The sequence below is a fragment of the Neopsephotus bourkii genome, unplaced genomic scaffold (genome assembly GCF_033783945.1).
Source record: "Neopsephotus bourkii isolate Nb327-2 ecotype Australia unplaced genomic scaffold, CSIRO-AGI_Nbou_v1 NB_457, whole genome shotgun sequence".
Taxonomy (NCBI): domain Eukaryota; kingdom Metazoa; phylum Chordata; class Aves; order Psittaciformes; family Psittacidae; genus Neopsephotus; species Neopsephotus bourkii.
The window spans coordinates 1794612-1916507 of record NW_026900959.1 but is presented as its reverse complement, the minus strand read 5'-3'; the positions used below and the strand labels follow the sequence as shown (position 1 = coordinate 1916507).

The 121896-nt window shown below is 53.6% G+C and overlaps 8 protein-coding genes across 13 annotated transcripts; 4 read left to right on the top strand and 4 right to left on the bottom strand.

The window, feature by feature from the left end:
* Window positions 1-991: 991 nt before the first annotated feature.
* On the bottom strand, window positions 992-5720 carry LOC133210415 (tumor necrosis factor receptor superfamily member 10B-like). The gene is made up of 9 exons (XM_061349754.1): window positions 5027-5720; window positions 4534-4662; window positions 4071-4185; window positions 3896-3987; window positions 3703-3792; window positions 3560-3600; window positions 3032-3214; window positions 2529-2610; window positions 992-2436 (listed from the first exon to the last, which is right to left on the bottom strand). Exons 1-9 carry the CDS (start codon window positions 5391-5393, stop codon window positions 2150-2152), a joined length of 1386 nt encoding a protein of 461 aa, XP_061205738.1. The 5' UTR covers window positions 5394-5720; the 3' UTR covers window positions 992-2149.
* Window positions 5721-15150: 9430 nt separating this feature from the next.
* CHMP7 (charged multivesicular body protein 7) lies at window positions 15151-23971 on the top strand. 2 transcript variants are annotated; one of them, XM_061349753.1, is made up of 10 exons: window positions 15151-15542; window positions 16440-16614; window positions 18100-18285; window positions 18956-19089; window positions 19487-19535; window positions 19849-19968; window positions 20267-20365; window positions 20997-21057; window positions 21485-21646; window positions 22285-23971. In XM_061349753.1, exons 1-10 carry the CDS (start codon window positions 15253-15255, stop codon window positions 22347-22349), a joined length of 1341 nt encoding a protein of 446 aa, XP_061205737.1. In that variant the 5' UTR covers window positions 15151-15252; the 3' UTR covers window positions 22350-23971. The 2 variants fall into 2 exon arrangements, with proteins under 2 accessions (XP_061205737.1, XP_061205736.1); XM_061349752.1 differs by having other exon boundaries at window positions 21482-21646.
* Window positions 23972-26634: 2663 nt separating this feature from the next.
* On the top strand, window positions 26635-28444 carry LOC133210413 (D(1) dopamine receptor-like). Its single transcript, XM_061349751.1, has one exon. It carries the CDS (start codon window positions 26739-26741, stop codon window positions 28086-28088), a length of 1350 nt encoding a protein of 449 aa, XP_061205735.1. The 5' UTR covers window positions 26635-26738; the 3' UTR covers window positions 28089-28444.
* A 4142-nt stretch (window positions 28445-32586) lies between these two features.
* Window positions 32587-39849, top strand: R3HCC1 (R3H domain and coiled-coil containing 1). The gene is made up of 7 exons (XM_061349750.1): window positions 32587-32765; window positions 33637-33774; window positions 34228-35422; window positions 35620-35792; window positions 36742-36812; window positions 37630-37725; window positions 39633-39849. The coding sequence occupies exons 1-7, from the start codon at window positions 32671-32673 to the stop codon at window positions 39779-39781; spliced, it is 1917 nt and encodes a 638-aa protein (XP_061205734.1). The 5' UTR covers window positions 32587-32670; the 3' UTR covers window positions 39782-39849.
* A 348-nt stretch (window positions 39850-40197) lies between these two features.
* On the bottom strand, window positions 40198-72098 carry LOXL2 (lysyl oxidase like 2). Of its 3 annotated transcripts, XR_009724933.1 has the most exons (15): window positions 72015-72098; window positions 66658-67079; window positions 65480-65655; window positions 57236-57447; window positions 53696-53918; window positions 52260-52443; window positions 49816-49967; window positions 49282-49449; window positions 47586-47751; window positions 47258-47501; window positions 44784-44899; window positions 44195-44331; window positions 43273-43384; window positions 41755-41929; window positions 40198-40647 (listed from the first exon to the last, which is right to left on the bottom strand). XR_009724933.1 is itself a non-coding variant. In XM_061349748.1 (14 exons), exons 2-14 carry the CDS (start codon window positions 67007-67009, stop codon window positions 41850-41852), a joined length of 2322 nt encoding a protein of 773 aa, XP_061205732.1. In that variant the 5' UTR covers window positions 67010-67079; window positions 72015-72098; the 3' UTR covers window positions 40786-41849. The 3 variants fall into 3 exon arrangements, 2 of the variants coding, with proteins under 2 accessions (XP_061205732.1, XP_061205733.1); XM_061349748.1 differs by lacking the exon at window positions 40198-40647 and having other exon boundaries at window positions 40786-41929; XM_061349749.1 differs by lacking the exons at window positions 40198-40647; window positions 65480-65655; window positions 66658-67079; window positions 72015-72098 and adding an exon at window positions 57781-58192 and having other exon boundaries at window positions 40786-41929.
* An 8323-nt stretch (window positions 72099-80421) lies between these two features.
* Window positions 80422-88970, bottom strand: ENTPD4 (ectonucleoside triphosphate diphosphohydrolase 4). 2 transcript variants are annotated; one of them, XM_061349744.1, is made up of 13 exons: window positions 88948-88970; window positions 87739-87856; window positions 87287-87484; window positions 86872-87077; window positions 86146-86296; window positions 85957-86060; window positions 85325-85384; window positions 84932-85086; window positions 83885-84051; window positions 83357-83681; window positions 82560-82645; window positions 82175-82336; window positions 80422-81502 (listed from the first exon to the last, which is right to left on the bottom strand). In XM_061349744.1, exons 2-13 carry the CDS (start codon window positions 87744-87746, stop codon window positions 81274-81276), a joined length of 1851 nt encoding a protein of 616 aa, XP_061205728.1. In that variant the 5' UTR covers window positions 87747-87856; window positions 88948-88970; the 3' UTR covers window positions 80422-81273. The 2 variants fall into 2 exon arrangements, with proteins under 2 accessions (XP_061205728.1, XP_061205731.1); XM_061349747.1 differs by lacking the exon at window positions 88948-88970 and having other exon boundaries at window positions 84956-85086.
* Window positions 88971-96107: 7137 nt separating this feature from the next.
* SLC25A37 (solute carrier family 25 member 37) lies at window positions 96108-108049 on the top strand. Of its 2 annotated transcripts, none has more exons than XM_061349742.1 (4): window positions 96108-96375; window positions 102581-102809; window positions 103886-103942; window positions 104838-108049. In XM_061349742.1, the coding sequence occupies exons 1-4, from the start codon at window positions 96163-96165 to the stop codon at window positions 105353-105355; spliced, it is 1017 nt and encodes a 338-aa protein (XP_061205726.1). In that variant the 5' UTR covers window positions 96108-96162; the 3' UTR covers window positions 105356-108049. The 2 variants fall into 2 exon arrangements, with proteins under 2 accessions (XP_061205726.1, XP_061205727.1); XM_061349743.1 differs by lacking the exon at window positions 96108-96375 and adding an exon at window positions 97607-97770.
* Window positions 108050-118455: 10406 nt separating this feature from the next.
* On the bottom strand, window positions 118456-121047 carry NKX3-1 (NK3 homeobox 1; the record flags this gene model as incomplete). The annotated part of the gene is made up of 2 exons (XM_061349627.1): window positions 118456-118959; window positions 120774-121047. Coding segments are annotated over 2 exons (663 nt in total), but the record flags the coding sequence as incomplete, so codon positions are not given.
* Between the last annotated feature and the right edge of the window lie 849 nt (window positions 121048-121896).

The following is a 121896-nucleotide window of genomic DNA, read 5'->3' as shown; positions in this document are numbered from 1 at the left end:
TGTCCCACCTTGCAGGTGCACCAGCACAGCAGGTACCTACTGCAGGAGGAGGCAGCGTGGCCCCAGGGCTCTGCAGGACTGACAGGCACAGGGGGTGAGCAGGAGAGACCCAAACCTCCGCTCGCCTTCCTTGGCTGGGAATGGAGATGCTCCTTTAAGCCCCATCCCTGGGAGAAGCAGCTGCTGGAGGGATGCTCCCAACAGGGATGCTCTGGGTGGTGTCCTCCTGCTTTCCATTGCTCCTCCTCCAGAGCACCTTGGAGTCCCTCGTTCCGCATGCTCATGCTCATCCTCAGCTGCAGGAGCAAGGCTGCAGCTCCAGGTAGGATGAACGTTTCTTTCCCTTTGAATCCGAGTCCTGTTTGCCTTCCCCGGGCTGGGAGCTGAGCCTGTGTCCCGGCACTACCCCTGCATGTGCCTGGCTCTGCAGGAGCCTCCTGCCCAGGTCTGCATGCACAGAGGCGCACTGGGGCTGCCCGGGACAGGTCCCTGAGAGCTCCTGCTTTGACCGCTCGCCTCCGAGCCCTGCTCCGGATCAAACCGCACTGCAAAGGCTGGGGGCAAGCTCAAAGGGGCGCTCGGGGCGGGCAGAGCCCTTCTCTCCCTGAGCACTGCATGGATTGCCACGCAGCTTGATAGCAACAGAGCCCTGGCGGGGTGGCGCTGGATCCCCCCGCAGCAGCAGCCCCTGCATGGGCTCAAAGCATCGCTCGAGCCCGGGGTCCCAGCCCTGCGCACCCAAGGGACCGAGGTCTCAGCCTCCTGCAGGCACCTCAAGAGCACAGGACTCGTGGTGTAGGTGTAAAGGCATAACCCAGGTTGCTGCCGAGGGCTCTCCCTGGCAGCGTAGCTGGGGGGAGCATTCCCAGTGGGGTGCTGGCGTGAGGATGCCATGGGCTGCATCCTCAGTGCTGAGCATCTGGTCCAGCTCCTTTGGTGCCCGTGGCAGAGCAAAGGGAGGGGGGAAGAAACCCAGGTGAGGAATGAGGAGGCTTTTTTAAACGTTTATTCTTCCTTGATAAAGAGACATGTAAAAACTGGACATAAGAAACTGGCTGGGCCAGAGCTCTGTATAAAAACACACCCATGCATAAAGAAACAACACTATTTTTATATTCGCTTTTAAGTTAAGATCTGTACAGGTTTACATTACTTAATAAATACATAAATACAACCTTGCTGCTTGTGCTTGATCGTTTTTGGGGTTTTAAGTGTTGGGGAGAATGGGCAGCAGTGGGAGGGACACCAGAGAGGGGTTGGTGATGCCCCTCATGCTCTCCCAGCACACAGGGGAGGACAGGTCCTGATGGGCTGGGTTGTACTGGGATGCAGCACACACCAGCTCCAGTAACGCAGTAGTTGTGTTTTCCAGCCAAGTTGTCCCTGAGCGATGGGTGAGAGCCAGAGCAAGAGGCACAGTGAGCAGCAGCCCATCCTGCTGGAGGATGGATGGCCGGTACCCACAGTCATGCTCGGACCTCAGTGCATTCATCTTTCCAAGCTGGAGGAGACAGGGACAGCAGAGCCTGCAACCCCAGGGATCACCATTGTAAACCATTCCCATTCTCTCCTCAGAGTCCAGTTTCAAGCTGATTCCTCGCAGCAAGCAGAAGCACTGCCACCTACAATGCGTTCGGTGAACAGCTTTGAGAAGGTAACCCCAGAACCCAGTTAATGCTTGCCCACTGAACGTACAGTATTGAGCTTGCTGGCCAGCTTAGAAACGTCCTACGAGCAGAAGCCATTGCATGATGCCAGGAACCCCCTCCAAAAGGATGATCCAGTTAAAAGCCACGGGGATGCCTGCATCCTGCCCTCTCTGCACTGGTCCTGAAGGCATCCATATAGTACCAGAGTTCCCAAGTGAGACCATGCCAGAGGCAGCTTGCAGTAGAGTTTAGGGCTCTTTGCATTGACCCACTGAACCCCAAGCACCGTCTTGGATTCCATAAGGAAGCACCATGGAGCCCATGGCTTCAGCAGAGAGGACCACGAGGTTTGCGTTTCATGAGAGGACCATTCCTGGCTCCGGCTGTGCGATGGCTACCGAAGAGCCACAGCAGAGCTATAGGAAGATAAAACTCCAGTGTTCTTAGAGGTACGTGTGGCCTCAGCTCGAAGCAGGGAGATGCAGGGCTTGCCCTGCTCCTCAGCTCACTTCATACTGGAAGGATCCCTCCTTGACCAGCTTGAAGGCGATGTCCTCGGCAACGCCGCCGAGGCTGATGTGGTGCAGGGTGTCCAGCAGCGTGTTCACCGACGTGTCGATCGTTCCTTTCTCCTGCCACTTCTTGAGCATCTCGATCAGCATCTCCAGCCCGCTCTCCTTCTCTGCCAGGGCAATGTCGTTCTCCAGCAGATTCAGGGCTCGCCCGAACCTCTTCCAGTGGTCGTGGGGCACCTTCTGGGCAAAGGTGTAGAAGCTGCTTTGCAAACCTGGAAGGGGGAGAAGGGGAAAGCTCAGAGGACAGAGCAGAGCCGGGAGAGCTGGTTCACCCCCCGCACACCCCTTGGGCCCCAACACTTACGGGTATAAGGCTCTGCTCCTTCTACTGGAACCAGTTTCTTCCTGGGTTTCCCAGTGGGCTGCGAGCTCCCCGGCACCAGCACCTGGAAAGATCACGTCCTCCAGCACCCGCCAAGCCCCAGCACAAACGCTGCCCCCAAGCCCCATTCATGGCGGGGTTGGAGACCTTCTCCCTGCCTCTGGGGCTGTTGGGGCAGGACATCACCACACACCCCAAAGGCACCCATCGCTTCCTGGCTTTGGGACGAGAGGCCACGAGCAGCAGAGAGGGGCCCTGTGGGTCCTGGTTCCTGGCTGCCCACCCTGCAGCCGTGTTAAACCTGCACAGGACTGTGGCAGCCTTCAGAGCCCTGAGCCCAGAGCAAGGGCAGGGAACCCCTCACTGCCTCCATGCAGGAATCAGGGTCCAGCCCTGCAAGCCCCCAAGCTGATGAGCTTGAAGGCAGAGGAAAGCATCTTGCTCCCCGGCCAAGCGGGATGGAGCAGAGGAGCACGCTCACGTACCTCTGCTCCCGGAGCACTGGGAGTCACCGGTCCTGGGGTACTGGGGAGCAGTGGATCCTGAGGGAAAATCTCATTGAGCCTGTTGTCCTGATTGCCCAGGTTCCTGCTCCGGAACCTGATCACCCGCTGCAGCAGGTAGTCCTGCAGCCAGAGAGAAACACAAACCAGCTGAGCTGCGTGGTCCTGGGAGGGCAGGGCTCACATTGACCCCTCAAAGATGCCACCTATGGCACCAGCATCTGCCCTGCCCTGGTTCCAAGGGCATGGCTTGTGTGCTCATCTTGAGCTTGAAGGGACCCCAGGAGAGCACAGCCCTCCCTTCAAACTGAGGGGGACCCTGGATGTGCCAGGGGAGGGTTAAAGGCACTGGGGAGGGGGCTGCAAGCACTCCACATGGAGCAGACTTTCCTCTGCTTAGCCCAGCTCTAGCACACCCCTGCAGGGATGAGACTCATGCCCCTGCTCCTTCAGCCTTCCCAGGAGCCATGGGGAGCAGAAGCCATGGGGGACCTCATCCCAGCAACTCACCATCACGTTGCAGGGCTTCCCGCTCAGGTCTCTCCTGTCCCCTGGAAGGTGAAAGCAGTGCTGTGACCCCTCATCCTCCAGAGCAGGCCCCTCTTCCTACCCATGCAGAGCCCGTGGTGAGGGTGGGATGAGGCCGTGCTCACCTGTGGAATGGCAGCAGCAGTACTTCCAGAGACAGAGGAGCCCCACGAAGAGCCCGGTTACCATCACTGAGATGATCACGATCGAGCTGGCTGGAAGGGGATAACACAGGGCATGCGGGGAGATGCTCCAGGTCTCAGCAGCAGCTCAGCCCCATCCCTCCGCCCTCCCCTCCAACAGCAGCCCCACACTTACTGGAGAGGCTGGGGATGGTGGTGGTGGGAGGCCCGCAGCGGCGGTCGCTGGATGATGTGCAGGGAGCCAGCTCCACCTCGCCCTTGGGACACCTGCAGAGGGGAGCACAGGGCAGGCTCAGCGCCGGGGGTCCCAGCACCCATCGCAGAGGCCCCCGGCGCCTCTCCCAGCTCACCGGGGCTGGCACTTCTGGCACATCTCGCAGGGGTGCTCCGGGGAGCAGAAGGTGCCGTTCCTGCAGGCGCATCGCGTGTTCTGGGTGGCTCGGCAGGGACTCAGCTCCACCTCATCTGCGGGCGAGAGGAGACAGCGCTGTACCCAGAGCAGCCCATGCTCAGGCACTCGGGGTCATTAATGGGGCCATGGGGATGCTGTGAGGGCTGGAGCAGCTCTGCCCTGGAGCCAGGCTGAGAGAGCTGGGCTGGGGCAGCCTGGAGAAGAGAAGGCTCCTGAAGGGGAGACCTTAGAGCAGCTCCAGTGCCTAAAGGGGCTGCAGGAAACCTGGAGAGGGGCTTGGGACAAGGGCCTGTAGGGACAGGCCAAGGGGAATGGCTTGAACCTGCCCGAGGGGAGACTGAGCTGAGCTCTTAGGCAGAAGCTCTTCCCTGTGAGGGTGCTGAGGGTTCCTCGCTTCGTACCTTCCCGACACGTCCGGCAGACAAAGCAGACGGGGAGGTCATTGGGGTACTCGATGTATTCATTGTCTCTACAGGGCAAACACTTGCTGAAGCCATTCTGCTCTTTACAGTGTTCTGCAACGTAGGTGCCTGCAAGGAGGGCAGGAGAAAGACAGGGTTTGAGTGAACAGAGAGGTCAGGAGGGAGATGTCTTTGCAGACAGGGAGGAAAACGTTCCCATAATGAGTCCTTAGATCTCATAATGAGACAAAACCCATTCTGCCAACCATACCCTGGCCTGCAGGGACAGGACAAGGGGGAATGGCTTTAACCTGCCAAGCAGCTGGAACTGGATGAGCTTTAAGGTCCTTTCCAACCCAAATCATTCCAGGACTCTATGAGAGTGGAGCACGGGAGAGCTGGAGCTCCCGCTGCTCCTCCCAAGCAGCACGGACACACCACGCTGCGGTGGTGAGGATGCACCGGCAGTGATGGATGCTGGAGACCACCTTACCCGCAGCGCATTTCCTGCAGTAGATATTGCTGTTCTGGACGAGGTAAAACTCTTCCTCTCCCCTGTGTGCCCCAAACAGATCCAACTTGTCCCTCCTATGCAGCGCTGATGCAGCCGTTCCCAAAGGAACTTCCTGTTGAAACAATCGAGGAAAACCTGCTTTAAAACCCACCCCAAATCCATGGGGCAACGGGAGAAAGAGACAGGCAAGGGCTCTGCCCACTGCGCTCAGACCAAGTGGGAGAGGATGGCTCAGAGCTGCTGGACCCAGCGACCAGACCTCCCCTCCATGCAGGTGAAGGGTGCTTCCCCCATCCAGGGTGGTTATTTCCATGGAGAAGGAGAAGGTTTGCAGAGGGAATCCCATTGCCAGGTTATCAGCAAGGCCAAGGCTCCCTCACGCTTCCTCAGGATAACATCAGGCCCCTTTTCCTTCCCCATTTGGTGAGCGCCTGAACCCACAGCACCAAAGAAAGTGGAAGAGGGATGGGGAGGGTGTTTGTTGGGAGGAAACCAGCCCCACGGCCGGGATGTGGCTCCTGTGCCCACCAGAAGCACCCTGGGCTGCTCCATGCTCCCAGTTTCCGCCTTATCCACGTTATCCTGCTGCGGATCATGAAAACAAAGGCCACGTTTCCACTGGCTCCCGAGCATCTTTCCCTGGCTCAGCAATTCCTGTACTGGGTCACGCCAGCTGCAGGGGGACAATGTTCAACAGGGACAGCCGCTCACCCCATTGGGGCCTGAGGGGGTTTTGGGGCACCCCAATGTCCTCACGCTGCTCCAGGGGGATAAACCTGCTCCTACCTCTGCCCCTGTAAGGCTGGGATACAGGGGGGCAATGCCCAGCCACGCTGCAGTGACAGCCTGGAGGCATTTCCTCCTTCCCCTCCCACCCTGAGCATGAAACCTGCTTCTTAAAGGAAATATTTCTCCTGTGACTCAGCAGCTGCTTTAAAGGTTAAAACAATAGAGACACCCAGCAATGCGCTCCCTGAAAGGCCCCTTGCGAGCAGGGGGGAGCTCCTCATGAGGCTCAGGCAGAGCTTGGCCAAGTGCACGATAAGGCTATCAGCCCACAGCACCTGCGAGTGCAGTTCAAGCACGCCAGCCCAGCACAAAGCCCTTGGCAGCTCTGACTAACCCTGACTAAGGTGTCAGTGCCCCAAAGCACGGGCTGGGAGCTGTGGGTGAAGCCAGGAGCAGCTTTCACCCAGGGTAAACATCCCAAAGCCTCGCTGCCCCGGGCAGGGGAATCTGGGTGCCCTCAGCAGGGAAAACCCTCTTCCTTTGGGATGGTCAAAGCGTGGAGGCAAAGCTCTGGAAGCACCAAGCGTTGGAACTGCCCCTTCCTCCGTTCCCAACGTGGTTTTGTCCTGAAGGGATCCGGAGGAAGGAGCTGGACCCTACAGCAGAGGACAGAGCCCTCCCTGAGCATCCACAGCCCTCGGTCGCCAGAGGCTCTGAGCCAACTCAGTGAAGGACCAGGGACAAAGGAGGTGGCAGCAGACACCCGACTGCTGCTCGTCCATGGGCACGGTGTGACCAACACAGCGGGGCTCCCCCCGTTCCCGGTGTGACCAACACAGCGGGGCTCCCCCCGTTCCCAGTGTGACCAACACAGCGGGGCTCCCCCCGTTCCCGGTGTGACCAACACAGTGGGGCTCCCCCCGTTCCCAGTGTGACCAACACAGCGGGGCTCCCCCCGTTCCCGGTGTGACCAACACAGCGGGGCTCCCCCCGTTCCCAGTGTGACCAACACAGCGGGGCTCCCCCTGTTCCCGGTGTGACCAACACAGCGGGGCTCCCCCCGTTCCCGGTGTGACCAACACAGCGGGGCTCCCCCCGTTCCCGGCTTCCTGCAGATGGAATGTGAGCTCCCACAAAAGCACGGATCCAGGCCGCATTCCTTCGCAGCAGCCCATTAGGGTGGCCAAAGTCCAGGCATGATGCAACAGGCAAGAGCTGCTGCTACGGTATCATGTGTTCTTACGTGGGCATCGTCAGTCCCAACAGGTCCCTCCTCCCTTTTTGTTGCATTAAATAGAAGATGGGAGAAAGAGAGGAAAGGGATCTTAGGTGATGGGTTTGGTAAGGCCTGGCTTTCCAGGCACGTGTAAATGAACTCTGATAGATGGAAGGAACTGGATGAGGAGGTGACTCCTTCCAACCAACTACGGCAGGAATTCCAGTAGGGAGCAAGCAACCACATGTCCTTGGGCCACAGCTCCACTGCGATCCCTCGTGGCAGCAGGAACCTAAAACTCAGGGTGGGAATCCGACTGCCTTGAGGTGAGACAAGTCATCAGGTATGTCTGATCTCTGCGCCAACACCCAGTGCATGGGCAGGTGGGACTTTCTGTCCTAAAAGGGAGTGGTGCGCTGAGTTTGGGCATCATTTGGGCGAGTTGGAGGCAGTGTTCCTGCATCAGGCAGCGTTCCCGCACCGGGCAGCGCTCCTGCCCGCATCCAACCCCAATGCCCTCAAACACCCTGCACAGCCTCGGCATTGCCAACAGATCCCGACCCTGGAATGGCGCTCAAGGCCGGGAAGCGCAGGGACTGGAAATCCCCCCCCTCCGGCACATGCCTCCAGCCCCACATGGAGCCTCATGGCCCTCGCTCAGCTGCTCGCCCGCAGCCCCACACCGGGGAGGCTGAGATCACCGTTCCCGTTCCACCTCCATGCTGCTGCTCCCACTGTGCTCCACAGGCCCCCCATGCGCTGCTGCCCTCCATCAGCGAGGATGAACCCCCTGAGCCCCACCTGCCTGCTGAGCCCTGCTATACCCTCAGCTCTCCCCATAGGCCCTGTGCCATGGGGGACACCCTATAGCCTCACCCCCCCCTAGTCCCATGGACCAGGCGAGCCCATATAGCCCTCACTCTTCCCACAGCCCCCAGGCTAAGTCAGACCCCCATAATCTCACTCCCACCACGGTCCCTGGTGCTGGTGACCCCACCATCACCCCAGCCTCCCCCAGCTGGGGGGAACACTATGAACCCCACGCCCCGGACCCCCCCCATATCGCTGATTAAGTGGACGCTGCCCCCTCCCCTGCTCTGGCCAGGCAAGCCCTAACCCCTGCTCCCCTACACCAGCGGCACCCCCCATTCCCACCGCCCCCCACCCCGGCTGAACCCGCGGCCCCATCCCAGGGCACCCCTGTTGCCCCCTCCCATTCATTGTGTGTCCCCCCCTCAGCCCCTTCTCAAGACCCTTCCCCAGCGCGGCAGCCGCGGCCCCTCGATGGCGCGGCAAGCCCGGGCATGTCCCGGCAGCAGCGGGCAGCGCCAACGGGGGTCCCGGACCCCTCCGCACAGCCCCCCACGGCCCCCCCCGGCCCCGGCCCCACGTACCGTGACCAGCACCAGCAGCACCAGCAGCACCAGCACGGGCGGCGGGCAGAGCCGTCGGGGCGCGCAGCGCAGCAGCGAGCGCATCTTGCGCGTCAGGGAGCGGAGCGGAGCGGAGAGCGGCGGCCCCGGCGGTGAGCGCGGCCCCGGGCACGGGCACGGGCAGGGCTCGGTGAAGGTCCCCGGGCATGGCATGGTCTGGGCGGGCTCCGCAGCGCCGGGCACGGTGAATGGGACTCTACGGGCAGCGGAGCGGGGAAGGCGCTTATGAAGGCGGGAGGAGGGACCGGAGAGGAGGGGCAGGAGCCAGGTTACGTCGCGGAGGCCGGCGCTGGGCTCCGCCGAGCCCCGTGCTCCTGCCCGGAAGCGCTCGGGGTTTCGCTGGGGTTGGTGGCAGCCGCAGGGGCCGGGCTCGGCTTTCGCAGAACTTTCCTTTTCTCACCCCTTATTTCCCTTCCCATTCATTCCATTCCCCGTCCCCGACTCCGTTTCCGAGCTCCCCGTTCAGGCAGGAGGCCCCAGGAATGGTTCCCGCTTTGCCCCCATCACACAGCAGCCACCTTGAGCGAGGAAAGTCACAAGATTTGGTTTTCCGCGGAAAAGGGTGGTAAATCCCGGAGGCGCGAAGGCAGGGAACCGCTCACTCCCTTTGCAAAACAGCCATCCTTTCCCAACAAGCCGGGAAGTGAGGAAAGTCACCTTGGGTTTGGCTTTGGGGCGGTTTTGTGCAGGGGAACTTGTGCTGAAAGGGAACAAACCCTGTATAATGTAAAGCTTTGAGAGTTGCACAACGTCTGGATGATGTGGACCCGCCCTCAGGGACGTGGTGATTCACTGAGGCTGTACTGTGAGTAACTGGAGTCTCTAATCACAGCCCAAAGCAGAGGCAAAGGCAGGTGACAGCCTGAAAACGGGGAGCAGCATTCCCATGGCGCTGCAGGGAAACAGCGGCTCAGCAGGAAAACCGCTGCTCGCCAGGGAAAGGGCTCAGTGCATTGAACACCTCTGTGCCAACAGGGCTGCCCTCACCATCATCATCATCCCTGGGACTTGGAGGAAGGCAGCGAGGCTCCTCGGCTCCAGCCAGATGAGCAGAGCTGTAGCTAACCCACTCAAGATGTGGATATATGGGAGGCATCTTCTCTAACCCACTCAAGATGTGGATATATGGGAAGCATCTTCTCTAACCCACTTGATGTGGATATATGGGAAGCATCTTCTCTAACCCACTCAAGATGTGGATGTATGGGAAGCATCTTCTCTTTGGTGGCCACACTCATGGCAGGATGAACACTTGCACTCCCAGCCATGGTGGGCAATGGAAACCTGGGTCTCTCCTTGCAGCAGTTTGTGCCTGTCTATGCCAAAAATAGTTCAGCTGAACTGGGATTCGAAGGGGAAGAATTCCTGCTGGTTTCCTGGGTGGGTACTTCTATTACAAGCCCCAAAAGTATGCAGGGCCTTTTGTTTAACCAAAACCATGTGTTCTGGGCTCTAGATACCACTGACTTCAGCTGCAGTCATTTGGCTCCTTAGAGAGCAATGAATTTTCCAGTTAGCTCACAGTGCCAGTGCACTGCTCTGTGCACGTCCAGCAGGATGGGGAAGGACCTGCTCCATCCTCTCCCTGAAAAGTCCCCCTAATGCTCCTTAGGGAATGGCTGTGCAGAAACTCAGGATGGGAGGAGGTTTCCCAGTTTGCCCCATGGTTTATACTGGGCGCTCAGACACATCCCAGCAGCGGGAGGTCAACTGTCAGCATCCAGCGCCTGGCGACCACATCCTCCTCCTGGCAAGCACTTGTTCCAGAGTCCCCGTGCCTGCTCCACGCGTCTCAGCCATGGATAAAACGGGACCGTCGGAGCTGTCTGCGCTGTCAAACCACAGAGATAACATTGACCCAGAGCTCCAGACAAAGGCAGCTTTGTGTCGGGCGAGGGTGCTGAAGCTCGGGAGCGATGCTCGCCCTCTCCCGCTCTCCAGGCTCAGGGACATGCCGGCAGATACGTCATTCCCCCACCAATTCAAGCAGGAATTTCCACTGCAGCCATGCTGCACGCTGCTTCCATTTAAGGCTGATTTACAGGGCAGGCTCTGGGCAAGAGAAGGGTGGGTGTTTATCACCCAGGGACAGGCCTTCCTGCAGGCACTCAGTCCCTATTGTGGGCAGCCTGCTCAGCCTAAAGCACCCCCTGAACCGGGACCCCCCAGGAGCCAGCACAACAGAAGCACTGGGGGTAAATTAACCCCATCGAGAAGAAGAGGGGGGGTTAGGGGGTTAGGGTACTGAATTCCCTCCCTTCTTCCTCAGTTCTGTTGTAAGTGGGTGTTAAAATGAGCACCAGGTCTGAGCGTGTGTCCCACTCCGTGGCAATGGGGAGAAGGGAGATGGGAGCCCAAGCTGCCCATAGGGGACAGTGGGGAAGCTGGCTGGGGAAGCCTGCTCTTACCGGCCAGGGTTAGTGGTTAACTCCATGTGAGCTGGTGCCCTGCAGTGCTGCACAGCTCAGAATACTCGTGTCCTTGTAGTGTCTCTTTGCTCATGCTCCACCTTGAAAGGAGATGGAGGGGGTGAAAACAGCTCTAATCTCCCCTTCCAGAGCATTGCTTGTAACCGTGACCCTGGGCACACGCTGGGGAGGTGATGGGGTACGTGCCCTTGGATCTGTTATTGTCGAACACCCGCATCCAGTTTTACCTTCAGCTCTCGGTTCACCCTCGGCTGTTTTCATGCCTGAAGCCACCCGATAACTTTGACCTTCCCCCATGCACATTAACAAGTGATCTGTCTCATAAATGCCAGCGGTTTGAAACGCCTTTTTTAAAGGTTCCTCTTCAAAAGAGGGAGGGAAAAGCCTTGTGCTGTGACCTTCCAGGGAGCTCAATTCCCCGCAGCACGGCACTGCCATCCCATCCTTCCATGCCTGAGTTTCCCCTCTGGAACAGTGCAGAGGAGTGCTCACACTTCTGTCTTCACTCCCTTTTCCTGCCGTATTCAGGAGAAAGGATAAGGAAATCCAAGTGGGTGATTTCTGCATCCTTTCTCCCTTCACCCTTCCTGAGGAAGCTTCCCTGCCTCCAGCATGCAGCCGCTGGCAAGGGAAAGTGTTAAATCCCTCCTTCCCCTGCCAGGCCAGAGAGCTCCTGAAAGCAAGAGGGAGCTTTCACCAGCAAATAGAGGCTGAACTATGATCTACCCCCTCCCCTGCCCTCCTCCCTTTCCTCCCCTTGAAGCAGGACTTAAAAGGAGCTCTGGGATGAAGGAGAGGGGTGAGGGTGCTGGAGGCTGAGCTGCAGCCCAGGCTCCGTATCCAAACCAGGGTACCTGCCAGGCTTTGAAACTGGGACACAGTCCCAGCCTGGTTTGGACTGGATGGGAGCTTAAAGCTCCTCCAGCTCCAACCCCTGCCACAGGCAGGGACCCCTTCCACTGGAGCAGCTTGCTCCAAGCCCCTGTGTCCAACCTGGCCTTGAGCACTGCCAGGGATGGGGCAGCCACAGCTTCTCTGGGCACCCTGTGCCAGCGCCTCAGCACCCTCACAGGGAACAGCTTCTGCCTTACCTCCAGCCTGAACTTGCCCTGTTCCAGTTTGAACCCATCACCCCCTGTCCTGTCACTACAGTCCCTAATGAAGAGTCCCTCCCCAGCACCCCTATAGCCCCCTCCAGACACTGGAAGCTGCTGAGGTCTCCACACACCCTTCTCCAGGGTGAACGGCCCCAATGTTCTCACCCTGTCTCCATACAGGAGCTGCTCCAGACCCTGCGCATCCCCGTGGCCTCGTCTGGATTTGCTCCAACAGCTCCTTGTCCTCATGTTGAGGAGCCCAGCACTGTACCCAGTGCTGCAGGGGGGGTCTCATGAGAGCAGAGGGGCAGGATGCCCTCCCTGTGCTGCTGCTCACATCTGGGGGTGCAGCCCAGCACATGGGGGGGTTCTGGGCTCCTGTGGACACTGAAGCTGGGTCATGGGGGGAGCTTCTCCTCAGCCAGCACCCCCAAGTGCTCCTCAGTGCTGCTCTGGATGTCACATCTCACCTCGTGTCACAGCTCCCCCTGTGCTGCCTGTGCCTGGAGTACAGCTCATTTCCTCTGTAGTAGCTGCTCTGGGGCCGTGCCTGGGTTCTCTGCTGGAAACCCTGATGATGACCCTGGGATGCTTCAGACACCACCGAGCAGCACTTACAGAGCCAAGGCCTTTTCTGCTCCTCACAGACGGAGCTGGGAGGGCGCGTGGCCGGGACATCTGACCCTAACTGATCCAGGGCTATTCCCAACCGTATGACATCCTGTTTGGTGTACACAGCCAGCAGAAGAATGGAGGAGGAAGGAAAGGACGTCCGAAGCGATGGTGTTTGTTCTCCCAAGTCGCCGTTCCTCGTGACAGAGCCCTGCTCCTTTGGGAATGGCTGGACTCCTGCCTGCCTATGGGAAGTGGCAAATGCATTCCTTGTTTTGCTCTGCTTTACCTATTAAACTGCATCTCAGCCCATGAGTTCTCACTTTTACCCTTTTCTGTCCCCCAGCCATGTGTGGGGCTGGGGTTGAACCACGACAGGGAGCTTCTTATCTGGAACAGGAGCAGGATGAGCCCATCACTTGGCTCTTCCATCACCGAGCATGTGATGCTCGTCTAACAGCCTCCAGCACCGCAGGGTCAAGGCCCGTTTCCCAGGTGTATAAACACGGCGGCTTTGAACAAGCCTCGTGCTCTGATGCCACCACTGGGCTTCCTGAACTCAGTGTTTGCTCTGCTGCCTGCAGCCAAACCGTGCCCTCCCTAGCAGGGAAGAGCAGGTCCTGGGGTACGATTGGCTCCAGTCAGAAGGTGCCACGGGTTTGGGGCTTTTGGAAAGGATTAATGTAAAATTCCAGCTTGACAGAGAACGCTTGGAGAGGGTAAAAATAGACTCTGGCTCTGCTGAGTCATCTCCTCAGCTCCGACATGGGGCAGGGTGTGTTTCAAGGCTGCTCTCTGCCTTCCCTGCAGCACTTTGGTCTGGCCAGGGGAAGGGAGCCAAGGCTCTCCCTCCCAATGGACCTCCTGTGGCACTGGTTTACCGGTATCAATGCCCTTTGCTCTGTGAATCAGCAGGGCTGCGTTGAGGTTCGGATTGTGAATGGGAAAAGGAGCCCATCAGGCACGGTGGCTGCGAGCAGCCCCATGAACTGTGCCTGTGGGAGCTGGCTGCTTCCCAGCGGCTGGGGAAGAGCTGCAGGCACAGGGCGGCTCTGGCAGCTCCGGGGTTCAGTGATGAGTGCCCAGCGTGGGAGCCCTGCCAGAGGGATGGCAGCAGGCTGGTGGAAGCGATCCCTCCGGAGGAAGCCAAACCCATCTGAGCAGAAACCAGCCGTATCCTGGGCTGCATCAAGGGGAGCGTGACCAGCAGGGTGAAGGGGGTGATCCTGCCCCTTTATTCTGCTCGTGAGACCTCACCTGGAGCATTGTGTGCAGTTCTGGTGTCCTCAACATGAAAAGGACATGGATCTGTTGGAACAAGTCCAGAGGAGGCCACGAGGATGCTCAGGGGCTGGAGCAGCTCCTGTGTGAAGATCGGCTGAGAAAGTTGGGGCTGTTCAGCCTGGAGAAGAGAAGCTGCGTGGAGACCTCAGAGCAGCTTCCAGTATCTGAAGGGGGCTATAGGGATGCTGGGGATGGACTCTTCATTAGGGACTGTAGTGACAGGACAAGGGGTGATGGGTTAAAACTGAAACAGGGGAAGTTTAGATTGGAGATAAGGAGGAAATTCTTTCCTGTGAGGGTGCTGCGGCACTGGAATGGGTGCCCAGGGAGGTTGTGAATGCTCCATCCCTGGCAGTGTTCAAGGCCAGGTTGGACAGAGCCTTGGGTGCCCTGGTTTAGTGTGAGGTGTCCCTGCCCATGGCAGGGGGTTGGAACTGGATTATCTCAAGGTCCTTTCCAACCCAAACCATTTTATGATTCTAAGTCCCTTAAGTGAGCCCATTCTGGCGCTGAGGTTCTAGACACAGTCTGATGCCTCCCTGTTCTGCCCAGAGTAAAAAGTGTCACATATGGCGAGTACAAGCACACAGCAGTACCCAGAACGTGGCAGCTCTGCTTAAGCAGTGGTGTTTGCCATGAGCCAGCCTGTGCCGGTTCCACCAGCACCCCAGCCTGGGTCAGCACCAGTGCGGCAGCAGGGCCAGGGCAGGGATTGTGCCCATGCTGGGCACTGGGGAGGCCGCACCTCGGATCCTGTGCTCGGTTCGGGGCCCCTCACTCCAAGGGAGGCATTGAGAAGGGAACGGGGCTGGAGCAGGGCCTGGAGCACCGGAGTGATGGGGAAGGGCTGAGGGACATGGGGGGTCAGATAGAGAAGGCTCAGGGGGGACCTGATGGCTGCCTCCAACTGCCTGACAGGAGGATGGAGCCAGGAGGGGCTGGGCTCTGCTCCCAAGGGATGGGATGGGACAAGGGGAAACGGCCTCAAGCTGCACCAGGGGAGGCAGGAGGTGACTCCAACAACGTCTTCCCCCAGCGGCGCTTGCCAAGCGTTGGACCAGGCTGCGCAGTGATGGAACCGGCACCCACGGAGGTGTTTGCGCTGTGTGGCTGCGGTGCCGGGTGCCGTGGGTTGGTACCGGCTGCACTGAAGGCTCCGAGGCTCACTCCAGCCGTGCTCATTGTGCTCACGCGTCGCCATGCTCGCACCGACCCGGGGCGCCGCGCACTGCGCACGCGCAGGGCCGTACCACTGCAGACCGGGGCGGGGGGAAGGCGGCGCGGCGCGGCCCACACAAAGGCGGTGGGGGGGGGAAGCAGTGCGCTTGCGCGGTGCGCGGCTCCCCGGCAGCCAGGCGGGTCCCGGCCGGGCGCTAGGCCGCGGCGGAGCCGGGGGCTCGCGTAGATGTGCAGCCCGGGGAGGGAGCCGCCTGGGCCGGCCCCGGCGGGGGACCTGCCGCCCGAGTGGGAGACGGACGACGAGCGTATGGCCTTCCTGTTCTCGGCCTTTAAGCAGAGCCGCGAGGTGAACAGCACCGAGTGGGACAGTAAGATGGCTTTCTGGGTCGGGCTGGTGCTGGCCCGCGGCCGCCGGCGGGGAGCGGTGCGGACCTGCCTGCGAGAGCTGCAGCACGGCTTCGAGCGGCGCGGCAGCCTCCCGCTGGGCCTCGGCACCGTCCTCCGGGAGCTCCTCAGGTACCGGCGGCGGGCAGGCCGCGGAGGGGTCTCTGTGGGGGGGGTGCATAAGGGAGCTTTGAGGCATGGATGCGGGCAAGGAGAGCTCCATGGCGTGCCAGAAGGAAGATGCCGGCTGTGTGCACGGCAGGGAGGGTGGTGGGGGGGTGCAGGGGGACATTGGTGCTGTTCTTGGAGGAGAGCACAAGGAGTTCCAGGGGAATACGGGGTTATATTGTGTGTGTGATAGGGAATTTGAGAGCGCTGTGCAAGGAAAAGCATGGACAGGGAGCCAGAGCTCACCCTGGGGTTCGCGGAGGTGCAGGGCATCCCAAGGGAATGCCGTGGTGTAGGTGCAGGGGTTGCTTTGTGTTCAGTCGGGTTACGTTCCCCAAAGCGGCTGTTGCGTTGCACACGGCTGCGTGTGGGGATGTGGTGAGTGATGGTGTTTGCAACCAAGGGCTCTGTAGTGTGAAACGAGAGCCCGGGGCTGGTACCCTTTAGAGGTCCAAGAGCAGCAGGAGCCAGCTGAGACTGTAACATAAACCCCAGGTCTGTGGGTATGAGAAAGCCTATGTGTGCAGTTTAATGCCCCACTGAAATACCCCAGGTGTCCAGCAGAGCCTCCCGTTGGTTTCCCTCTTTTCCCCCTCAGTTTCAAGTCAGAAACCTGGGAAACTGGAAAATGGTAAAGAAAAGACCCTTGTGCCCAGAGGAGGTGGGGAGGCAGGGAGACCTCTGTGCACCTTCATACCCAGTGGTGAGACCTCACGCTTCAGCCAGAACCTGGTGTTGGGGAACGCCACCAGCCCTGTGCTTGTACAAAGCCCAGAGCAGTGTTTCAGGCCATGGTTCTCAGTGCTGGTGGAAGGGTGGAGAGTGATGGTACTCCGTTCTGCATGCGTGTCTCTCCTCCAGGCGTGGCAAGATGCAGAGGGAGTCGGACTTCATGGCCAGTGTAGACAGCAGCTGGATCTCCTGGGGTGTGGGAGTCTTCATTTTGAAGCCCCTCAAGTGGACTCTCTCCAGCGTGCTGGGTGACAGTAAGATACCTGAAGAAGAGGAAGTTCTGATTTATGTGGAGCTGCTTCAGGTGAGTGGTGTTGGGAGCCTGCTCGAGGTCGTGCATCTCCATCGTGACTTGGTTTGTGCTCTAGGGAGGAAAGATCAGCATGGAATAGACCTTCCTTTGTACTCCTTTGGTGGCTAAAGGTGCATGGGATAACTCAGGGTGAAGAAATAGTTCATACCTACAGATGTTCCTTGGAACATAGTGGCTGCTCACTGGCTTCTATGAAACAAGAGGGGCAGGCTTGCTTGTTGAGGCGAGCAAGGAGTGTGCTGTGAGGCTCAGGTTCGAGTTTGGGCAAGTGTGGTACACAAGAGGAGCTTGCATGTTGAGTGCCACCCGTTGCAGGGGCACACGGGTGATGCAGCAGTTGCTGCTTGAGCATTATTAAAGGTCGATTTGCCTCTGAGCTTTCAGCCCTGGGATCCTGTCAAAGCCCCTTTGGCACATTGTTAGTGGTAGAGCTGTGGGTTGCGTTCTGTAACTCATTGACTGATTTGAGCAGAGCATGAGTCCCCTCTTTGTGTTGCTCTGCCTTAGCCACAAGACTTGCTGCTGTTGCATGCCAGTGGCATTTAAATGACTGGGACCAGCAGAAATGTGAGAACTCTTTGGCTGGGTTCCTTTATTTGTAGTTACCCTGATAGCAGACAGTGCCTTTCCTCTGTAGTGGGTATTCCACAGCTCTTTCAGAAGGGATGTGCATGGGAGAGGAGGGAAAACACTTTAGAAACCACAAGCCTTGATGTGGAGTCTGGAGTTGTTTCAGTGGTCTGAAGTGGATCATGACTCTCGCTTGAAATGGGGAGAACTTTCTCCTCTGCTCATGTACACATGATGCAGAGTGACTTGGTGAGCTCATTTCTAGTGTGGATTAATGGCTTTAAGCTGAAACAGGGGAGATGGAGATGAGCTCTTAGGCAGAAGCTCTTCCGTGTGAGGGTGCTGAGGCGCTGGCACAGGGTGCCCAGAGAAGCTGTGGCTGCCCCATCCCTGGCAGTGCTCAAGGCCAGGTTGGACACAGCGGCTTGGAACAAGCTGCTCCAGTGGAAGGGGTCCCTGCCTGTGGCACGGGTTGGAGCTTGAGGAGCTTTAAGGTCCTTTCCAACCCAAACCATTCCAGGATTCTGTGATTAAAGAAAAGCTTCTGTTGGTTTTAAACAGGGGGTGGGAGGTGGGATCGCGAGATGTGCGGAGGAAGCCGGGGCAGTGCTTGTGTGGTTCCTGTGTTACTCCATCCGTTGCATTTGCACAGGGAAAGTGAGTGCTGTAGTTCTGATTCTCATGAAAACATGCTGTTTTTTCATCCCATTAATGGTGATATTTGAAAGCATTGCAGTTGCTTCTGAATGTTGATGTACAACTCGCTCTGTGAGTCTTGTCTGGGTCAGAATGCGTCTGGCTTTTCACCTTCAGTGCGTAGGAGGAAGCAGGTGTGGATTTGCAGTTGTTGTGAGAGGAGGCAGAGTGCTGTGTGTGCTCACAGCCCGCTCTGCTGCTTCCTTCCAGGAGAAGGCAGAGGAAGTTTATCGCCTCTATCAGAACTCTGCACTTTCTTCTCACCCTGTTGTTGCCCTCTCGGAGCTGCGTTCCCTCTGTGCCAGTGTTTGCCCGGATGAAAGGACGTTCTACTTGCTGCTTCTCCAGCTGCAAAAGGAAAAGAGGGTCACGATCCTGGAACAGAATGGAGAGAAGGTACAGGGTAAAGGTGACTGCTTTTGGGTGGTATAATCCCTGTCTTGCATTTCATCTGGCTGGAAAGAATACCTTATTGGATCAATGTGGGTGTTCTTCATTTGGGAAAGTGAATTCTGTGGGCTCCAGCATTGTAACCTGGTTATAGATGAGACTAAACCCTCAGTCTTGCACAACAGGTTTTTAGATGTTTATGCTGTTACTAGCTAGAAAATGGGCAGGTACTGTAGTTGTCTACCTGCAGGCTGACTGTCCCTAGCTACCCAAATTGAAGTCATTCCACGCCACTAGAATCACTGTTCTGCTTTCTTTGAGAAGGGCTTCCTCTCTGTCAGGAACTGCAGTTCTTGCCTCTGAGATGGCACTTTTCCCTGTGGTGCTGCACTGTGCAGTTCAGTACTGAAGTGCTTGGAAGTGTGACACTGCCATACGCTGGTCAGTGCACCAGGGCAGCTTTAGGGTGTTCCAGTCAAGCTTTCTGTTTTCACACTGATGTTACTTGATCCTGGCTAGTTCAATATTTGATTATATGGTGACTGATACATGTTCATCACTATTACAAGGCTTAAACTGAGAGTAAAAACATCTCTTTCATCAGAGTTGGAGTATTTCTAGTGCAGGCACAGATTGTGGAGACAAGTGACTCGAGTGTGTGGTTTTCTCCCTTTAGATAGTGAAGTTTGCCCGAGGGCTTCATGCCAAAGTCTCCCCGATGAATGATGTGGACATTGGAGTTTATCAGTTGATGCAGAGTGAGCAGCTGCTGTCACAGAAGGTGGAGTCCCTTTCCCAGGAAGCAGAGAAGTAATTTGGGGAAGGGTGGTGGGAAGAACTTCTGTGTGATGCGGAACTTTGAATTCCGGTGACCTAGTTAGAACGAAGCTGTTCTGAAGGTGCAGGCTTCTTCCTGTTCTGTAAACACAGTAGTCACAGTCATGTGAATGGGCAGGTTTTCCACTCTTTGTTCCTTATCCCCATAAAAACAACGTGCAGTGAGTGGATGCCTAAAGCTTTTGCAAAAGTTTGGAATGAATTCAAGGACAACCGCTGAGGAGCAACAATGGGTTAAGGGTGGTTGTGTCTGAAGTGCATTGTTGCTCCGTTGTCTTTGGGTTAGAGCAAAGCAGTGAGGATGGCTGATGATTTGTAAAATAACTACTGCTTGCAAAGGACTGAGCTTTTCCTTTGTGCATCTGTACAGGTGTAAAGAGGATGCCCGGAGTGCTTGTAGAGCTGGGAAGAAACAATTGGTAAGTCCCATTCTACTTGGAACTACAGGTACCTTGGAGCTGCTCCATAGCTGCAGATAATGGCCAGGGTGCTTGATCTTAGATGTGTTGAAGTGAGGTTGCTGGTGCTAAAGGTCTCCAGGTCTCCTTAAGGTGAAGATAAGAATGTATTTGTCCAGAGTGAGTTGGTGAAGCGAAATGGAAGCATCCAACTGTTAAAACCAGCTGATGTGTGTGTGCCTTGCTGCAGAGGGCTTGCTGGTTTTGATTCCTTCACACTTTGTTTGGCTGCTGCCTGGTTGGTGATCCCAGGCTGTGTCTCTCATGTCCCCAGGCACTGAGATGTTTGAAGTCCAAACGAAGGACAGAGAGGCGCATTGAAGAGCTTCACTCCAAGCTGGATGCAGTGCAGGGGATCTTGGACAGGATTTACGCCTCCCAGACTGACCAGATGGTAGTGTGTTCATATTGTCTTGTGCTTTTCACTCTAGCCCTGCTCTTCCTGTTGTGTGCTGCTTTACCTGCTTGTCAGAGCTCTTGTCTGAGGGGTGGGTGCAGGCTGGCTGGTGGGACTTGATTCTCTGCTCTAGGAAACAGCAAATCTGCTGCTGGGATATTGCTCTAAATGGTTTCATTTTCTTCTTGGATGCTAATGCTTCTCTAAGGGTCCTACTTGAATACCAGGTTTTGAGAGAAGATGGTGTTTGTTCTTAGCATTGTGCATCTTTCTCCTTTTTTATGTATTTTTAAAGGTATTTAATGCCTACCAGGCTGGTGTGGGAGCTCTGAAACTCTCAATGAAGGATGTTACTGTGGAGAAGGCAGAGAATCTGGTGGATCAGATACAAGAGGTACTGACATGAGAGCTTATGTAGACAAAGAAGTGGTGTGTAGATGTACACAGCAAGCTTGCCCAGCTACTAATGTTGAGGCTGTTTGGTTTCTATCCCACGTGTCACCAGAGCAAACTTACTCCTGATCTTTTTAAATCAGCAAGCAGAGGTCTTCAGATAACTTTAATCTGGCTTTATATATTTGCATTTATTGCTAGCTAGTAATCACAGCTTCCCTGAAATCTGTGCGTTTTATGTGTTCTTTTGGTTAGAGCATTGCACAAGCAGCCAGCTTTCCTCAAAAACGTTCAGCGAGATGTATTAAAATGAAATACCAGTTGGAATACAACTGTGCATGAAAACAGGGTCTTAAAACTGCCTAATCCATAATCTTCTGCAGTTCAGGATGGGAAAGGAGGTGGGATTGTTATGAGTTGAAATGAAGAGAGCAATCTGTCTGCATAAGCTGGTGTAAAAAGCAGGAAAGGATTACTTGAGCAACTTCAGCTCTGTGTACTTGGAGTGACTCTGCCTTTAAGTCAATTTTGGGACTTTGGTTTGTGTTTTGTTACCTACTTTTGACATAAGTGCCTGCAGTAAGATGTAAGATGAGGGTTTATTCAATATCAAACACTGTTTTTTTCCTCAGCTTTGTGATACTCAAGATGAAGTAGCCCAGACTCTGGCTGGAGTGGGGATCAATGGTCTAGGTATGTGCTGGGCTTTTTATCCTCTGCTCATCTTCTCTTGCCACTGCTGGCCCTCTGTGCTGCTTCCTTTCCCTGCTCCCTCCCCACATATCAGCCTTCCTGGAAGGATAATTGCTCACTGAAATACCAAAGCTGTTGCTACTGGTGCCTTGAGAGGGGATGAGAACTGACAGTGAATCGTCTCTTCTGAGAGTGGGTATTTGTGCATCTCCAACTCCTTGTAGTCTCTCAAATGCTGGTGGCTTTCAGTTCAGAGTTGTGTTGGTTTAGATCTATTAGAGTGGCTACTGCTTTCTTTTATAAGAGAGAATCTTGTTCCTCTGGCCTGTGTGTCCCTGCAGCTTGTTTGTCTCTGCTGAAACACAGTCTGTGCTATGAAGATGCTGCTTAATTCTTCCTGGAACTGAATGTTTCCTTTAATCCGCAGAGACGGACACTGAGGAGCTTGAGAAGGAGCTGGACAGTCTCCTGCAGGACTCGGCTAAGGAGCCTGTGGATCTGCCTCCTGTTCCCCAGAAGGTGCTGAATCCACCCATTTCTGATGCTGAGCTGGAAGCTGAACTGGAGAAGCTCTCTGTGTCTGATGGAGGTATGGATGTCAGTAAGTTGTGTTAGCTAACTGCTATCAGCCTTGCAAAACCAAAGAGGTCCAGGACTGAAGTCTGAGTTAGAATCCTTCCCACTTCCAGTTACAGGGCTGAAAGGAAGCTCTCCTGTATCCCTGCTCAGTGGTGACTTTCACTACCAGACTCGGTGTCTTTGCTAGGAGTTCTGCCTGGCCAAGCACACAGCATCTTTTCTGTCTCACACTACTTATTATGTTCGATGTTATAGGTATGATGTCTGCTAGAACCAGTACTAACAGTCTTTATTTAGGAACAATGAGTGACCAGAGCTTAAGGGTTGCACAGTGAGTTTTCCATAGGCCTGTCTTGGACAGGGGTAAATGGGTTTTAATTTTCCTTTCAGGAATCAGTTAATGAACAGTTGCACAGGAGTGTCCATATAGTCGTCTTCCTATTAGGGCACATGATATTCCCAAGTTTCAGAGCAGAAGAATGGTCAGCATCCCGTATCAAGCATAAAGCATGGGTTTCCAAGAGACCAGTAATTGAATACTGAAGCACTGAGGCTCTCTGAGATTGTATTTGTTAGTTATAGAGGTGGTTGATGTAGTTCATCTTACTGATGAAAACTGGTCTCTTTCTGTTGTGATTGTCTTTATAGATTTGGCACAAAAGACTCCCTCTACTTCCTCTGAACCCAAAACAGCTCTGGGACTGAATCTCTAAAGACCCAACAGCATCCTGTTGCTGCAGTGTGAGAAGTTGTCTTAAGGTTCCTTAACTAATGACTAGAACTTCTGGGGAGAGGGGTACCACTCCCCTGTTCTTCATGGATATCACTTTGCTCAGCAACAGGATCTCCTGCCATGACAATCCACTCTGGAACTGGCCCCAGCTGGTGTTTGTCATCTCTGTGCCAACATCTGCGCTGGTCTTAATTTGACTTGTGATCCCAAGTCACTGCAACATCCAGTCTTCCCTCTGGGAATGCCCTTCACTATTCTGCCCAGCGAAGATAAACTCTTCCATGTCCATAACAGTGCTCGTTTTTCATTTTCCCTTTGCTGTGGCTGATGTTGAGAACCTGAGTTGCAGCAGTATTGCAGTTGCTCAACATTTGGCTGTTTGTGTGGTTGTTTAAAACACTTGGCACCTGAGTACTGTCCTTGCCAGAAGTTACCTGCAACAAGCTTACACACCCGTTGGTAGTTCTATCCCTCCCTGTCTGTATTCTGCACGGTCGTGGGCAACTAGACACTGTAAGTGTTCAATTGTAGGAGATTTTGTTGCTGCTCTAGAGGGCAGCAATTGCAAGCACAAGACAAAAAGAATTCCTCTTTCTGTAATGACATTAAGGCCTTAAAAGGGAGACCTGCAAAAGATCTTGAGCTGAAGGTGGTCCTGATGCTGCTGGTTGGGACACAGGCTCGTGGGTGCTGCGCTACCACTTGCTGCTCGCTCTGACTTGAAACCTGAGCTATTTTTGTATCTTCCCTGCTTGCAAAATTTGCTGGAAGTTGCAGGGTGATCTTCTCTGAGCTCTCATATTGAGTGAGTTGGGGTGGGAAGAGAAGGGATGCATCATTTTCCCTGAGGCCAGTTTCCTACAACAGCCTTGTCTTTGCCTTCAGTCTTGATGTTGCAATTCCACAAGATGACCAGAAAGCCCCAAAACAAAACACTGGCAGTGTTTCTAATGCAAACCCAGCTGAGCAGAGCAACTGAGGATGCTTTTAGAGGCTTTCTTTACCCATTAGAAGTGAAATCCTCATCTTTTGCAGGTCACTTTTTTATTACATGTATGCACAGGGGAGAGCAGAAAGCCAGGTCCTGAACATGGAGAAGTGAATTCTTTTAGGAGAGGAAAGTGCTAGAAATTGGGCTTTCTGTGCACAGAGCCTGTGTGTGGCAGGGGGGGACCAGCTCCATGCTGGTGTGTAACCAGTCCTCCCTGCCCCTCTCCCTGACTCGGAATGTATTCCCATATTCCCATCACCATTTCTCTGCTGCTTCCTGCACCAAGCTCTGTTGCTTGAGCCACGTGGATGGCAGGTTGGGTGAACATAAAGCAGGGCTGGAGTTCCCATGCCCTGGGCATTACTGGTGACCCAGCTTTAGTCCCAGAGGGCAAGGGAAGCAATTCCAGGTGTCACTATGGTACTGTGTTCTCTCTGCCTTCGTTGTTGCTTTGTTGGAGAGTGGACTCCTGCCACAGGAGGTGTGCTGGAGCAGTTCACCCGGGCTGCACATGGAATTGTGTGGAATGACTTGAAGCTTTGTAAGTAAATGGGAGAAAAACCACTGTGTTTTCTGCCTATGTGTAATAAAAGGGAAGGGAGGAAACGGAATCCCTTGTGGTGCCTCCTTTTCTTTCCCTGTGCCACAGGTCCCTGTGTGTTAGTGCTGTTCCAGCTGTGCTGCCGCATCGATAAAACTTGTGTGCTGACAGGAAATGGGCAGGTTCTTGGGCTGCTTTGTCACAACCCAAGCTGTCTAACTGCTGCAGTGCACTTTGACTGCCTCCAGTCTTTAAAAAGGCCCAGCAGTTCCTATGTGAAAGGAGTTGTCTGTATCGTGTGCTGGGTTTGGGGCTGTACAGCCTTAATGTTGAGTATCATTTTGGAAAGGCTGACTTCCTTTTCTTTGCTTCAGCTCATCTTTTTCCAGCATTGTGCAGTTAACAAAGGTGCAGCTTCAAGGCTCCCATGGCTGCAGGGAGCCCACAGATCTGCCTGCTCCTCATTTCTCCCCTCCTATCACCTGTACCTTCCCTGGAAGGGAAGCTCCAAGTGATTCCCATAGGAACAAATGCTCTCCTGTCATTCTGTGCTGCATCTGGCTGAGGCAGCCTTTCTGGAAGAGGCTTTGAAGAGTTAAACCCAAGCAGCTGCTGCTTTAGATGAAGTGGCTGGCAATTTTCTCCCTTTGATGCAAAGTGGGGAATGTAATCAAGATGGCTGAATGGAGAATGGGAAGGATATTTTGGTGCGACAGCAGGGAAGGGAAATCGAGGGCAGCTTCTCGCTGGGTGAGGAAATGAAATATGAAAACCTAGAGCTGAATTGCCACCACACTGGAATCTTCTCCTAGTTGAGTGCTGGTTAAAATAGGACTTGAGTCTCAGCAAAAATAGCAGCTGCTTATGTGAGGAAACGGAGCAACAGTTTAGTGATAGAAGGCAGCAAACAGTGCTCTCAGTAGGGATCACAGCCAGCCGGCGGGAGGAGTTCACCTGGGAACAGCAGGAACTGCCTGGGGTCTGGTTGAGGCTGTGTTTTGGTGCCTCTGACAGCAGAGGTGATGGGGCCTGTCTTCATTAGGTGTGTTCTGAGATGCCCAGAGACTAGGTAATGGGTTGGATCCCTTCGCATCTGCTTGCTCCTGCCAACGCAGCTTCCCATGCCTGCTTCAGTGTGAGTTGTGCGCGAGGGCGAGAGCCTCTCTGAGGTGTTTCTAAGCCCCAAAGGAGGAATATAGCTCCTTGTATCTCCAGGAATGATCTGGAACGCCTCTTGGCATAGCATGTGCATCCTAAGTGTGCCATGAGCTCCCACTCCAAGCCTCTGACATGGCTCAATGCCATAGGACAGATTACCTGCCATTGCTCCTCTCTTGAGCAATGAAGACATCCTCTTTGTGTCCTGCAACTTAGATCTGGAAAATCTTTGTTCCTAATAGAGGGAATATGTGTGAAAATGCCCTTTGAGGTGCAGAGGACGGTGCACTGCTCTGTGCAATGAGAGAGCCCTCTTCTGATGTAATTCTGGTAAGGATTACAGAAGGGAGGGAGCTGGCCTGCCAAAGACCCGAGTGAGGGCGCTGAGCCGTGAGCCGGTGGCTGGTGCCATCTAGCTGCTCCTCCCGGCATAGGCGCTTGGCAGGAGAAGGCTGCAGACGGCGGAACTAATGAGGCTTAATGAAACGAAGCCTTCGAAGTCAATGCTGTGGCACGCTGGCACCGGGCTCCTGTGACCTGCCACAAAGCGAGCGTGCTGTTTGCTTTGGGGCTAAGCTGCTTGGTGCTGTGTCTTCAAGGGAATAACTGCTCTCTTGTTTGGAAGCTGTTCTTGGGCAGCTCCTGCTTGATGTGGGCTTGTGCAAGGTCAGGGGGATTAAATCTCAGTGCAGCTGAGCTGCCTCTGTGGAGCTTGGCTGCTGCTTGCTTCAGAAGAGCTGTTGGGACAGGCAGGGGTCATCAGAATCCGCTCCAGCGTGGTGTGAACTCACACTCTGCTGCCTGCTTGCGCCTTCGGTTTGGTTTGGAGAGCTGCTGCTGCTCTTTCCCATCTTGGCCAGCTTTCCAGCAAGGCATTTCCCAAAGGCAGGTCCCCATTGAGCAGAGCAGCTCTGGTGGAAACTTGTTTCCTCAAAGAGTTTGCTGCCATTTCTCAATCAAAGGAGCCCCTTTGCGGCCAGGAAGCTTGGGACAGGGGGAGCGACTGATGTAGGGTCGTACATGTGAGCTGTGACTCAGTGAATTTAGGTGTCTCTTACTGAGAGCTCAAGCACACTGAATTTCCTGCTGATTTGCCTTGAAGAGCCTCAAATCCCACTTGAATGTTTGTTATTTTACCCCTTCAATCCTATTGCCTAATTCCTGAGCAGCTTCCCCCGTCAGCTGCAGCCTCCCACTGCCATCGTCTTGGCTCGCAGAGGATGGACCTGGGGTGAAATCCAGAGGCACAGCGGGATGAGCAGAGAGCAGAGCAGCCTGATTTCTGTGCAGAGCAGGTCCGTCTGCAAGAGCAGAGACAGCTCTGATTCCCTCCTGCGTCTGGCAGCAAGTCCCAGCGCGGAAGGGGTGACTGGGATCCTGTAGCAGGCACCACATCAACAGTGGGTGAGGAACTACTGAGGGAGAAGAGGGAGGAAGGCTTGATGCAATGCAGGAGGTGAGTGCCAGCCCTCTGTGAGCTGCGAGGAAAGCAGAGTGGGGTGGCAAAGAGGGGAAAATCGCTGTCAGCAGCAGACGTGGAAAGCGATGAGAGCTGCAGGCACTTCTGGTGCTGCGAGAACTGGGAGGATTGATTCTGAGCAGTGAGAAGGGGTTTTGGGTGCTGATAGGACTTGAACAGCTCTGGAACCTCTTGAGGGACTTGAAACAAAGAGGAACCCATGGATGGTGTTTACTCCTCCACAGAAGGAGGTGGGCAGGATGTGATCAATGGCACTGGCAGCAGGAAGAGCTGGGTGGAGGAAAGCAGCTCCAAGTTGTCCTTCCGTGTGGTGGCAGCCACCTTGCTTTCCCTCCTCATCCTCTCCACGCTCCTGGGCAATGCCCTGGTGTGTGTGGCCGTGGTGAAGTTCAGGCACTTGCGCTCTAAGGTCACCAATTTCTTCGTCGTCTCCTTGGCTGTGTCTGACCTCTTTGTGGCTGTCCTGGTGATGCCCTGGAAGGCTGCCACCGAGGTGCTGGGGTTCTGGCCTTTTGGGGCTTTCTGTGATGTTTGGGTGGCTTTTGACATCATGTGCTCCACAGCCTCGATCCTCAACTTGTGCATCATCAGCGTGGACCGGTACTGGGCCATATCCAACCCCTTCCGCTATGAGAGGAGGATGACGCAGCGCGTGGCTTCTGTCATGGTCGCGCTCGCTTGGCTGCTCTCCCTCTTGATGTCTTTCATCCCCGTGCAGCTGAAGTGGCACAAGGATGGGGAGCTCCTTACCCAACAGGAGCCAGGTTTTAACCTCACCGGGGAGGAGGGGAGCTGTGATTTCAGCCTCAACAGGACTTACGCCATCTCGTCTTCTCTCGTCAGCTTCTACATCCCCGTTGCCATCATGCTGGTGACGTACACCCGCATCTTCTGCATCGCCCGGCGCCAGATCCGCAGCATCTCCTCCCTGGAGAGGGCGGTGGAGCATGCCCAAAGCTGCCACAGCAGTGACTGCCCTCACGAGGCTTCCCTGAAGAACTCCTTCAAGAAGGAGACCAAGGTCCTCAAAACCCTCTCCATCATCATGGGCGTCTTTGTCTTCTGCTGGCTGCCCTTCTTCGTGCTCAACTGCATGGTGCCCTTCTGTGATCCTGGCCTGCATGAGCCCGGAGAGCTGCCTTGTGTTAGTGAGACCATCTTTAGCATCTTTGTCTGGTTTGGGTGGGCCAACTCTTCCCTCAATCCTATCATCTACGCCTTCAACGCAGACTTCAGGAGAGCTTTTGCAACCCTCTTGGGCTGTGGCTGCCTTTGCCCCAGCAATGCAGTGGAGACGGTGAAATTCAGCAATGAGCTGGTCTCCTACCACCCCGACACCACGTACCAGAAGGAAGCGGTGACCCTCAGCTACCACCAGCTTCTCCCCCACGTTGCTCTGCACATGGAGAGCAATGAGATGGCCTCTGGCAGGGCTTCTCAGGCCTCTGAGCCTTCTCCCACCACCAGCCCTGCAGTGATGCACGTGGAGTGTGAAGTGGCTGTCTCGCTGGAGAAGATGACCCCTTTCACCAGCAACGTGTTCAATTGAGAAGGGCTGGGAAAAGGGTGGTGGGATGGTCTCAAAGAGAGATGCAGGGGCTATTGCACTTGCCTGTTTCCTGAGGACTTTGTGGATAATGTGGGCATTGCACTCTCTGGGCAGGAGCCCTGGCTGCTCAATGGGCACAGGCCAAAGGCAGCTGCTCATGTGGTGATGACTGCTGGGACAGTGCTGCAAAGCAGCCTCTAGTGAGGGAAACCCAGGTCTGTGGTGGGCTTTGCAGGAAGGAGGTGATGGCTTTGCTGGGATAACGCTCTTGGGCTCACCTCTGACTGTGTCTCGTGCTCAGGTGAACCCTCCTGCAGGTCTGGACTGGAACGCAGCCACCTCTCCCGGAGCCCTGAGGCTGTGCTTGGTAGCAGCTTGTCCTGAGTGTGTTGCAGGGAAGGGCTGGGTGTATAAAGGTCTACGCTGGCCCCTGGAGGAGGAGCTGGCCTCTAAGCTGGGACATGCACAGCTGAGGGGTGCATGAACATAAACTGGGGTTTAGCCCCAGGATGTTGGATTGTTTGGGGATGAGAGTGTCTGAGCCCTTGAGACTCTGAGGGTAGAGGGAAAATGAGGTGTTAAAGCAACAACATTGCTGGTTTGGTTTCTGTGCCCTCATCAGTCGAGTCCTCCTCCTTTTCCTGGACTGTTTCTTCCCCTTTTCTCTTTGTACTCCCTCCAGTTCCCTTCCTCCCCCATCTCATTACGGATCCTTCCCCACTGCCTCCCTTGCTGGCCCTTTCCAGTAGTAAGAATAGCTTCTTAAGCAGCACTCCGTGCTCACCTGTACTCTTTAATGAGCCTCTCCTGTAGGTTGGGAGCTTGTGTCTGCTTAGCTGGGGGCCAAAACAGCAAGTGAGCAGCCCCCAGCATCTCCCTGCAGGCTGCTTGACTTGAGAGAGGGGTTTTGCTCCATGCCTGGTGAACCACCACAGCAGCAAGTGGCATGTCTGTGTCCTCTTGAAGCCGAGACATCTTTAGCTCCCTGTGCAGCAGAAAGGCCTCTCCCCCTCCCTGCAGACGTTAACAGAGAAATCAGCAAGGGGTAATTACAAAGTGAGGGTAATCATTAACTGGAGCCCAGTTATAGTCAAACTACAGCACAATCAGTGTGGGAGGGGAGCGGAGCTCGCTGCATCTCCAAGGTCAGTGCTTGGATCTCACTAGGGAAGCAGCAGGAGGACTGAACCCCATGTACAACCATCTCCCCATGCTGCAGGGGTGGCTGGCTGTCAGAACCAAGGCAAGCTCTGGGAGTGTGGTAAATCCCAGCTCAGGGAAGGAGTTTGGAAGAGGGGATGATCGTCTGGCATGGTCCTGGGAGATCCAACCCAATTCCAGTTGTATGCTCCTGCAGTACATCCATGGCCCTCACTAAAGGCAGGGTGCTGTAGCACGTGTGCTGTGATCGGGCTTTACTTCAGGCCTCCTGGTTTGGTGCATAGAGGGGGTCAGATTGAAGGTGCAGCTTTTTCCAGTGTCCTCGTTGCCCTGGGTTTGATGTTTGCTGATACTCAGCTGGTGACGAGGTTCTGGAGCTTTATCCATGCCTGTTTGTAGGGACTGCAGTAAAGCTCGGTGTATCACTGTTACCTGTGATGGGTTGCAGGGTTGAACCTGCAAAAGGCAAAGGAGAGGGTGATGTGATCCTTCTTTTTTGTCCAGTTACTGTCTTCATTAACTTCCAGCTTATGGACCAGGTCTCTGCCCAGCACAGGCATTCCTGTGGTCAGGCTGGGAAATGGACAACAGCTCCAAACTGGTGTAACTGTGGCTTGCTTTGGCAAAAATGCCCCTTGTTTACCTGGCTTCAGAATGGGTTTCTCTGGTTCCTGCTGTGGGTTTCCTGCACTGTCCTCCCCTGCAGTTCCACCAGGAAGCATCCTCTTCCCATCCTAAAGCCATGCAGTACTGGTCCATCCCTGCCGGTATTCCAGAGGTGAGTGACATGAATTCCTACTTGCTCCTGGAGCCAGGACTATGAGTCGGGACCTGTGCATGTGGGTGCAGCTCTGCCCCTGCCCTGTAAGCCCAGGTAAGGCCGTTCACTGTCTGGAGCTCTGGTTTTGTCATGGGAGAAGGAGGGGCAGACCCAGCAGGCAGGGTGTGAAGAGGGGTGGCTTTTGGCAGGGTGAGCAGACCCAGCAGTGCTGAGCAGTCCATGGAATCCCAGACTGGTTTGGGCTGGAAGGGACCTCAAAGCTCATCCAGTTCTGCCACGGGCAGGGACCCCTTCCACTGGAGCAGCTTGCTCCAAGCCCCTGTGTCCAACCTGGCCTTGAGCACTGCCAGGGATGGGGCAGCCACAGCTTCTCTGGGCACCCTGTGCCAGCGCCTCAGCACCCTCACAGGGAAGAGCTTCTGCCTAAGAGCTCAGCTCAGTCTCCCCTCGTGCAGGTTAAAGCCATTCCCCTTGTTCTGTCCCTACAGGCCCTTGTCCCAAGCCCCTCTCCAATGCATCCTGGTGGGAAGCATGGGGCAGGGGATGGCTGTTGCCCTTGATTTCCTCAGGGTTGGGAGGAATGGGTTTAGAAAGGGGGAAATAGTGTGTATGGGGAGGGGGGAATGGGAGGTGGCTGCTGTAGGCTCATTTTGCTTCCAAATTGGAATCATCAACTGCTCCTCTCATCAGGCAGAGGCCAGGGCTGGCCTTGGAGGAAGGAGCTCCAGGCGCAGGGGTCAAGCCTGGATGAGCATCTCCAGATGCCTGGAGGAGCCTGGCAAGAAGCTCTTGTAAAATCACAGCCCTGCCTTTCCCAATCTATATGGTAATTCCCAGCCATCATCCCGCTGATGGGAAGAGGCAGGAGGGATGGAGCCTGTGAGTGCTCAATGACACCCAGGGAAGGCGGTTGGTCAAGGTGATGCTGCCCTTGTCTCCTGTGCTAGGGTTGAACTTCTGGAGACCTTTCCTCTTGCAGCACCTGGAGCAGGGGTGCTCCCAGGACTTTTGCATTGACTCATTAAGGTGAAATTACACTTAGAAACGCTGAGCACCTGTGAGGCTCATTGGCTTCACCTGAAACAAGCCCAAAGTGCTGTTTATCCCTCCCCCAAAGCTCCAGCTCTTGGCATCATTTGGATTCATTTCGTGCTTTGTGCTGCCGTGTGCCCAAGAAAGGGGATGAAATGGCTCAAAACTGGGAATTTTGGCTGGAAGAACCTTTGTGATGAGGGGAAAGGTGAGTAGTGCCAAGAGAAGGGAATGGAGGTGGTGCAGGGCCTGGAGCACAAGTGTGATGGGGAAGGGATGAGGGACCTGGGGGGTTCAGATGGAGAAGAGAAGACTCAGGGGGGACCTGATGGCTCCCTACAAGTGCCTGACAGGAGGATGCAGCCAGGAAGGGCTGGGCTCTGCTCCCAAGCGATGGGACAAGGGGAACCGGCCTCAACCTGCACCAGGGCAGGCTTAGATGGAGCTGAGGAACAATTCCTGCCCCAGAGGGTGCTCATGGTACAGGCTGCCCAGTGATGGAATCATCACCCATGGAGGTGTCTGAGCTGTGTGGATGTGGTGCTGGGTGCCACGGGTTTTAGTGCTGGGGCATGGCTGGACCTGATGATGCGGGGATTCCTCCTGGGGCTATGACTGAAGCACTACGAGCAGCCCAGCGCTGGAGCCATCCCTGCTGGTGGCTGCTCCATGGGCTCACTGCAGGGGATGGGGCGAGTGGTGAAGGTTGGGGTTTGATTTGGGGTGAAGGTGGGGACTTGGGGTGGTTGGGGTGGTTTTGGATATTTTGGGGGTAGTTTAGGGTGGTTTAGGGGTGGTTTGTGGGTGTTTTAGGGTGTTAGGGGTATTGTTAGGGTGCTTTAGGGGTATTTTGGGGGTGTTTTAGGGTGGTTTGTGGGTAGCTTGTGGGTGGTTTAGGGGTATTTTGGGGTGCTTTGGGGGTGTTTTAGGGCGTTTTAGGTTGTTTTAGGGTGGTTTGTGGGTAGTTCGTGGGTGTTTTAGGGTGCTTTAGAGGTATTTTGGGGGTGCTTTAGGGTGGTTTAGGGGTATTTTGGGGGTGCTTTAGGGTGGTTTGCGGCCCCCCCCGCCCGCACCCCGCGGAGGGGCGGGGTCTGTCGGGAGGTCGGGGCCGGGCTTGGCGCATGCGCAGCGCCGGGAGCTGCCGTTGGGACCGGGCCTGGTGGTGAGCGGTGGGGAGGGGGGCCGGGAAATGGGGGTACGGGGGGTGCTGGGGGGCAATGGGGGTCTGGGAGCGGGAGAGGGGGTGAGGAAAGAGGGGGGTGTGGGGGAAAGCAGCGCTGGAGGGGGGGTAACGGGGAACCGAGCGGCTGAGGGGGTGTCCGGCGGTGCCTGGGGCCTTGAGGGGTGCCCGGGGACCGGAGCGGGGTGCGCAGGGTAAGGGGTAACGTGCAGAGAGCAGCCCTGTGCTGGGGTGCGTGGGGAAGGGGCACAGCGGTGTCGAGAGGTGCCGGGTGCCTTGGTTCGGGTCAGGGCTGCACCAGGGTCCATGCATGCAGCTGCAGGGGAGGCCCGCAGGGCGCGGGGCCCCCCTGGGTGCTGCTGTGGGTGCCTCCATGCGTCCCTGTCCCCCCCAACCCCAGACCCGCTGCCACGCTGGCGCTGCGCTGCATGGATGGGGTTTTCCTCTCGCCCAACGAGGATGAGTTCGTGGGCAGGATCATGGAGGAGCTGGAGCGCTTCGTGCTGCAGGGGCAGCTCCACAGGTGGGTGCTGGGCTCTGGGTGCAGGGGTGAGCCTCTGCTGCACCCCGGGTGGTGGCACAGGGCACTGCACACAGGGCACTGCACATAGGGCACTGCATGCACTGCACGCAGGGCACTGCACACGCACACAGCACTGCACACACGGCAGCACGTGGGGGCTCTTGTCTCTTCTTTTACACCAGTTCTCTGCCTGTGGGGTTTGGAGCCCGGCTGCAGGGTCCAGCCTGGCTCGGGGCATCCTTGCAGGCCAAGGATCGCCAGGGAGCTGTGCCCTGTGTCCCTCTCCATTAAGGGCACATTTTACACCATTATATATCATTCATTATACACCTTCAAGCAGTGTCAACCCCGTGCCACGGGTAGGGACACCTTCCACTAGAGCAGGTTGCTCTGGTGTCCAGCCTGGCCTTGAACACTGCCAGGGATGGGGCACCCATTGTGGAATGCTGAGGAATGGAACTGGAGTTGTAAGAATGTGACTAAATGCAATGAAGTCAAATAGGGTCTGTGTTCATCCAGTTATGTTCGTAGTTGATGGTTTCTGGTGCGCACTCAGACTGGGTGCAATGGGACCAGTAGCTTGTGCTGGTGATCTCCCACCATTCCCAGCACAGACACAGGCAGCACTGGGATCCCCAGTCAAAGGTCGGGTGCTCCCACTGCTGCATGCAAAGCAAGCTCATGTAGACATCTGGGATGAGGAGGGGCTTTGGGCTCTTTTATATCAGAATGTCCTGCTTGGCTTTTGGGTGCGGATTTAAGCCCCACTCGGGAAATGACCTGGGAAGAGGGACTGATAAACCCTTGCTGCGTGCCTGTCCTTTGCCTTCCTACAAGTTGCTGATGCCCTGGATCCCCTCTCTCCTTTCAGCGTGCTCCTGTTCCCTCCCCTGTCCAGCCGCCTCAGGTACCTGATCCATCGGACTGTGGACAGCATGGATCTGTTGAGCAGCTTTTCAGTGGGAGAAGGCTGGAGGAGGAGGACGGTGATCTGCCACGCGGCTGTAAGGTGCAGTAGCTCTAACGGTGCTTCTCTTCCCATGGGCACAGGGTTTGTTTAAACTTCCAAGCACAAAGTGCGTGTGTGTGTGGTGCCCCTCTTCAAAGAGGAGGTGTCTGATGGCAATCCTCCAGTCATTGAGGAAGCAGAGGCTCTTCTGCACAAGAATAACACAAGTGTGATAAGGAGTGCCTGAGGGACCTGGGCAGGTTTAGTCTGGAGAAGATAAGGCTCAGAGGAGACCTTATTGCTTTCTGCAGCTGTCTTAGTGCCATGGTTAGTGGTGGAATGGGCAGTGCTGGACTGGGTGATCTTGAAGGTCTTTTCCAAGCTATCTGATTCCGTGATTCTTTTTCCCTGTCTGCTGACTTGCCATGGATGTGGTGCTTTCCCTCCTCTCTTTTACATGCACCGCATTACTTGGGTTCCTCTGCTCACCTCTTGCTGTTCCCTTGTTCCCAGGCTGCCCACCGAAACCAGCGACCAAAAACCCAGCACCAACCCCCTGAGACCAGCCCGGGCTCCGCAGCCATGGGGCCGGGGCAGCCGAGGGGGGCGGCTGCGGCACCCTGGGGACGTGCATGGGGACAACCCTCGAGCGTCCGTGGGCTCCGGCAGGATCAGGAAGCCGCCCAGGAAGAAGCCGGATAAAGCCCTCTACGTGCCCAAGGCGATGCGCAAGAGGGAGGAATGGGGCGAGCAGGAGAACCCGGCGGCTGCTGGTGGGGATGTGGCACAGGAGGAAGAGACCTGCCCCAAAGAGACTGCCCGGGAGGAGCTGGGCAGGTCTGAAGGAAGCTCAGGTGATGTCTCCTTGGCCTTTGAGCAGGAGGAGCCTGGTGAAGGGTGCGTTCCAGGAGATAATAATGCTGAGTGTCCCCCGTGTCATAGGGATGTCCCGTTGTTACAGAGCATCAAGGATTTCTCTGAGCAGGAAGGTCAGGATAAAGACTGTTCAGATTCCCTTTCTTCTGTACACAGTAAACCCCCAGCTGAAGCAGAAGGGCGAGATTTGAGCTGTGATAACACTGTTAGACCAGAAGGTACCAAAATCCTGTGCCAGGTGCAAGCTGAAGACCAAAGCAGCCGGAATGCCAGTGTATTGGAGCATGCCAAAACCTCCTCCCTTACAGCCAGTAACTGCAGTGCAGACCCAGTGGAAGCAGAGTCAAGTGCAGGGTCACTGGTGCTGGAAAACCAGGACGAGAGCCACACCACTGCCAGGGGCCTGGAGAGCAGCAGAATCATGTCCCTGCCTGAAGAACAGGGCAAGGACTTGAATGCTGGCGCTGTGGAGGGAGGGAAGGGTTCCTCCAACCTGGAAAGCCATGATGAGTGCCCCAGCGTTGCCCAGGTGGAGCAGATCCAGTGCCAGAACCCCACAGAAGCCCCAGATGAGCCTCTCCCTGCAGCTGAGCCCATGTGTGGTGCTGAGCCATCATCTCCTGAGGACCAGACCGAGCACCGGACAGACGCTCCGGTGCAGAACCGCAGCGGGAAGGAGTCCATGGTGGAAGGGGAGGACAAGGAGGGTTCGTGCTTGGCCGATGCTCTGTGGCATGAGCTGCACTTGCCTGCAGGTGACAGAGAGGAGAACGTGGCCGTGCGCAGGAGGAGCAGCCTCGAGGACGACTGTACCACAGAGCTCTTGGCAGAGGTAGTGTTCTGCAAGCCCTGGGAGCGACTGTGGGGAAAGGATGTGGCCCCAGGGCATGGGAATAGTCCCTGTGCTGGGGCTAAACCTGATGGCAGGAGCCACAGAAGTGGTTTGCAGGGACCGAGGTGGAACCTGGCGGGTTGGTCTTTGTGGTGAAACCTCATCTTTATAATGGTTTTCTTCTTTAATCCCCTCAGATTGTGGGTAATTTAACTGTGAAGAGCGTAAGCATCGAGAAGATCAGCTTGGACTGTTCCAGCTACAGGGATGCCCAAGTCAGCGAGGGGGATTTTGGCCATGTGACTGAAATCTATGACTTCTCCCCATCACTGAAGACAGAGGACCTGGTGGAGATGTTCTCCGACTTCCAGTGAGTATCTCTGAGAGCCTGAGCACAGCAGGGGCATGGAGGGAGCAGCCTTCCCGCTGGCATGAGGCAGCCTGATGGAGCTGGAATCTTAGTTTCACCTTTGTGCCCATGTGTCCTGCTCTTTCTGTGCCTTAAAGGACATTTCCTGCAGCTCATGTGGGATTTAAACCACAGCTGGTTCTTCAGGGCTCTCTCATGGTTAGCTACAGATGTATTCGCACTTACTCCTACAGGCGTCAGTGAGGCTTCAGGTGCTTTCTAGGAGCATCTTGGTTCCTGCACTTGGGTGCCTGGGTGAAATTACAATGAAATTACATGCTTGCAAAGGCTTATGTAAGAAAAAGGGCTCGATTCTGCTGCTGGAGATCAGATTTAGTATGTAAATCCAGGGAGCAGAGCCTTGTGCCTGAGGGAGTGATGCTGCATCAGGAGCAGAACAGAGTTCAGCCCTGGTGAGTGATAAAGGTTCAGCTCTGAACTGGTTTGGTGTCTGCAGGAGGGTGTCTTCCTCCCACCACCATCCTCCTCCTGTCTTGCTATCACTGGTGGATCAGATGGGAACTCTTCCCTCTGCAGATCCTTTAACAGCCATGGTTTATGTTTTAAATAAGCTCCTCTCTGTGTTTCCCCTCACGTTCTATTTCCATTTGCTGCGATGGAGCAATGCCTGCAGTGGAGGTTGCTTTCGGCTGAGGGAAGAGGAGAGCTGTTGGGGGCAGCTGAGGGGGTAATTGCACATTGTGGCCTTGAAGGGGGCACATCTGATGTTCTGCTCCTTTCCTTCTCTTTCCCTTGGTGTCAAATAGGTGTAATGCTTTGGAAAGCACCATTGGCCTGCTTGAAAACACTTCAGGCCTTGTGACAGCTCAAGGTGGTCGATGGGTTTTAGTGTGTGGGGAGTGGTTTTTCTCTCATTAACCAGTTTCATTCCATTGTCTCTTCATTTCAGCGAGAGCGGGTTCAAAATCCAGTGGGTTGATGATACACACGCTCTGGGCATCTTCTCCAGCCTCTCCACAGGTAGAGTGATTTGGTTCATGTTCAGGGGCCCTGTGGAGCTGCTGAGGTCTCTGCTCATGCACAGTGCCCCTGCAGTGACCTGTGTTGAGTCCTGCATTGGGTTGCCAAGGCAGTCATGGTTCATCGCGTTGTTCTTCCCACACGCTTCCAACTTGAAAGGCTTTTCCAGCTGGAGAAGCTGGAATTCTGTGGTGGGTGTGGAAACGCTGCTCTGCCAGAGCAGCAGGTTTGTAACTGGTTTGGATGGGCACCGAGGCACCTCTTGCATAGGGAGTGACTCGTGCTGTGTTTCTAGTAATGAATTTGCATTGCTCCTGCAGGTTTATTCCTCCTTTAACTAGGCAGAAAGTCCTGCCTGGGGTACAGTGACCTCCTGAGCATGGTGGCACGCAGGGCAGCACCAAGCTTGCTGCCAGACCTGCCTTCTTGGGGACAAACAGCCAAGCTCAGCTCTGAGCCATCCCAAGAGGTGTTTGCATCCAGCAGGCCCAAAGCTTATGCTCTTGGGATTTAGAATCACAGAGTGGTTTGTGTTGGAAGTGACCTTAAAGCTCATCCAGGGAAGAACTTCCTTGTAACTTCCTTCTTATTTAGTCTAATAATGTCAGAGTTGTCTTTTAAAACATGACTCTGTTTTCACAGGACTCTCCCTGTGCTCCTGTAAGCCTGAGGTGACCAGAATGAGCTTAGCTGTTTTAGCACAGGGCTTGAGATAACACAGCAGCTGCTGGAGCTCAAATTATTCACTGTTATTATACCATGTACTGATTTTTACCATACTCAGTCTGCTGATTTCAACACTCTTTGTTCTTTGAAGCATCTCAAGCCCTGGGGCGACGTTATCCTGCTTTAAAGATCCGACCGTTGATCCATGCCACGAAGCAGTCCAAAATCAAGGCCCTTCAGCGACCAAGTAAGTCAGTGTTTTACTTAGTAGTAGTAGTATTTTTGGTTTACCAGTCTTTTACATCCTGAGTGGTCACCATGACATGTTAAATGGGGAAATACATCTTAAGGAGCTGTATTTCTTGTGGTTAATTGGTGTTTTAGAGCCTTATTGGCACTGCAGGACATGGAGCTTTGGGGTGGAATCTTCAGTAGAAGCCTGAAGATGAATTTATATTCTTAACAGTGTTTGCAGCCAACTTGTGTCCTATTCCTGGTAAAACTTCCTACCTCAGCAATGCTGGTTGTGCCCGTGTGCAGCAGCAAGGGTGGATGTGATGACAAGAATGAATTGGCAGCGTGAGATGACAGTCTGCTTACAGGAAGCAGAACTACAGCTATTACCTGTGGGTGTGTTTTCAGTCCCTTTTCTTCTCCTGCTACACAAGGACTGAAGCAAAATGCACCAAATCCTGTTGGTTTCTGGTCTGTCTTCAGCTAAGTGGGCTGCTAGAGCTCGGGCTTAGTCTTTCTTGTGTGACTTGCTTCTTTTATGGGAAGCTTGAAGTGCAGGGTTGTGTGCAGCAGGGGGGTGGAGCTGTAGCTGTGAGCACAGGAAGACCAAAGCAATAACAGCGTCCTTTTGTGGTTGGTGTCATTTTGTTCAGTATCAGGTGAAGGTAAAAGAATTGTTAAGCTAGCCATTAGCATTGGTTTATTTCTTTTATTGCCTTTTAAAATCATATTGTAATCAGTTATACTTGCCACAGTAAAGAAATGCCATGAACCTGGTAGCAGCAGAGACTTTGCTGAAGGCACAATGATGCTGTTACTTCTCCAGTACACTGCAGTTAAACAAGTTTCTGTATGAATGGGTTCAAGGGACACTGTCACAGTTGGAAATTCCTGAGTTTTAAAGCCTGCTAGATTTCAATGGCACATCAAAGGATGTGATTTGGGTTTACACACTCCCCAGAATCTCTTTTCACTCCCGCTTCCTGATTCTCGGTGCTGGAGCACTTCTGAATCAGGTTATAAACTCCTGCTGGGGAGCATCATCTCTAAACTCTTGGATTCAATTTCAATAGCAGTTATTTTCCAAGCACAGGTTTGGCTCTGTAGCTGACAGTGTCTCTTATCTCTTAGTGTTTTCCTTTGTTCCTGTCAAGAAAGAGTGGCAGGTTTATTTCCCAAGCTTTGAGTTGCCGCTGTTGCTTGTACTAAGGAAACCTCTGAGAAAGCCAAGCCAAGCCTCATTACTGACTGGATAACAGATTTGCACCCAGTTGCTGATAAATGAGTAGGAAATCACCAAATCCAACCCACTGTGCCCTTGGCAAAGGTTTGGGGTATTCATTTCTTGTGAGACTGGAGCAAGCAGGGTGTCTGCCAGAAACTGGAAGTTAGTGGCCAAAGGGCTTTCCCAAAGCATCTGCTGTAGCCAAATAGTCTTTAAGAAATGCAGATTTTTCTTCCCTTGCTGCTTTCTGGTGGTTTACTTGCTCTGAATTGAGCTCAAACATCCCCAAGCATGGAAAAACTTGGTTCTATGTGGTTGGACTGTGTGGCTTCATTTTGTTCACAGGGATGCTGAAGGTGGCCGGGAAGCTGTTCCTGAAAGCTAATGGGGAATGATTCTCTTCACCACTGCAGAAGAGCTCGAGCTTAATTAGAGCCAAGCAGCTTTTGAACTGCCATTGGAAAATCTTTGAGTATAAAGCAGGAGGGGGATTTGCTAAAAGGAAAGGCAGTTTACTGGCAATGCATAGAATGATTGATTGTGCTCCTGGGCTGAATGTGTAATGGAACAAAGGAAATGGACATCAGCCCTTCTGTTCCCCAAGGCCCCTGGGTTAGCCACCAGCCTGCTCCTGCACAAGCACTAACTTCCTGAACAAGCACTAACTTGATGTTTTCTCACCCATTTGTACCTAGAGCTCCTTCACGTGGCAAAAGAGAGACCCCAGACAGACACGGCGGTGGCCAAGCGGCTCGTGACCCGTGCCTTAGGCCTGAAGCACAAGCAGCAGGAGGGCTCAGGCACCGACGTGCTCCTGCCAGAGAGCTTGGACCAGGAGGAATAAACCATCTCAGCTAAAACAAAAAGCTGTATAGATGAGCATGGCTGTGATATTAAACTGCATGCAGAACAGTGAGTTGCCATGGGGGTGTTCTCTTACGGACTTGCACCATCGTTTCTGAAGTTGGAAAGGGGAAAAGTTTACTATGAATGAGATCTTGCACTTGAAGCCAAATCCTGTGAGGGTTCTGTTAGCTCTTTGTTATGGAGAGCGTGCTGCTGGACTCTGATTCAAAGGATTGTTAACACTGGGGCACTTGCAGAAAGGGAGTCTGCTTACAGTAAAGCCTGCTCTATGCTTAAAAAGCAGCCATTAGGTGAAGGGAATTGTATCTTGTTGGCCAAAACTGAGCTGTAAGCAAGAGCAGAGCATCTGCAGGGGTCAGAAAAAGCTATTTAATGTTTACATTTGTTGTTATTGTTAATCTCCCATCAAAATGACAAGCGTTGAATGCAGGTGAGGTTCAGGGATTTCCTTATTTACATGGTGTTTAAAGAGCCCGTGCTTGCTGCCTTGCACTGGTAGCAAGGCAAGGTGTACACTGATTAGGATACCAGAGCTTGACAGTTTTGATGTTCCCAGAGCCTGGTGGTAGGAGATGCTGTGAGACACCTTGTGGCAGCAGCACCAGGGCATCCAACACAGCTCAGGCTCTGCTTTTGCTACACAGTCCAGCACCTTGAGAACAAAATGGAGTTTTCCAACTTACAGTAGGCTGGATGCCACCGTCTGGGCCACGGGGTAAATAAATGACAGAAATACTCTTGACAGGCACTAGCAAAAGTCCTTCTGCGTTCTTTAAGCCTCACAACATCCCTGTGAGGTAGGTTTTGGGGAGCACAAGTTGGATGCAGCCAGTTTCAGTTCCCCTGTGGATTGAAAAGGGCAGCTTTAAGTATTCAGTTACTTTTTTTGTATATAGAGAGAAAAAACTTGAGGACCAGGAATTGTGACCAAGTCCCTAAAGGGTCATGGAGTAGAAATAGACAAATGGCATGTAAAACGTGTTCTGGGTAAAAGGCTTTTATTCAAGTAGCTGTGTCTGCAGATCTGTAGCAACGTGTGCCTCAAACAAACAGAGGAACACACTTAGCACCATTGTGAATTTACCAAGTGTTCAAATCCTTTAAAGTCAACTTACACAGGTGGGTCTGTGACAGCACAGGTCCAGATCCCTGATGAGAAAAGCCATGAAGTTACCTCTGTAAGGTGCAGTGATGATACAATGCCTTAACTAAATGCATCCTTTAAACAACAGAGTGAATATCCAGCTTGGAAGGTAATATTGAGATGCATGTAGAATCTATGGGGTGAAAAGCTTACTGTGTCATGGAAACTGTGTCCAGCCGACTCATCATTGGGTCTGCAGCGTCTTGGAGATGTTCCAAGGGAGGTGTAGCTTCATGGAGCCCTGATCCACTTGCAGAACCGTTCTGCGTTAGCTGCTCCACTTATGAGACTGTGTTGGGAGTTGACTGTTGAATACACGAGTTTCACTGCAGTATTAAATGATGCTTTACACTGTTCTGCTCAGAAAAGCTGCTCCATTTCTTTCCTTTCTTGTATTTCTTTGCTAAAATGAAGAAGTCCTGCCATGGGAGCACTGAGGATTAGCTGCAGTCAAGAAGCAGTGGCACCAGTGGAGGCCTTTGTGCCAACAGTGTGTTTAAGCTTGAGTCAAAGAGCTTAAAGATACCAAGATTAATGCCTTGAGGAAAATGAATGGTAAAGACATATTTAGGTTGTTGGCACCTAAAGACAGTTTGTGCTTGCTGCAGCCTGGACCTATGTCTGTGAATAAAGATGGTGCTGCAGAGTGGAGGGAGAAGTCTTTGTGGCGAAGGTTGGAATGGTGAAGATACGGAGCCGAGTAGAGTCTAAAAGCCTGCTCCTAACTACCTGGGGTAGTCACAGGAGACACACGGTGGTCTGAGCACCTAAACCGGGGAGGAAGGCATCTGTAGGAAATAATTTACCTGGCTAATGCAGAGTTTGATTGTTTGCTTGATTGGTGGGTGTGCAGTGGTTCGGGAAACCTCGCTTCTTTAAATAGTGGGGTGTTCTGTCGGGTCTATCGGGTGGACACCTTGTTGTTTGTGAGTCCACTGAAGTGATCGAACTTCTGCTCTGTCTCCTCGCTGAAGGAGCCACCTGGGGAGCACACACGAAGGGGACAGGGATGAGCAGGAGGCACCCAAAGCAGCTCGCAGCATAAAGCGGAGAACACAGGGGCTCATGGGGCAAAGGGCTCAAAGCAAGGACTAGAAGAGCAAAGATTTTCCTGGGCTAATCAGTTAAAGCATTAGTTAAGTTTTACCACTGACTATTTAAATCCAGCCAAGAGTCCTTGATCTTGGCTTTTATTGTAATAGGAAGACCATAAACTACCCTCAGTTCACTGCTAACTTTTCTTGCTTAAAGGAACTAGGTGATGCTGAGTAGGACCTGGGAATGGCCTCCTTGAGGCTAATGGTAAGTGGGTGCTGGTGGCTCGTCTCACATAGGACCATGCCTTAGTTTTAGCCTCTCAGCTAGCAACCTCCATTGATTTGTATAGAGAAATCCCTGCAAGCTGAGCTGGAGCCTCCCCGGCACTGAAGTGCCTGCTCATCCACGTGAAGTGGGTTTGGCTCTGCAGAACTGGGTCACAGCTGAAGCACGACACACGAGAAGTCTTTTTGTAAAACAACCCAGCAAATTAATAGGAAAAATCAGTGGTGACATGGAATTTTGTCAGGAAAAACATTCCTTGCAGGACGGGAGCCAGCTCTGGAGCTTGCCTTCCCCGCTGCCTTTGCTGGGAGGGCAGCAGGCACTTGCTGTTAATCTCTGTGTTAAAAACAGTTTATCTCACAAAGCCCCAACTTCACTTCATTCCATTTTTAACTGGCCTTGGCATTAATGCAGTTTCCACAGTTTTCCGTCCCATTCCAAGGCCAGGAGGGCATTTTCTGGCTCTCCACTGCTCGTTTGCATTGCAAGAAAGGAGAAGCTTTGGGGTCTAAGAGGTGAGTCCCAGGTTGAGAATAGCCCGAGTCTGGGAAGGAGGTGGAGCTGTCTGCTTGGACCTGCTCAGCACAAGCTCTGTGATTGATTGCACAAGAGCTTTCCTTACATCTGATGGTCTAGGGAGGGAAAAGCGCCCATTTCCCAATGGAAGGGACACAGCTGGGCCCTCTGCTCTCCCCATCCTACCAGGCCTGAGGCCTTTCTTTCAGAGCTTGACCAGTGCTGTGCTTGCTGCTCCAGTAACCTGTCTGATGCAGCACTGCTGAACCCCCCTGCCACCTCACTCCTTGCCACCTGTAACAGGGACACGGTGATGGCTGCTTTGCACAGCCCACAGCAAACAGCACCTCTGCTTGGCCTCTATCTCCTCTTTCCAAGCACCTACAAAGTGATAAACCAGCACACAAACACCTTGCAGTGGAAGCACAGAGGATTCCTGGTGAATGCTGCAGTGGGATCCCTGCATTCCCTGCCCAAGGACTCACCTATGTGGCAGTTGTACATCCAGATGCGCTGCCCGTCGTAGCGGCTCATGCATTTCATCACGTTGTTCGAGTAATCGGATTCAGCAACCTCATAGTTGGGGTTGATGACAACCTGAGCAGGGGGGAGGAGCACAGAGTCCTTGCAGATGGGCTCGTGGTGACATTTCCCATTCCACTATAATACTTGGTAACAGAAAAACCCTCACTCATTGTGCAAGGGGACGCAAATGACTCGGTTAAAGAGGGATCAAGCTCACACCTTCCACCATGCACCAAGATACATCCCCCTCATCCTCATTTCACACCAGGGCAGTGCAGACAGAACTAACTCCTCTCCCCTTTGCTCCTCTCCACGTGGCTCTGTTTAGAACCATAGATTTCCCCTCTTGCACAGAGCAGACTGGAGGCACAGCCCTAACTCCTGCCAGCACCACGACAGCACCATTTCCTCCCCACATGAAGTGAGCTTTGCTCACCAGCAGCTCAAAAGCTTGGCACAACCCTGCAGTGGCTGTGTAGAATGTGCCATGTGATGCAGTGTGCTAACAACAGCACCTGCACATGGATTGGGTAGGATGATCAAGCATCAGCTGGATGTGGATGTCTTAATGTGGTTGTTAGAAGTGATTTCTCACTTGGGGATGGGATCGCTGTTGTCCCGGTGGGTAATTCTTTCTCTTTTAGCTATGGGAACATCATCTCCTTGTAATCAGAAGTTTCATGGAATGGTTTGGGTTGGAAGGGACCTTAAAGCTCCTCCAGCTCCAACCCGTGCCATGGGCAGGGACACCTTCCACTAAGAGCAGCTTGCTCCAAGCCCCTGTGTCCAACCTGGCCAGGGATGGGGCCGGTTTATAGCCCCATTAAATCAGTTGGATTCCTCTCTAATGGGTGAGATAAAAGCAATAGCAGCAGCTCCTACCTGGAAGAGGTAATCCCCCGGTGGGATGTCGGTAATGTCGATCCACTGGCAGTCGATGTCGTGCCGGTACACGTCCCAGCACCCCACGGTGATGCCTTGCTCCCCAAAGTTGGCACATTCATACTGCTTCAGCACATCTGACGGAGCAAAGGCGCAGAGGGTTAGGGGCACAAGGGCACATCCCAGCAGCTCAGGCTGCGGATCCCCCTGCAGGCACAGCAGGGGAAGATGCCGTTGTTTCCCAGCTCCACGTTCAGTGATGAACCACTGGGGTCTTGTGCTGCCATAGCTGGACCGTGCAGCTGCAGGGGAGGAGCGGCCGCCTTCATCCCTCATCACCCAGGGGCAGGTTTTGGGAGCTGAACCCAAACCCTTGGCTCTTTGGAGCAGCTCGGAATAGGGATGTGAGGAGCATATGGGGCCCTCAGGGGTTCTTATACCTGTGGAGACCACTCCATACCTATATAACCTCAGGACTGGTTTCTGGCTCCTGTCAGGCCACGTTCGAGCCCTGTGAGAGCATCTCTGAAGCCGTTCACCTGGATGGGGGCAGCCATAAACTCCCAGCATAAGTGGCTCTGGCATTTACCTGCTTCACATTCGGTGTCTTCCAGACAGAAGCTGGCTTTGTGCCCTTCGGCCACCTTGGTTCCGTTGAGGTTCAGCAGGTCATAGTGGGTGAACACCTCCATGCTGTGGTAATGCCTGCAAGGCACGGACAGGGAGAGTTATCCTTAGGGAATAGAGGCACCCCTGTAACCCCCAGCCCTACAGAGCCTGGCCCAGGAGAGCCGGCTCCAGCAGGAGGAGTGGGATGTTTGTGCTGTTGCATCCCCCAGGCCCAGCCCCATTCCCCTGCAGCTGAATACACAACCACCACGGGGTGCTATGGACCAAGCACTGATGCAGGAGGTAGAGAGACCACAGCCAGGGGCTATTCCCTGTGGCACCATCACCCATGCTGCCTGCACGCTGCCTCCCAGCCCGGGTACCCATTTACACATCAAGCGCTAGAGCTGCTTGGTGGGAGAGCATTGCCCCAGCCTTTGGAGAACACCATGTTCTGGAATGGCAAGGAAGGGAGAGAACACAGGATCCAAGGCATCAGCAGCCTTGAACAAGGAACATTGCACTGCGAAGGGAGCTGGAGGCACCAAAGCAGCCCCGTGTCTATGGGGATTGATCTGGTTTTCAGCAGCAGAATAGAGATCTATAGGCAGGAAAGCCAGAGCAGATGGAAGCAGCTCCTCTGAGCACTCACTTCATCTGGAGCTGAGAGCCTGGCAGCTGGGATCACACAGGATGGGCGGCATCCTTCCCAACAGGGAGGTGTTGGTGCCAGCTCGGCCGGGGCTGGGCTCTAACAGCAGCACTGCTGGGTGCAGGAGAGAGCCCCCAGCCTGTGCTGCAGCCCCTGCACTGTCAAACCTGCACCACAGCAGCGTTTGGGGGATGCTGGACATGGGAAGATTGAGTTCTGCTACCACAAAGGCCAGGCCTGGGTGCACAAGCGTGGTCACGCTGATGGAACACACTGGGTTTGATCCCAGGCTTGGACCTGGGAGCAAACCTGCAGCAGGAGCACCCTATGGGGAGCAGCCGGGGGTCCTTAAATCACTGCATGGCTCTCCCAGCGATGGGACATTGCACTGGGACACACCAGAGTCAAACCCAGCGCTCGGGGGTTGAAGCAAGAAACACTCGAGTGCAGCTGTAGGAATACCCATGGCTTGAACACCCCAGCTCCCATCGCTGCAGTGGGTGTACAGAGGAAGGAGGGGAGAGGAGGCAAAGGGAGGAAGCTGCCCTAGAGACTGGGTTCCTCCTCGCCTCCTCCTGCCTTTCCCAGCCGCATCCATACCCACGTATGCATGGAGCTGCCACTGCCAGCAGTTCATCACTGTTCCCCCTGCTGCAGGTCCCTCCCGTCTCTGTTCTCCTTCCACCTCTAAAGCCAAGCTCCCAGCAGCTCCCAGCGCTGGGAGGAGGCAGCGGAGCTCCGGGGCTCTGACTCAGTGCTGAGCTATGTCTGAGTCACTCAAGGGGCTGTTTACACGCTGCTGTTCGCAGGCTGAAGAGGAACCGAGTTCATCCTCCCCCGGGGATCCAGTTTAAAGCACGCAGATGGCTCCCGGCCTCTTCCTCAGCCAGGTCTCTCCCAGCCTGCAGCGTGCTCAGTGAAGCCTTGTGGTACCCAAGCATCCCCTCAGCCCATCCCAACAGGGCCAGGGAAGCAGCCGCCCTGCTGGAGCGGTACCTGCACCTCACCAGGGCCATAAAGGGCTGAGCCCTGAGCATCGCCTGGTTTCACACAAGCCTGACACCAGGGGCAGGAGTTACCCAGCTCCCTTTTACCCCACATGAGAGAGAATCACCCTTGCAACAAGCCACCAGTTCAGAAGCAAAGCATCTGGATGGCTGCGTTCCAGCTCCCTTTCCTCCCCATGGTTTACTCTGGCTCAAACTGCCCATTTCTCCCTCAAAACCGACGCTTTTATGGCTGTGAATTCCCTGTTTGTCACAGATAGGCCCCAAACAACCTCCCACCCGCACACAGTGTAAGTGCAGCCGAGATGTGTTTAAAAGATGCAGGATTCAAGCACATCCTCGAGTCCCTTCCAGGTGAGGGGGTAGCTCAGATGGCTGCATCTTTCCATGCGCTTCCTCTGCACGTGCACATCCATCTGATCTTAACCCATACATTTCGGGTTCAAACTGAAACAGGGGGCGTTTAAGGTTGGATCTAAGGCAGGAGCTCTTCCCTGTGAGGGTGCTGAGGCGCTGGCACAGGGTGCCCAGAGAAGCTGTGGCTGCCCCATCCCTGGCAGTGCTCAAGGCCAGGTTGGACACAGGGGCTTGGAGCAAGCTGCTCCAGTGGAAGGGGTCCCTGCCATTGGAGCTGGAGGAGCTCTAAGCTCCCTCCAACCCAACCCAGGCTGGGATCTGTGACCATGCCCCAGTTCTTACCCATCCAACTGTAGGGGGCTGTGGGAGGGTGACACCTGCCCTAACCCCCCCCACTGCATCCCCCGTTGGGCACAGAGGGGCTCCCCGCGCACCCACCGGTGGCAGTCGTGCCAGACCCAGGCGTGGCGCCCGTTCTTGGGTCGGAAGTCGGACTGGCCGTTGTTGTGGATCTGCGAGGAGAAGCGCAGGAGGCGGCGGTAGCCGGAGCTCCGGGAGGTGTTGGCGGCGGAGCTGGCCAGGCAGCTCTCCTCCAGGGCGCACTGCAGCATGAACATGGGCCGGTCCTCCAGGTACGCCGTCTGCTCCACCAGCTCCGCGTTCAGCACCAGGTCAGGGGCGGCTGCAAGGGAGGGCTGGGGTTACCGGGTGCGGGCCGGACCCCGCGCTCACTGATGCTGCGAGCAGGGGGAGCTGCAGTACTCACTCTCAGAGCAGGAGACGCCAGCCCCGAAGCGGCCGCCTCCTCTGGGGCAGGAGACGTGGGCTCCGTCGTGCCGGCAGTGGGCCAGGGACATCTCTGTCCCCGAGCACTTGACGCCGCTCATGACGACGCTGTCGGCGCTGATGTCCCCGTGCCAGTACCAGGTTTCCTGGGAGGAACAAGGAATTTGACCCCCTCTTTGGTGCCAAGGGACCCCTGGATCCTCCCCCTCTACCTTGCAGGCTCCCTCCAGGGAAGAGCGGTGCAAGAGCACACGAGGAGACAGCCGATGCCCAAGGATGCTGAGGCAGGGAAGAGGAACTTGGGGAATGAGCCCAGGTCTGTTTAAGCAGAAGACTGGGGTTTAATCCCAGTCCCATGCACCCTGCCCTGACCAGCAGTCAGCAAACACCATGTCCGAGCTGGTTTAAGCCTCTCCTTGGTTTTAATCCAGCTGTAAACTCACTTTTCCATTCATCCTTGGCCTGTTCTAAGCCATTTAGGCCATGCTCTGGGAGAGATGCCCAGCAATCAAAGCACATCTGTCTTGTGGCATCTGTGCACTTGGGAGGGCCGTAAGTAATGCCAGTGCCTGCTTGCACAGGAGAGGAGGCAGCATCCACAGCCATGCTGGAATGCCACTGGAAACAAGGCATTTGAGGAGAACCAGGACTAAGAGGGTCTCATAAACCTCCTGCTCTCAAGGGGGGGTTCAGTGATGCTCAAACCCTCATCTCCATCACGCAGCTCTCCATAGCGATGGGAACAGCAGGACGTTAACTCCCAACATCCAAACCCGGAGGCAGCTGCAGTCACAAAGCTTGGGATGAGGGGAGGAAGGAAAGCAGGAACCATTCCTCAGCCCTGCTGCTGTCAGAGCACGCTCCCAGGAAGAGAACCCCCCTCGGTCCGAGCGCTCCCATCGCAGCAGCCCTTCGCACACCCGCACACAGGGCTGCCCTGTTCCACACAGTGCAGCTTTATGCGCACGGGGCCGGGATTCACAGAAGGGCTCTTTCTGCCCTAAATACCAGCCAGAGGAAAAAACGTCTTGTTCCTCGCCGGCCTCTCGGGGCTGTGTCAATAGAGGCCGGCGGCTGGAAAGGCCGTGCTGCAGGGACGTGGCTCTCCTCAGCCCTTGTGCTCTGCTTGGCACCTCCACAGGAGCTCAGCTGGAGGAGCCAGGCTGCGCATGGAGATCACTGCAACGGCGGCTGCAGCCTCCTGAGCCAGCCCCTGCCTGGACCCGTGCATCCCCGCTGGCAATGGATAACGCTTAAACCGGCTGGAATCCACCTGCCCGTGAGCCCCATGTGTCCTGGACCCAGCCTACAGGAGCAGAAGCAAACTGGTTTCAAGTGGTCTGATGCTGGGTTAAACCCCGCTCTCATGCATCAGGCAGCCTCAGGAGTTAACTCCCTGATGGCTGAGACAGGGCCAAGAATCCACATGGAACCACAGGGATAAGGGAGTCGGGATTCCCGGGACACCTGAGCTGTGGAAACAGCAGCTTTGCAACAGCTTCTGCTCCATATCCCCCCAGGGGCTGCTGTGGATGGGGCTGAACCTCCAGGACCTCTCTAGATAATGCCCTGCAGTGGAAGGCTGTGATTTGTTGGGTTTTGCTTCCTTCTCCTCCTGCAGCATCCCCAGCCGGGCACACCGACACCAACACCGACACCCGAGGGCAGGGGCTCACCTGGAAGGCATGGCTGGCAAAGCCCAGCCCCAGCTGCCTGCACACCACCATGGCCTCCACCGTGCTCCAGTTCTCGCTGCACACCGTGCCCCACCGCAGGGTCCCGTTGCGCTCGGCCAGCACCTCCACCCGGCCCTCGTAGGGGTTGCGGCCGCCGCTCAGCCGCAGCTGCAGGGCACAGGGAGCAGAGGTGAGAACCAGCCCAGCTCATGGGCAGAGGCAGCAGCTGGGGCCACAGAGCCCGGAACCATCGCAACCGGGATGGGTGCCAGTGTTACTGGCTTGCAGTGATTGCAGCCAAAGCAGCGCTTCACCTAATGAGCCTCCATCGAGCGTGGAGGAGCTCAAAGCTCAGTGCAAAAAGGGAGCATCGCCCTCGTTTGCCCTCCTCCCAGTACAACGCAATGTGAACATCACAGCTTAGGTGGAATGATTCCTGCACAGCTCCCCTGCACAGCGAGGGAGGGCCGATGATGCTCTGGGTTGAACACATCTCGCCATGCTCACTCCCATCTGGACCGCTTGGTTTCTCACCTGATTCTGGAAGCCCATTGCTGGGACGTTGCATCTCACAGCAGCATCTTCTTCGTGGTTACAGCCCTGGGACTCCATGTTGAACTTGCAGTCTGTGACCGACTTCTCGAAGCCAGTGCAGTCAATTTCGTTTAGGTGGATCGGACCCATGCCTTGGGAGGAAAGGGAAAGAGAGGTTTTACCTTCTGCCCATGCTGCTGCTTGGAGAAGGAATACCCAGTACCGGTCAACAGCACAGTGCAGGCATCAGAGCGCAGTGATCCTGAACGCATTCCAGGCATTCCTTGTAAAACTCCAGCAAAAAGCTGCAGGATAAAAGTCCTCATTTTACCACTGAATTCTTCTCAGCATCCCTGGGGCTCGAGCACCAAAAAAGCTGCAGGAAAAGCCAAAACTTCCCATTGTTCCCGAGCTCACGAACCTCAGCTGCAGGAACCCTTCTGGCTGCGTTCGTGAGTGGGAATCTGCTCCCAGTCAAGGCCTGACATTTAGATGGGACAACAACATACAACAGCGCAGGGATGCGTGGGGAGGCAGAGGAACAGCTCGGGGCAGGTCTCTGGTACAGGCTCCGACACCGCTCATGCAAACAGGAACGAGCATCACTTTGTACCACAGAGGTGCTGGGAGCCAAAGGGAATAACCTGGATCCTCTTTGGACAAGTGGCAGCAGAAAACTGCTGCTTCTCCCAAAGGGAACCAGCACGAGGAGAGGGGCACATGGGACAATTCCTGCCTGCATGGGACAATTCCTGCCTGCTCCCTGCTCCCGTTTCCAAAGCTGGTTAGAAAGGGGTTCTTGGGGGATGAATCAGAGGCACCGGCAGATGATCTTCATCACAAAGAACAACTAGAGTCTTTCCTGGAATACACATAATCCATTCCTGATCCTGTCCTGCTAAAGGGAAGGACATGATGTTACAGGGAAGGACATGGGAGGGAATACAACTTGGATCACAAGCAGCACTTCCTGCCCTCATGGCCTAAAAGAGCTTCCCCCAGAGAGGAGATGTGCCCAGGTTGGTGGCTCCACACCATGGCCCTGCCTTCTTGCTTTGGCATTCCATTGGGATGACTGCTGGGCCATTTCAGTGGGGAATGTGAGGCTGGATCCATGCTGCATTCCTGGGGCATCACCCTCCAACTCTGGTCAGCATCAAGGCATTCCTCCTATTCCTCCTACTCCAACTGCTCGGTGGCTTGCAGAATGACTGGGTCAGCATCAGCGTTTCCAGATGCAGACCACAAACAGGATTTGAATGAGGGAGAAGCAAAAAGCGGCCGGATCGACATTCCCTGGGAGCCTCGGCCTTGGAGGCTGCTCCTTCATTGCATGGATCTTGTGTGATGCTGCCTGCACTCATCTCCCAAAGGTCTCTTTGCCTTACCTGGGACCTCCAGACACTGCCCACTGATGGAACTTGGAGCCCTGTGACACTGAATCTCCATCCCACCAGTGATGAGCCTGATCCTCCCCATTAGTCTTTGGCCACACAGATGCACCAAGATGCAGCTGTACCGAGGCAGAGATTGAACCCGTGCACAGACACCGAGGCACGGGAGCAGGGAGGTGACTTTGGGCCAAAAGAGCTCCTTTTCCTACCCCAATGTGGCTGCTAAAGGGAGTTCCTGTGGGAGCATCCTCCCAAGGGCCAGTTCTGAGCGGGTGCAGTGACTGATGCCCAGTGTTCCGTGGTAAAAGGAAGGGAAGTGAGTGGGAATCAGCAGCACTGCTGAGGTTCCAGGCTGTGGGAGAGGGAACAGCACGTCCTGCTCCCTCCCGTGGCAGCTGCTTCCCCCCCATGATGACCCTGCTGTTTCCTGGATGAAGCTGAACACATCAGCAGCTCCCTGCATCCCTCTGCAAGAGCCAATGGACAGGTCACGCTTTGGAGCTTTCCAGCTCCTGGCCACCACCACTGCGCTTTACACGTGCTGATAGGCTCTGAGTTATCCTTTAACACAGCTTGGGATTTAAACCAACTCCCACCTACAGCAAATCCTAAGCCAAACCTGGCTCTGAACTGCTCAAATACCCTTCTATTTATAATGGGCTAAATTCATGCTGCAGACTTCAGCTGGAGAGTGGTTGAGGTCCAGATCCAGGACCCTTTTTGCCAGGAGCCTCCAGTAATGCCTTACACCACGATGTGGGTCTGGAGAGCTTCCAAAGAGCACTGGGAGCAGCCAATGTGATAACAAAGAGGCGGTTACTGGAAGAGCTGCTGGAGGGAAAGGTGGAACCCATCACCAGGAGCCCTCAAGGATCAATTCCCAAGTCACATATTCCAGCCCAGCCCCAAGCTCTTCACTCCAGACACTTATTAAGGGCAGAGAACAAACCCCTGGTCCCCCCAGACAAAGATCCCATTAAACCCAGGCTCTGCCCTGGGTGATGGAGGCGGACAAGGCACGACCGGTCCCCGAGCTCCCATTGCCCTTACCTTGCCCGAGCCTGGCTCCCGTTATGGCCTCCTTGGCGCTGCCGAAGCCCAGCTCCCGGCACACCACGCTGGCCGACACCAGGTTCCAGTTGTCATCACAAACTGTTCCCCACTCCCCGTTCTTCAGCACCTCCACTCGGCCCTCGCCAGTGTTGGCTCCTCCCTTCAGCCTCACCAGGGGTTGCTGGAAGACACAGACAGAGGAGGGGTTCCCACTGCCCAGGACCAGCGCATCCCTTCCTAAAGCCCTTACTGGTGGCACGTGGCTGCAGGCACGTTGTGGCCCAGCAAGTGTGACCCTGAGGCACCTTAAATGAACCAGCACAGGATAGAAAGGGCTGAAAGTGCTGTGTGAAGTAGATTTTTACCTGTTCAGACTCTTGGTGTACTCAGACACACGTCTTGCATGGGCACAGAATAAAGAGACGTTTTATTGCGCTGAAGCTTTGGTGCTTGGATTTAGGAGCCTTTTCCACACAAGCAGCTTTGCAGCCCCACAATGGAGTGGTTGGCCATGGAACAACCCAGTTCTCACAGCATCTCCTGGGAGCCTTAGAGGAGGCTTGGGAGTTGCTCTGAGCCAATTCACACAAGGCTTTTCCCACTTGCTGCCTGTGCTGCAGCCCCTGGATGGGTTCATTTGCTGCACACATCTCCAGCCAGGGGTCCTGGGGAGACCAACATGGGCCTCAGGCCACATAGAACCTGTCTGCTGCAGTTACAAGTGGTGGGATAAGTGATGTCCCAGCTTGTACGCAGCTCCAGTTCCATCAATCCCTGCTCTTTACTCTATTACCGACCACACATCACTTACCGGTACCAAGCAGAGCCCATCCAGGAGTCCCAGCTATGGGAGCACCATGGGTCCATCTGGGACCAAAACCCCCTTGAACTCCCAACGCTGGCAGCACGTGCAGCTCTGCAGGCTGGGCTCACACCAAGGATGTCCAAAGCCCACACAAAGGCTGCAGGAATGACTTGGCAGCGTGCACGGCTCAGGAGGTGAGCAGTGATTCACAAGACCTGGGAGGCCTGGATCCTCATGGGGACTCCAGGCTGGCAAAGCAGGGCCAGGAGGGTGCTGTTCCCACCACAGCAGTGGCCTCAGGTGGGGTCAAGATGAAGCCCACTCCTCAAGTCACAGACTGGGTGATGCAGGCTGCGTCCAGGGGCAATCAACACCTTGGGTTGATCAACCCCTGAGCCAGCATTAGGAGCCTCCAGACCTCAAAACCACCCCTATATCCTAAGGCACATCCTTTACAACTGCAATAGTGCCCTTAGCATCAACCTAAACAACGTTTGCTGCAAGTCACACTGAGAAAACTGGCTCCAGGGTCATTTTCTAAGGCTTGTGCACATCTTCTGGTGCTGGACTGAACACACAGAGCTCATTCAAGCCTTCTGCCCAAGAGCTCAACAGAGCATCTCCTCACCTCCTGCCTGAAGGCTTTTCGGAAGCCACTGTGGCTGCTGGGGGCGAAGGCCCGGCCCGGGATGCAGCTGACGACCGCAGGCATCCCATTGTCACACGTGGCGTTCTTCTCCGCATCCACATTGAGGTGGTTGCCCAGTTTGCAGCTGGAGACGTGAGCTTCGTTCCCGCTGCAGTCCATGGAGTACGCCCAGTAAAGCTGCTTCCTCCGGCTGGCGAACATCCTGCAGGGAACGGATGGGAAAGGAGCCCATAGGAACTGCACTGAGGTGGGATTGAGCAGCGCTGTTTGAAGGCTCCTCCATTCGTACCCACAGTGACTCTCTGTTAAGGTGTCACTTGGGGGTGAATAGGTCATCTCCTTCAGCTAAGATCAGAGCATGAATCCACAGGGAAGCTGGAGCAACAATGAAGATCCCTGCATCATGGATGGGTCAGAAATCAGCTCATTCAAAGGCAGGGGGCAAACAGAGCCTGAATCTGTCCCCTTGCTCTGCCACCGAGGAGAGCAGTTGATGCTCAGATGGGACCTTGAGCAGCCCCAGGGCAGAGGCTTCCATGGCTTTTTGACACTTGTGCAGTACCCTGGAATGCATCCGGTCCAGCACCACCACTCCAGACTCTCACTGCCCAAACCAGCTCTGCCCCAGCACCCTCTGTGCTCCTGCATGTGCTCAGTGTGGAAGTGGGAACCCGCGGGAATGTTCCCCTCTGCAGACACGAGAGGAGGACTCCAAAGCAGACAAACACAGCCTGCCTTCAAGCCCTCATTGTGGGGATGCCTTAGAATAGCAAACAGTGACCTCATCCTGGAAACTTCAGGAGGCTTCAACATCTGGTTGGTATTAACAGCCCGTGGTAGGCTGGGGAGAAAGAGCCGGAGAAAGCCCCACCTCGTTTCCCCGGGATAAGGAGTGGAACAGCGCTGATTTGTGCAGACACAGACCCAGGGCATCCTTGTTGGTCACCTTTTAACACAGAAAGGCTGCAGCCCCCCTCTCCCCTGCCTGGGTGTAAGCCAAGGGCAGCAGTGCTCAGGGCAGAGGTGTAAGGGAGCAGTCACAGTGCAAGAGTTCAGCCAACTCCAGTGCAACCTGGAGTCCAAATCACTCCTGCTGGCGAGGAGGCAGGGACCTTCCTCGCAGGAGCTCCACTCAAAGCCACAGACTGAGCCCAGGGGCTGTGGGAAGTGGCCTCAGGTTCAGCTAAAGGAGCCTTGTGATGGAAGAAAGCATCCGGGAGGAATCTGGGAGCACAAAACCAATCACTGCCATGTTCACACTGGGAAAACTCACCCGAACAGGGGACCTCCTCGCAGGTCTACCCTTGAGGTGCTCCAAGCCTTGCTGCTGCCTTCAGCCTCAGGGAGGCAGGAGAGGAGGCAGACTTGCCACCTCCTGCCAAAGCCCTTGAGGTCCTGGCTGTGCTAGAGAACCCCAACCATGAGGATTCCTATGCAAGCATGGCAGGGATTAACTGAGCAGCTTCATAGTGCCGGGAGCGCACTGAGGAAACCGGGCGATGCTGTTTGGGCTGATGCTGAACCAAATACCCTGGACCTGCTGAGCTCCTCCGTGCATTTACGGGACACATCACAAAGCTGCAAGGCCTCAGGAAGGCGCTGGGTCCAGCTCCCGGCTTAAGGCATCTCCAGCCAGAACCATCGGCAAAACGCATTGAATCCTCCTCTGCTCCCTCAGGCAGAGCAGGGGCTGGGAGGAGGAGCTCACAAGCAGCGCCCACAGCAAATCGGGTTGAGGGATGAACAAGAACATGGAAACAAGGCTGGGATTTGTTCCGTTTCCTCCCATAAATCGCGCTGTCAGCTCCCGGCCTCGGTTACGTTCAGGAATAAACCCTTGGCACCGGGACAGCCCTGAACTGAGTTGTTTTCTTTCAAGCAAGATCCATCTGCAAATCATTCCACCTCCCAGCACTGTGCAGAAGCAGGGATCAGCAAGCTCAGCATGCGGGCAATGGGGCTGGCAGGGATGTGGGAAGGGGCACTCAGCCCCAGCCAGCAGAAACCCCATTCCAGCCCATCTCCCATCTGCGGAGCAGCAGCGGGGAAGGATCCGCTCTTGGAGAATGGGATTTACAAATGAGGGAGAGCAAAGCCTGTGAAATGAGAGGAACGGCTTTGAGGCTTCACTCACAATAAATGGGATTTGCTGGATAACTGTGCCTCAGTTTTTCCATCCCTATTGCAAGAGATGGGACAATTACCAACCCCTTCTTATTGAAGGCAGATGGCTCCAGCTGCTCCAGTTAATGCTGTTCTTGGAAACACCACAGCTAAGAAGCAGGACAAATCTCTGTGCTACCAGAGCTCATTCATCCTTCCTGCTCCGATGCTGGGGATGGCAATCTCAGAGAGGAGTTTGCTGCCCTGATGGAAGCAACACTCCTCAAAGTGGTGTCCAGGGCGAGAGGCCGCCTGGTACCCATTATGAACCCACTGCTCATGTCCCTGGGAATCCCACCCGCGTTATTCACCTGATGCTCTCTGTGCCATGTGGCTTTGCTCTGTTCCAGCCCAAGGACCTCCTCAACTGGTCACGACCTGGCTAATGAAAGCAATGAAAGTGGCCAGGCAGCTCCAGGGGGAGTGCTCAGAAAGAGCAATTCCACAGGCCAAAAGGGGCAGGCAGGAATAGCACATTCCTGCCTGGAGAGCTCAGCTCTCCCCCCCAGCATCGCTGCTTTCCCCCTCCCCAGGTCACAGCGGAGGCAAGGAGTGAGGCAGGATTTCACTTAAACTGTTTTGCAGCTGCTTTAGGCTGTTATTCCTAGGGAAAAGTGTAGGAAGAACCACGTCTGTGATGGAGGCTGGTGATGAAACACAAACTGAAGCAGTGATAAAGGAGCCCAGAGCTCCTGGCCCTCCAGAAACAGGAAACACAGCCTAAAGCCATCAGCTTGCAGCGATGTTCTCCCTATGGATCAGTGGATTCTTCCCTCATTTAAAGCCATCTACAGCTACAGGGAGAAAAAGCAGCACTAAAATCACAACTGCGTCTTTCTACAAGCACCACCTGAGCTGCACGGGCAGGAGTGATGCTGGAGGAGGAGCACGGAGGTGCTACCGGTACCCTTAGCTCAGTGCTCAGCTCAGAGCAGGCTGGAATGGGCAGAGCAAGTCACACACAGCTGGGGATGGCTGCAGCAATTCCAGCCTGGGAACTGGAGGGATGGGAGCAAAGGAGCCGAACTGGAGTGAACAACGGCGGGAGATACAGGGGGAAATAGCCTTTGTGGCAGCTGGACCCCCCCAAACCACGGCTGGTGAGAGCCAGAGCAGCTCCCATGTGGGCAAACACATCACAAGAGGTGGGAGACCAGGAACTGCAGGGTGGGAGGGAGGAACCTGGGCAATGAAGCACCAAGACCTGGTTTATGGCAAGGTGGCTCGGTTGGAGCTTCCAGCACAAGCCAGACCTGACCCTGAAGCTGCTTCTGCACTGGGATGGGCTCACTTGGCTGCTTGAACCCCAGTGTGCAAAGGAACGCACCGGTGCCTCGCGCCAAGCCCTGCTCTTACTTGTAGACCTTGGTGTTGTATTTCCTCTCGCTCGGGAACCCAAACATGCCACAGACCACGCGGGAATTCTTCATGGTCCAGTGCTTGTCACAGATCTGCTTCCAGGCCCCTTCATCCTTCACCTCCACGTAACCCTCCGTGACGGGCACCCGCTTGCGGTAGGTGGCGAGGATGGGACGGATCCTGATGTCCTCCACCTGGATGTTCATGTTCTGAAAGCATAAAGGGAACAGAGATGATGCTGGATTGCAAGGAAATGGCTTCGAGGTGGGAGCAAAACCCAGCTCTGCTTGGAGAGGTGCAGTAGGAAAAGACACCACAGGGAAGCGGCGCAACCTTTCCACCCGGTGCCAATCCCTCCTCCAGCCCACACAGGAGGATGCTGCTCCTCATTGAGAAGGAAACCCCTTGATTTTACAAATGGCTGTGTAAGAAATCTCCCTTGCTACTTAAACCCACTGGAGGGCTTGTTTCAGAAGCACAGGGGCATTAGTTTGGTCTCAGCTACTATGGAAGTGAACCCAGCTCAGCTTTGCTAGGGCCACCTTCACGTTGGCAAGATGCAGGGAAGCGGGAGTCTCATGTTGGGGGTCTCATCAAGCCCATGGGAATCCCTTCCCTTCCTGGCCTGGGCAGGCATTGGAAAAGCTGGAATCCTGCTGTGCTGACAGCAGCACTTCGCTGCTTCCCCAAGGCAGGGTCCTCCTCCAGCCGCAGCATTCCTTGGGACAGCAAATGAGTCACGGACATTGAATGGATTTCACATTCGGAGCCTACGTGAGGGCACGGCACAAACCAGCGTTGCAGGGACCCGAGCCCGGGAGCAAAGTCGGGCTGGAAAATCACTGCTGTACAAAAGAGCTACTGAAAACGTTATAACTTGCTTCCAAGGAGACCTTTTCTTGTCAAAACCGGCAGAACCCACGTGGTCCTGCTGACGGTTACATCAGAGCTCAGGAATCCTCTCCTCTGCTCAAATCCAATGACTTGGAAAGGAAGAATGCCCAGAGCTTTAAAGAGACACAAGGCTCCTGGTTAGGCTGAGGTGCTAAGGCAGGAGGTGGCAGCAGGACGTGCAGGCTCCTGCAGGTGATGTGTGGCACATCCATCTCCAGCACTGATGCAACCGACAGCAGCCAGGCAAGTGGAGACCAAGTGGGCATCTCCCCTTCAACCTCAGCTCTGCTCCTGCTCTGCCCACACTACCTGGGGCAAGCCACTTGGGCTTTTCTTCTTCCTTGTTTCCCCTTTATTATCTCTGTTTACCCCCTATTTTACAGCACAACACGACTGATTCCTCCTTTCCTGCAGCGGCTCAGCACCCATGGAAAACCAAGATGAACTGCTGTGATTTACCCCTTGGGACAGTGCTGCTCATACTGGGTTTACACTTTGGGCCTTGGTTCTTAAAACCACTACAGCAATACCTGACTTTGTTAGATCTGAGGCACTTCAAGGTGCCAGAGCAAACTTGCATCCTGTGTAGTCTGGGAAGTCCATTTGCAATGCAGAGAGTTTCTCCTAAGCAAGGTCCCACAGCGCATCTCTCTTCCCCCGGAGATGCTGACTTAGCACAAACCCAAACCCTGCTCTGCCCTGGGATTCTTCAGTGAGTCCAACTCCTTTGTCATGGGGTTTTCTGCCTGCATTTGCCAAGCATGAAAAAGCAAAGTGAGCAAATCAGCAAGAATTGAGCCACGGTTTCCCTCCCTGGAGGGTATTTCAGGCCTCAGATAGCTATAGCAGACCGGCACACAATGACATCTTCATGATGTGGCTGAGAGCAAACCCAATCCCCATCCATTCCCCTTCCCACTCCCAGAGGGGAGCATTAGAGCAGAGCACTATTGATAGAGCAGCTCAAGGCGTTGTAGAGCTCAGCTTTATAGTGGGAGGTTCAAGACCAAAGGAGCAAGCTGAGGGAGCTGCAGGTTTCCCAAGGAGCAAGAACCAGGAGTTTTCTCCCTTGATTCTGCAGCTTCTGATGGCTTCACTGCAGAGGTTCTGTTACACTGAGAGCACTCAATAACACACATAGAGGCAGATGTATTGTATCATCCAACACCAGCGTGCAGAGCCCCTGATGGGGAAAACAGGCTCCACATAAAACTCAGACGCAAACAATCCTTAATGGCTACAACAGACACCAAAACCACCCTCCCCATGCTTTGTGCACACGTGGAGGCAAACGCTCACAACAAGCTGTCCCCTCAACAGGGAAAAGCCATCTCTGAAAGCTTTGTCTCTGCTCACATTGAAGCCATGCACTGCAGCTGCGAGGGACACTGGTTAAACCCCCTCAGGGATCACAAAGCAACGCACTCAGCGCCTGAATGGGCACTTGGTGAGCTCCCACCTCATGGATCAGCCATAAAGCAAAGCCTTCAGCAGCACTGTAGGAGCCAAGCAGCTGTTCAGAGAGCAATGGCACCTCTAGGAAACACAACCGGGTTGGCTGCACCCTGATTGTAGGTATGGAACCAGGGACTCGAGCTGATGGGATGCGGTTTGCTCAGTGTGAGGGATGCGAAGCAGGGAGGGAGGGAGAAAACCAGGCCCAGACCCAGAGCTCAGCTCCCCCAGTCCAAGGGAAAAGTACTGGGGGGGATTTCTACCCCCAAAGCACAAGAAGAGACCCAGTTCAGGAGTGAGCTCAAGAGGATCTTAGCACTCCCTTGAAACACCCCCCATGCACAGTGGTCCTGGTCAGAAAGCAGCAAGAGACCTGCCTAGGATGGGTCTGAACAGCCAAGGACAGAGAAACTGCCCCCAAACAAGGCAGCAAGGAGCCCATCCCCAGTGGTGATGCTGAGGAGCGCAGGACAGAGCATGGAGGTGCTCTCTCTGTCCCCACCTAACCCATATGCGTTGCTCTCCTGCTTTAAGATGCAGAAACCTATGCAGATCATCGTTTCTCCTGTAGAGTGGAGCTCCAGTTCTTGGCTTCCCAAACATGGAGGCTTTAAGGCAGCCTGGACCAGAAACGATTTCTTTTGCACTATTAAAAACACAAACCAAACTCCTACCACAAACTTTACCCCAGGGCATCTCCTCTCCCCTATTCAAACCCTGCTCTCGCTTCTGCTGAAGTCCCAGCTCTTGCCCCCTGACGCTGACTCCTCACAAAGCTCTCTCTTCACATCCAGTAATGGGTGGAATCTGTTTTGCTTTAACCATCTGGAGCAGTGCCTCTGAGTCACTGACAAAGTCCCAGCTGCTAAATAAACACAGGGAGATGGATGCTGCGAGCCCAAGGCCGGCTGCCGATGGGGGACAGCGATCCCCTGGGAATGTGATGCTGCGTTGGACCGCAAGCACTTTTTGTCCTGGGTTTGTGCAGTACAAAAGGGTAAGGGCTGAGAGAGCAACCCCGGATTAGGGGCCAGGGTTGGAACTGACAAAAGCCAAGGCCTTTGCTGAGCTGTGAACTGCTCCAGCAGCAGCCTCGCCATTGCCAGTGCAGAGCAGGACAATGAAAAGCACCAGAGCAAAGGAACTGGTGACAGGAGCAAGAGAAGGCAGGAGCAGAGCCCTGGAGATGCTGTGGGAGGCTCAGCTCCAGGCAGGATGCTGCTTGGTCCTGTGCACACCGTGGGCAGAGGGTTTGTGGCTGAGCAAAGCTTTCCCCTTCCCCGTTCCCTTTCTCCTGATGCAGACAAGCTGGATCGGATGCTGCAAGGAAACCTCCTTCATTACCTGACCTCCCCACTGCAAACCACAACGGGATCACACCCTGCTCCCGGGCTCAGTTAAACCCTGTCTTGTGTAATAGAGAGATGGTGCCACATCCAGCGCGATGGCTGGATGCAGCCAGGGCAGGGAGACAAGCAGGAACGGCAGCCTTGGTGCTTCCTCAGCCCTGCCTATGGAGATCATGGCTCATACCTCCAGGTAGGTGACAAGCACCAGGTCTCTGCCCAGCAAACCCAGCACCCCAACATGCCACAAGCCATCACAAAGAGCCCATTGAGGGAAGCAGCTCCAAACTGCCACCCCCCCTTGAATTACAGCACTAAAGAAGAGCAGTGATTTATCCCAAAGCAGCTTCATTAATAGCGGCTGGAGGTTGCTGCAGGGGAGATGCTGGAGACCCCTCTTATGCTCACAAAGCATCAGCACTGATGTTGCACACAGGCTTACGTTGAGAGAAGCAAACATTTACACCAAGGGGACAGATATTAAGCCACTGTTGTCATAACAAACAGGCAAAGAAACCTTTCATTGCCAAAAGTCCTAAGAACTGGATGGCCAAGACAGAGAGCTGAAGCCTGAGATGGGATAACCAGAGCCTTTGAGCCACTGGGCTTAGAAGTGAGGTTCCTTTATGCTTCCCATACCCCCAGAAAGGAAGAGAAGGCCAGAAATAGCTGCTGTGTTTAGCTAGACTTTGCCTGCCCACCGTCTGGCCAAGGCTGGGGCTGGTCTCAGGTACCAGACCTGTTTGTGAGCGTGTAATGTGCTCAGGAATGCGATATATTTAGAGTATGTCCTATTTGCAGCCTCTCTGTGCACCCAGAGGAAGAGGGCGGACAACAAATATTTTGTTAGGGATGTTTTTGGGTTAAAATGAATTCGCTGTGGTGCATTTATACAAGAAATCCATTAAGGGCAGAGTTGGTCTTCGGGCTGGTGCTCAGCCCATTTAGGCACTTGCAGGAGGGCCTGTGTGTGTCTGGACAACCCCAAGTGGCTGCATGGCCTGCTTGGAGAAGCAGGGAGAGCGTTCCCTGCTCCTGGGTTTGGGAGCACTCCTTGGGTCCCTTTGATTTCAGAGCTCCTGGCATCCTGCAGGGAGCTGGGAAAGCACTGGAGCCTGTGCACGCATTCCAACTGCAGCCCCGGGCGCTCCATAAAGGAGCTGAAGGCAGGACCACGCTGCCCACTCGGCCGCTTCCAGACACTTGTGAAGAGCAAGGCAAGAACCCGAGCTGAGCATCAAGCCACTGATGTGAATGGGTCTGCAGGAAGGGAGAGGATGCCATTCCAGCAGGATACGTCCCTGCTTTCCCCCTCTTAATGCTCCCAGAGGCAGAGGCAATACCAAAGTCAAACCACAAGCCCTGCTCTCTCCACTCATAATAAGGAGCTGCCTATGCAGCCCAGATGCTTTAAAGAGGAGGGGGAAAAGCCCCTCTGAGAAATGCACTTGATGCCATCACACATGGGTGCTGAGCAAACACTGCTCCCTGCTCTGCAAAGGTGAGCAACCTCCGGTGTTTGTGCAGCCCCTGAGCTAAAAGGGGACCGGGCTAATTCCGAGCTGGCAGCAGCCCATGAAAGGGCTGCTCTGCTCTGCCCATTCATCACGCTCCCAGACAGAACCCTTTGAACCAGTCCCAAGGCTAAAAGCTGCAGAAAACAGCAAGCAAAAGCGATGCTGCCCTTTACAAGACACTGATGGATTTCAGACCTGCCCCAAGCTCCGTCCTGTTAAAGGATTAACCTCTTCCTGCCCATCTCCGTCCCCTTATCACCACCTTCCATCACTCACCCTCGACTGAATCCTTCCACTTTGGGCTGTGACAAGCAACTTGTCTTACAGAAGCAGGGGGAGGCACTGCCCCTTCCCAACAGGCAGGGAATGGAAAGGCTCAGGGACAGGAAGAGAAGTGACTTAACCCTCAAAAAATGAGCTGTGATGGGAAAAGATCTGAGCATAGACGTGTATAAGCCAAGTGGTTTACAGGGATGGAAAAATTCATCCTATACCACTTATCTGCTGCATTTCTAGACTGGGAGATGCAGAGATGGGCACTGTCCAGGCCAAACAAACGCTCGAGGGCTATCGTGCTGCTTTCACAAGTGTGAACTCTGCCTGTCAGAAGCAAAGGGAGGTACAACCGAACATGCAAGCTCTGAGCATCGCCTTAAACCAGGCCTATTCCGAGTCAAGCCTGGTTTCAAAAGCAGTTTAAGGGCAATCCGAAATGTTTCCATTGGAAATCTCAGTGGGATTGGGCGGGTTTAGCTCTGTCAGCACAGTAGAGGAGAGACCTGACCACAGCAGAGAATTCCAGGCCCCTCAACCCCCGGTCTCATTCCAAAGAGAAAACATCACTTGGGCAAGCTTTGGGCCACAGCCTAAAGGACCAGCAGCTTACAAACCAGTGCTGCTTCCTCTGGTGGATGGGAGGTATGATGTGCAGGATTCCCAGGCGGGCTGGAGAGAGCAAAGACTTCCAGCGTACGTTCACACAAGCCTTTTGACCTGCCTGGTTTGGGGTTTGTGACCCTATGAGTAACCCTGCTCATCAGCTTTGGCTCCAACTACAGCACAGCAGCTGCTAATGAGAGAAAGCAAAGATTGAGAGGAGGAAGGCTGAGAAAGGGGGAAGGAATTTCACCATTGAGCTGTGATTGAAGAGCGCATCCACGATGCCATCCTAAAAATGCATATAGCACATCACCTTCAGCCTTGGTCCTACTGCAAGGCAACCAGTGGGAAAAGAGCCCTGCAGCTGCCCATGATCTTATAGGGATACAAGTAAAGTCAGTTGGGTCTTGTAAAGCAGAAGCAACAACTTTCCTTCCCCTGTGAATCCTGTTACTGATCACATCAGTGGATGCCTTCATCCACCCACAGCTCCCAAGCACTATCAGGGCATGGGGAGTATGACTTCTCTTCCCTCTATTTCTCCTATTGATGACCCAGGCTTCTGCTCCGTGAACTGCTTCAACCTTCTGATTCATTTTACTTCTCATACGTGAAGCTCAAGCACCCACACAGCACCAGCACCAGCTGGCCCTGCATTGCCCAATGTGCTCAACTCATCAGTCAAACCCCAGGGCTGAGCTCATGGAAAAGCAGACCCTCTAAAGCCTTTATGATTAATACAAGAGAGAAGTGACCTCCGTCTAGACGAAAGCATCTTTCCTTCCAGGCCTCTGTTGCGAGGCTTCCCTGTGGCTTTGGGGAAGCACACGCCTGCCAAAGCCATCAGTGATGTTCCATGAGCTCGCCTCATTCCCTGAGCAACAACGGTGCCATTGACAGAGGCTGGATCCCAAGCTGGATCCCTCTGGAAAGCCGCCTTTCCCTCCTGAGCCAAGCGAAGCAAGGGCAAGGCGAGGAAGGGAGTTTTGGCTCTCACATCCCACATCTGCCCCCTCGCACAGCAGCTTCCCATGGCAGTGTTGAATGGTGCCTGCTCACCCGTGCAGTGCACTTCCTAAAGGAGAAGGAAATGCTGGGAACCAGTGGCTGTGCTGTAGCTGCCAGAGCGATTTGGGTCTAAAGGATGAAGGTAGCTGTATCCATTGTTTCAGACCATGAGCAAAGCCAAGATTCAGCCATAGAAACCTCGCTGTGATGGGATACATCCTGGATTCCCTGTCTGCTTAAAAGGATTCGGCTGTAGTTACTGGATGGGCTCTTTTAACCATGAGCAGCCACTGAACACACTGAACACACACCAGAGCACCTGAAACAAGGGAGCTGTAGCGGGCCCACCACAAACACTTTCCAACCTGAAAAGCCCAAGGGAAAGCACCACTTTCCTCCCCAAGTTCTTCCCAGCTCCTTATTCTGCAGGAATACAACGGATCCTGGGTGGTGATTCAAGCACTCAGCCTCAGCCTAACCCAGTTGCAATCCAGAGCCGTTCCCCCAGTGACCAGCCCACGTTTTCCCCTCTTCAATCCCTTTCAGTACTTCCTGCACACTAATCCCCCATTCCCACAACTATTTCCATCCAGTTATCATGGTTACTTCAGCTCTGCTTAACCAAACTGTGCACAAACAGCTTTATCTCTCTCCTAAATCCTCCCATTCCATGCCATGGCTGTAAGCTCTATTCACCTCCAAACCCAACCCTACCTGCTCAGCCCTGCTTATGCCAGAGACCTCCCAGTTGTTCCCAGTACCAAAAGGGAGTAAAGACAGGAAGGAAACTCATTGTTTAATCCTATGAACCAACAAAGTCACCCGGATGGAAGGTCTATGAGCACAGCACCCATCGTGTCTCAATCCATTCTTAGAAATGCAATAAGTAAGTTTGCAGTTGAACAGTGACTGCAGAACAGGAGTAACCTATTTTCTCATTCCTTATGCTATTAAAACCAACCCCCAAACCCTGCTTTCAGATTCTTATCACACATATAGTGGTCTGACCAGCTGAAAACTGCATCTTCAGCCAGTATCTAGGAGCACCATTGACCATAGTGTGCAGCTGGGGTCACCCGCCATGTCCAGCAGCAGACAGGGATGCCTCTGGAGCAGCAGCGTGCAGTCATAAGCACCTTTACCTCTATTTGGTTAAGCAAGGAGTTGTCAAACTTGAAGCCAGGGATTCTCTTTTCACTGCAGACCACTCCCACGTCCTCGGTGTGTTTGCAGTCGGTCACTCCCCAGCCGTTCGAAGTGCATGCAGCCAGGGTGGGCTCCTTCCCGTTACAGTGGACGTTGTCCATCCAAATCTTCCCTGAGGGGGAAAGAAAACAGAGCTGAGCCTCATGGAAGGGGTAAACCTGGGTTGCACTGAAAGCAAGCAAGGTGCTGCGCTCTGGGGCAGGGGAAGAGAGCGCTGCTAAAGCGAGCTTGAACAAACCAGCTAAGGAACAGCAATGATTCACTTCTAGTGCTTCCTAACTGGAACCAGCTCTGCCCCACAGCTTTCCCTTATCCGCATGGTAATGAACAGTAGGCTCAGAGCGAAGCAAATCCTTGATGCAGTCAGTGCTGACCTCCTCTGATGACAGCCCCTTTGGAGCACACAGTGCCACCAGTGCCCTCCGCTTGTCTCGCTTACACCTCTGACCACACCACATCAGCCTTCTTTCTCCATCATGTCTCCAATCCTCATCACAGCTCTTGGAGGAAAAGCTCAAGCTTTGCTTGACCACCACGGCTTCTCAAAAGCAGGTCCTTGCCTAAGCTTTAACACAGCCCCATGGACTGGAACCTCCTGGGGTTTGGGTGCTCTTCGAAAGCAAATGGCCAGGTCCAGTTTCCAGACTGCAATGGCCATTTTTCCTCCAGCCAAAAGCATGTGTGCACACAGGCATGCACATGTACACGCATATACATATAATGTATTAGATAACCTTTAATCAGGTCCCTCAGAACTCACTTCCAAGTCAAACAGACAAAAATCAATAGGTGCCACCTCCAAAACATAGGAGCAAAAGCCTCAGCAGCATCTCTGAGATTCCCCTTCTCAAAATGCTCGTTTTCCCTATGGAAATGTGCTGGGCACATGGTGCTCCCCTGCACTTTGCCCCCTACATTGCAGGGTGCAAAAGCCAACAAACAATTCCCCTGTTTTGGGGTACCAATGCTTTGCTTGTCTGAAGAGTACCGTGGTAGAAGGCGCTGCCTTGGGGATGCTCGTAGGAAGCATCACCGCATCTTAAACCAGACGGAGAGCTCTGGAATTCCTGGGGGTTGCAGACCTCCAGTCTCTGCTTCCCCAGCATCTCCTTACCTTCTCCCTTTCCATACTTGGAGCTGGGGAGCCAAGAGACCGCCTCCACATAGCCCAGCTCCCTGCAGACCACGTGCGCGGTGTGGATGGAGAAGTCATCGTCGCACACGGTGCCCCATTCGCCGCTGTAGAACACCTCCACCCTGCCCTCGTTGTGCTTCCTCTTCTGCCCTGCGAGCCGGAGCTGGATCTTGGGCACGTTGGCTGGTCTCTGGGGGGGCTGGTACACTTGGGGGGGCGGCTCAGGGTACCCGGGGAGGTAGGGCCAGTGTTCGTACTGGGCAAGGCTCAAGGAGGTGAGGAGCAGCACGATGAAACAGTGGTTATGGATGAAACCCAGGGATGTGCCCATCTTCAGTGCTCAGGGCCAAAGCCTCTGCTAGCAGCTGCTGGTCAGTGCAGAGGGGTGCTGCGGGCCTGGCCTGGAAGGGAACAAAAGCTTGGGTAATGACATGGACTTGGTAGCTCTTGCTTCAGCAGGGAATAGAGCTGGAGGAATAGGCCATGTCCAATGATACCTGTGATGACCAAAGCCAAGTACAGGACTTCCTGTGGGGTGGAGGAGCTGAAAACTCCCTCCCATTAAAGCAATTCAAGCTTAGGGCAACTTGCCAAATCATTTCAGCTGGAAACCCCTTTTTTCCTATAGAAACCCATTGCAAGCACAATGGATTTCCTTATTTCTCTGCAGACCCAACAGTTTAGTGGCTCCAGCAAACCTTGGGTCAAATCCTACCAGGACACAACTGAACCCCTTTTCTCCCATCCCTCCTTCAAGAAAGAAGCCAAAACTATCGCTTGAACAGTGGAAAAGCAGAAGGTAATGAGATGTATTGCAATCTGCTATTCCTATTGGCGTCTGTTTTCCCAATCTGATGATGGATGTATTTCTCTTGCTACACGTCTGGTTCCATCTATAGGGAATTGACACGCTGCTGTACACTGACACTATGCTCACCTTGTCTGTCAATGGAGTAGTGACTAATGGTCTCCAGCTTTGGGCTTCTAAGTCTGGATAGGGCCTTGCTTGTCAGACAAGTGCTCCGTCCTTCCATAAGCTTGGCACTGGGAGGAGGAACCAGCCATTTACTGACTCATTTGAGGGATTCCATGCAGAGTTACATCCTGGTCCCTGTCTGCCCGCTCCCATCGTCCCCAGCCTCACTCAGTGCATGCAGTGGACAAGCAGCACACGGGGGTTGAGGATTCCATAGTTTCCAAATGAAGCAATGCCAGAGTGCGGTGGGAAACAGCTCCCAGCCCTTTAAAGCTCTCTTATTTCCTGGCAACCACCAGAGGGGAGGGTGAAGGGGAAAGACTTGGCTCCAAACCCGGATGCCTGGAAACTGAAACCCTCCCATTCTGCTCTCTGCTATCCCTAGAACATGCAGCAGCCTTCCAGGTTATTTCACCTGATACCGAGCTCAGCCTGGGAGATGCCCATTGGGATTCTGGTCAATACAGGAGGTGTCATCGTCACCCTTGGCAAAGCCAAAGGGGTCAAACACCCCCCAAACTGCAGCACATTTGCTTCTGTTCCCCAGAAGCTTACAGCAGAAAACCTGGCCCCGATAAGGCTGCCCCAGAGCCCCCTGTCCAGGACCAGCAAAAAGGGATTTGAACGAGTCTGCATGAGCACAATCCCAAACCTTTCCCAAGGAAAACGACTCGGACGCACATTGTGTGCCCAGGTCATCGAGCATCATAGCTCATCTTTGTCAGGGGAAGGGACTGGAAAAGCATTCCAGAATCTCCCTTCCAGTCCTACTGCAGCTGTGGAAGTGAATCCTAAAGGAACTGTCTGCAGGGTCTGAGCAGCGCTCCAGGAGACAGCAGCACAGCACCAGCAGCCAGAGCCCACCTCTCCTCCAGGTCCCGTCTCCATCCGCTTCAAACAGCCTCGCATTCACACAGCAGGACACAAAGCTTCCCCAGTGCTCGCATCGCCCCCGAAACAGAACCCCCGTACCCAGAGGCCTCGTTTCTTGAGGTGTTCAAGGGAAACTGCTCAGACTCAGTCACGAGGTCAGGAAAAGCAGAATCCAGTGGAATAAGAGCACAGGGATATTACTGGCTCAAGAAACAGCAGCACAGGTATAGAGGGGAAGCTTCAGGGGCCCAGCGTGACCGGAGGAACCACCTAACACCGTGGCACTGAGAAGGGCTCTTGGCTTTCTGCCTCTGTTCAAGGATGGTCAGGAGGGACCAGGGAGATGCAATACGGGAGAGGCAGTGGTGTCCATCCGTCCATCCATCCCTCTGTCCGTCCATCCATCCCTCTGTCCGTCCCTCTGTCCATCCATCCAATCTATCCATCCCTCTGTCCATCCATCCATAAATGCATCCATCCATCCAATCCATCCATCCCTCTGTCCATCCATCCATAAATGCATCCATCCATCCTATCCGTCCATCCATCCCTCTGTCCATCCATCCAATCTATCCATCCCTCTGTCCATCCATCCAATCCATCCATCCATCCCATCCAAGCCACTTCCCACTGGAGGCAAGCCAAACAGCAGCAGAATCACGTCAGAACAACAAGCCCCAAAGAACAACAGGGAAAACACTGGGAAGTCTCAACAGAACAAATCCCCCAACTAGTCCCTGGGATGAGATATATGGGCTATGAAACAGCTTCTTCCACCTCTGGCTCTTGGGACCCATTACAACCGCATCCGACACACAAGAGCTGGTCTAGAGGGTTGATAAAGCAGCACAGGACGTTGGGTTTTGGCTGACTATTCCCTTTATTGCAGGCTCATTCCTCCCCTCACTCCTTTCCTTGACAACCTCCAGATTTAATAATGATGTCATCCTAAAAGTATACATTTTGGTCTCCCCATTCAAAAGCCTCCAAGAGAGAACATGAAAAATCCCATTGAATAAAGTCAGTGGAAAAGCCAGGAAAATGCTCCAGGTCTCCTGGCTCCCCATCCTCTGCTTGAGGCCACAGGATGATTCTCCATCACTGCATTACTGTGTAATTGAAGGCTTTAAGGCATGCTCCTGCTGGCTGCTGACTCAGCCCTTTTCAGGCTCAGTCTGGAAGGGAACAGACACAGGTTTATAAGGAAACAACAGTTTCATTGCAAGACAATATTGATCTTCTTCAGAGGCTTCACTGGTGCAGCCAATGGGATTCTGATGTCCCCAAAGCCAAACCTGTTCCTACCAATGGGAATTCCTTTTTGAAGGCCACCAAATGATCCAAACAAGAGATGAGCTCAGCTCAACCCAGGAACCGGCTTTCCTGCTTCCATCCTTATCCACACAACCAAGGGAAGACTGGAGGGGTTGATTTGAGTCCTTTGTGCCTGGAGAGCCAGCAATGCTCCTTGTGGCTCGGCATCCATTGGGAGGAAGAGGCAATTGGCACTTGGACCTTGCTGCATGCCTGTCTCTCAGCCGGGAGCACCAAGCAGGAATCCTCCCGCTGCATTTCCAGCTCCAAGCCCCATTGCCCAAAGAGCATTCCTCGGGCACAGCCATGGGACAGGAGCAGGATTCCCACTGCTCTCCAGGCAAATCAAGGGCAATTCACACGGGCCCCAAAGCTGTTACAATGAACAGAGATGCTACCACTCACTCAGGTACATTCCCCACTGTCCCAAGAGGCTCAGCTCCCCTGCACAGGCACTAGAGGTGATGCTGTCATAGGTTAAATCCCCACTGATGACAGCCCTGATGTAAGAGCCCTCTTGTTCACATCCTCCTCTTAAAACACAGTCATACATGTCACCAGCAGGCCCAGACACACCAAGCAATGGCAATAACCCCAAATCTATAGCAGAGACCCATAAGGTAGAGGAACAGGATTTACCTTGGTGGATAAGGAGCTCAGAAGACCATGTGCCCCATCAAAGCCCAAGCCCCGCAGTCGCTTTAGGGAGCTGCCACTGCTCAGGCACCAAAGCCTGCTACCTGAGAGCTACCTTAAGGAAGGTATTTCACATCACTGCAGACTGGCCAAGGGCAACCAGGACCAAATTCAACTGCTGGGAAGCATCACGGGAGCTTCCAAATGCAATTTGCTGCTTCTGGTTTGTTGGGATGCTGCAGAGAAAGAAAGAGCCAAGTCCCACTGTGCCTTCTCACCCTGCCATGGCTTTACCAGCCACAAGATCTCACTCGAGAGAGAAACATCACTTAATAACTAAAGAACTTTCTGGCCTCTACTTCATACTCAAACGTACCTACACAGACACCTGGTTCTTTTATTTCCTCCCCAAACTCAATGAAATCTGTGTTATCTGGAAGAGAAAACAGGCTGCAGTGTTTGCCAAGTGATGAGGATGAACTACAGCAGGCAGCAAACACACACCTATAGCTCAGTGATGGATGCTGCTTGCCATCACTTGCTGCTGAAGCTAGAGAAGCCCTGATGGACAAACACATCAGTTAGGAAGGAAAAGGCTCTTGGCTTGTGTTTTCCTTCAAAGACAGCTCCAGGTCTAACAACAGAGAACCAGTGTTTGTGGCAAGTGCCCAACCAAAGCCCCTTACACCACTGATAACACCTATGAGATCCGTGTTCAGCAGTGTGCTGCTCTCCAAAGGATGCAGTGATTTCTGCAGGCCAAAACAGCCTGGTCCATGGCCAGCACGTTTCATGCAAGGGCTCAGCTGAACACTTCCTACCGCTTCCAAACCCAGGCTCTTCCCAGATCCATTTCTTCAAGTGAAGCAATGCACATTTGCTTTCAGATTTAGCCCCTGGATGCGTTCATTGCTCATAAAAGGCAATAAAAGCAGCCTGGGGAAGGGTCCCCTGGTTCCGAGTCTCCTGGACTCCTCCTGAGCACCCCTGTGATGAGCCAGCCCAAGGAACGGTGCTGGCAGGCTGAGGGCTGCCAATCCCAAGCAACGAGAGCAGGGACAAAACTGATTTGCCAATGGGAAACATCTGCTGCACTGGAGCCTTTCCCCTGAACGAGCAGCTCTGCAGACAGGAGAGCTTCAGCTGCTCCTGAACTGTGCCCGGTATCGTGTGCCCAGGGCTGCAGCTTTCTGCTTCGAATCAAGCTGATTTTAGCAGCATCACAGCACATGCATTGCTTGGGCTTGTTTGCAGCCTGTCTTTTACTTCATCTTGAGAGCAAGGGGGGAAGACCTTTACCTTGCTCACAACACCTTTGCCATCAGCACTGAGCATCTGCGCTGTCCCACCCCTGCCAGAGCAAGTCCTGGGGGCCAGCATTAGAAGGAGCAGCCCTGTCCCACCCGAGCATCCCACTTCAGAACCAACCGACGGGAGGGAAGGGAAGCGGCGAACTCCAACTCCCAGCCCCGGAGCAAGAGAGGGTCAGAACCGCTCCAAGCCCTCATCACCCCCTCCACCCCCGCCTTGCCGTTACCTTGCCGTTAGCGCTGGGCTGTGCCGGGGGTGAGCGATGCCCGGTCCTGCCGCATGGAGCTCGTCCTGCCGGGCCGGGCTGGGCTGAGCCGAGCCGAGCCGAGCGGTCCCCGCGGCGCTGGGAGCCTCCCGCAGCCGGAGCGATGTGGTGCGGGAAGCGGCTGCTTCCTGGCCAATTTCACTGGAGCCGGGGAAGCAAACCCCTCCCAAGAGCCGGCCCCTCCAGCCCCAGCGAGCGGTGATATCATGGGCTTGCCTTGTAACCCGAGCAGAAGGGCTGCAGGCAGGGCAGAAATGGGGCGGGGGGATCGGGGCAGGGGCGCAGGGAAGGACGAAGGACCGGGAATTGCGTCCATGCAGGGCTCAGTCACAGCGAGCACAGGTTCTGAGCACCCCAATCCAGTTCAGAGCCTCCCAGAGCACTCCACAGAGACCAGAGGAGCGCAGGGTCCTAGCGCAGAGCATCCTCACGCTTACACCCCTTCCCACAGCGCAGTCTGCAGCTTCCATCTCCCCTTGAATACCTCGAATTCTTCAATACTCCATTGAAGCTATTGCCCACCTTAACCCTTCAGCAGCCACACAGTGCTTTTAGAGCTCTTCAAACAGCCTTAAGCTCAAACCAAGCCATGTAGACCTGCAGCAAGTTACTCCATGCTCTGATGTCCCAAAGACTAAGGAAATAGACCAAACTGCTCTTCATGTAATAGCTTAAGCAGCCTGAGCTCTGCTTTGTCAGAAGGTTCAGAGCATCTGTGGTGTGAGCAGGGACCAAGAAACACCACTTGAAGCTGGTTCAAACAGTTCTCTATCAACAGCAAGCAGCAGCTAAATCAATTGGATGTGATTGAGACACAACTTGTGCAACCTTTTCAAGGCACAGACCCCCTTTGGTTGAAAACTGGCCTCTTCAGTGGGTTTTAGTGTATCACAGCAGTTGTCTCCTGTGTACCCATGCAGATAACAAGAGTACAGTGGCTTTCCGGTCTCTATTACACAGGTTCCACCTTGGAACTGGGTTTTCTGGCCCGGTTTTGGACAGCACTGAAGCATCAGCATGTCCCAAAGAATGGAAATGGATTTTTCTCACTGGCTTTGGGTAGCGAAACCTATGTTCAGTCAGCAGAGAGTCAAGAGGTGCAGGAAGCACAGCAGGGACTCCCAAAGGGATTCCCAAAGGCCAGTTTCCAAAGGAATAGCCCCTTAATTTCAGTATATGAGTATTTGTAAAGGACTTCCCAGCAAGCCCTTCCCTAGCAAGAGCTTAGACCTCCCTGATTCCACATCGAGCCTCCAATCAGTTCTATTCATTACCTGGAAAAGCTCAGGTGCTTACCCCCATTCCCAGCCCTGCAATGACAAACCCTACACTGACACGGCTGGCCCCAGGCTTTTCAGCACTTCCCAAGCACTATTCCCCCCACCAAGCGATGCCAGCTTCCCATCCAGAGCATGGCCCCATTTCCTCCACCCCAGCCACAGGAAAAGCAGCATTCCCAGCTGCCCTGGCACTGCTCTCTCTCTTCCCCACTCTCCGCTGCCACCTCTTATGGGGAAGGGATTTTGTGTGCTATGGAGCCGGGCATCAGAAGGAAAGGAAGACACAACCAGAAGGGGAGCCAGGCTGGAGGTACCGCAGCTTGGGATAACTTGAGGTCAGAGCCCTTTGCTGAATGGTACCAGAGAGGATGGGATACCACCGGGGATGGGAAGGTGCCCATTGAAGTGTCTTGCTCTCTGCTTCAGACTCCACATGGAGTGCTGTAGTTCAGAACTGATGGCTCAGCACAGGAACGGCCTCGTTACTCACTGACATCGCAGGCTTCTGAGATGCCCACCAAGAGTGGCTGTTACCAGCTCACAATGAGGACCAAGTGATGACAACCGCATTCCCAGTGCTGGCAAAGCCTCCCGCAGAGCATCCCCAGCATCAACCGTGCTGTTCAAGGAGAAGAAACACACCAGAAGCACCACACATGGCACCACAGCTCCCAGCAGAGCCCTATGGGGAGGTCAAGCCTGGCTGGAGGGGTCAGGGATGAAACGTGTCCCAGCAGCAGCTCCACAGAGCAGAGCTCTTGGAGCCTGGCAGGAAGCTGGAAGCAGCTTGGCCAAAGGGAGGAATGTGTGAGCGTCTGCCGAGCAGGGCATGGAGCAACATGACAGCCTGCCCCAGGAATGTCTGCCGGGTGCCCGGGTCGGGTAAGGATACAGCAGCAAATGCCATGAGGGCTTCCAGCTGATGAAGAGCTCACTGGTTGCATAAAGTGCAAGGAATCCAGCAACGCTTCCCAAGGTAATCCAGGGAATTTGCTGCCCCCTTCATACTGCAGCTGGGTACGACCAGAGGAGAAGCACCCAGCAAAAACCTCTCAAAAGCGTGGAATCTACAGCGAAAAGTGCTCCAAGTGGATGGGCATCATCTGATCATGCAAACAGGCAACCCAGCAGCTCCCAACCTCTTTAACTGCCCCCTCACTGCTTTTTGGGCTCCCATTCCCTGCATGCAGCGATTCCACACTGAGCTGATAGTGATGTACAAGTCCCAGCTCTGGCTGGATCTACCCCTTGGCCGTGCCAAGTCACCATTTCAGCCCCACCGCCCTTGCCTGCATGTTCTCTGCACCAGCCTGAAGGCCACACCTTGCCCCATGGACAAGTCAAGGCTGGTTTGGCCCAAGGAGTCACAGTCATGGTCCATGCTCCCGAAGATTAGGTACGCGCTATTAGGTGCTGTAATCTCTGCTCTCCAATCCTCCGCTCCTTTGAAAGGGGAAGGCTCATTGCCTCCCCAAATGGGGCTTTTCACACCCTAGACTCCCTGGAGCCACAGGGCAACTTGGCCTTGCCCATTCAGAGAGCAGACACACTCAGCTCCGTGCCGAGATGGGCTCGGTGATAAAGAACTAAGGACTCGAGCTCCATTAGGGGTGTTACTGACACATGGCAGCTCTGACACCAACGTGGATGTGAAGAGCTGGAGCCCTGCTTTGAGCTCCCACCAGCAGCTCTGGGGCAGGCCCAGGCTTCCCTCAAGGGCATTAAACCAGTTGAGAGGTTTAATCCCACTGGAATTTCCATGATCAGGAGTTTGGAAGTGATAGAACTGCCCATCGCCTGCTGGTCTGTAGCTACAAGTTGCTGTTAAAAGGGCTGTGAAGCTGTGCTGGTTCTATTCAGGGAGAGCCCCGTGCACAACACAGCTCTTGTGCAGCCAGGAAAGGTGGGAAAAGGAGGTTCATTTTGCATAGGAAATAACCTCAGTTCTTTGAGCTCTCCCCTTCTCTGCCTGTGTTCCAGTCCAAGGGTCAATGCAACGCACACAACGACCGCCTCAGGCTCACTTCCCATCAGCAGCTTCATTCTCCATGCTCCGCAGCCCCCATAATGAGCCCACCAAGGCACAGCTCTACAAAAGCATCCCAAGCTCTCTGCTGCAGCCCAGGCTCCCACCAAAGAGCCCATCCAAACACATCATCCTCATGGGAGACGTGGGCTCCGTTTGATGCAGCGCATCCTCAACGCCCATTGACTACAGCAGCCTCTGAGCGAGTGGAAGGCCCATGCACCACAATGGGTGCGAGCCTGGAGCCCCGAGCAACACCCGCAGCAGATCCGTGTCTATGGGAGGATGTCTCCATGTCCATGAGAGCAGCTGCTCCTCCTCAGCCCGGACACGGAGCAGCACGTCCCCAAGGACAGCGCATCCATCTTCCTTGGGTTTCTCTCTTTAACCTTTCACAAAAGGGGTGAGGAGAGGCCGGTTTGCACTGAGATGTCCCAACTGGAACGTGAGTTTCCGGTCTTCCCCGGCCAAGGAAGACGCGAGCAGAGCCCTTTGCAAGCACTTGTCATTCCCTGTCTGTAAAGGCAGTGACTGGGATCCAAGCACGGGTTCAAGGAGCCAGCTGCTGAAAGGCAGCTTCCCCCCACAATGCAGGCGGCAGTGTCCGAGCAGCGCGCGCCAGCATCCTTCCCATGCATCCCGCTCCCGGACACGTCCCCACGCATCCATCCAGGACACGAGTATAAAAGGGCATGAGGAAAGTTTTGCCCCTAAAAAGTGGGGAAAAAAAGGAGAATTCCAGCAAGGAAAAGCGTTTGAGAAATGCAGCTTCTCCAACTGGGAAAGCAGCGAGAGCTCATCCCACATGTGCAGGGAGAGCTGTGTGTTGTCTTCTTATCCTAAGGGATAGCAGAGGGCCTGGAGGCTTACCATCCCCTCCCACTAGATGGCAAGAGTCCCCCTCCGAACAGCAGGGCCTCTGCAAGCGCAGCTTTCGCATGCAGGGGTCAAGAGCTGGAGAAGGGAATTCCGGCCTCAAATTGCACTGGGCACAGGACAGTGCGTCGGGATTTAGCAGGCTGGGATTAAGCAAGCTCCATCCAAGAGAAAGGGAGAAAAGGGGAGGAATGACCCAAAGGAGGTAACTCGGCTGTAAAAGGGGGAGGATGCTCAAGAACAGCATCCTGGGCTCCATCACTTCCAAGTAAAAGCAGCAAATCCCTCCCCATCCTTAAAGGCGTTAAGGACAAGGATTCACTGTGGCAGGGCAAAGAACACGGCCCAGCAAAGAGAGTCCTTGCCAGCAGCTCAAGGACAGGGTCTCCAGCTCCTGAATCCACAGAACTCTCTGCAGGGCCAGGCCTTGGGAAGGAATCCATGGCAGACCCTGGCATCTGCTCCCATCACTTCATTCACAGCCTTCATGCCCCTGCATCAGCAGGGAGCAATGGACTCGGCTTCCAAGGCAGGCGATGCCCTGGGTTACCCGAGGCTGCTCCCTTCCACCATCTATTGCTGCTGCTGAGATTTGGCCATGGCAACCGAAAGAGCCCCATGGGTAAAGCCTGGCACGGCTGGAATCCTGTCTGGAAGTCACCATGGACTTGCCAGCACAAGGGAAATGCTGGTGAGCATCACACTCATGAAACCCAGGGACAGAAAACAACTGCAATGCACAGGTTCAGACCCTGCCCTACTCTGTATATAGGGCAGGGAACATAGAACAGTGATGCCCAGGACCCTGGAAAACGTTTGGAGTTCAGGATCACTTGGACATCACCTTTGTGTCTTCAGTTCCTTTGTATGCTGTGCAGTACAAGTGTGCTGAGTGCTCCCTGTTGTAGATCAGGGCTCTACGGGGCATCTCCAGCAGCACATCTCCCTTGCCATCTCTACCACACCACTACCCCAGGGCCAGGCAACTTCCCAGCACCAATCCCTGCCAATCCCAAAGCCTTCAAGCACAGGCAGGTGAGAAAGTGATTATCACCCATTGAACAAAGGGAGGGTGACCCTGTCCGGACCAGGCCCCCTGCACACACAGAGGCTGGTGCCCAGGGACACAGCGAGTCCTCACGAGGCTCATTTGGGCTCTCAATGAGCTTCATGCATTATTTAGTAGCAACAATGGCAGAACAATGGGACAAGCAGAACAAGGTGCCCCCGCTCCCTTGTGCCATCAACCACTGCTGCTGACTGTCCCCTTCCATAAGGGCTGCAGGGACAGAAACCCTTTTGTTTCCACCCTCTCCATCACACCCTGCACACTTTGGGCTCTCAACCACTTCTTCCATTAGGGACCACATTCGGCCTTATCCGCTTTGGATGCTTCCCACACACAAAAGCACAGTGACAAAAAGAAGAGTGATGCGTTTAAGAGGCCGTGAAGCCAAAAACATCAGTGACATTCACCTGCCCATCCCGGGTCACTGGGAAGGGCAAAGAGCAGTGCCCTTGCCTCCCCTCTGTGCTTTTGTGTGTGCCCTTCCCTGTCCCTAATGGACCTGGAGAAAGGAAAACACGCACAGGAGAAGCTAAAGCCTGTTAATGCAGGAGGAGACACAAACAGGTAAACATCACCATTGTGAGCAGGGAATCCGAGCCCCGGAGCAGGTGCTGAGTGAAAAGAGGCAGTGCTGAGGCTCTTCCAGGAATGATGCTGCCTCCGTTGCTCAGTGCAGGCTCTTTGGAGCGGGCTTGTCCAGAGTGGGATGGGAAGGCTCCCTTTTGCCTTTTCCCTTCATGCAGAGCAGACACCAACGTGATGAACCCAACAGAGCCCTCGAAGGAAGGGCCTCCCACAGCCCATGTGCTGCACAGCCCAGGCAGGACCCTGCACAGGGGGTGGACACCAAAGTCTCATTCCCCATCAAGGAGCAGCACTGCAGAGGAGCTGCCCAAGAGGAGCAGATTGTTCCCCATCCCAATCCGACCCCTCAGGCCATCCCATTGGCCTCACAGGCATATCAACAGCAAGGCTATGGGAGCAGAGGGACCTGCAGGGTGCTCCATGCACAGAGGTATTCCCTGACCACACTACAAACCTGTTCTACAGTGCCCTAATGGCCAGGCTGGGCCTCAAAGCTGGTTTTTAATGTCCTTCCTTCTAAAACACGGCTCCCCAGGACAAAACTCTTCTCTCTTTGATACCCCAACCCCAAGCACACCCCGGTTACAGCATTAAAAGCACCTACAGCATCCCACCCCCCTTCTACTGCACCTTCCCCACTGTTCCACAAGGAAAACACAATCCCAGCCCTTCTCCAAGAGGGATGAAAACCTTTACCTGGAAGCTGGAACACCTCAGGTAAGCAATAACACATCCAAAGAGCACAGCACCTCCTCAGCCCTTTGCTCTCCTGGCCTTTATGGGCTCCTGCTGCTAATGAGGGTGATGGCTTTCTCCTGTGCATCTTTAGGACACTTCATGAACTCAGCTGCTTCTTGATGTGGCCTGAGTGAGACCAAGGGGCTTAACTCCCTGCTTGCTGGATGGAAGCAGGGTCCCAGCCCTGCTTTCCCGGTGTATGCAACCCCTGTGCTCCTCCAAGGGTTAAAGAGTGTGTGGTCATGGGTTCAACAGCTGAGACAGGGCTGTTTAACTCAGCCCATTCCCCTCACGTCTCTGTCGGCACCACAACCATAAAGACACAACGGAGGAGAAAACCTGCCCAAAGAAATAGAACTCCAAGAAGAAGGAGTTTATGGGGAAGAAAACCACCCCCAATCCAGCCCAAGGTGTGAATGTGGGGCTCAGAGCCTGGTATCCCCATGGCAAATTGCCCTTCTCATGCACAGGGATGCACCTAAAGACCTTAAGGAAGTGAGGAAAGCAAGTCCTGAACCAGAGAAGAGCCAGGTGGCTTTGGCTTTGAAGAAGCCATGGTTCTGAAGCACTTTCTGCTCACCTTCTCCAGCAGTTACCTCCTGATAGCTGAATGAGCAGGAAAAGCACAGATGGAAACCAGGGCTCAGTGCCCTCTTTTGCATGACTGAAGCCAGGCTTGTTCACATTTCCAGGCCTTCGACTTGTTTGAATCTGTTCTTCATGCACGGATTTGATCTCTTCATCAGTGCAGGAGGAAATTGGGCACCCTCATTCTGCTCTTCCTAAACCAAACCAGAAGCAGGAGGAGAACAGTGCCAGGAGCCTGAGGCACAGAAAAGGCAAGGACAAACTAAAGCCTGTACACTGCAGAGCAGGACATGGGAAGCTTCCTGGCCATTTATGCCCATTTTCCTGATCCCTTTCTCACCATAGGAATGTCACAATAGCTTTTTTCAGCCCAGACTGTCCATTAGTTAATAAAGAAGAGCTGGTTCTATTACAGAATCAATGCTAAAGTTGTTCATTGTCTTTTTCCTTGCTGCATTTTAGACATTATCTCCTCTGCTAAGGGATGCTTGGCATCTGCCTGGGCTTTGCCAAGTCACACACTGATACTTCCCCACCACCCCACCACTAACCTCAGCCCTTGGCTGCTTTATCTCAGCCTGCAATTAGAGGCTCTGTGCTCTGGTGTTGGGTATCTCTAAAGCAGGAAGCAGAGGCTCTCTAACAATGGGCACTGGGAGCTGGCTGATAGCTCTTATCAGCTTAGGAGTGCAAGGGGTTCCTACCAGACATCAGAAGTGAGAGGTGGATTATCTAAGCGCTCACTCAGATGCTGCTCAAAAAATAGCAAGCTGCAGGAGAGGCTGGGAAGTGCTTGGCTTTGCCAGGTACAAAGGATCCCTTAGGAAAAGAACGGTGCTGTTTGGTATTTCTGGACATTCAGCTCAAGATTCCATTGGTGTTCCAAAGCTAATCCTGTGACTGCATCTCCCAGACCCTGGATGGAAGGAGCAGGAATGTAGCTGTGGTTCACCAGATCAAGCCTAAGTTCCCTATAGTCCTAGCAAACGCAAGCGTATCAAAAGGAGACAATAAAACAACTCAAACTCCCTAGATCTGAGATGAGTAAGTTGTACCATAATGACAAACACGGTATCAATGTGTCCAGTTCTCCAGTGAACACAGCACTCAGTATTCCAGCATTCTCACACCTACTAGAAGAGAAAGCGGTGCCAGCTGGCCCACAGAGAAGTGACAGCGTGCAAAGAAACATCCGTACACCCAAAGTTCATATAAATCCCACTTTTAATCATGGACAAATTTACTTTCAAGTAAAATCAAGAGTTTTAAATAAAATATAAATTAACAAATCATCGTACTCCAAACAAAGAAGACACTGTGCATTGCCTACTCTAGCAGAAACAGAAGCTCAGGCATATTCCAGTTCTCTTCACCTACGGGAGTGCCAGGAGATCTCCGAGGGATTATGAAAGAGAAAGCAAGGATTAAAAAGTGGTGAATTTGCCACTACGAGGACTGAGCTTCCAAGACAAAAAGGAAACCGTCCCAAAGAAACAAAACTGATTTAAGCAGTTTTGTGGAAGCACAGCATTGGGTGCATGAGGTTCTTCTTCTCCATCACAGAACTCATTCCAGAATATAAAAGTCAGGTCAGCTGGTCCTAAAAGGTGTTTTCTTACTGCTTTGGAAAACCCTGTGCTTCCTTTTCTTTGGTGGAGGAGGCTCAGAGTTGAGAAGTGATGTCAGTCCTGGAAGCTGGAAAAGAAACTGAACACAGTCCTCATTCATCCGACCTTAACAGCATCTCACAGCCTCACCCCTAGGATGAGGGCTCACACTCATTCTCTTACCATACAGAGCTTAAGCTGCTGCTACTCATTTACTGAGGACGAGGCTTTTGCTCGTCCCATTACACACAAAAGTGCAATATTTCAAAGAAAAAGGTAATTTTTGGCAAATATTGTCTAATGAGACTAAGCCAAGTTGACCCCATTTTCCCATATTTCTGTATGACATCCTGCTTCTTCAGCGGTTTAAAGGGACAAAAAGGAGGAACCCTGAGGCTAAAATGGCTTTTTGTGTAGCAAGTCCAAGAAGAGCTCTCTCCATCACAGCATCTCATAAGGCTCCTGCAATCTTCTGTGGTGGGAGGCCTTCCTCCATCCATAGGGATGTAGAGGAGGTGTTGCGCAGCATCCGCCGGTGGATGCGCCTGAGCCTCAGCAGGTAGAGCAGGATGGAGAGCAGCACGATCAGGAAACACACAAAGAACAAATAGTGATTGTGAACAAAGGAGAAGCTCCTCCAGTGGGAGTGATTTCCACGGAAGTTTTCCTGCTGGATGTCTCTGAAAAGAAGGAAAGGGATACCAGACATCAGGTGCAAATCTGAGTTCGTCTCCAAACTGTCTCACCACAGGAAACGGACAGAATAGTCTTCATAAAGCATTCATTGAGCTACCTGAAATACATCCTGAGGGTATATATAATGCACCAGGAACAACGTCTTGTCTCCCCCTATCTGTCAGCTCCTTTGCTATCACCACAGAATCCCAGACTGGTTTGTGTTGGAAAGGACCTTAAAGCTCATCCAGCTCCAACCCCTGCCATGGGCAGGGACCCCTTCCCCTGGAGCAGCTTGCTCCAAGCCCCTGTGTCCAACCTGGCCTTGAGCACTGCCAGGGATGGGGCAGCCACAGCTTCTCTGGGCACCCTGTGCCAGCGCCTCAGCACCCTCACAGGGAAGAGCTTCTGCCTAAGAGCTCAGCTCAGTCTCCCCTCGGGCAGGTTCAAGCCGTTCCCCTTGGCCTGTCCCTACAGGCCCTTGTCCCAAGCCCCTCTCCAGGTTTCCTGCAGCCCCTTTAGGCACTGGGAGCTGCCCTAAGCTCTCCCCAGAGCCTCTCTTCTCAGCCTGAACCAGCCCATCTCTCTCAGCTGCCAACCACATTTCTTCCTTTCACAAACCTCCCACACCTTCCACCCAAATGCTCTTTCTGGACATCCCAGAAAACAACTGGTACCTTAAAGGTAGAAACCGTGTTCGGTAAAGAATGGCTCCCAAGGTCCATTGCACTTCTTTATCATAAACCTGCAGAGCTGTTTTCAAATTGCTGTAACTCACAGGGAAAGAGAAGCCACTGTGAAACACTTCATACATCCAGGCAGACTTGAAACACTGGTACCTATAGAAAGAGTGGCAGAAAGTCAGGCCGGCAGTTAAAGAGTCCCAGAGGACTGGGGAGCACAATTAGACACAATTATCAGTACCTTTTCATGGCTGATGCAATATTTAAGGTTATATTCACACTTTCAATGGTTTAATTACATGGATCAGTTAGACATGACCTTGACCGCTCTCTAGCAACTCTGTGTGAAGGAGCTTGCTGTACAAACACAAACACTCACTTCAATCTGTGGAGATCAGCATGTGATGCATAAAGACCACGGTCAAACCGCTCCCGGAGGACAGACCACTTAGTGGCACAATAATCCTTCAAGGGAAGAAAAGAAAGCAGAATGATTTCAGCATTGCTTTTGCCTTGAGAAGAGAAGAATGCCACTAGATAAGACACTCTGCAAATACCAAAAGGAAAACTAACAAGTAAGAGCTTCCCTTGCACTGTTAATAAGTCAGAGCACAAATTTCACAGTATTTTCTGCAACACTTTGGTCCATTTGTGGTTAAATTAATATTCAGTAGCACTTGCACTCTGTGGGCACGTACTTGGAGGTGGAAAAATAGACAACCTATTTTTAGGGCATTGATAAAAAAAAAGCAATTTCTACTTTATGTTGTAGCCTTACTTTGAAGTGTCCCCAACAGATGGACCCTGTGTTAGGACTAACACCCCAGAAACTGGCACAAAATGGATAAAGCCAGAGGAAAAGGATCTGTATCTAACAATGCAGCCATTCCTAAAAAGAAGGAAGGGATGGCAGTAGCATGGATTGTCCCATTATCAATAGTTCTGCTGGAACTGACTACCACAAACCCCATCCCCTCTACAGTAGCTGTTACTATTGTGCCTTAAAACAAGTACTCTAAAAGGAAAACCAAAGAGGAAAAGAGATCCCCTGTGATCTCTTTTCATTGCAGGGTAAAAGGATTTGGGATCTTTAAAGATTTGGGGCAAGACTATCAGAATAAAATGCTTCTACAGAGCAGTTGTGTTGAATTAGAAGTTTCTCTCCAGAGCACTTACCTTTGCAGCTTTAGTGAATTTAGCAGCATTGTAATCTCCTCCCATGCGTAACACATCCTCGGTGCAGTAGTAGAACTCAGAGAAACCATAGAACTCACTGTTCTGAAAGTGCACAGCAGGCTGATAGACACCATTGAGAGATGTCTGTGTTTCATTAGTCTTATTCATGAAGGGCTGGATCAGCTCCCGACACAGGTTAAAGTCTCCTGTTCCCCGCAAATACATGGTCTGTCCATTCTGCTGGATCTCATCCTGAGCATCCAGGGGCAGGCAAGGATCTAGGTAGGGTGAGTCAGAAGTCATGCCAGTCTGTTTGCCCAGCAGTCTGTACAAAAGACCAAGCACAGTAGCAACTGCGTATCAGAAACACTGAGCTCTGAGATGTAAGAGCATCAAACCAGTCTCATTTAATGACACTTCAGCACTGCACACTGTATAAGTTTTACATCAGGACACTTTACTAAATATATTTAACTTAGGAAGTTATAGGCTGGTGATGCACAGAACCCATGACTCCAAGCCACCTACCTGTTTTTAAGCACTGTACTGGTAAATAGATTGTCTTCATATCTCTGGCGTGCTGCATTTCCCCCAAAGCCCAGGAACGTTGCGACGTAGACTCTATACACGTGCTCAGTTTGGTGAGCATCACAGCCCAAGTTGAATTCTGCAAGTAGGTTTTTGGCTACCTCCTCCTGTAGGAACACAAGCACCAAGATTAGGTACAAACAGTATGAACCTTTTTACAGGTCCACATTACCTTCTACTTCATAGGGAGAGCAAAGGATGTCAATTGCACTATCACTGCTGATACTCAAGGAACTGCAAAGGCCAGGACTGCTCCTATGGACACTAAAGTATCTTCTCCTATGAAAAAGGAGGTACTAAGCTCAGTTCTTCATTTCGCAGTCTGGAGTTCTCAAGCTTTTCAGGAGACCTGGCAGTCACTCTGCTCTCCTCACATACCACACAGTAGTCACTTGCAGTAGCTTTTCAGATAGTTAAGAGATGTGCAGCAGAAGCACTTCATATGGAACATGCTCAGAAATGTAGAGTAACATAGCATGGATTCCACCCAATGCTGGAAATGAAAACCAGCACTAGCACTGCAAACCTCACAGAGCTGTGTGACTCTCTTGCCATTCTCTGTCTGGGAACTTGGACAGGTTCCATGACCAAATGCCTATTTTATATTGGTTTATGTTCAGATGGAGCCATACAACAGTCATCATCAATTGTCTGCAGATCTATTTCTAATTCACATTGGCCTGGGGCAATCTGCTCCTAGTCTCTCCAGAGACTCCAGAATACACTTTCTTAAGCAGAGCACATTTAACAGACATGTAGACACACACAGAATGCATGTGGCAAGTTATACTAACTGAAACAAGCTTTCTGAATGACCAAAACACAAATGAATTGCTCAGGTGATGAAGGACTCGGACTTGCCATCTTCTCATGCCTCGGGTTTGGAATGTGATGTCGTGAAGAATAAGACTCAACACAAAGAAAACAACAAAAAGTATGCATTAAAATAAATCAAAAGGAAAAGAAGAAAGTTGCACAGATAATAACCTGCTGTGAAGAGGCAAAGCTTACAGTTTTAGGGACTTCGTACGCTATCTGGGTCGACACTCCGCCCATGTCAAGGACACCCACTGTCCTCTTGCGGAAGATGGCCTCTTGGTTCTCGCTGCCTGGGACATGCACCTCCACAATGGCCTCATCCTCTGCATACAACAGCAAACAGGCAGTGAGAACTACACCCAGGGTGGGCCTGAAGCAGCAGTACACTGCCAGTTAGCTTATTGTGTGTAGCAATGCACATCAGTGAAGGCTCAGGTACAAGTGAAGTCAACATTAGCTGCACACACACTATTCACTGATACCTCGGTCTAAAACCAGACCAGCACTGGGGAAAGGTACCCAAGTCCTTTCTAAAATCCAATTCACACTTAAGATACTTACCATCATCTGTATGTTCAAATCTTCCAAGAACAAAGTTGATGCCAATCCATGCATATACTCCTACATGCATAAGAAAACATGTTTCTCCTCTTAGAAACAAAAAGGGTTTTTTTGCACGTGTTAAGATATATCACTGATCATATTTTATTATATAGGATACTCAGAAGCTAAACATTCCTGAGAAGTTATTCTAGCTGTTCTCTCCCAACTCAAGGCTGTGATAGAACTCCTAATTCACTGTATTAAAGTCAGTCTGACGTGGGAGTTTCAGAACAAGCAAGGACATTTGATTTTAAAGTGATTTTTAAGCTGATCACATGGAAACATCCCCCCTTTAGAAACCATTTTCCCCTGCAAAGTTTCTCCCATTACATGGCTCCCTCCCTAAAGCCAAGAAAATGGCCTAGAATTCCTGCTAAACACAGAGAAGTTATTTTCAGTGCTAATTAGAAAACATTTAGACAAGTTAGAAGCTCCCAGCAGATGATCATCTCCACACTCCATATGCTGCTACTGAGGAATAAGGTCTCTCAACCAACCCAGAATTTTAAGAAGCAACAAAACAGATCCAATATATTTGGACCATGAAAGTAATAACCAACCCAAAGATAATTTTCCCAACACTGACCTACCTTCCTGCTTCCCTGAAATAACCTCTGCATGCGAGTCCGAGAACAGGAAATCAAAGTGCACGGGAATATCAGTGAGCAGATCTTCAAGTATTGCCTTCTGCTGGCTGCAAAGTTACATTTGAGCAGTTATAAATAGCCACACACACCAGGACTGCTATTCTAAATGCTAAAAATACAACAGGCAATAACCTTTCTGGCAGAATCCTCATTCCTGCAGTACACAGAATATAAAGAGGAGTCTCTTTGTGCTTTGCACGTGGAACGTGTTGGGCAGCAAAGCTCAGAAGTGGAGAAATGTAATCACTGACCTTTTCAGGAGAGCTGGCAAACTCCGAGATGCCTGGTGAAAGAGAGACATGGGAAAGTGAAGCAGCTCAAGGCACTTCCTGGAAAAGCTTGATAGTCAACACACAGAGGAGAAACCAACCACCCAAATCCAAACATGCCTGTGGCAGGGGGTTGGAACTGGATGAGCTTTAGGGTCCCTTCCAACCCAAACCACTCCACGATTCTAAGAAAGGCAGGAAATGAACTACAGAAATAAGGATGAAGTTAACAATAATCCACTAAACAATAAACAGAATATATCTATTAGATATATTATGTATGTATATAATTGGCTCAAAGAGCTTTACCGAAAGCCAATACAAACAGAACTGGCTTAACTGATAACTGAACCAGCAACCGTCTTACTCCAGTGAAGCCTCTCCCTCCTGCCCATCAATGCCGTATTTCAAGCTTTAAAGCTGAATAAAGTTCTCTGCAAACCAAGCCTAAAGAAATCTGGAGGGGGGGCACACTGACAGCTTGCCAATAGCCTTTATCCAGACACTTCAAACATGGGGCTGGAGAAAGCGACGTCAGGACAGGCAACTATCCATAAAACCTCATCTCAAGTTAACTTCTTTCCAGTACCTGGTTTAATTTTCATAACCACTGGTTTTCTGGCTTTGTCCCTCATCTGTTTGATGTCCAACAGATCGTGTGGATTCCCATTGTGCCTTGGCCAGCAATACACAAAAATCCTGGAGCCACTGCTGCCACAGTCCACAACGATTCCATAGTTCAGGTTGGGGTTGTTAGTATCTGTAGCTTCAGTGTCAGTCACTCGGGCAAGATACCTAGGAGAAAACTAAGCATTATTACATGGCAATTCAATTCCATATGGAAGCTTTTCCTCGACTAAGGTATTAGAAGGTTGAACTATTGATAAATTAAAGTTGCCTTAGATAAAGAAAGCTTTGTAAAGAAAGCAGGAAGTTTGACTCAGACTTTTCCCACCCCATTCATGCCTGCTCCCTTTCACACCTCAGCCCTTTCCGGCTCTCACCTGTGGAATCTTTTGTCCCTGTGTGCCCGCCCATACTTATTGCGGATGACCACCAGGGAGTAGTAAAGCACAGAGACAGCAGCAGCAAGAATTCCTATCACCAGGATCTGTCGCAAGGTGGTGTTGAGAAGCCGTGGGCATCCCACCGGAGAGATGCTGAAGTGCCAAGAAGCAGGAAGCAAACAAGAGATGCTGATCCTACAATCCAAACAGGAGAACCTGCTTTAAAAACGGGCTTCGGGACCAAAAAGCAGCGCACTGCATTTCAAAATAAGCTCAGGACAAAGAGATGCTCCGCACAGCTTTTCACTTTGCTCGTGCTCTCAAGAGTGTACTCAAGACACTATTCCCACCTCTGAATTTATGATTAGCCATGAATTCATGCTCAGGTTCCCTGTACTTCACTCAACAGACATCACAATTGAATTTGACCATTCCTTTTGGATTCTTACCTCCCCATTCTGGGATGTGAGCAGCAGAAAGACAGACCAGCTGGTGTTCAAGCATCAGCCGGTCACCTCGCACTGACAAGGCACAGGCACCATTCTCAAAGCCATTGCTCTTCTGCTCCTGAGTTAAAATGAACACAAAGATGAGCTTGCAGCCAGCACTGCCAGCAGGTCGAGGGAGGTGATCCTTCCCCTCTGCTCAGCACTGGTGAGGCTGCATCTGGAACGTGGGGCCACTTCTGGGCTCCCTAATAAGGAGAAATACAGAGACCTGCTGGCAAAACCAGTGTTGGGCCACAAAGATAGCTACAATACTGAAGCATCTCTCGCATGGTGAGAGACTGAGATAGCTGGGCCTGTTTTGCCTGGAGAGAGCATGGTTCTCATCAATGCATATAGATATCTGACTGGAGAATGTAAAGAAAGCAAACTCACTGGGGCAGTGAGAGGACGAGAGGCAACAGGTACAAACCAAACCACAGGAAATTCCCTCTGCACGCAAGGAAAACCTGTGAGGATGCTGGGACACTGGAGCCGGGTGCTCAGAGAGGTTGTGCAGTCCCCATCCTATGAGACGTTCAAAGGCCTGACTGACACAGACCCAGGGAGCTGCTGCAGCTGACCCAGCTCAGGGAGAATCACAGCATCAACCAGGTTGGTAAAGCCCTTTGAGATCACCCAGCCCAACCATTCCCCCGTCACTGCCAAGGCCACCACTAACCCATGGCACTGAGGCCTCGTCTACACCCTGTGTGAAGCCTTGCAGGAACAGTGCCTGCAGCCCTGCCCTGGGCAGCCTGTTCCAGTGCCTGAGCACCCTTAACGCCATGCCCAGCCAGCAGCACCCTGCTGTAACACAGCCCCTCCGGACTCTCCTGCCACCTTCAAGGACACAGGATGCAACAACCCATCCGCAGTGCTTAAAGACCAACCACAGAGAGCCCAGCGCTGCCGCCCGTGTCCCACCACCCCCCGCAGGTCCCACAGCCCTTCCCCACACACCGGATCCCGAGGGGCCGGGCCCGGGCCCTCCTCACGGAGCAGGCCGCAGGGCTCGGCCCGATCTCCCCCCCACACCGCGCTCCCCACCCGCGGCCTAGCCGAGGCCTGCCCCGGGGCCCGGCAGCGGTCGCCCCACGCCCCTCGGGCCGCCCCCCACCGCCGCTGAACCGGGGCAGCCACCGGGACCGCCGCACTCACCGCACCGCCCGCCGCATAGCAACCGGCCACGGCGCCACTTCCGGGTCCCGCCGCCGGACCTGACGCATGCACGCACACACGTGGCGCCGCAGCTGGCGGGGAAGGGATTCCCCCGGGGGCGTGGTCACGCGTGAAGGGGGCGTGGTCAGGGGAGTGGGCGTGGTCATGGGTGTTGATGTTAAGCTATAGGTCGGTTATAATGCTCAGCCCTATGTAATTCATAGGGAGGGTATAAGGGCAAGCTCTGCAGGCTGAGCATGGCAATGGGTTACGCTGCTCATATGAACAAACAAAGCTACATAAGTATGTTTATATAAGCATATAAATATAAATGTATTAGTATAAATACATAACTATAAATATTTCATTATATACTATGAATATACCACGGTTGTAGCACCGGTAGTGAGCATATAAATATTTATAAGTAATAAATAAACCAATTTGGTTAAGGAAAATCAAGCAAAAACCCTCTCCTTGCCCTAAAGGGGCTGCAAATGCGCTGGGAAAGCGGGAACCCTCCTGCTCCTTGCCACTGAGCGGCAGCACAGCTTGTGCCCACACGGCTCCAGGATGCCGTCAAAGAAGTGGAAAGAAGAGGTTTATCCTGGCAGTTACAATGTGCTCATAACAGCAATAACCTGGTGGAACGCGTGGCTGGGGCCTCACCTCTCCCCGCGGGGTCCTGTGGGTATATGTTCCTTGTTAGCTTGGACCAAAGCAGAGCAGACAGTATTAACTTGCCAGGAAAGCTGTGTTAGGTGTGCAAGGCATTCCCAGCACATGTGGATGCAGCTCTGGGCAAAAAAAAGCAGGTGCTTTGGGATGGCAAATTACATAGAGTTAATGACAAGACCTCCAGGAGGAAAGAGGTCTTAGACCTGCCCTTGGTTTGCAAGAGAAACACAGAACCCTGGGGCAGCCACCGGAGCTGGTGTCAGCACAAAGGTGCAAACCTCTGCTATGGGTTCAGCCCAGCGGGGTGCTGAGATGGCTGTCCCATGGGATGAGAAGCAAATGTCCCTTCAGGGCATCCCTCTCCCAGCATGGTGGCCACTCAACAGCCGGGCTGGGGGGACCCATCCTGGCTTTGCACAGGCTAAATCCCAGGGGCTTTGGGCAGCCCCTCAGTCCCTTTCCAAGCTGAATTCCACCCAAAAGCCATTGCTGCAGCCGGTTCCGTCATCTCCACAGACAAAGGCACAAGTAGAAGCATGTCAGCAGCGGTGAGGGCTCTGTGGGCAAGAGAGAAAACAAGGAAAGGAATAAAAGGCAGCGCTACCATCAAAGCAGGGCCAGAAAAGCTGCTCTGGGGGGTGGTTTGAGGGGGGCTGAGTGGTTTCTGTGTCACCCACAGGCTTTGGGCTGCAAGGGGTGTTAGAAACGCTGAAGAGTGTGTAGCAATGGCGAGCTGCTGCTGAAACCAGAGCCTGCAGGCGGCAAAAGGGGAAGCCCCGGAGGAATGTGCGAGTTGGCTTTGTGCATGCTAACCATTTCCAGATGCAGGGGGTTGGAACTGGATGAGCTTTAAGGCCCCTTCAACCCAAACCAGGCTGGGATTCTGGCTTGGATGCTCAAGACATCCCAGCGTTTTGCACAGGAGAAAGGCTTCCTCCAAGCACCAAATCCTGCTTTATTCCCCCTCCGTTATCCTGAGGATAATGCTAAAACCATCACAGAATCATGAGGGTTGGAATGGACCCTTGGAGACCACCCCTGCTCCGAGCTGCTCCCTGGTGAAAGCAGCTTGATGGTGCCATTTCCAAAGGAGAAAAACCACCCCTGGGACATGTCTGGGTCGATCCTGACAGCCCAAGCGAGGTGTGTGCAGGGTGCCCAGCCCCTATCTCAGGGCACCACATCACCCACCCCACCGCACCCTCCCAGTATCAGCCCATGGTGCGACACCGGGGCGAGCAGATAGGGCAGCAGCAGGGGCTGTTGTTGTTGATGGAGGGCGAGCAGCGGGGCTCTTGGCTGGTGAAGGTGTGCAGGGTGATGTGCAGGAGGCAGGGCTGGGCTGTGCCTCCCATATGGGCTTTTCTTCTTGTATGTTTGTGTTGATCTCTTAAACCCTCCCGCTTCCCATTTTGGCCTCTCCACAGCCCGACCCCTCCGAATAAAGTTGATCTTTCATTGGCATGCATTGTGGCAGCAGGCTATGACAGCCCCCCAGCCACAGCCCTGCTTGCAGAGGCCTCATTTCATCCTGGTTTTCATCCTTACTCTCTTTGATTCACACAAAACCTTACCCAGAAGTGAAACCCATCCGAATTCAGCCATTTGACCAAGGCCATGCAAGGAGTCATTGGCAGAGCAGGATCATCCCCAGCTTTAAGCACATCCCCTCACCAAGCCAAAGGTTTCCTTCCCCCTGTTTTCTGGATCTGGTTTTGCTGACTGCTAGAAACAAAGCCAAAACAACCCAACCCCAGCAAACCTCGTGGCATCCTTTCAGCCTCCTCTGCCCAGTGCTACCAGTTCACCCCAAAGCACATTATCCCCATTGTTTCCCCAGGGCTTCAAACCAGAAAGGCAAGTTGATGACAAGAATTTGGTCCAGGAAGTAACACAAAAGGCAGGTTTCGTGATGCTCATTGGGTATCGCCTCTCCCTGTTCCATTAATCCATGGAGCTGGGTAATGGTAAAATAGGTCAGATTATGTGAGCACTGAAATAAAACCCAGAGGCCAAATTCCTCGCATCCACACCTCCTTCACCTCTGAGGTTGCATAAATGGTAATGGGTGCTGGATCTGTCTGTGGAGCTGTAATGCTGAGTTTTCAGATTTGGGCTGTTTTGGCATAGGAATAACCCTGCAGCATCATTAGGACCCAATTCCCTCTAATTCCCTTTGCATTCATGTTCACAGCCCTCACTGGCATCAACTGAACACACCATGGTTGAGCAGTTACACATAAACCTGTTATACATGTGCTGGCCATTAAATGAATACCTTGGGAATCTGGAGTGCTGGGGAATCGAGGCAGAAAGAGATGCTCTGAGTTGTGTGCCAGAGCAGGGATTAATGTTCTTGCTTTTGCAGCATTAGCTCACCTGCCAGCACCTCGGTGTGTTCAGCCAGGGCTTAAAACCAGGGGCTGCTTTGCACTGCTGCTCACAGAAGTGGGTCAGTCCAACCTGAAGACAAAACAACATTGCTTGCTTAGTTTCTGTGGCATTGGCTAACATGGAGATAATGAAATAAAGGGGAACACATCAGGTTTCCCAGCAACTGCCGCATCCCCATAGCTGCCTTTTCCCAGGGAAACAGGTCCAGAGTTGCTGATTGAAACCCATTTTGAGTACTGAACATGTCTAAGGAGGGATGGGGCTGGGGGTGGCCAAGTGCTGGTGTGCTGGGAAGGGGCTGCATCCACACCATGAGATGGGATCTTAGGAAGTTTTTCCCCTGTGAGTGTGCTGAGGCACTTGGAGCACCCTGCGCTAGTGAAGGTATCCCTGCCCATGGCAGGAGTTGGAACAGGATGAGCTTTAAGGTCCCTTCCAACACAAAGCATTTGATGAGTCTGGGTGCCTTTTCCTTACCCCATTCAGCACCCATGGCTCTGCACCGCTGTTGCAGCCCCGTGATGGTGGCAGCTACAACACCCCGTAAGCCAAGGCGTTGCTCAGCTGTTAGAGAGCTTGTACATTTGGAAAGTGAAGAAGAAAATGACATCCCTCCCACTGCATGGTGTAGATAACCCACAGCTTGTGTGGTTCCAGAAGGTGGCTGCCTCCCAGGACACTCCTGCCTTATCACCGTGGGTGCAGCTCCATGCTGCACCTCCTGCCCAGTGAGGAGCTGGGATAAGCAAACTGGGTGCTCCTAATCAGCTGTGGAGCACCAGGCAGCTGGCCTGGGGGCTGAAGACACCTTCTTTGGGCCAGGTCTTAGGGAAGCCAAGAGCATTTCCCTTCATTTTGCAGGTTATTTCACATTCCTCGTCATGTTTCTGGTCTTGGGTTCTATTTCTGCTGGTTCAAAGCTACCCTATGGTGCACAGGCCCCATGAAGAAGGTTACACACGAGTGAGGACTCAGATCTGTGGCTCTGATTCATCATCTTTAGCTGCTCGCTGTGATGCAACGCGTGTGCAGATTGCAATGGTGTCTTCTGCATCGACTTGTCGGTGTAGAAAGGAGTGTGCTCCGTGCAGCCTGCAGCCAGGTTGTGCTGTTAGCAGCATAAATCAGTGTGTTCTTTGCTGCTTCTCTGTTGTGATGGAATTTGGAGCTCGCAGAGGGACCTGGGGAGCTCCAGCACAGGGATGGGATGCACCGAGCTGCGGTGGTGCCCCGGGAGGCAGCAAGGGAATCATTGCACAAGATCTGTTTCAAAGGAAGGGTTTGTAAATCAAGCTCACTCTGGTGATGCTCTGCAAGGGATGACTCTTATTTGCCAGGCAGTGATGGCAGGAAACCATCCAGGAGGCACTGGGCTGTTCCTTTTCCTGCGGTGGGGCATGTGACATGACAAAACCACAGGCCAGACCAGCTTCCCTGCCCCACTGTGCCTCCACAGATGATGAATGAGTTAATCTCTTCTTCAGGAACATGGGGAAAATCACGCAGGGAAACCCCTGCATTTCTGCTCTGACACCTCTGAAGGAGCTTCCTGTGCCCTAGGGTGGCTCTAGGGGCACAGAGCAGGAGCAGAAAGGATTCCTTGTGCCGGTGCTCCTCAGGGTTAAATTATAACCTGTTCCTACCTGGAACCAGCACCGTATTTCAGACTGATTCATACTAATGCTTATCAGGGAGCCAGACCTAAGACTGTAGGGGAAAGGGCTCATTAAGGTGACACTGTAATTTCCCCACCCTCCTCTGCCCTGCCAAAAGCACTGGGAGGAGATCAGCGCCTGTTGACGGCTGTTTATGGAACAGAAACCCCAGACAAACTGCATGGAGCAAGAGTGGGAAGCGGAGCCGGCGCTCAGGCATTTCCTTGCACAAGGCTGCCTTACAGAAAGGAAGCTCTCGTGCCCGGCGTTGATTCACGTCCCGCAGCCGTGGGTGAGCACCTGGAGCGCTGTCTGCCCGGGTTAGGTGTGTGCACGTGGCTCCCTGGCTCCACAGTGTCGGAGCGCAGCACGGAAACGAAGCTGTGATGGTCCAGGGGAAGGGAAGGAGATGTTTAGAAATCCCTGTGGTAAATCCCGTGCTGGTGAAGGGCTTTCTATAGCCTGATTCCTGCAGCTCTCAGGACACTTGGTGATGCCTGCTCTCATGGGAGCGCCATGATTCCATGTCAGTGTCATGGCTTGGACACATAGGACAGCGGCCAGGTCTCGCTTCATCTCTCCCACCCCCTATACAAGCACTGCTCCGGGTCCCAGGTACCCAAAATGAACCAGGAGCAAGTCACACATCGTGTTCCCATCGGGAATGGAGGCTTCCCAGCACAAACATAGGGCAGGAGGGAGGAAGAGAGCTCCATCTCTCCCACCCCCCATACAAGCACTGCTCTGGGTCCCAGGTACCAAAACTCAATCAGGAGCAAGTCACACATCATATTCCCATGGGGAGTGGAGGCTTCCCAGCACAAACATAGGGCAGGAGGGAGGAGGACGGCTCCATCTCTCCCACCCCATACAAGCACTGCTCTGGGTACTAGGTACCAAAACTCAATCAGGAGGAAGTCACACATCCTGTTCCCACTGGGAATGGAGGCTTCCCAGCCCAAACATAGGGCAGGAGGGAGGAGGCCGGCACATGCCAATGCTGCAGCCCCTCTCCAAGTACCTGGGTGAGAACAGACCAGGCTCTTCCCACCTCACATGTATTGGTTCCATGGTTAATGGGAAACCCAAGCACTTCATTTTCCTGCTTCTCCAGGCTCTCAGGGGCCGGTTTCCTTCCGTGCTTCCCAAGGCTCAAGCAGACATAAACTGTTTTGCAGTCTCATGGTGCTTCACGAGAACGGTTAACCTTGATTGCAGTGCAGGCCATACAATGCCACCGTCCCAGCAAGGCTGAATCCCAAGTAATCCTTCCAGGAGGCACAGAACGAAGGCAGCGCTGGGCCTGGAGAAGACGCCGTTGCCTCTGTCTCTTTAAGAGCGTCAAATGCAGTCGGTTTGGGCTGATTTCACGGTGGGACAAAGGGATGTTACAAAGGGAGCGCCCCGGGGTGCAGGGGCACGGGGTGAGCTCGATCCTCCTGTGGAAAGGCCAGGATTAATGGCTCTGCTATGGGGCGGGAGCTGCACAGAGGGATGATGGATGCGAAAAGCCATTGCAGGGAAGGGCAGAAAGCTCTCCTAAGCCCTTCCACAGGCTTTCCTTCCCCATGGTGAGGCTCAAGCCCATACGGAGCAGGCGTCCAGCCTGGGGAAGTGAAGGCTCCTGAAGGGGAGAGCTTAGAGCAGCTCCAGTGCCTAAAGGGGCTGCAGGAAACCTGGAGAGGGGCTTGGGACAAGGGCCTGTAGGGACAGGGCAAGGGGAATGGCTTGAACCTGCCCGAGGGGAGACTGAGCTGAGCTCTTAGGCAGAAGCTCTTCCCTGTGAGGGTGCTGAGGCGCTGGCACAGGGTGCCCAGAGAAGCTGTGGCTGCCCCATCCCTGGCAGTGCTCAAGGCCAGGTTGGACACAGGGGCTTGGAGCAAGCTGCTCCAGTGGAAGGGGTCCCTGCCTGTGGCAGATCTGGACGACCTTTAAGGTCCCTTCAGCCCAGCCCACTCCACGACTCCCCCTGACGGGACACGGTGACAGCCGCAGCGCCCCAGGACCCGACCCCCCGGTGAGGGCCTTGCTCCTGCGGGGGATCCCCGCTCCCGCTGGCCGTGCCCGGGGGTCTCTGCCCGTGCAAGGGGCGCAGCCCCGGGCGGGCCCCGCTCGCACCACGGCCGGCTCTGACCACGAGGCCCGCGCGCCTCAAACCGCGCTGGGCTGTTGCCCCCCTCAGCGCGCCTGCACAGCCGTCCCGCCCCCCGCACCCGAGAGCAACCAATCACACTCCACCACCTCACCCGCCTCTCCTTTCTATTCGTCTGCTTCTCTATCAATCACCCCCAACCGGTGCCCGGCGGCGCGTTACGTCACGCCCGGCGGGGCGGTGGGAAGCGGCGGCGGCGGCTCCCTATTGGCTGGCGCGGCGCGGGGCGGGGCGGGGCGCGGGCGCGGCTTTAAAGCGGGGCCGGGGCGGCGCGCGGGCCCCGTGCGGACCCTGCCCATCCCCGTTAACCCCCGGTCGCCCCCCGCTGCCGCCGCCGGTACCGGGCGGATGGAGCTGAGCTGCGGAGTGGGGGGCAGCGCGGCCGCACCCCCGGGGCCCGGCCCCCCGCCCGCGGCTGCCGCCGTTCCGCCGGTGCCTCCGATGGAGGGCGAGGAGTACGAGAGCCTGCCCAGCGGCGCCTCGCTCGGCACTCACATGGTAGCCGGGGCGGTGGCGGGCATCATGGAGCACACGGTCATGTACCCGGTGGACTCGGTCAAGGTGCGTGGCGGAGGCCCCCGGTACCTCCGGGGAGCTGCTCCGACGGCTGCCGCTGCCGGGGTGCACGGGGGTCCCGGCGTGCGGGATGCTCATTGCGGGGAGCAGGGTACGGGGCTGTGCGGGAGGTGCAGGGCTGGGTGAGAAACGGGGTGCTGCGGTGCACACGGTCCCCCGGAGGGGTCCCTCGAGGTGTCCCCGATGGCAGCACCATCCCGGCAGTACCGGTGCCCACGGCCCCGGTGAGCTTTGCGCAACCCGCGGTGCAAAGGTGTGCACCGAGGCCCGAAGCAGCAAGCAAAGTCCTTGTGCTGCTCCCGCCCCGGGGCAGAGATGCCACCGGTGCCCTCCTGGAGTGTTGGAATCCCAAGGCCGGGTGGGAAAAGTCGGTGTTGTTGTGTCTATCCACACACGAGGGTGGTTGTGAGCAGCGTGAACCCGACCTCCTGCCACCCCACTGCCGTGGCCATGGCGGCTTTACCATAGTCAGGGCTTTACAAAGGGGTCTGTGTGGCTGCTGGTGGTTGGGTTCGATGCGAATGAGCTCTGGGTGCTGTTGGGTGCACACGAGGGAGGGCTTCGCAGTGTCTCCAGCATGGTCGGAAGCATCACGAAGGGTATTTCCTCTCTGTTCCCTGACAGCGTGCTCTTAAAAGAGAGGAAAGGTTGGGAAAAGCCAAGCGCCCTCGATGCTGTGTTGCTGGTGCTGATGGATCCTCAGTGCTCCACTCAGGAAAGGCTGCAAGGAGATGCTCTAATTCTCTTCTTCCCAATACAGGGCTCCTGCAGGAGTAGCGAGAGGAGAGGAAATGCCTTCGCTTTGAGGCACTGGAGATCTTGCCCGTGTGCTGCGATAAGCACTTAAAGGAAACATTTTCTGCTGCTTTCCTCTGTTTTCCCTCTGGGTTTGTGCCCATTGGGCCTGGCTCGTGGGCTGGGGCTGCTCTGAGGTGCAGGGTCTGAGCCCAGCCTGGCTCCTGTCCCAAATGAGCCGGGTGCTTTGTGCCAAGTCACGCTCAGAGCAGCGTCACTCGGGCCTCCCTGGTGTGGTTGAAGAGGGCATTTCCTCTGCAGGGAATAGGGAGAGGGAGAAAACGAAAGCCGTGCCTGGTATCCCTGGGTGGGAGGTGCTTTGGAGGAAGGCGAAAGAAAGTGCTGCTTTCCCCAGGCAGTGAATTCCCCCCTTGCCGGTGCTGGGATCGCACCGGGGCAATGCCTTACTCTGGGAATGATCCCGCTCAGCAGCTGCCTTGAAGTGTTCAGGAGCTGATAAAGCACTGGGAGAACTTTGAAGCGTGGCCAAGGTCACCCCATGCGTTTGGGGCAGAGTGGAATCCGGAGCCGCAGGATCTGGGTCCTGTGATGGGCGCTCACCGCTGCTCTGTCCCCGTGGGAAAGGTGAGAACTGACCCAAAAAGGGCTTTTTTATTGTAATGGGAGTAACCAAACACTACTGGAGGCTTGTAAAAGCAGCCGCGGGAAAGGCGCTGCTCTCCTCCTGCAGCTCCTTCCTTAGCCTGACTGTGGATAATGCTCACTGGGATCGGCTGCGGCTGAGCAGAGCTCAAGGGGGAGATGAGGGATTGTGGATGCTGCAGCAAGAGGTGTTTGAGGCACCTGGCTGACGAGGCGATGTTTTGGCTCCAGCAAGTCATTTCCTGCTAAAGAGAAACTGAAAATGCTTGAATTTGGGAAATGGCTTGCTTCAGATGCTTGCACAATTCCTGGGGTAGGGCAGGGCCGTGATGGTGGTGTCCTGGTGAGGTGAGTCAAGGGAAGCGGTCAAGAGAGCAACCAGCGGACCTCTGTGAAGCTCATAGACACTCGTGTGGCAGTGTTGATAATACCCAGAAGTGCTGTTGGTGCTTGTGTAACATGGAAATCCATGGGGCACATCCCTGCATGCAGCCTCCTTGCTGTGATAACGTGCTGCCCCTGAAGTCATCACTAGTTGTGTGTTTTGCAGCAGTGTTTCTATTTCTTTACAGGGGAAATGTGTTATGGGTTGTATTTACCACCTAAGCCTGGAGGCTTGTGATTATTGAGACTTGCTTGGTGTCTTTTCCTTCTAATGGTAAAGACCTCCTTGCAGCTTCAGCCTTGGTTATGTGTTGGCCTCTGTCTTATGCACCCAATGCTAGGGTTGTATTAAAGCGCTGGCTGTAGGGTTTTAGATGAGTGTCTCATAGTCTTTAGGCTTGTTTTGTTTTGTAGCTGTCCTGGCAAGCCTGATCAGCCTCCAGATGAATGGTAGAGATCAGCCTGTCAAGGGCTTCTCATCATGGGAGCTTCGGGAGGACTCCCCTGGAGCATCCTCTTAAGCTGTGTAGTGGCTTCCCTGCAAGGCTGTTGGAGCTGGCTTCCCAAGGTGGGTGCAGTGGCTGCCTGGAGGGTGTGGAGTTGTCCTCACGTGGGAGCTGATGGCTTCAGACAGCTTGATGGGACACTGGATGTGCTCGAGCCTCCCTTCCTCACAGTGACACTAATGGCAAAGTCCTGCCTCCAGCTCCAACCATGCTGCAGTGACCTGTGAAAGCCTGACCTGCTCCTACCCAAGCTGGTGCAACCAGATGTCTGGAAGCTGTTCTGCTGTGCCTCTGTATGGTTCCTAGTGGATATAGGAGGTCCTGGACTGTAATGGGAATTCCTAGGCTGACGGGTAGGAGGAACATAGAGCCTACATCTGTGATGGCAGGGAGGGGAATGGACAGGAAAGGATAGGTACAATGAGACTTGATGGAATGGAGTGTTCTGATGGCTTCAGGTAGGACAATCAACCGTGGGTGACCTGCCTGGAGCAAGGAGGCTTTGGAGCTTCCCTGCTTGTAGCAGCTTGAAAGCACATGAGTATGAGTGAGCAGGGCAGATGAGCGCCTGTGAGCTGTTTTACTGCAGTTCATTCAGGCTTTGGAGTCAGTGATGCTTGCCTGGGGTTTGGTGGTGAGAGGTTCTGCATCCAGTGCAGGTCCAGGAGGTCTTGTGTCAGTGTTGGGGTGCCGGAAAGTCATGGCTGGCCCTATATTCCCCTCCATGGGCCTTTGCAGACAGGGGTGGGTATCGCTTTGCTTGGGAGCAACAAAAGGGAGCTCAGAGCTTGAGCGTGGCATGGGTCGTGCAGCAGCAGAGCCTTCTGTGGGCAGCAGGATCTGGCCAGGTTGCTGCAGAAACACTGCTCGTTTCCTGGTCAGAGCATGCTGTGCTCTCCGTGTCTTTTGTTAGCCTCGGGGAGCTGGTTGTCTGTCACATGAACTTGCAGAAAGCATGCTGTGTCCAGGAAGGAAAACAAAGGCGAATGAGATCCCAGCCTGTTTGTACAGTGGCATGTCAAACCGTGTCCCCTATGCAGAGACCTGCCTCCTGTTAATAAAGCAGCTCTAGGTAGAAAGCAACCCTGGGCTATTGATGTGCTTCTGGGTGCTCTCCCCCAGACAGCACCTATAAAGGCAGCAGTGGTCCACAAACAGGTAGTAACCTGATGGACCTGAAGCTGTGACTTTTGGTGTTGCTTCTCATGCCCAAGCTGAAACCAGGACTACTGGGATGCTTGTGGTTGTGAGTGCCTTATGCAATGAGGATTAATCTAAGTAGGTGGAGAAGTATTTCTTGGCTGGGTAACAGGGGGTGAGGCTCCTGGAGGAACTTGATGGCTTCAGATAGGTGGCAGGAGATGGGGGGGGAAGAACTGCAGAGCTGGTGGCAAATCATTGCTCACACCACAGTAACTGCGGTGGACCCGGCTGTGCTGGTGGTGATGCAAACTGCAGACCCATGTGTGGGTTAGGTGGGTCCAGCGCCCTTCCCACCCACTCTGCGTGCTGAGTGATCTCTCTAGAGTGGGAAAGCGTTTATCCCTTGTGATGTGAAAGCAACTGGATCCTTAGTGAGGGTGGAGATACCCAGGGCTGGGCTGGTAGTTTACTGCTTTAAAGGAGTGGTTATTCCTCATTCCCCTTCTGATGAGACGAAGCTGCTGTGTGCTTAAATGAAGGCATCCCAGGAGCGGAGCAGGGTGAGATGGGGATCTCTGGGTCAGCTCTGGCCTCTGAAGCAATGCCTTCAAGTTAAAACTAGCAGAGAAGAGGAGAAACCAAGCGAAGCCCAGCCCCGGCTGGATGGGACCAGCTCGGCAGCGGTGGGTCTGCTGAGTCACGCTGACGGCGGAGCCGCTGCTGGGAGCTTCTTGGCAGCATCACGAAATCCAGCCCCTCCTGACGAGCATCCATAGGATGGGAATGTGCTGGGATTCGTGGGGAGGGCTTCAAGACCCTTGTGCCTGCTCAGAGGTGGCTCCGAGCTGCATTTGAAGCCTGGGTTTAAGCTCCAAGATAACCCAGTGCTGTTGCTGCCTTTACAAGAGGGTTTTCCTCAGCCTTTGGGGCTGCTTCCAGTGCTGTTCATAGGTTACAATGCATTTAGTGCTCTGAAACAGGAAGCTTTGCTCGAGGCTGCCAAATCCCTGCTGTAGGGTGATGCCTTGTCGTGGACACTGGCTGATGCTCAAGTCTGCTGCACTAAGTCACTTTGCAGATGTAATTCCTGTGCCCTTTTTTAGGCCATTTACTACAAATACAACAGTTTGTTTGGCTCAGCCCCAAAGTGTTGCTTTGCTGCTTGCGTAGCTCGGTTTTACTGTACCGGGTTAAAGCCTTACACTGGGCTCTGAGCTCTTCCTTGGTCCTAGAAAGTGTATCTGAAAGTGCTGCAGTTTGCAGTGACTGGAGCTGTTTGGGGAATTGAAGGTCCAAACCTTCCTTATTGGCTTAGTCTTGCCTGCAAGCTTGGCTGTAGTATTACCTCCTGGCTAATTGCTGATGGGAAATGATAAGCTTGAAGGGATGTGTCCCCATGAGGAAGTGTGGAGGTGGCACGGGCAGCCCTTGCTTTCTCAAGGGCTGTGGAATCCCTGCTGAGGACTGAGCTGCTTTGCCTGTGTTCTGCCACATTGCTTGAGGGGGGAACTTCAATCTGAGGATGGGGTGTCCCAGCTGATGCGGTGGGAGGTATCCATCCTGTCAAACCCCTGTGTCAGAGACCTGTTCATTGCAATTCCCAAGCTTCTCCTTGAGAGAGCATTGGCTTGGTGCCTGTTGCAGGTTGCTGAACACTCCTCTCTCATGGCTTTTCCCTTGTGGTCCTAGGTGTGAAGCTGCACTGGAGGCTGTATCCCATCAGTCTGGGATCGCAGACCAGCAGGAGCACCTGAGCCCTTTCCATCTTGGATGCTCTACATGTGCTTGGTCTTGCTGGGATGTTTGCAGAGGTTTAAGCCTTGTCAGCGGCTCTCCTGTTGGTGGTGGGAAGCAGCTCGTGTCTGTGTCTTGCAAACACCATTGCAGGTTGGCATCATCCCCGCAAGGGCTTTGGGTGCTGCTGGTGTGTGATGGCATCAGCCTGCCGGAGCCTGAAGCAGACCAAAAGGAGTAACTTTTCCCATGGTGCCTCCTTGGCAGCAGTGAGAGTGATGGGAGCATTTGGGTGCCAGCAGCTCAGCTGGCTTCAGAATGTTGTTCCTCAGCTCCATCTAACCCTGCCCTGGTGCAGCTTGAGGCCGGTTCCCCTTGTCCCATCCCTTTGGAGCAGAGCTCCTGGCTCCATCCTCCTGTCAAGCAGTTGTAGGGAGCGATCAGGTCCCCCCTGAGCCTTCTCTTCTCCATCTGACCCCCCCAGGTCCCTCAGCCCTTCCCCATCACCCCTGTGCTCCAGGCCCTGCGCCAGCTCCGCTGCCCTTTACCTGTCTCTATGGGGGGGTTCCTGTGGTTACCTGGTTTTCTCAGCTTGCCCTTCTAGGAAAGCTGTTTCCCAAGGGATCAGACAAAGGCTGCACACCAGTGTCACAAGCAGCTGAGCAACAGCAGGACGAACAAGCTGGGGCAGAGCTGGGAGTGTTGTAAGCAAGAGGCAATTACAGACCTAACTGTATTTCTTCACCCAGGCGTTTGAACGGCTGCATGAGCTTAATTCCCTGTGTTTTCCCTGCAGAAACGGGAGCAGAGGTTACACTTCCCTTGTCTGAGCAGCCTTGTAACGTGCTGGTGTTGCAATGGGAGCATGAACTTAATCTTGCCGCTGTGAATAGCGGCGTGGGTGCAAGTGGGGACTGAGTGATGGAGCCCGCTCCTGCGTCTTGGGGCTGTTTCACCCTCCCCTTGTGCTTGGTGCATTCGAGATGGGTTAACTCAGGTCTCTCCCTTCATGTGCTTTGTTGCAGACCAGGATGCAGAGCTTGCAGCCGGACCCCAAAGCTCAGTACAGGGGCGTGTACGAAGCGCTGAAGAAGATTGTCCTGACGGAGGGTTTCTGGAGGCCTTTACGTGGGATCAACGTCACCATGCTGGGGGCTGGCCCTGCCCATGCCATGTACTTTGCCTGCTATGAAAAGATGAAAAAGTCTCTAAGTGACACTTTCCAGCATGGAGGAAACAGCCACTTGGCCAATGGTATTTCTGGGGAGGGGGGTTTATGCACAAAGCTAAGCTTGCGGTTACCAGCCTGCCCCTTGCTTGCTTGATGTGCTTGGCCTGGCATCCCTCGCTGTGCTGTGCTCTGGGAACGGCTGCTGAAGGCAGCCAGCATTCAGAATGCTGCTGTGAATACCTGGATGGGAGGATGGGGTGGAAACGGCATCCCAGGCTTGCAGGTCTCTGCTTTGGAAAGGCTGGAGAGGCAGGGGGCAAGTGTGGTACCTGCCACCACTGTGGTGGTCCTTGACACAATGCGATGGTGGGAAGCTGCTGTGGCAGCTCTCACTTGACTCAACCACCTCAGTTAAGGGTATGGAACAGCTTTCTGGCTTGCTGCTTTTTGCCAGCAATGTGCTTCCTGGGTTTGCCTTTCAAGTAGCTACAGGCTTTTGGTTCCAGTGGGGAGAGTGAAGCGCTGCCTTAATGAGAAATGACCGAAAGTCATTTGGGCAAGAGAGAATGTGAGATGGAAACCTACATCAAAGGGGAAGGTGTGGCTCGAGAGGCCCATCCTTGAGCCAACTGCACAATCATTAATGGCTTGTTGGATGTTGGCAGAATCTGGGCAATTTGTGTTTAAAACTAGACTGAGTAAACGGATGAAAATGCCTAATTATGGATGCACTGAGGCAGTGCTAAACATTGCTCATGCCTCAGTCCAGCACAGGCTGGGTGAACCTGGGGCTTTCCTGCACAGACAAAACCTTGGGAGTTGCTGTAGGGAGTAGCAAAGGTGGTGGTTGGGATCCTGGCTCCCGCCAGGCTGCTTTGGATGGGGATTTTCTGCACTGGGAGTGAGTTGTGTTGCTGGGCGCTTCCTTGGGCTGCAGCATCCCAGGCAGCGGTACCCAGGTTGGATGGGCTTGGAGCAAGCTGCTTTAGTGGAAGGTGTCCCTGCCCGTGGCAAGGGGTTGGAACTGGATGAGCTTCAAGGTCCCTTCCAACCCAAACCATTCCTTGATGATGCTGGCTGCTCCCTCTGCAGATGGCAGTGCCCAAGCAAGCCCTGGCTTCTGAATGTCCTTCTTAAAGGATGCTCTTGTGTCTTGCAGGTATAGCTGGGAGCGTGGCCACGCTACTCCACGACGCAGTGATGAATCCTGCTGAAGGTAATGCCCTGTGCTGTTGGGAAGTGCTGCACCCCGTTAGCCTGGGAAGACACCCTGTGCCATCTCAGCACCTTAAGCCCTTTGCTTTAGTGACTCTGCCCAACTGTTAACGAGCTCAGGCAGGTCAGTGCATAGGGATAGAGTCTGCCTGGCTGCTCTCCCTTGCTTGCCAAGGGGGTGCACAGCATCTGCATGGCATGTTGTGATTTCTTAGGGAAGCTGGGGTCCCCAATACTAACACGATGCTGTTACTGCTCTGCTAGTGCTTCCTGGGTAGGTAGAGTCCAGCATGAAGAGGGCTAATGGTAAAATGCAGCTAAACTGAAGCCAATCAGCTGGGCTGCCAGCTCTTCAGTGTTAATATATGGGGCTTCTGAATTGGCCCAAGATCAGATTTTTCTGAAGGAAAAAATGTCTCTAGTGTTTGAAATCCTTTTAATCACATCCTGATCAAATGAATTGGCTTTAGCTTAAGTCAGTGGAAATTGTTCCATTTCAGGATTGGGCTCTGTTCTACTTTCCAGGTGATTGAATCACCTTTCTGCCCCTGTCCTCTTGGTGCGTCAGTGTTTCAGCACTTAGGGGTGCATCTGAGGGTCCTTTCCAGTCTGTCTCAATGCCTCTCTAGCTAGAATTAAAGGCACTGGGGAGAAGCAGAGGCTCTATGGAGCTTTTTGATGAAAGCCCATTGACAAGGAGCCCATTGATACAGAAATACCTGCTCTATGTCGTAGCAGTTTGGACTTGGAAGGGGGAGGTTGGCTCTGGATGGTTGGGGCTTGGAGCAGGGCTGAGTGTTGGGATGACCAGGAAAGATGTGCTTTAGCTAATAAGTCTATGTCCCTGTGCCTGTCCTGCCTGGTGCTGCCCACCCTGTGGCCATCGCCTGGACCAGTGGTGAAGCAGCGGATGCAGATGTTCAACTCCCCTTACAAGTCCGTCCTGGCGTGCATAAGGACAGTGCAGAAGACGGAAGGGTTTGGTGCCTTCTACCGCAGCTACACCACGCAGCTCACCATGAACGTGCCCTTCCAGGCCATTCACTTCATCACCTACGAGTTCATGCAGGAGCAGATCAACCCGCACAGGGAGTACAACCCGCGCTCCCACATCGTCTCCGGGGCCGTCGCGGGGGCCGTGGCCGCCGCCGCCACCACTCCCCTGGATGTGTGCAAGACCCTGCTCAACACCCAGGAGAACATGGCCTTGAGCTCTGTGAACATCAGCGGGCACCTCACGGGCATGGTGAATGCCTTCAAGACTGTCTATCAGCTGGGTGGTGTCTCGGGGTGTTTCAGGGGGGTGCAGGCACGTGTCATTTACCAGATGCCCTCCACAGCCATTGCCTGGTCCGTGTACGAGTTCTTCAAGTACTTTCTCACAAAGCACAAGCTGGAGAAGAGAGCATCCTAGTGAAGGACTCCCAGGGTGAATGCAAGCCCCCGTGTCCCCTCTGTGTGTATGTGTGTGTGTGTGTGTGTGTGTACCTGCAAGCCAGCCAGCTCTGGGTCTCTGCTAAGGGAAGTACCAGCTTCGTGGTGGATTCACAGCTGATGCCCACTTCTCCCTTCCTCAGGGATTCAAGTGCTCCTCAGCCACGTGTTCCCCTCCTTGCTCCATGAAAAGATTTATAAAGACTCGTCATAATAATATATATATTTAATAACTTTATTTTGGAGAAGTGAAATTGCTGACTGATATTTTTCTCTCTGAATAAGTGGAAGATGCAGTTTACTCCTCACCGCAAAGCTTGGGTCGTAGAACCCAGCCTGGGGTGGGGGCTTTTTTTACAGCAAAGAAGCAAAATATCCTGTCACAGAGCTTACTTTTTTATATGAATATGAAATAGATGGATAATGTTTATCCTTTATTTTTCTATAGAGGCGTTTGGGTTGGGTTTGTAACTACTCCTACAGCTGGATGCTGTTTAAAAAGGGCTCGATTCTTCCATCCTGTGTGAGGAAGACACAAAAGCATTTATTTTTATAGCCAGATTGGCTTTAATTCTCCAGCATTGAACCCCCAAATGGTGGCCTGGGTTCTTGTGGGGGTGCCAAGGTACTTGGTACCCCCTGAGACTCATTGGGATGGGGAAGGAGAAGGGGCACCACCAAGGAAGGACATCCTAAAACACATTGTGGGAGAAAGGGGAAACAATTCCATTGTATTTTACAAGGAGAAGACTTAAAAAATGTGGATTTTAATCAGAAAAGTCCTTTTTTTTTGCAGCTACTTTTTTAAAGGTACATTCTGGTGGCGTGTGGTGGCTGTGCAGCCTCATCCTCCCTTAACTTATTCATCCTTTCCCTCCAAGGCCCCTATCCCACTCGCAGGAGCGACCGTGTGCATCCCCATAGCTGGGAGTGGGGTGCATGGAGCTGCTCTGCTCCCTAAGGGGGGACCCGGGGCTTCTGTTTACAGGTTGACTGCAGAGTCACAAGGGTCACATCCTGGCAGCACCAAACCAGCAGCAGGCAGGGAAATCCATAGGGAATTCTGCCCTACAGAACCGGAGGCACCTCCCAGCCCCAGGTTTGACAATAAGCTGCTGCTCATCTCTGTTGGGAGGAGAGAAAACATCAGAAAGGCAACCTAGAGAGGTTCCTCGTGCTCTGGGTTTGCTGCTGTGGGATGCTGAGCTTTGCAGTGGCTAGCAAAGCTGTGCCTGCTCCTACTGGGAATGGGATTTCCAACCCAAAATGCAGCCTTTAACCAGTTACTTGGGTGATCAGGAGCCAGTGAGGGATTTCAGGGCCTGAATGTGTAAACCTAAGTGACAGGACACCAGCGGGCACATCTCCATCCTCCCTGGAAGCGATGGCTCAAGCTGGCACCATCTCCATGGTGCAGCTTGTGGAGATGCGGCTTCAGCTTGCTGTCAGCACTGGGTGGGATGTCTCTAGGGGAGCTGCAATGTGATGGGCAGCTCTCGGGCTGGCACATGTCACTGGAGGTGTCCCATCCACCAGGCACCTTGGGTGGGATGGCACTAAACAGACCTAAACCTCTTGCTGTGCTACTTGGAGAAAGTAAATCAAAGCGCACCTCTGCGGGTGGTGTTGCATGTGCCTTGTGTAAATTAGCCTTGTGCCATTGCTGATGGTGAAATGAGCTGCTTGATGCCTTTATTTTTTGTGTCACTTAAACTGAATGAATCACTGTGTCAAATGCACCCTGTGTCTTAAAGTGCACAAATGGTGAGCTTGAGGCCACTGGTGGTGGTGGTGCAGCTGGAGAAAGCTCTCAGCTATCTCTGGTGTGCAGGGGCCGGAGGTCTCTGAGCTGTCTCTTAGCCTTGGATGTCTTTTTCTGTTGAGAAACTGGAGTTATCACTAACAGGAAGCAGAACTGCACCAAATATTTCATTTTAAGATGGGCAGAAACACTTTGAGATGAACGTTTTTGGGTCACTTTAATATTAAGGGGCAAACTGTAGCATCATGTGGAAGGTGACAGCTTCCAGTGTGGCTTCAGTAGGAGTCCCACTGGGTGAGCGGTCCCCAGTGCATCATCCTCTTGCTCTGGCTGCTTAGCTTTAATACTTCTGACATCATCTTGGCTATTCTGGGTCAACCTCATCTCCTATTTGGAGTAACCTGTGAGTAGCTGGGATGTGAAGGCTGGATTTGCCCAGGGATGGAGCCTGTGGACATGAAGTGACAGGGAGGGTGGTCCTGGCTGCGCATCCTCCTTGGAGAGGGATGCAGCATCCCATCTGATAGTTGCAGAGGTCTCTTCTGTGTTTGGAATGCTTCCTGCTGTATGTGATGCTGGATCCCCAGTGAAAGCCCCTTCACCAAAGCCCCTCCTCATCCCTTCTGGGTTTGCCTTTGCGAGTGAAGTTTCACTTTAACCTGGTCTGTGAACCATGTTCTGCTGCTTTGTCTGCAACAAACGCACATGTTATTTAAGAGGGAGGATGAGGATCTTTGTCTGCAGTTCTTAATTTTACAGATATATATATATATATTTTTGCCTGCCTTGGAATTTAATGTGTTTCCTTTAAATGTATATTTAACAGTGCAGGAGTCCCTTTGTGAGATGCTGCTACAGTTGTACCACTGGAGCTCAAGGAAATAAAACCTTCTCATTCTTTTTGGCCTTTGAGGCTCTTGCTTGTGGCTTTCCTTGGGTGTTGAGAGCAGCAGGAGGTGTCCTCATCCCTGGGGGAATGGTGCCTTCTAGTGTTGCCTGAGCACCCAGCACCTCGCTATGAGTCACATCAAGCCCTTGGCCAGCACATGGGAGGAAGAAAATGACTCCTGGGAGGGGTTGCGAGCTGAAAGCTCTGCTATGGGCTTGTGCTCCTCTAGGAGCCTCTGAAGGGCTTTGGAACACGGTCCTGCTGATGCAAGGAGTTGGCTCCTGCCTTTGGCAAAGCAAACCCAACCCACAGCTATGGTTTGTTCAGCATTCCCTAATGGGAATGCCTTCCCCCAGCTCTCTATAGCAGAAAGTGCCTGGGGAGCCCCTTGTGTGCTGAGGTTTCACTCGTGTTTGCTGCATCATTTGAAGGGAAAACCCCAGCAGCCATTGAGCTGCTTCAGATCTTGCCTGCCCCTTCCACCACAAGGACAAGGCACCCTCATGGGTTCGGTTTCTGCACAGCACTGATGCTGCGGGAGGAATAAAGCTGGGCTGAGCAGCATTGGGTTACATCAGAGCCTCTGAGCTGTGCCCAGGGCAAATGGGACCCCCAGGGCTTGGCCAAGGTGGGCTCTGAAGGAAAAAGTGAGTTTGAATCCAAGCATTCCAATGATGAAACGAGTGACTCGGCTCCAAGCAGGGAATGTTTCTGGCCATGGGGTGGCTCCGTGCAGGGAGCTTGGTTCCAGCTCTCTCTGATGCGGGTTGCTCCGGTGTGACCGGGATGTGGAATCGGAGCACCTTAAGGAGCCTTCTCCTCTCTAGGCTGAGCCAGCCCAGCTCTCTCAGCCACAGCCCCACTGTACTTGTGGGGTCTGGGAGGCTCCGCAGGCAGAGCCCAAGTTTGATCTTGATCCATCCCATGTCTCCCTTATTTCTGAATTGGATTCTTCCCAACATTATCAGGAGGATCTGGGCTTCTCCAGGTCCTTTCCCTCCTTTTCACCTCTAATAAACCCAGCAGAACCCCATGGTCCTTGTTCCAAATGGGCACGAAAACCAGATTGTCTTCACGTTCCAGCTTGCAGTGCACCTCTGCTTCAAAAGGAAGGCTCTGAAACTGCTTGGAGTCAATCTCCAGCTTTGAAACTCCGGAGCTGTGTCTGAAGGGCTCTTCTGGGAGCAGCCTCTTGTAGTTGTGACACAGGAATGGAGCAGAACTTGCTTCCTACCAGTGTAGTATGGAGTAGGTGCTCATCCCTGGGATACGCACCTTCCGGTGACACAGAAGCACTGATTGCAGCACGTTCCTGGTGCGGCAAATAGAGATGCACCTAAAGCCCTATTGATGAACCCTTGTTGGGATGCCCCAGCCCCTCCTGGACAGGCGCAGGTGGGAATGATGTGATCCTCACAGGGTTCAGCAGCAAACACCTACCTGAGGAGGCTGCAGGGCGAAGTGGCTGCAAAGGGAAGCAGCAGCACGATGCTGCTGTCCTCAGGTCACCCCAAAGGAAGCGCTTTCCTTCTCTCACCTCTTCCCTTTCTCTTTTCCTGGTTGCTTTTTAGCTGCCAGTGATAACTCAAGGAGGTGCAATGGAGCGTTGCTGACGAGCACAGGAGACAAGATCAGAAGGTAAAAGTGCTGTTTATGCCCAGCAAAACCCTTTCTGACAGCTTTATATCCCTGCTTGCACTGCAGGGGAAACCCTGAGCTCCCCTTCCTCCATGTGGTAAGGTCCCGGAGGGTGAGGTGTGTAACGCGCTTCATGCGTGCATTATAAGCACTAAATACTGGGGTTATATGAAGGCTGATGGGGACCCTGGGTTTCTCTTTGTAGCAATCACCATTCAGCTGCATCGTGTTCCCAGTAATGCCTTAGGAAGTGGGAAATGCCCCTTATAGTGTCTGCATAGGATGGGGCTTTGTGCTTGGCTGATGCGTGGTTAAACTTGCTGATGCGCCTGTTCCTGCCCATCCCGGTAACCCCTGTTAGATCCAGGGGGATGAAGGGGTTTTTACCCCTAGGTTGCTCAAGGCTGTCAAAATTCTGACTGAAATCTGCTGGAATAAAGGGGAAAAGAGCCAGGAAAACTGAGATCCTGCGGGAAGAGACTCCGTGCCCTCGGGGAAAGCTTTCCTTGCCTGCCCGACAGGGAGACCTGCAACCGGCCTCAACATCCCAAAGGCTTCAGGCTGCTCTCCTTCCACTTCTGGTGAGTAAATCGAGCTTTTCCTCTGTTTTCTCTGGGTTGGGTTTGCATTTCCTGACTTCAGGAAGTGCTGCTTCTGTGCTGTGCCTTGTGCTGCAACTAATAATGGAGAATGGGGCTGGTTATTTGGGGAAGTAAAGAGAGACTGTCCATTAGGAAAGCATGGGCTGAGCCCCAGTTTCCCCAGCAGGAAAAGGCCGTGGTTGGGAGAAAGGGATGGTTTTTCCCTTGGATGGAGAGAGGCTGGCTGAGATTCCTAGGAAGGCTGAAGGAACCCCTGCAAACCATCACGTTGATGGTTATCTCTGCTCCCTCCTTTCTGCTTTAACCCTCTGCCATCTGCCTGGCTTATTGATGAGTGGAAATAGGGGATTCCTGCAGCTGTGCAGGATGAGACACATCCCATGGGACATACGGGTACCAAAAGCAGCAGCAGAACAACTAAAGCCCAAGGGTGACCCCCCAGCTCCTCCATCACCTTCAAGCCTTCAGGATGGCTCCTTAGGAGGAGGAATGAGCTGCTGGAGGTGCCACCCATTTGCATGGGGCATTTGCCAAGAGCCGTGACACCGATATCCCCATCTCCCTCCAGGCTGGCTGGTGCTTTGCTCTGGGAATGCATCCGATGTTCTCATTGACACTAATGGCTTTGTTGGAACCGGTACAGCTTGTTGTGTCAACATCTTTAGAGGGTATTTCCACATGTGTTGTATGTACCCGATAGAGCGTAGCGACTCCTTCAACCTGCAGGATTTCCTGTAGGGAAGCTCTATAGGTGTTCGCTTGCTGTGCTCAGCGCTTGCTCCTGTATTGAAGCCTTGGGCTGGTACCAGCAAATAGATTCCCTGCTACAGTGCTGTCCATGATTTACAAGCTTCCCAAGTGGTATTTTTCCTAAGGGCCTCCAAGGATTAAATGGGCTCTGTGATGGGTGAAAGGAGGAACAGCAACCGCAGGCTTTGCTGGGGGGTGGAAGGTGCACCATGAGCATCAGTTGTGAGCACAGCGCGATGCCAAAGGCCAAATGCTCCCTGGGACATGCAGATGATGCTGCTGCTGGTGGCCGCATCCCTGGGACAGTGTGTGAGGATGCCAGCTGAGGGGTCCTTCTGGCAGAGACATTAGGACCAGTGCAAGGCCTACACGCTCTATGGGACATGGGTGCTTCCCCCTGCGCCACCAAAGCCCCAGCGGCTGGGTTTTTAAGTCCTTGGGTTAATCCAGGATCTAGGCTGTGTTTGTTCACCGTGTATGATCATTATCTTTGTTTCTCTTCAAATGCTGTTCCTGCTTGAAAGGGTGATGAACATAAAGGCAAATATTTCACCCTTTCCCTCTTGAAATTTCATTAAGCTGCGTATTTACCTTGGGTGACAAGATGCAGGCCATGGAGGGAAAGGTTTTCCGGCCACACCTCGGCTCGCTATCTTACTCTGCCACAGGTGTCCACAAAGGAAATAAACCCACTTGTATTTATCCACCCGATTTAATTCCTTCTGAAAGACAAGGGATCCCTTTGTAGAACAGGTAAGTGTTTTCCGCCGGGCTCTGCAGGTGTAAATCCGCTGTGGAGCATTGAGCAGCCAAGCCCTGGATGTGAATGGCTGTGGAGGAGGTGAACGTGATTCCAGCCCCAAATAGTGCCAGGTTTTGGCCATGAGGGTTTAGCTCCTGGAATTAAGCATCACCCTTACCCTCTATCTACAAAATACATCCCCAGTGCAGCATCCTCACCTTTGCTTCCCTTGCTCCCTGTGAGCAGCAAAGCCAGGCTTTCCTTTCCCCCTGGTTGCTTTTCACCTGATGGGATTTACACACCAAAAGCCTGTTTGCTATTGCCTGGGATAAACCAAACCCTCCCGAAGCTGCTGAGGGCTGCAGGTCTGCCCTGGCCAGCACAGCCCCGACCCCAGCGCGGCTCAGTTCAGTCAAGCACCTTCCTTTCTAAATTGCCATTGTTCTGTTTGCTTTAAAGCTTTGCCCCCTGTGGTGCCTTTAGCAAGTGGGGTTTTAGCGTGAGCCGTGCCCCAGGGCTGCTTTGCGGAGGAGATGCAGAATCTCCTGGTGAAAGAGAGTGTGGTAGATAAATACTGCAGTAATTCCTCCTTTCCCCGGCGCAAACAGAGGAGGAGGAGGGTTGATGGGCCATCAACACCCAGCAAAACGCCTCTCAGCACGCAGGGGGGAAATATTGCCCATCTGAGAATGATGCTCCGGGTTATTGGGGTTGGGAGAGCAAAGAGCAGCCCCGTCTCCTGCTGGGCACAAAACTGGGGTGAAATGAAGCAGATTTTGGTCCCTCTTCTGGAGCCTGAGAGTTCCAGACCCTCGATTAGATGATGCCTTGGTACTCGATGCCCAGGCATGAGGCTGCCTTGTGGTGCCTCAGATCTTGCAGAGATGCCTCATATGCTCCAGGATTTTTGCCCTAACGTTCTCCTTTTACCTATTAGTTGGCATGAAAAACCCCAGTGTTCCACATTGCCTGTGCTGATGGGGCCAGGCTGGGCCTTTGGGATACAGTCCTGGGGCTAGGAAGGCTTGGTTTAGCTTTGGTCATCTCTGTTTAATCCAACTGAGTGGCTGGCTCTTGAATGGAGATGGGTGAAGGCCTGAATCATCCCTGTCTTGTTCTAGGGGGAATAGTGGATGCAGGCAGCTGCCTGCTGGGCGGGCAGTGTGGATACCCGCATTAGAACAGTGGCATGTGGGGAGAACTCTGTTTCCTCATGGAAACTCGCATGGGAGCTGAGCATCGCCCTGCCTCGTGCGTGAGCATCCCTCACAGCACATGCATCCCATAGACACTGGCAGAGCTCCCGGCTGCTGCAGTCTAGAAGGAGGATTAATGTTATCTGGGTATAAAGGGAGCCCTCTACTTGCTTCAGATCCAGTGTGTGTGGGGGAACATCTGTACATGCTGGGGGCAACATCTGGCCTTTGGGGGCGCTTTGCCCTGGTCCCAGCCGATGGGATGATGCTTTTGCCACCTTCCTGCAGAGGAAGTGAAGGAATTGGCTGGGTAAATCCTGCCAATCCCCACCCCAGAGGCCCGGGCACTGCTGCACCCCATGAGAAAGTGGCTCCAAATGAATAACTGCTTCATAGAGCTCGGTTTCCCCGGTCTCTTATTGCTAGGGGAGTGGTGAGGAGCACTGGGTGCCCCCACCCAGGCTCTGTTTGCAGACAGGCTTGTGCTAATCCCTGTGCTTTCTGGGGCGGTGCGAGCAGGACCCCGTTTGCCTCCTGGGCCATGGAAAAGTACCACGGAGGCTTTGCTGACATCCCTGGGTTTACCTCCTCTGGGGAGCGTGGGCTCCTCAGGATGGGGCCCCTTCTCCTCCTTTGCCCTGATGGGGGCAATGCAAACTGTTCAACACTGAGGGTGTAAAATCAAACTGCTGGAAAGTCGGCCTTAAAAGCTGGGAGGTTCAGGAGGAGTCGGGGCTCAATGGGGATGTAGATGGCCAAGGGAGATTCCAAGGTTATGCCACCTGGAGTCTGGAATAAACTTGCTTTTCTAGGAATCTGGGTGCCCCAAAAGGCTCTGGATGAGAAGAGCTGGGGAGACCGCGCTTGGCTGGTGGCCCTTGGAAACCCAAACCCCCATGCTGCAAGAACAGGGGAAAACCAAGTACGGTGCTGTGAGCATCCTCCCCTGCTGACTCTGCAGAGATTCCCCCCCCAGCTCCGGCACTATCCAGTGAGAATGTCCCGTGGGAGCCAGAGCCTCCCTTATGTCCTTGCTCTCCTTGCCATAGCCGGCAACTCCCCCGTGCCGCAGGGATGGAGGCAGAGCCCTGATGCTGCAGCTCCTTCCATGGCTTTCCCCATCCCTGTTCCAGGATGGGCATTGCTGGGGGGTCCTTGGCTGTAGTGAGGTGACCATGGTGACACCTTCCCTTTCCTACCCTGGGGATAGAGCCTGAATCCATCTGCTCACACACCCAGTACCTGACTTCAAAAGCCTTTTTCTTGGCCCTGTTTCCTTTTGCCTCCAAGACCCGAGCACTTCAGCACAAACCCACCCCTGTTTGCCTCGCTCCCGACTCCTTTTCCTGTAAAATACTTGTCTCATCTCCCAACTTTCCCTTCTGTGAGTGGCCCACCATAAACTCCTGCAGCCGGATGGCTTTGGAAGCACTTCCAGGGCTCTTTGCTGTGGATCTCTCTCCTCCTTTGGCTGTTCTTAACAAGTAGTGCTCAGACCATAACAGAAGAAGGAGGAGGAACATGCCTTGGATTTTTGAGGGAAGCAGCAAAGCAGTCTCCCATGGGGATGCCAATCGATGGAACTGCGTTTTGCTGCATCTCCAAAGAACTTCTTACTCTTTTTGCCCCCTTTTCTTTCCCCATTGCCTGTCCACCATGGTGAGAATCTGCCTCGAGGACTCTGCCACTCAGCTTTTCCCTGTCCCCCCTGTGGCACTGCTGCTGCCAGGATGGCTCAAGGAGCAAGAGGAAGAACCAAGTGGTCCAGTGGCTTAAAATGGGGTTTGGGACCCCCTGTCATAGGATGGCCTTGCCACAGAGGCTCTGCCTGGGTTAGAAGGGGATAAAACATCTACATAAAGAAGGGGGATAAAGCATCTACATAAAGAAGGGGATATTCTACAATAAGAATAGTAAATACTGGAAGTCCTCAAGGGTTTTAAGAGCTCCAAACCCTTGTGCTTTATGGCTTAGTTTGCCTCTTTCCTTGGGAAGCATCCACGCACCCCAAAAGGTGCATCCCAGTGCTCATTGCTGAAAGGTTTTCTGCACCTCCCTCCAAAGCATCTTTGTACCGATAGCAAAAGCAGGGGGAACCACCAGCCTGATGCAGTGTCCTTGCATTTTCCATCCCCTACTTAGCTCCATGTAGCAATCTTGTTCCCACTGCTCTGCTTTGCAAATGTTGTGTAGGTCAAGTTGAAGATTTCTCTTGGCCTGAGTCCTGCGAGTCCATGCCAAGTATGTGGTTTATTGCATGCAAATGTTAGTCAACAGTTACATTATCCAAAGGCAGCCTTTCTCCTTTCTTTCTTCCTTTTTTTTCCCCCTAGCTTGAAATAAATGAGTTGGCACAAAGCAGTGTAAATGTTATGTCAGCATTAGAAGCTGTTTAATCTTGATGGATGCGTTAGCGGCGGAGCGTGACATTAATTGACAGACGTTAAATGATGCTTTCTGTTTCTAGTTGTGTACAAACAGGAGTTCTCCTTTGTTAAGGCTCATTAAAACTCCAAGTCCCCATAGTTAAGGGGGGGATTTTTCTTTCCTTTATGAATCAAGGGGCTATTTATCAGCGGGAAAGCCTCCCATGTCATTCCCGCTGTGATTAATGCTGTAACACCCTCCGATGCTTTGATTATCCAAATGGCACAGCCCTTCCTTTTTGTCCTTGTGCTTTGTGCTTGGGCAAGGAAAGGAAAACCCGACTGGAAGTCCATCTTCTGCCCATAAAGAAAGCACTTGGGGGTTGTAGAGGGAAGGGTTGGGAAGGAGAGGAGGGAGGGCAGTGCTTGCTGCAGGGGGGACACAGCCAAGATGCTTCTCCATGGCAGAGGCTGCAAAGGAGCCGGAGCTGCTGCCAGCATCCCTGCCTCTAACCAGCACCAATGTCTGAGCCAGAACCTGCTCATTTTGCCATCTTAATGCTTGCTTTGGCTTCAATTTGTTCCCTTGTAAAGCTGTTGAAGCTGGGGGCAATGGTAGTTACTGCACTTTGCTTTCCATTCGGGACAAGCTGCTGCTGCCAACAGCAGAAGGGAGGGAGTGTGTGCCCAAGGTTGGTCCCTCTCCACCCCTGTACGAGGGGAAACATTCACACTGCCAGCTCCCAGGATGGATCCTTCCCCTTACGGAGCCCAGCACTGCCCTGATTGTGCTGATGGGGTTGCAGGAGGGGAAGGCAGGGGCAGAAATAAAACCCGGCAGCAGTGCTCGTAGTGCAAAACTCCAGAGGCCACCGGGATTAGGCTTAAACTATGGGATGACGGGTAATTTTGGGGTGATAAATAAGATACTTCACTATAGAAGTTCTTGCTTTGGGGAGTAATCCCCTGTTTCGTGTTTGTCAGATGGTGAATGGGATTAGAGGATGCTCGGACACTCTATGCGTGGCTGCATGAGTGATGGAGCAGCTACAAACAGCGATGAATGGTGATTGCCCACCTTGTGAGCTCGGGGCAATTCACAGCACAAAACTCACTTGGGTGCAGCATCTGCAGGAGCTGCTCATGGGAGAAGCTGGTGGGGCACCCATGGCCAGAAACAGGCTCAAAAGAACCCCCAAACCCAGGGCAAAAACCCCACAGAGGCAGCAGGTTTTTAGTAAAGACTCCGAGCTCTTTATTCCAAAGGACTACACAAATTGGATGAAATGGTATCAAAAAACATGTACAAAAATAGCAACTATTTGCACTGGCCTTGCTTTGTGCCAGGGGTTAACTACGAGCAGTTGGGTGTTGAAGCAGCAAGAAGGGCATTTATTGGGTCTAAACCATCAGTGGGGAGAAAAGAAGCAGCTACACCACATCTTCCCAAAGAAGCATCCAAGATGTTCAGTTTACAGCTAATTTTCACTTTAGGTCTGATTTTCCCAGCCCAATTCAGTCCTTCCCAATGTTATGTGCCCATCCCTGCTGCTCTTCTGCTGCCTGTGCAAAGGATGCACCAGGATCCCTATTCAGGGGCAGCTCCGGGATGCTCAGAGCTGCTAATCCAGTGCATTTGGTTCACTTTAAGTGTCTCTGCATTGATTTAAGCAGCATCCTGAGGTTTGGCAGGGCCTTTTCCCCCTGGAGAGGAATCCGTGCCCTGCTGGGGCTTGGCTTTGAGGCCAGAAGGGCTTTATTTTGTTGTTCCAAGCAGTGGATAAGCAAAGTGCAAAGTGGATAAGCAGCAGGGCTGGGTTTGAAACACATTGCAACAGTGCAGGGGAGACGTCTGCTTCGAGCACCAGGGGCACGCAGCATCTGAGAGCAGGAGCTGGAAGGGAAATGCTATCTCCAGATATTAAGGGTTACTTTCAGGCTATTAGAAAGCAACTGGTTGTCCTCCAAAGCCAGCAAGGGCTTTGATAGCAAGAGCACATGAGTATCTGCTGCAAAGGGCTTCAGTTTGCACGTTCTCCCCTCCCTGTCCTCCCTCATCCGCATCCCCCAGCAGCTTCATCTTTGTGAGCTTGCACCATTCGAGTCTATTGGCAAGGCAAAAGCTCAGCTTCCAAATAATCTGGTTTAAAGGCACAGATCTAAGCAGGTTCTGGTTTAATTCCCCATTTCCCTGCTGCAGGAGGGGGTTGGACCAAGGTGATTCTGAATTCTCCGTCAGAACAGGCACCACAAGGACATTCCTGGTGCTCCACAGGGAAGAAACCTCTACTTCTGTTTTATCCCAGGGTATTCTATGTGTTCCAGCAGAGCTTTGCTGATCAACACGGGTGAGAAAAAGCAGTTGATGTGTTTCTTCTCTTGGAAATCTCATTTATTTTTATGCTTTCTCCCAAGGATTTAGTGACATCTCAAGTTTTAAGTGCAAAAAAACCCCAGTCTTTGCTATTCTACCAGTGCAAATTATTGTCTCACTAAGAACCCACTTGTAAAGGTCTCATCCTCTTGTCCCCATGTCCTGACGCGGGGTTTGGGCTGATTTCAATGGCAAACAGGGAGCTTGCTGCTTTGGAAGCTGATGGGAGCGTCGAGCTCTTGGAGCCGTTGCTATTCTAAATAGCTCATAGGGGAATGTTCAAACAGCAGCAGCACCCGGATATGCAAAGCTCGTCTGTCATTGCGCTATTGTCCGCGTTCCCGAGGGGGCTGGTTTGGCTTCTCAAGGCACCGGCAGCTGCAGTTGGCATCCCAGCATCCAGGGGCAGAGGGATGGGTTTGCTCAGGGTGAGCTGGGGCCATCAGGCACTTCAGGTTCTTGTCCCTCATAGCAGAAAGGGGTTTAGTTCACCCCAAAAGCCACCTGCGTTACCTGTGGTGCTGCCTGATCACTGTGGGAGTATTGGGTGGTCTAAGTCCCTTCAGGGACCATGAACCATGATGCTATCAATGGCAGAGATGCCATCCATTCGTGCCCTCCCCGAAAAGCCTGCAGTGTTTTACAGCTGCAGTTCCACTTCGTAACAGTGCTGAATGAGCTGAATTAAAAGCTTGAGGGGGGATTTTGGGGCTCCACTTGGGTTCTTTTCAGTTGGCAACAAGAGGGGCTTGTGCGGCACCTAGATGCTGATCATGGCTGTGTGCAGGGTCTCAGTTATCACTAGGGAAAGCAAGGCAGGATTAAAACCCCCACTGCATAGAGGAGGAAAGGCTGCTTTCTGCTCGCAAGCCGCTGCTACCACCCAGGGCTCCAGGCGCTCAGGTAGTAGAGGCAGGGCAGGTAGTGCCATCCGCCCCGCAGCGCCAGCAGGGATGCTCCATGGAGCTCGGCCACTTTCGGCGGGCCCAGTCTGGGGATGCCGGAGGCCACCTCCTTCCGCTTGGTTTTGTACCTCCTGTTCTGGAACCAGATCTTCACCTGGGTCTCGGTGAGCTGCAGGGCCCGGGCCAGGCGGGCTCGCTCGGGGGCAGACAGGTACCGCTGGTGCCTGAATTCCCTCTCCAGTTCGAGGACTTGGCTGTGGGAAAAGGCTGCCCGCGAGCGCTTCGCCTGCTTGGGGGCACACGGGGCCATGGGCTGCAGCGGGGGGGCACAGGCTGACGGGCAGGGCTCCGCTGGGGTGTCTGTGGGAGGAAAGAGATGGGAATGAGCGGCTTGGAAAGAGCCCCAGTCACTTGATGCTGCCCTTGCAGAGAGTGACATAGTGATGGGTGTCCCTGGAGAGAGGCTTCGGACAAGGGGAATGGCTTGAACCTGCCAGAGGGGAGATGGAGATGAGCTCTTAGGCAGAAGCTCTTCCCTGTGAGGGTGCTGAGGCGCTGGCACAGGGTGCCCAGAGAAGCTGTGGCTGCCCCATCCCTGCCATTCAATAGGAATATGCATTCAAGGGACTCAAATGGGCTGAAGGGCTGGTTTGCAGTGGTGGAGGGGGTCTGCTGGGTGCTATCGTTATGTACAGCGTGGCATCAACAGCTCTGGAGGATCTCATTGCAGAATTTGTACTATGAAGGCACTTGTTTGAAACCTCCTCCTACGCCTATGGGAAAATCCCGATTCCCCAAAGAGAACAAGGTTCTGGCCTCAGGTTACAAAGCACAGCCCAGAAATGGGAAATCAGTGCAGCTTAGAGCAGGCTGCAGGGAGGAAGCACGGGAAACAAATCCCTCCCTCTTTGCTTTCATGGTTCCAAGGCAATGGTGAGAAATTTTGGGGCAGACTTTTAAACCTTGAGGCCTGGCTTTACACACAGCACTGCAGCCCCAAAGCAGCATCTCAGTGTTTGCCTTGCTTCTTATGGCACCTGAGGCACAAAGGCGCTGCTCTCCCTGGGAAGCATCCCATAGGAGTGTTAAACCTTCTCAAGTCTACGCATGCAGTGAGGTCCTTTCCGTGTAAACCCCACCTTGGGATGGGAATAGGCCAGGTGGGTTTTTTCCCTTTAGTTATTCCTTGGTCTGTCTCCCTAAGACAGGAGCACAGTGCTCAGGATGGAAACACGGGATGCTCGACTCCCAGCTGGTGTAAATCACGGCTGCCCCACTGAAATCCCTGTGGCTGCCCAGGCTCACACCAGCAGCTTACTGGGAGATCTGGTGCAGCTTCCAATGCTTTTGAGCAGCCCCAGCCTGGTGGCTGCTTCCGAGCTTGCTTTCATGTAGAAACCCCTTCTCCCAGCACTGAAACTTAAAGGCAACCCTCCCCTGGCAAGGGTTGGTGCTGCAAGCGAGAGCCGGTCACTGGGGCTCAAAACGGAGCTGGTGCAGCTCAGCCCAAGGGCTGCTTGGGCAAGGAAAGGCCAAGCCCCTCCTGCAGCCCCCGCTGCACAAGGGGCAACAGGCACAGAGATTTGCTCCCAGGTATGGTTTCCAGTGTGAGGCTTCTGCAGGGAAACGTTATTCCTGCAAGGAATTTGGGAGGTATACGCTAGGAAGGGATGCTGTGGCAAGGGAAGCAGGGTACTGTTAGTAAACCAGGTACGGGGGTACAGGCTGTGAAATCAGGGCTTCAAACAGCACAAACTCAACACGGGGCATTCAAAGGACCAGAGGCACCGATGAGCTTGGCTGTGGTGGCATCAAGGATGGGCACAAGCTGCCTCTGGGCTGGCAGCCCCACGGTGCCTTTGCTAGGCACATTGAAGAGAACTTTATTTCCCAAGAAATCACAGAAATGCATTAATGGTTTCATTGTGAAGTGGCATTTTAGGCAGATTCAGCCCTTTGAGCTATTTGAAGCGCCCCATGAGAGGTTTGCTATTACACTGCTGCTATTCCCCCTCCTTTCCCACCCCTAGAGCACAGGTACTCATGGTATTTAAAGCACAACTCATTTGGCTCCAGCAGCCAGGTCTGGATCCTGCCCCTTGCAGAGGGTTCTCCTTGACCCAACCATAACCATTGCGGATCCATTCCCCAGCCAGGAGCTTCCACTTCCTTACCTTGGTCTGCCTCTTGGGGTGTCCCTGGGGCTTGGGATGCTCCTGCAGAGCTGCCCTTGCTCTCCTCCACTGCCGCTGCCCCTGGCTCCCGGTCCTGGCTGCTGAATCCTCTGCTCTTGCCCCTCTCCGGCTGCACTCCCTGTTCCGCCCCATCCCAGAGGATGTCTTGGATGAGGAAGGACGTCCGGGGCCTGGAGGCGATGGGCGCCGTGTGCGGGGCTGCTGCTGGGGTGCAGCTCATCCCTGCCAGGGCGCTGCTGCTGCTGCTGCTGCTGCTGCTGCTGCTGCTGCTGCTGCTGCTGCCTGCTCTGCCTCCACCCCAGTGCCCCTGCTCCTCTTCCTCTCCCTGCCCAGAGCCTCCCGGCCTTCCCACCCTCCCCGCTCCGCATTTGTAGGGCAGGCAGCCAAGCCTCCGGGGCCTGATTGGAGATCCCTGGCAGGAGCTTACGCCCTTCCCTGGTGTCTTGGCTCCCACCGGCTCCCTGGCTGCCTGCTTCTCCCCCTTGCTCAGGACACCCTTCCCCATGGATCCATGGGGTCACAGCCAAACCTCAGCCTCCTCCTTTGCCCCCTGAGCTTTTATGGTGGATGATGCTTAAGTGAGTTCATCCTTTTGGGGGTCGAAATGCTTCCAAGGTGGGGTTTGGGTGAGAGGAGGGGGGAGCAGCGTTGCTGCCTTGGAGGGATGCTCACCTGCAACGGATGCAGAGGAGGCCGCAAAGATGCTGAGAGAGCTGGGCTTGTTCAGCTGGCAGTGCTCGAGGCCAGGTTGGATGGGGCTTGGGGCAACCTGCTCTAGTGGAAGGTGTCCCTGTGCAAGGCAGGGGTTGGAGCTGGAGATCCCTTCAACCCAAACCAGGCTGGGATTCCCTGACGCAGGCCATGCTTGGAGCACAAGGTGATTACCTTTCTGGTCTAATTACTGGTATTGGTTGATTTGGGGGTTGTGTGTTTGGTTTTGCTTTGGGTCAGGTTTTGCTGCAAAGAGACTGAAAGCATCTCACCATTCTGGGGGTTTTATTTGCAAATAATGGTAGTAAAGACCAAAATAAACACCCAAGATATTAGGAAATATTGATCGATCAAAACCGCATCTCAGAAGAGCAGAGGAGCTCCAACAGTG

Excerpts from the sequence above, each read along its gene's own strand:
- LOC133210415 (XM_061349754.1), bottom strand. The coding sequence starts at position 5,393 with ATGGGATTCCCTCTGCAAACCTTCTCCTTCTCCATGGAAATAACCACC. Across the intron at positions 4,663-5,026 it reads CTGCAGGAAATGCGCTGCGG|GCACCTACGTTGCAGAACAC; the intron begins GTAAGGTGGTCT and ends CCCTCCTTGCAG. Across the intron at positions 3,601-3,702 it reads CTGCTGCTGCCATTCCACAG|GGGACAGGAGAGACCTGAGC; the intron begins GTGAGCACGGCC and ends TTCACCTTCCAG.
- CHMP7 (XM_061349752.1), top strand. The coding sequence starts at position 15,253 with ATGTGCAGCCCGGGGAGGGAGCCGCCTGGGCCGGCCCCGGCGGGGGAC. Across the intron at positions 18,286-18,955 it reads TGGAACAGAATGGAGAGAAG|ATAGTGAAGTTTGCCCGAGG; the intron begins GTACAGGGTAAA and ends TTCTCCCTTTAG. Across the intron at positions 19,969-20,266 it reads CCTCCCAGACTGACCAGATG|GTATTTAATGCCTACCAGGC; the intron begins GTAGTGTGTTCA and ends GTATTTTTAAAG.
- LOC133210413 (XM_061349751.1), top strand. The coding sequence starts at position 26,739 with ATGGATGGTGTTTACTCCTCCACAGAAGGAGGTGGGCAGGATGTGATC.
- R3HCC1 (XM_061349750.1), top strand. The coding sequence starts at position 32,671 with ATGGATGGGGTTTTCCTCTCGCCCAACGAGGATGAGTTCGTGGGCAGG. Across the intron at positions 33,775-34,227 it reads ATCTGCCACGCGGCTGTAAG|GCTGCCCACCGAAACCAGCG; the intron begins GTGCAGTAGCTC and ends CCTTGTTCCCAG. Across the intron at positions 35,423-35,619 it reads CCACAGAGCTCTTGGCAGAG|ATTGTGGGTAATTTAACTGT; the intron begins GTAGTGTTCTGC and ends TAATCCCCTCAG.
- LOXL2 (XM_061349748.1), bottom strand. The coding sequence starts at position 67,009 with ATGGGCACATCCCTGGGTTTCATCCATAACCACTGTTTCATCGTGCTG. Across the intron at positions 49,450-49,815 it reads CAATGGGCTTCCAGAATCAG|CTGCGGCTGAGCGGCGGCCG; the intron begins GTGAGAAACCAA and ends TGTGCCCTGCAG. Across the intron at positions 47,752-49,281 it reads TTGCCAGCCATGCCTTCCAG|GAAACCTGGTACTGGCACGG; the intron begins GTGAGCCCCTGC and ends TGTTCCTCCCAG.
- ENTPD4 (XM_061349744.1), bottom strand. Across the intron at positions 86,297-86,871 it reads GGTTATGAAAATTAAACCAG|GCATCTCGGAGTTTGCCAGC; the intron begins GTACTGGAAAGA and ends CTCTTTCACCAG. Across the intron at positions 85,385-85,956 it reads TATTTCAGGGAAGCAGGAAG|GAGTATATGCATGGATTGGC; the intron begins GTAGGTCAGTGT and ends TTATGCATGTAG.
- SLC25A37 (XM_061349742.1), top strand. The coding sequence starts at position 96,163 with ATGGAGCTGAGCTGCGGAGTGGGGGGCAGCGCGGCCGCACCCCCGGGG. Across the intron at positions 102,810-103,885 it reads AAACAGCCACTTGGCCAATG|GTATAGCTGGGAGCGTGGCC; the intron begins GTATTTCTGGGG and ends TGTGTCTTGCAG. Across the intron at positions 103,943-104,837 it reads AGTGATGAATCCTGCTGAAG|TGGTGAAGCAGCGGATGCAG; the intron begins GTAATGCCCTGT and ends CGCCTGGACCAG.